Source organism: Lonchura striata, chromosome 26, assembly GCF_046129695.1.
Source record: "Lonchura striata isolate bLonStr1 chromosome 26, bLonStr1.mat, whole genome shotgun sequence".
Classification (NCBI taxonomy): domain Eukaryota; kingdom Metazoa; phylum Chordata; class Aves; order Passeriformes; family Estrildidae; genus Lonchura; species Lonchura striata.
This window is the reverse complement of record NC_134628.1, coordinates 246832-359970: the sequence shown is the minus strand read 5'-3', so window position 1 is coordinate 359970 and position 113139 is coordinate 246832. Positions and strand designations below refer to the sequence as shown.

General features: G+C 56.5%; 7 protein-coding genes and 1 long non-coding RNA gene across 10 annotated transcripts; 6 read left to right on the top strand and 2 right to left on the bottom strand.

The window, feature by feature from the left end:
- The first annotated feature begins 719 nt into the window (after positions 1 to 719).
- SH3BGRL3 (SH3 domain binding glutamate rich protein like 3) lies at positions 720 to 2184 on the top strand. Its single transcript, XM_021534985.3, has 3 exons — positions 720 to 861; positions 1059 to 1226; positions 1539 to 2184. Exons 1-3 carry the CDS (start codon positions 814 to 816, stop codon positions 1602 to 1604), a joined length of 282 nt encoding a protein of 93 aa, XP_021390660.1. The 5' UTR covers positions 720 to 813; the 3' UTR covers positions 1605 to 2184.
- Positions 2185 to 3918: 1734 nt separating this feature from the next.
- UBXN11 (UBX domain protein 11) lies at positions 3919 to 13003 on the bottom strand. Its single transcript, XM_077788470.1, has 12 exons — positions 12901 to 13003; positions 12621 to 12721; positions 11827 to 11881; positions 10957 to 11030; positions 10421 to 10532; positions 8926 to 9143; positions 8569 to 8634; positions 7648 to 7780; positions 5856 to 5959; positions 5530 to 5633; positions 4724 to 4822; positions 3919 to 4081 (listed from the first exon to the last, which is right to left on the bottom strand). The coding sequence occupies exons 1-12, from the start codon at positions 13001 to 13003 to the stop codon at positions 3919 to 3921; spliced, it is 1332 nt and encodes a 443-aa protein (XP_077644596.1).
- A 1634-nt stretch (positions 13004 to 14637) lies between these two features.
- On the top strand, positions 14638 to 16197 carry LOC144247529 (uncharacterized). The gene is made up of 2 exons (XR_013341186.1): positions 14638 to 14718; positions 15886 to 16197. It is a non-coding gene; the product is annotated as an uncharacterized LOC144247529 (long non-coding RNA).
- Positions 16198 to 17860: 1663 nt separating this feature from the next.
- On the bottom strand, positions 17861 to 25052 carry CRYBG2 (crystallin beta-gamma domain containing 2). The gene is made up of 19 exons (XM_021535008.3): positions 23154 to 25052; positions 22635 to 22682; positions 22438 to 22556; positions 22090 to 22273; positions 21875 to 22014; positions 21666 to 21792; positions 21358 to 21393; positions 21130 to 21257; positions 20825 to 20951; positions 20444 to 20586; positions 20240 to 20366; positions 20120 to 20152; positions 19916 to 20028; positions 19705 to 19834; positions 19358 to 19497; positions 19154 to 19277; positions 18536 to 18694; positions 18059 to 18218; positions 17861 to 17949 (listed from the first exon to the last, which is right to left on the bottom strand). Exons 1-19 carry the CDS (start codon positions 25050 to 25052, stop codon positions 17861 to 17863), a joined length of 4026 nt encoding a protein of 1341 aa, XP_021390683.2.
- Positions 25053 to 33695: 8643 nt separating this feature from the next.
- Positions 33696 to 44873, top strand: LIN28A (lin-28 RNA binding posttranscriptional regulator A). The gene is made up of 4 exons (XM_021534984.3): positions 33696 to 33726; positions 34538 to 34716; positions 43387 to 43571; positions 44660 to 44873. Exons 1-4 carry the CDS (start codon positions 33696 to 33698, stop codon positions 44871 to 44873), a joined length of 609 nt encoding a protein of 202 aa, XP_021390659.1.
- Positions 44874 to 49812: 4939 nt separating this feature from the next.
- Positions 49813 to 59560, top strand: DHDDS (dehydrodolichyl diphosphate synthase subunit). 2 transcript variants are annotated; one of them, XM_021534949.2, is made up of 9 exons: positions 49813 to 49895; positions 50714 to 50797; positions 51319 to 51435; positions 51970 to 52112; positions 52715 to 52831; positions 53006 to 53107; positions 53755 to 53869; positions 54980 to 55087; positions 57966 to 59560. In XM_021534949.2, exons 2-9 carry the CDS (start codon positions 50735 to 50737, stop codon positions 58200 to 58202), a joined length of 1002 nt encoding a protein of 333 aa, XP_021390624.2. In that variant the 5' UTR covers positions 49813 to 49895; positions 50714 to 50734; the 3' UTR covers positions 58203 to 59560. The 2 variants fall into 2 exon arrangements, with proteins under 2 accessions (XP_021390624.2, XP_021390625.2); XM_021534950.2 differs by having other exon boundaries at positions 49847 to 49895; positions 50719 to 50797.
- A 1451-nt stretch (positions 59561 to 61011) lies between these two features.
- HMGN2 (high mobility group nucleosomal binding domain 2) lies at positions 61012 to 64696 on the top strand. The gene is made up of 6 exons (XM_021534983.3): positions 61012 to 61353; positions 61912 to 61956; positions 62389 to 62418; positions 62992 to 63042; positions 63366 to 63461; positions 63820 to 64696. Exons 1-6 carry the CDS (start codon positions 61339 to 61341, stop codon positions 63853 to 63855), a joined length of 273 nt encoding a protein of 90 aa, XP_021390658.1. The 5' UTR covers positions 61012 to 61338; the 3' UTR covers positions 63856 to 64696.
- Positions 64697 to 77096: 12400 nt separating this feature from the next.
- On the top strand, positions 77097 to 107283 carry RPS6KA1 (ribosomal protein S6 kinase A1). 2 transcript variants are annotated; one of them, XM_077788522.1, is made up of 23 exons: positions 77097 to 77206; positions 82764 to 82808; positions 94081 to 94134; positions 97926 to 98042; positions 98851 to 98932; positions 99202 to 99282; positions 99912 to 99991; positions 100553 to 100659; positions 101202 to 101239; positions 101344 to 101486; positions 101994 to 102064; positions 102288 to 102376; positions 102500 to 102564; positions 102914 to 103016; positions 103455 to 103582; positions 104038 to 104160; positions 104674 to 104763; positions 104934 to 105092; positions 105313 to 105474; positions 105773 to 105849; positions 105964 to 106081; positions 106467 to 106604; positions 106865 to 107283. In XM_077788522.1, the coding sequence occupies exons 1-23, from the start codon at positions 77144 to 77146 to the stop codon at positions 106985 to 106987; spliced, it is 2256 nt and encodes a 751-aa protein (XP_077644648.1). In that variant the 5' UTR covers positions 77097 to 77143; the 3' UTR covers positions 106988 to 107283. The 2 variants fall into 2 exon arrangements, with proteins under 2 accessions (XP_077644648.1, XP_021390623.2); XM_021534948.3 differs by having other exon boundaries at positions 104035 to 104160.
- The last annotated feature ends 5856 nt before the right edge of the window (positions 107284 to 113139 follow it).

Genomic DNA, 113139 nt, shown 5'->3' with positions numbered 1-113139 from the left:
CGGGCCGGTGCCCGGTGGGAGCAGTGCCGGCGCTCCCCGGTGCCCGGTGGGAGCGGTGCCGGTGCCCGGTGGGAGCGGTGCCGGTGCTCCCCGGTGCCCATCGGGCCGGTGCCGGCGCTCCCCGGTGCCCATCGGCCGGTGCCGGCGCTCCCCGGTGCCCATCGGCCGGTGCCGGTGCTCCCCGGTGCCCATCGGGCCGGTGCCGGTGCCCGGTGGGAGCGGTGCCGGCGCTCCCCGGTGCCCATCGGGCCGGTGCCCATCGGGCCGGTGCCGGTGCTCCCCGGTGCCCATCGGGCCGGTGCCCATCGGGCCGGTGCCCATCGGGCCGGTGCCGGTGCTCCCCGGTGCCCATCGGGCCGGTGCCGGTGCCCGGTGGGAGCGGTGCCGGCGCTCCCCGGTGCCCATCGGGCTGGTGCCGGCGCTCCCCGGTGCCCATCGGGCCGGTGCCGGTGCCCGGTGGGAGCGGTGCCGGCGCTCCCCGGTGCCCATCGGGCCGGTGCCGGTGCTCCCCGGTGCCCATCGGGCCGGTGCCCATCGGGCCGGTGCCGGCGCTCCCCGGTGCCCATCGGGCCGGTGCCGGTGCCCGGTGGGAGCGGTGCCGGCGCTCCCCGGTGCCCATCGGCCGGTGCCGGGCCCGGCCCCGCCGATCCCGCATGCCCGGGCCCGCCGGCCCCATTGGCGCCCGCAGTCACATGCGGCGCCGCCGCTCCTCCCCGTCCCTCCGCCCCGCCGGGCCGAGCCTGCCCGCTCCCTCCCCGCTCCCTCCCTCCCTCCCTCGGCCGGGCTGGCGCTGGGAGCGGCCGCGATCGCACCATGAGCACCCTCAAGGTCTACAGCACCTCGGTGACCGGCTCCCGGGAGGTGAGCGCCCCTGGCCGGGCCGGGAACGGGCCGGCCGGCTTTCCGAGCAGCGGCGGAGCCCCCCGCCCCATCCCCGGTGTCCCCGCTGCCCCCTCGCAGGCGGGGCGGCACCGTGCTGAGCGCGGCTGGCAGCCGGGTGTGTGCCCACCCTTCGGGCTCCATCTCCCCGTAACCCGCCTTTCCCACCCGGCTTCCAGATCAAATCCCAGCAGAGCGAAGTAACCCGAATCCTTGACGGGAAGAACATCAAGTACGAGCTGGTGGACATCTCCCAGGACAACGCTCTGCGGGAGGAGATGAGGGCGAAGGCAGGCAACCCCAAAGCCATCCCGCCCCAGATCGTCAACGGGGACCAGTACTGCGGGGTGAGGCTCGTGCCCAGTTGGCACCCTGGGCTCGGGTGGTGGGTGGTGTCCTGTCCTAGGCTTGGCTACACACCTTCAGGATGCTTTTTAAACCGTTTCTTGTGAGGTGCAGGGACCAGGCGCTGCCAGGATTCACGGCTGTTTGCCTGGGGAAAAAGGGGAGCCAGGCGGGGGGCTTTGGGTGGCAGCGGGGCTGTGCCCGCTTTGTCCTGTCATCCTTGGCACAGGCAGCGGTGCCAGGGCTGCGGACCCAAAGGTTTGTGCCGTGGGCTCAGGGCCCCTCGTGAGCGACCGTGTGGCGTTTCCCTGCAGGATTACGAGCTCTTTGTGGAAGCGGTGGAGCAAAACACTCTGCAGGAGTTCCTGAAGTTGGCCTGAGCCCTGCTTCCCCTCCCGTCCTGGACTCTACCTGCATTCCTGAGCTCCCTCATCTCCGACCACCTTCACCTCCAGGTTGTCAGCGCTGTCCTGGCACCACCACCTGTATCCCAGCACAGGGAAAAACCCATGACCAAAATTCCTCATTGCAGCTGCCTCCGACTCCCTCCCGCCTACCCCGGAATCATCTCGGAGGGATCCAAAGAAAGCGTGATGCTCGCTGCTTGGGCTGTGAGCAGAGCTGGGCCTGGCTCACGGCAGCTTCCAGTGCCTCTGTAAACAGCAAAGCCTCCGGGGCCGTGCGAGGTGATCCTGGCCCTCAGCCCCCTGCCCTGCCTCGCCAGGGAAGGGCTCAGGGCTGCGTGGTACTTCCCACTTCTCCCAGTTGCTGTTAAAATTGTAAATTCTGCTGCCTCACTTCCTCTTTTTTTTTTTTATATCTTTCCCCCCCCCCCCCTTCATCTCAATTGCAGAGATTATGGCAACTAAGTAAGGGTGGTTTTGTTTTGGTTTTTTTTTTTGTCTTAATTTAATGCAAAAATACTGCACAGAATTTGGGTCTGAGTGCCCAGCACGGTGGAGCTGGGGGCAAAGGCTGCCTGGGGAACGGGTGGGGCTGGAAGTGGGATCTGTGCTGCTCTGGCCGCCCTCCACCCTGACCAGGCTCCCTGGTGAGCATTAATGGCTCAGGGCTGCCCCAGAACAGCTGATGCTCCAGCTGTCCCATCTTTCCTCTTTGTGTTGGCTTTTTTGCAATCCTGGACCAAGTGCATTTTGTTTTCCTGCCAAAAAGCAAGTTTATAACCAGTGTTGTCTTCCGAGATGCTATTAAATGTTACTGTACCTTTCACAGCGCTACTCTTGCGTTTCTTTTAAATTCGGCTTTATTTTGGCTACAGGTTAAACATCACCCTCCCTAAGGATCGTGAGTCATTTCCAGCTGAGTGGGTTGTACCTGCTGCTGCAGCCTGACACAAAGATCTTAACACCCTAGATTGCTGCTGCTAATCAAAGGCTCCCAGGACGTGTCTGAATGTCCTACGGCCAGCAGTGACAGGTACCAGAGCATTCCTCTCCTCTGCCTGCTGATGGTGGCAGCCCGGGGCAGGGATAGCCTCAGCCAGACGTGGGAGTGCAAAACAAACCTCTGGCACACAGATTAGACCAGGATACAGAGGGGCAGGGGAAACAGCTGCTCCTGAATGTGCTACAGGTGGAAAAAGGAGGAAGCTGAGGGAGAGCTGTGTGGGTTGAGTCACTGCTCACGGGGAGCTGTGGAAATTGCTGGTTTGCTTCCTGTGTTTGAGTTGTGCTGCTCTGGTTAGAGGGGTCTGGGAAGAGCTCTGAGCTTCCACAGCAACCGTGCCTTTGAAATCTAAAGGAAGTGGAAATGGCAGCTGAAATACTGAAATAAAGGGTTTTATTGGGAGCCTTTAATGAGGGCTGGGTCTGTGCAAAGAGGGAACCTGCCAGAAGGCCGTGCCTCGTGTGAGTGGGAGTGTTGTCAGCTGGGAGTCAAGTGAGAGCTTGTCACAGCTGGAATGGGAAGAATGTGCTGGGGAAAGGAAAAGGGAAAAGTGCAGCCCCAGCCCAGTGGACGGGGAGGAAGATGCTTTGTTCAGGGTTGGGCAGAGAGCACGGAGGGATTATGCTGTCTCCAATGACACGGTGTCCTGTTGCAGCATCCAGCAGCGGGAGGAGGAGGGCGGGTACCTCCAGGCAGGCTGGAGCCGGGGCCGCTGCAGCTGGGGGCTGTCCAAGGGAAGGAGCCGTGCACGTACAGGAAACCCAGGAGCAGGGCTGAGCCGAGCCTGGCTCAGCCCCAGCACTGCAATGGCTCGAGGCCTTCAGGTTTAGCTCCAGCAGAGGCTGTGGAACAGAGCCTGTTTGTGCCCTGCTGTCAGAGCAGGTGAGATCTGTAGGGAGCTGCTGTGTGCAGAAAGCAAACTGCCCCTGGCTGTGTGTCCATCCTGCTGCTCCAGTCCCTGAGCACTGCTAAGCAGCTGCCCCGTGCTGGGCTGAGGCTGACAGGCTCCCCTGGGCTGGGTCAGCCTGTGTAACCCTGCACAGAGATGAGGAGAGCTGGTGGAAGTGTCCCTGTGCTGGGACCAGCTGTCCTGGGGGCAGCAGGACCGGGCCTGGCCCCCTGTGCCAACGGCAGTGGCCCAGTGGCTGCTCCCAGCTCTTCTCAGTCCCAGGTAGTGGCACAGTGAAACTGAATCTGGAAAGAAAACCTCTCCCTTTTTCCCAGCCAGGGCAGGTCGGGTAAGGTGAGAGGCAGCTCCCTCCCTGTGCAGGGCTGGGGGTGAGCACTTCAGGGTGTCTGCAGCCCCCTCCCCTCCTGCTGGGATGAGTTTCTCCTGCGGAGCAGCAGAGAGGCCCTGGGGACCAGCCCACATTCCTGCAGGCTCCTGGAGCTGTCAGTGTACACCCTCTGGGGAAAGGTGCTGATGATCTCATAGTCCGAGTTTCCACCCCTAGGAAAGAACAGCACAATCTTCTACTCCTGGGATTCCCCAAGGATTTGCTGAGAGGCTTTGACTGATCCAGCTGTGGTTATGCAAGAGCAGAAAAAAGGGCTTCCAGCCCAAACTGCAGCCTGGCCAGCTGCGCAGCTGCCGTGGGGAGGAAGGAGGCTCGTGCATCCCAGCAGCACTGAGCTCATCCTGGGCTCGCCCTGGGCCAGGCCTGTGGCAGGAGTGGGAAGAGGGGACAGCAAAGGGGGCCCTCAGCCTTCTGGAGCTGTCCCCAACAGGCTGAGGGAGCCCTGAGGCAGCATTAGACGCTTTGGGACACAAAGCAAAGGCTGCAGCTTGGCTTCCAGCACCTTGGGAAGGGTGGCACCAGCTGGGTGAGTGTTGGAAGGAGGCAGAGGCAGCCATGGGCCTGGATCTGATGGCAGTTTTGGGAGCACAAAAGTTCATCTCTGTTGCTGTGTGGCAGAGGTGGGTATGAAATGCTCTGAGCTTCTCAGGACCCTGGCACTGCTGCCTGGAGAGCGTCGGGTGGACACGGGGCTGTGACCCAGCTCAGGCTGCTGTTTGAAGCTCCAGGGCCTCAAGAAGCCTTTTCAGGGGTCCCACGGAGTCAGGCAAGGCGGGGAGGGGGTGCTGGGCTACCTGATGTGGGTGAGGTGCTGGCGCAGGTCCCCGATGGTGTCCGTGAGCAGCATGCTCAGCTCGTAGGTCCGCTCCCCGCTCTCGGACCTGACACGCAGGGTGCAGCAGGCAGAGACAGGAGCTCCAGCCTCCCCAGCTGGGCTCAGCCTGGGGAGCAGAGAGCCCCTCAGCCCAGCAGCAGCCCCGCTTGGCAGGCAGGGCTCAGACCAGGGCACAGGAGGTTCATGTTTGGGAATGTCCTTGAGGTGGATGAGGCCCCGGCTGACTGTGGGCACCCAGACCAGCCCACTGCCCAAACTGCTGCTGTGCTTTCCCAGCCTGAAGGTGCCTTGAAGAGAATTAATGGCCTTTTTTAGCTTTTTCATTTTAAACCAGGGCTGTCTGGTAAGTACTTTGTCCTACTTCTTTGATTAAAAATAAGCTGCTTGGGTTTTTTTTTTCATTAGCTATTTGGGTCTTGGCTTGCCAGAAGACTGAGTGGAAAAGTGCTGTTAGTGAAACCTCCCACCCAGGCATCAGTTTCCTGGAGGTGTTCTCCATTTAATAGAACTGCAAAGAGCTCCTTCAATGGTTACAAACTCTTAGGCCTTGGCTTGCTGTCGGGAAAACTTTCACATAAATAAGTGACATTTTGAACAACAGAAGCTTTTTGTTAGAGATGTAAAATATGGCATGTTTGCCATGAAAAATTCAGTGGTTTTCCCAAAGGACCAAACTTGGCCTTTTGTCTAACTAAGGTCTAAAAGGGGAAAGTTCATTCCTCAACTCCCTGAACTAAACCTGCAGTGGTGAAATAGGAGGAAGATCCTGACAGGGCAGGGGATGGGGGGCTATTCCTGTACCTCTGCAGGGCAGCCAGCCCAGGTGTTTCCACCAGGATTTCCTTGCTCCTCTGCTGCTCCTCAGAACCCTAAAACCAAAGCAAGTGAGTGTCAGCGCTGCCTGGGCCGCAGGGAGAGCGGGCACAGCCACGAGGCAGGTGCCAAGTGCCACGTGTGCTCTGGTGCAGCCTCTCTGGGAGGTTACACAGAGCTGAGAGAGGCCCAGGAGGGGCTGTGGATGCTGTGCAGGGAGCTGAGCCCAAAGCATCGCCCTGGTCTCTCCTGGGGGTGGCTGGGGAGCCCGCTCGTACCTGTGGCACCGCTCCGGCCACGCCTCGGGCACTGCCCGCTCTCCCTCTGTGCTGCAGGGGCTGGGACAGCTTGGGGGCAAGCTGCTCCCAGGAGCTTTTGGGACCTAGCAGAGCAGAGGAGAGACATATCCGTGTGGGACTGTTGGAATCTGTGATAGTTAAATGATCCTGAGATTGTAGAAAGTCTCTGTCTGTTGGCCCTGCTGCCAAAGCAGAAGCCATAATTGGTCTGTGCTGGTTTCCAGGTTGTTTATTCTGTTTATCTCTAACATGTTCTGCTGCCCTGCCCAGCTCTGTCCTGCAGGGCAGCGTGTGGGGCTCTGCCCTCAGTGGGATGTGACAAACATTAAATACCAGAAACTCCCTGGGCTGCATTTACAAGAACGTGCCAATATCTGTCACCTACGTTGGACAGTGTGTCCCCAGCCTGAACCAACAGAAAAATGCCAACAGCACAGTGAAACCTGGAGGGCATGAAGAAGGAGAAAAAGGACAAGGCACACCCAATTTCCTCCAGCTTGTCCCCTTTGCACCCCTCATCTAGAATCCTAAAATTTTACTTTTGCACCCGTGCCACACTTAATTATTACTGATATCAAACACTCAGAGCTGGTAATTGATCCTGTAAGATTGAAAACTCTTTTCCATGGACAGAGATCACAGCCAGTGTCTCTGGGGGCTCTGTCCAGGGGGGTTCCTGACCCCTGCCAGGGTCCCAGACCTGCCAGGGCAGCCAGAGGGAAGCCCTGGGTTCCCACGTGTGACCTCAGTGACAAATTGCCCCCAGAAGAGGCAGATTTGGTGAAAGGAGAGAGCGTGGCCACCGACAGGGAGAGCTCTCAGCACCCCAGCGAGGCCCAGAGCAGCTCTCGGGTTCCTCTCTTGAAGCTGTCCCACTTTCTGCCCCTCTAAATGTTTGATTGTCAACACCAACACTGGAACTGTGCAGTGCCCAGCTGGGATGCACAGCAGGCAGGCAGCTCTGCTCTGAAAAACTGGGACTATCACCATTTTTACAGACTTGGACGTTCTTCACCTTGTGAGGGTGTATTTGTAGGTGTCCATTCCTTTCTGCTTGGACAATTTTTGGTTTTTAGGTGCTTAGATAAAGAGGATATTTAGCTTTAGGCTTGAGGTGACTGAGACCAGATGTATGGAAGCAGGCAGCTGTTTCTCACGAGGGATACATGTGGTGGGTTATTCAGTGATGCACCCACAGACCCACTGATTTCTGTCTCTGTTTGACTTCCCAGCCCTATCAGGTACTGCTTACACAGAATGTAAGTGTCTAGAAGCAAAATGTGGAATCTGTGGCCTTTGATGTCCCATATTCTGTTGTGAAATTCTGAAGAGAAGCTGTCCTGTATTCAGTGCAGTTACGGTAAATTTGGCTTGGCAATATTTACTTTTTTGGAAGGAGCTGCTTGAAAGGTGAGGTGTTTCCAAGCAGCTCTCCCCACCCCAGGCCTGCAGGGTTACCTCAGCATCCTTTGATGTGGTGAAGGTGGAAGGAGCTTGGCCTTTCAGAAGGGCACAGGGCAGATGTGTTTGTGGAAACCTGCTGAATTTCTATTCTTTTATGACTTGTCACGTCCCATTCTTAAGCAGGATTAATGCTGAGAGGATCCTGTGTGTGCTGCTGGCTCCCAGCTCCAGAGGCAAGGCCAGGCTCTGACCCAGAAGGGTTGAGACCCTCACATTCCCCTCCTACCCCCTGCACTGCCCTGGTAAGGTTTAAGGATCCTCCTCCTCAAGAACCAGCAGCATTTTCAAGGCAGGTTTAAGATTTTACCTGGAATCTTGGAGGTTTCCTGCACTTTGTTGGATTCTGAAGTACCCACCACCTGGCCAAGGCCAGGAAAGTTCCCTGGAAGGTCTGGCTTCTGAAACACCACGTCCCTCCTGTCGGTGACCTGTAAGCAAATCTGACTGTTGCACAAGCTCCTCTTGCTGCATCAGAGCCCAGCAAACCACAGTGATACCCAGCAGCAGCTGTAAACCCCAAAAGAAACCAAGGCTGCTTCTAGGGAACTTCAGCCCCCAGAGCTTTGCACAATCCCCCTTCTGTGCCTTCTGACCCTCCACAGCTCCCAGCTCGCTCCAGCTGGCCCGACCTTGTCCTGCTCAGGCAGCTGTGCCCTGGTTTCTCCGTGGCACAGGGAGAGTCCAGCTCTGGTTGTGCCTGCTGACATTGCAGGTGCACTCCAAGACCCAGATTTGAGTCCCCTGAGCTTCTCTGCCTGCAAATGTGGCTTTGGCTCTTTGCCATTTCTGAGAAATCAAAAACTGGGGCCCAAGAGAACCTCAGGTGGCCAAATCCATTTAAGCTGTGGCAAAACAAACTCTCATGACATCCTCTTTAAAAGGTACTTGTTCCATCTCACGTTATGAGCTTTTCCAGGGGAACTATTTGAGAACTTTTTCCCCCTCCTTTTTGTGACACACCTCTTCATTTCCTGCATGTGCTGCTTCTCTTACAGAGCCTGCTGTGCTCTCAGAAGCCGTGCTCCAAGGCAGGTTCACTGAGGCACAGGAACCCTTCAGCCTTGATGCTGAAGCCCTTCCTGTAACGGCTGCTGCAGGTGCCCTGCATGCCTCCTCTGGCCCCAGGCACACCTGCACAGCACCACAGACCTCAGCCTCCCTTCTCTGGGCACCATCCAGCAAAATCCCCGTGCCAAGAGCTGGGTGTGGCACTTGCCTGCAAGCAGACACCGTCGGGGTAGCGAGGCTGCAGCTCTGAGGGGAGAAAACCATCCATGATGTCCTGCAGGCATTGCTGAAACAACAGGAGAGCACCGGGGTCACACCTCAGCCTGCTGCTGAGCTCGGGACTGATCTTTCTGCTGGGCTGCTCCTGTGTGTGGAGCTGTGGCCGTGCAGAAAGGTCTGACCAGAGACAGCATCTCCATCTCTAGAATTACTGCACAGGACACACGAGGCCTGGCAGGGATGCAGGGTGCAGCTGGGCTGCTCTGCAGGCTGAGGGGAGCTCAGAAGCCCTCTCCCCATTCCTGGGCTCGGTGGGTGCTGGCAGGATGGCTCTGACTGCTCTCAGCCCTTGCCATACCTGCGTGGCTGGGTGCTGGTAGGGCCGGAAGGCTCCGTGTCCCACGACGATCCCGTTTCGGTACAGGGTCAGAGGGAGCAGCTCCGGCCGCCTCAGCCGAGCCCCCCGAGGCGTGTGCACGACCTGGGGAATGCCCTCTCCCACAAGCAAGTTCAAATCCTTAATGTTCTCCAGGATTAAGTCAAAATCAATCTGGTGTTTGCACACAAGGGGCTCACCTGTGGCAGAGGGATCAGAGTCAGGGGGGCAGGACGGGTTTATCACTATGACCCTGAGGTGTGTTCCTGCCCTGACACCGCTGGGCTGCCTGGGCTTTGCCCTTCACACGTTTGCAGGATGTGCTGCGAGCTTTTGCTGTGGCACAGCCCTGCCAGGTCCCCGGGGCGTGTGCTGAACCGCAAGGGCAGGGCTGCAGGGCTGGGGCTGCAGCTCGCAGCTCCAGAGCAGCTCCAGAGCAGCTCCTGGAGCCCACGCGGGGCTCCTGGCTCCTCTCAGGAGCGCTGTGCTGTCCCTGTGCCCTGCAGGACGAGGAGCTGCACCAGCTGGATTAAGCAGCTTGGGTCAGAGGATCAGGGCACAGGTGCTGAGGAGGTGCCAGTGTCAACACAGGCAGCTGCCTGCAGCAGGGCAGGGACTCTGCCAGGATGTTTGTCTGGGGCTTGGAGGGTGGCAGGGGGAAGTAGTAAAAGGGTTGTGACAGGACAGAGGAAAGAAGAAGAGGAAATGAGAGGAAAGATCTTAGTTGAGTTGAAGTCCTTGGTTGTTCTGCTTTTTTTTTTATGAGTTGCTAAAGAATGATGCAGAAATACCCTTGAAAAGGGTCACCGAGCTGAAACCAAAACTGTTTCTGCTGATCTCACTCTGCCCCTGCCCTCCTGCATCTAAGGGAAGCTCTAGGCTAATACCTGCCTGGTGGTTAGGAAGCAGCTTTGGCTCTACAGTCCAAATAATTTTTTTTCCTCTGTTACCACTTCCTAAGGAGCCACTGCCAAAGCTGCTTGGACCCCAGACAGCCGAGTCAGGTCTCAATTAAACCCTCACATGGTGGCTGGGAGGGAAGGCAAACAACACTCCCTGATGGAGCCAGGCTCTGTGGGTAAGTTACTACAGCTCCTGTGTACACAAAGCACCTGATTCCATTTTCCACCCACTCTGTGTCAATGTCATGAGATCAACCAAGCCTCAAATGTGGTTTGTGAATTCTGCAGGAGACAGCTGCTCCTCCTGAAGGGCTGAGCCATCAGGTTCTCCCCCCAGAAGGGTGTACAAAACACAGGGATATAAAACCAAACCTTCTGCTGAGCTCCTGTTAGACTGCTCCACGTCTGTGTCCCTGAGAGGGATCGACGTGAAGATCTTGGCCCAGGATCCCAAATTCTGAAGACCCAAATCCTGAGGTTTTGATGCTTTTCTACTCCCCCTTCTCTGAGCACACGGGGGGAGCTGGGCTAGCAGCTTCAGCCCAGAGTGGAGCTGGGATCTCACAGAGGTTTACCCGGCCTGCAGGGGCTCCCTGCTGGCAGCTCCTCCTCCTGGAGTGGTTCTGTGTCTCCCAGCTGGTGCCGTGCCTCTCCAACCCACACCAGGCCGTAGTCGCTCAGGAACCGCTGCAAGAGCAGAGTCGGGTGGGCTTTGGTGCCCAGAGCTCCAGAGAACTGGAAAAGGGAGCCCGAGAGGGGTCAGCTGTGGCTGTGGGAGGCACAGAGGGAGGTGGAACAGGTTTGTCTTGGCCCTGGCAGACAGACTTCCTGGCAGGGCAGTGATAGCAGCTCCATCAGCAGCAGGGCAAAGGGAGGAGATTGTAGTGCCAGGGGAACCTCCCAAGGCTGCAGGAGCTGGGCATTCCTGCAGCCCTGGCAATCAGGATGAAGCTCACAGGAGGCCCAGGTGCTGCTCACATCCAACCTGCTCCCTTTTCTCAGAGGAGAAGGGTTGTGAGGACCAAAGGGGCAGCTTGGAAAAGGCCAAACTGGGAGTGCAGTGACCCCAAACCACAGGAGAGCTGGCTCAGGGCAGGCAGAGCAGCCTCACCTCCATCTCCCAGACCTGGCTCTGCAGCCGAAGGCACCTCGCTTCCAGTTCTGTGCTGGGCGAGTCAGAAGCATCTGTAAGAGAAAAGCTGACGTTCCTCTGAAGATCTCAAGCTGTGGATCACCTGTGCCACACAGGGCAGGGCCCCAGCAGCACCTGCCTGTGCTCAGTGAACTCCCACCCGTGGGACACAGGGGCTGAAGGGGACAATTCACCCTGCAGTGGTTTGACAAGGCTGCTGGCAGGCCAAAAGACAGTTGTGAACAAGCCTGGGGAATTTAAAGCCATGGGAGCTGATGTGAGAGGTGCTGTTGGCAGGCCTACAGTGGAACTTGCTCAGCTCAGCCCTAAGGAGCCCAAAAGGAGCAGGTGCCTGCTGCAGCTGGATCCTGGAATCTTGGCTGGGTGGCAGCACGGTGCAGCAGCAGGAGCAGAGCTCGTGTCTGTGGTTTGACAGCCACATTTGAGCTCTGTGCTCAGGAAATGGAGAGCTCACCACAGCCCTGCACACAGCAGGCTGTTCAGCCCTGCAGGAAACGTCTGTGGGCTCCGGCTGGGGCTGGGAAAGCTGCTGGATGCAGGGGAAAACACCCCTGTGAGCCACTGCAAGCTGGGCTCAATCTCGAGTTCTGCTGGGCTGGAGTCCTGTGGAGACTCCAGGGGTGTGTTTGGCTGCTCCCAGCTGCGAGGAGCTGCCTTCCTGCTGCTTGAACTCGGCAGTGTTTACTGCACTCCTGCCCAGCCTGCGGTTGGCTTCGCAGCCGTGGAGGCTCCGAAACCCACACAAACAGCTCAGGATGTTTTGCAGCAGAGTAACAGACACAAATGCCTTGCTCTGCTGCCCTGCCCAGAGCTGCAGAACGATTTTACCTTCCCCTTCCTGAAGAGTCTTTATCTTCTCCTCGAGCTCGGCGATCCTCCCGGCCTTCAGGGGCAGAACAAAGGGCTGGGTCAGTTCTGGGCTCAGCCCCTCCAGGCACAGCTGGCACAATCAGGGCTGCTGCAGCTCCTCTCCCCCACCCAGCGCTGCCCAAAGGCTCAGCAGGGCTGAACCACCCCACAAACCCCTTAATGAGCCTCAAAGGAGGGCTGGGATAAATGGAGAGCTCCAGGAGTGGGTGACCCATCTCCCGTCCTCCCTCTGCACCAGGTGCTCCTGCTCAGACCTGCGGGGAGGGGCTGGTATGGAAACTAAACCAGCATCTCTGCAGCCACGTCTTAAAAAATCCAATCTGAACAGAAAGAGGTATTTATTCTAAGATTTTAAAGGTATTTATTCTAAGATTTTAAAGGGTATTTATTTATTCCAGTCAGTGATGCAGAGAGGGCTGCTCCAGTTCCACTCTCCTGTGTGAGCAGCTGCTGTTTCAGAAAACAAAAAGGGGGCATGTACCATCACAGGAGGGAAAAAAAAATTAATTCTGAAGCCAAAGAGCTGCTGATGTCAGTGCCAGGGTGCTGAGAGTCACTGCTGCAAGAAGCCCCAGCAGGGACTGTCCCCTCTGCCACCCCAAGGCCTGATCCCACTGCTCTGTTGCTTTGTAAAGGGCTCATTTGGGTAATTAACAGCAGACCACAGATGGACTCTGAGCCCACACAAGGTCTGAGAGGTGGAATTCCTGTGGCAGAGGACAGAGCAGCCTCAGCAAGAGGCTGACTTTTACCTGCAGCTGGATTTCTTGTGCTTGTTTCTCTATTTTTTTTTCCAACAGAGAGATTTTTTCTGCCAGAGAAGACGAGAGCTCCATGTCAGGGTGAGCTGCACCTGAAAACACAAATACCTGTGAGCAGGGTTCCTGGTCTGCCACAGCAGGGAGGACTTTTCGGGTAAAAATCCCTTGGTTCTGGTTGTGTGTGCGGGAGGGCAGCCACAGAAGGGGTCTGGCCGGGGGTGTCACCGAAAAGCTGCTGGGCCAGAACTCCCAGCTCCCTCAGGGGCTTTACCCTCCGTGTTGTTTTCAGTGCTGACCCCGGAGCAGGAGCGGAGGGAGCCTTGCAGGGACCCCTCGGCCCAGGCCTGGTCTGGAAACTCACCCCCCGCCGCCATCTTGTGTACAGCCGGTTGCCACGGCGACGCGAGGCGGGCCGCGATTGGTCCGGCGCTGGTCACGTGGTGGGCGCTGGAGTTCCCTGGGAACTACAATTCCCAGCGTGCACCGCGCGCGTTCTCCCGGGACACCGGCGCCGGGAATTACCGGGAGCGGGATCCATTTTTCTCCTCAGCCCCCCTCCGCACACACCCGTCAGCCTGGCCTGGGGCTCCTCCCGATTCCCTCACCTGCTCCCTCGGTCCCTGTTTCCTCAGCCGGGCCCCGCTGGTGCCCTGAGCTGCCCCAGCTCCTGTCCCCATCCCGGGAGCCTTTCCTGGGTGTCCCCATCCCACCCGGAGAGCTCGGCCTCGCCAGCTGCAGGCGAGTGGGACAGGCCAATTGTCCCCGCAGTTTTACCTCCTTTGATGGGGCGTGCACAGAACCACAGACAGGTTTGGGCTCCAGGGACCCCAAAGCCCATCCCACCCCCTGCCATGGGCAGGGACACCTCCCACTGTCCCACATTGCTCCAAACCCTGTCCAGCCCGGCCTTGGACACTGTCAGGGAGGTTGGCTGTGCTCAAGTAATTTCTACTTGCCCGAAGAGCCAAACCGAGCCAAATTTGGTGAAGCTTTTCTGCAGCAGAGCCCTCAGCTGAGGGTGGGAGCTGCAGGGAGCTCACCGTGATGTGCTTCACCAGCACGAACCCAGACAGCAGGTGTGTGTTCTCAGCACGTTCCAGTGACTTTATTCATTTCAAACCATCTTAAAATAACCAGATCCTTTCGTTTCCTGTGCTGCAGGGCGAGGGAGCTCGGAGATCTGCTGTGAGCAGATGGAGCTGGGGGATTAAAGGAAGCATTTCCCGCTTTAGGGGATTAAAGGAAGCATTTCCCCCTTTATTTAGGATCTGTAACTGAAATCCCAAGGGATGCCTTGGCTCCAGCTCCACCTGGAGGGAAGGAGGTTTATTCCTTCTGACCTGGGCTGCGATTTGCAAACCCTCCCTCCGATCCAGGGAGGGTTTCAGTCACTCTTAGTCCTTGGTGGGTGTGAGGACAGAGAGGCCCCAGGGAGAAGCAGAACCTGAGGGGTTTCAGCCTTTCCTTCAACTTTTTAACTCGGGATGCACTTTTTCTTTTCACCTACTTCTGAAAGAACACCCACTGCAGTGGGGAATTTTATTTTTATCCTTTTATCCATTTCTCCACTGCTTCCCGCCATGGCTAGCATCCTGCGCTCATCCCTTTACACCCTTTTGTCCCATTTCTCCACTTTATCTCTATTCAGCTGAAATTTCCCTGCTCTGTCACTCATCACTGCCGTGCCAGGGAGCAGGGAGCTGCTCCGGCGCCAGGGGATGCGGAGGAGCAGCTCCACGGCCCGGGCATCCCAAATCCACGGCCCGGGCATCCCAAATCCACGGCCCGGGCATCCCAAATCCACGTCCCGGGCATCCCAAATCCACGGCCCGCACATCCCAAATCCACGGCCCGCACCTTTTTCCTCGCAGCGCGGGCAGCAGCTGCGACTTCCCCAAAACCGCGCCGGTCCCGCCGCTGCTGGGGAAGGGAGGCGCGATTGGGTGCGCGGTGCCCCCGCCGGGCTTAAAGGCTCGGGGCGAACGGGGAAGTGCCACGGGAAGTGTCGGAGCCCCGCCGAGCCCCGGCCATGCCGCCCCTGCAGCGCGCCCGCCTGCTCGCCCTGCTCGCCCTGCTCGCCCTGTGCCTGGTAAGGACGAGCCCGCAGCTCTGAAAACCGCCGTGTTTGGTTTTCTCTTTGCCTCGCACCGCTGTGGTCTCAGCAAGGGATTTGTGCTGCGCTCTGCCAGGTCCCGACTCTTCCATGCGGTTCTTTTTTTCATGCCTTTCTTTGCCCTGAGGGCACCGCTCACCTCCGGAACCCTGGCAGAGCTCTCCAGCCCATCTTCCAGCCTGGCCGTGCCCGCTGTGGGGATGCTGGGCTGGAGGGGCTGCTGGACACACGCCTGTGGTTTCCTCTGGTTGTTATCGCCCTTCCTGCTGCGGGCTCCATGGGTCGAGAGCCAGGCTGAGGACATGGGGCTCTCCTGGGTGTCAGGAATGAACCCAGCAGCGCTTTTGGGGAGCATGATGCACTTTGAGGCAGCTTTTGGGATGGTTTTTTTTCTCCTACATGTTGGTAACGATGCCAGATTTGTCTGTGCTTATTTCACTCATGGAGTTCCCCACAGATGGGACCTGCTGCTGGCTCCACGGGGTGCGTGTAGATTTTGGGATTTTCCCCTCTGTAAAGCAGGCAAAAAGGACAAGAGTGTGGCAAAGGGGCAGAGCAGAGTTTTGGGCTTCGTTCCTGCTCCTTTCCCATCTCGGGAGGGACCCTGGGGAGGGGTGTAAGACAGTGTGCTTCACAGTGGGAAACGGCATCGCTTTTCCAGCAGCCAGGACAGCGTCAGAGAGGGAAAGAAACTGCCCCGAGCTTGCCACCCTGGCTGTGCTGCATTTCACACACCGACTGCACCCTGCCCGGGCTCGGGGGTCCCCCCTGCTCCTCGCACAACCCCCACCCCTCTTTTTCTTCTGCAGGGCCACGGCCCGACACCTTCTCACCACTCCCTCGCGGCAGCCAGAGGAGCAGACACCACTCCCTGGCTTCCACTTCCCCCCTAATTTCTGAACCCCCCGGGTCAGCAGCAGGGCAGCGACTCCAGGGAGAGCTCACTTCCCTCCCTGCCTTGGGACGAGCCCAAAGCCAAGAGCTGGAGTGGGAAGGGAACCTGCCAGGGGACAGGAGGCTGTTTGTCCCGCCTGGGAAGGGGCAGCGTGGGCGCCGCAGTGCCCCCAGACCCATCCCGTGAGGGGTCTCGGGGCTTTCACCGCTGCTGTGGGGAGGGATGTCTGACGCTGTTTTCCTTGCCAGGCGCTCGGCCAGGCCAAGGACACGAAAGCGAACGCGGAGGAGCTCGCTCCGCAAGATGCCGCCGCGGCGAACGCCACGGTCAGCGGCGGCCGGAGCTCGCCCGGCGCCAGCCCCCCGCTCCTGGCCGTGGCGCTGGGGGTGCTGGCAGCGCTCCTCCTGCAGCTGCGCTGAGCCGGGGGCGTCCCTGCAGCCCCCCGAAGCCCCTCCCCAGGACGGCATCACCGGCACCGCACCCGTTCCTGCCGCCACCCCCGGCCTCGGAGCGAGCCCCCGGCCCTGCGGAGCGGAGCAATAAACGCGCCGGTGCCGACACCTCGGGCTCGTTCTCCCGCTTCGGTACCGGGGTTGGTGGGGGCGCAGCACCGGCCCCTTCTCGGGGCTTCAACCCTCGGAGATGGAGGGGCCACGCCCGAGCCGGGGGGGAGAAGGCCCGGGGGTCCCCGAGTGAGCATCCCCCGGGGGTCCCCGAGTGAGCATCCCCCGGGGGTCCCCGAGTGAGCATCCCCCGGGGGTCCCCGAGTGAGCATCCCCCGGGGGTCCCCGAGTGAGCATCCCCCGGGGGTCCCCGAGTGAGCATCCCCCGGGGGTCCCCGAGTGAGCATCCCCCGGGGGTCCCCGAGCGGTTCCCGGGGATCCCGGAGCGCTCCCGGAGCAACTCCCGAGCGGTTCCGGAGATTCCCGAGCGGCTCCGGAGATTCCCGAGCGATCCCTCAGCGTTCCCCGGAGGCTCGGGCGGGGCAGCCCGCGCGGAGCCCCAGCCAATCCCGCGGCAGGGGCTGCTGCTCCCTGCCAATCCGGCGCCGCCACCTCCCGCCCTCAGCCAATCACAGCCCGACAGGGTTAATATAAATGCTGAGCGCAGGCGCCCCGCTTCCTGTGAGGGGCGGACGCGGCTCCGGTCGTGTGTCTGTGTGAGGGGGGCTCTGTAATATTGAGCGGCTTTCGCCTTCCTCAGCGTCCCTTCCTGCCGGGCCGATCCTAACCTCTAAGTCCCCCGTGTGGCTGCCTGTCCCCCTGCCCGGACTGGTCCTGGGGCAATGGAGACACGTAAAAGACGGGCGTTTGTTGCCGGAAGCCGCGGCCGGCCCAGCCGCTGGAGCCGCCTGATGTCCCCCGGCATCGCCGGGCTGTCAGCGCTGCTCCCTGCGAGGGCCGTGAGTGCTCCGTGCAGCGACCAGAGCACGCTCCTGCTGGCAGCCCTGTCCTCTCCCCAGCAGCGAGCACCGAGTTTGTCTCCATTTCCCACCCCGTGTTCCCCTGGCTCCAAGCCACATCCCCGGAGCTCCTGCTCTGGAGCCGGGTGGGGTGAGACCTGTCCTGGGCACCCGAAAGATGCGTGCCCTGAGCCGTGGTGCAGCCCTGCAGCAGGGACAGGCACCACTGCTGGCTCTGAGCTCAGCCCGCGGTGCCACGAAGGGACCCCCGAGGCCACAGCTGGGTCCCGTGGGCTGGAGCTGCCCCGCAGCCCCCGGAGCTCCCGGGCACGGCTTGGCCGGCGCCTCCCTCCTCAGAGAACGCGGCCACGGAGCTGCCTGTGCCCGTGGGCACTAGAGGGCACCGGGATCCCATCCTGGCATCGGCATCAGGGCTGGGGCAGGGGTGCTGCCAGGCTGCGGGCAGGACAAGGACACCAAGCACCCGGGCAGAGCTGGCCCAGACAAGCAGGGCTGTATCTTACACAGGTACATAAATACAGTTCAGGGGGAACAGACACTTGTGGGGAGGAGCCCCGCTGCTCTCCAGAGCGTCCCACGCTGGCCGTGTCCATGGGATCCTTCATGGACCATGTTCAGGCCTCCTTAGGAGGGAGGTGGGGTGGTTCCCCCGTGATGGGGAGGTTGGTGGTCATCCTTCACACCAGCAGCTGGGGCAGAGAGGTGCTTGGGATGCAGCGTGGGTGGGGTCTGAGGCCTCCTGCCCCTGTGTGGGGATGTTGGCAGAGTGTCCCCGTCCTGCCCCGTGGCACCTCTGCCCCTCACAGCACCTGGATGTCCCAGATCTGCGTGGGTCGCTCATCAGCCATGTCCCAGACAATGGCATGGTCCCGGTCATAGCTTCGGCCGCCTGCAGAGCAAGGGGGAGGTTTGGGGAGGGCAAACCCCACTCCTGATGGAAACACCCCATTTCTGGGCATCCCTGGGGAAGCAGCCTCTGTCCAGGGCTGAGGCCTCACCCTTGACGTCGAGGACCATATCCTCGAACATCTGGCTGCGGATCCGTCCCTGGGAATCGACGCTCCAGGTCTGACGTGGCACCCGCGTCTCGGACCACAGCACGGCCTTGGCGCCCTTCCCAGCCGGCCCGATGACCTGCAGGCTCATGTTGGGGGCCACCTGCAAGGACACGGAGGGAGGGGATTCCCTGTAGGGCAGCTGGATCTGGTGGAATGTGGGATGAGCAGGAAGACCCCCTCGGCGAGAGGTGGGGCTGATGAAGGTGACAGAAACTCCTCAGGAAAGGCAGAGATGGCTTCCCATCTCCAGGGCAGACTCGGGGAGGAGAATCCGCAGATCTCCGGGGACAAGGCTGGGATCAGAGGCTGGGAGAAGCTCTTATAAACCCTGGAAGATGGCTGTGGGGTGGGGAGTGCCCAGCAGGAGTCCTGCCCTGCTCCCCTCGGTGGCGCTGGCTGTCACCGCTGAGCCCTGACCTGGTTTTTGATCAGCCCGTCCTCGTAGTACCAGACGGAGCTGCTCTGCTCGCTCAGGCTGGAGACCACCACCCGCCCCGCCTTCATGTCCTCCACGTCGTCGGGGACCGAGAGGAAGAGCTCCAGCTCCCCGCTCCTGATGCGGAAATAGATGCGTCTCTGCAAGAGAGGAACCTGTGTTTGCACCCAAAAACCCGGCTGCCTGCACTCCCCACCCGGCTGGGGCTCTGGGAGGGGAGGGTCCTGCACCCTGGGGTGTTCCCCCCTTGTCCTTCCCCCAGGAGAGCCCCACGTGTCCCCAGGGCGATGGCTGTGACTGTGACCTGTCCCTCGGAGCTGGCACGGGCACGGCTCACCGCGCTGGCACGCCGCGGATTTTACGAGGCAGTTGCCCACGGGGAGCATTTCGCCACAAAGGCAGCCACTCCCAGGGTGGGGGACAGGAATCTGGGGTGACCGTGCCGAGCTGGTGGCACCTTTCCCATGTCAGAGCTATCACTGCTCCTCTCCAGCTCCCCCAGCCCAGGGCTGGCAGCTCTGTCTCCATGTGAGCCCCGGGGTTTGGGGCTCGCCCCATTGGGTGACACGGCCCTGTCCCCTCCCAGGGGTGACCCTCACCTGGCGGATGGGGTAGAGGGACCCCACGTGCTGGAGCCCGCTGTAGGTCAGCCAGTTGGTGATCTCGGTGCAGTCCAGCAGCCACTGCCGCCCTCGGAAGTCGCCGTGCTCGCACAGCACCCAGCTGTGGGGACAGGGTGGCACAGGCCAGGTCACCCCGGGCGGGCAGGGGGGACACCCACGGGTGCCAGGGGACTCACTTACATCCCTCCTTTGACCCGCACCGACAGCACGTGGTTGTTGAAACCCTCAGCCTGGAGACTCCGCACTTCGGAGTTCAGCTCGATCTCCTTGCCCTCGAAACACTCCAGCCCGTGCAGGAAGATGGAGGGCTCCGAGAAAAACTGTGGGGTCAGGGACAGGGGGGGAATTGAGGGTTCCTGGGGTGCAGAGCCAGAACTGGGGGTGCCCGTGAGAGGGGAAAAACGTTCTGGGGGGATCGGGAAGGGAAAGGAAAGGAAAGGAAAGGAAAGGAAAGGAAAGGAAAGGAAAGGAAAGGAAAGGAAAGGAAAGGAAAGGAAAGGAAAGGAAAGGAAAGGAAAGGAACTCACCAGTGGAACTCTCTTCAGGGAGCGGATGGCGGTGGAGCAGAGGCAGCCCATGGCACTGAGTGTGGGGTACTCGCCCTCGGACAGCACGTGCTGCTCCCCGGCAAAGTCCTGCCCATCGAACAGGATCCAGCTGGTGGGGAGGAGCATTCCTGCGCTGACAAAGCCATCACGCAGGACATCCATCCCTCCCACAGCACCCCCGACACCCTACCTGCCCCCACGCACTCTGCAGGAGCGTGGGATGAAGGCTTCGGGCAGGGCCTCCTGGTCCTCCTCAAAGGCGACGTGATTCCCCGAGAAGTCGGGCTCTGAGAAAAGCAGGATCTGGCGAGGGGAGCAGAGGGCTCGGTGAGGGGCAAAGCGTCACCAGCACCCCACAAGGGGCTGCGTCCCCCTCCCCAGCACCAGCCCTGACCTTGGAGACGAAGTGCAGGTTGTGTTGCCTGACCTGGAAGCAAACAGAGCGGGGCTGGTGGGAGCCTGGCCGTGGCACCCACGGCCCGGGGGGTCCCGCGAGGAGGGGCTGTCCCCTCACCTGCAGGATGGGCTGTGCCGAGGCGATGCGGCAGTCGGTGGCCCCCCAGTCCTCGCAGTTGCGGTACACGCCCTTCTCCAGGATGTACTGCTCGCCAGAGTAGTTGGGGCCCTCGTAGGCCACCCAGCTGCGGGGAGGGGGTGAGTGCTGGCCCGGGCACCCCCCGGTCCCCCCCGGGCACCCCCGGGCCCGCCCCGCACTCACACGCCGCTCAGCACGTGCATGGACTGCGTGCCGCTGCCGTAGCCGGCCAGCCGCGTGTCGGGCAGCGCCTCGCTCAGCTCCACGCTCGCGCCCTCCTCGAAGTCCATGGCCTCGAACAGGACCAGCGCTGGGTCAGAGAAGTCCTGCGGGGAGAAGGAGCCCCCCCAAGCCCCACGGTCTGTCAGGGAAAGGAGCTGCCTGGCCTCGGGCACCCCGGGGAGGGTGGGAGCAGCTGCCAAACCTTTGCTTGGGTGATTTTGGGGGATCTCAGGCCATGCCCAGCTGCCTGACACCCTTTGGGGGTGAGGATGGGGTGAGGGTGCCTGGTTCTCTCTGCCCGCACCAAGTCCATTCACAAGCCAGTCCCATCCCTGCCCTCACCGTCCGGATCAGCCGCAGGGACACCAGCTCCTTGCTGTAGCCGCCCCACTGCCTCCAGTCCTGGTACTCCCCTTCCTCCAGCAGGTACTGGTGGCCACGGAAACCTTCCTTCTCGTAGCCAACCCAGCTGTGGCACAGGCAGACACGGGCAGTGAGGACTCCAGAGGATTTCCACGTGCTGGGGCACGGGGACACCATCCACAGCCTCTCTCCCAAGTGACCCCCAGCCATTCCACAGCCCTTCCCAGGGGTGACCATCACCTTCCCAGTTGGGATGCCAGCCCTGCCCTCCCCGTGCCGCTCACCAGCCACCCAGGACACGCAGGGAGCCCACGGTGGGCAGCGCTGCCTCGGGCAGGCGTTTTAGGTCATAGATGTCTCTGCTGATGGTGAAGCTGCGGCCCTGGAAAGCTGCAGCTTCATAGATCAGCACCTGGGGACAGGTGAGAAAGGTGAGGAAGGGACAAGGTGGGGTGAGGATGGTCCCAGGGCCATCCCAGCCCGTGGCTCCTGGGAGCTGCAGCAGAGCTCACCTGTGGCTCACCAGGTCTCTCCACGACGGGGCAGCCCTGGAAGGAGAAGGAGCCCCACTGAGGCTGTGATGGCAGGAGGGGGCATTGCAGGGACATCTGCTGCCACCTTTTAAAGCCTCAGCTGGTTTTTGGGTTGTTTTCATTCAAGAAGCTCTTTTGAAGCTTTCCCTCACCCCTAACCCACAGGAGCACTTTCCAAAGCCACGCTTGGCCTGTTCCCACACCGTGATGTCACTGATGGCAACCCGGAGCTGCCAGAACTCCCTCACACCTGGATACAGCCCCGGCACCGCTGGAAGCACACTCACCAGCCTGATGGGATGCATGGAGCAGATGGATGGATCCTTTGCTCCCCAAGCCTTTAAATTGGGGTACCCGCCCGGCTCCAGAACGTAGGGGTCGTCATCAAAGAAAGGCTTGGAGTAAAGCAGCCACCTGTGGAACGGGGAAAGGCGTCACACCCTGGCCCGGTCTGTGCTGGAGCCCACCCGGCAGCGCCGGCCCAGGGTCCCCTCACAGGCCCGAGTGGACGATGATGGAGGCGGCGGCCAGCGCCTGGCCCCGCTCGCGGATGTCCTCGGCCGAGCCGCTGAACCTGAGCCGGGCGCCCTGGCCGTTCTCCCCGGCGAAGAGGCTGATCTCGGGCGTGCGGTAATCCTGCGGGAACAGCGGCGTTCGGGCTCGGCCCCTCTGCTCGGGGCGCGCTGCGGCTGCGGGGCTCCCTGCACTCACCCGCACCACCCTCTTGAAGGAGCCGATGCGGAAGGGGCGGCTCCCGCGGGGCTGCCCGCGGTGCCCGCTGTCCCCGGTGTCCCCGGTGTCCCCGTACGCCGTCCAGGGGTTGTCGATCTCCACGTCCCCCTCGGCCAGGACGCACTTGCGCCCGCGGAACCGCGGCTTCTCGTACATCACCCACCTGCGAGCGGGGTCGGCGCAAAACGGGGGAGATGCAGCGTGGGCCGCAGCCCCGCGGGTGCCCCCGGGGCACGGCGTGGGTGGGGACGGGCGCTCCCGAACCCCGCGCCGCGACAGCCCCGGCGCGAGTGCCGGCCGAGCCCTGCCGCGGCGGCCCCTCCGTACCCGCCTCGGATGACTCGGATGGAGATGGTGTGCGAGAGCTCCCAGGACGTGGCGTCGGGGACGTCGTCCCAGATCTCCCGTTTGTGCCCCGCGAAGCCGGCGTCGGAGTAGAGGATGATCTGCGAAGGGTGACGCGGCGGGGAAGTGCTGCCGCACCGGCCGGCCGGCCCAGCCCGGCCCCACCGCCCTCCCTGTACCTTGCCAGGTCTTGTGTTGATCTTCTCCAAGCCCTCCTTATCCTCCTGCTGTGAAGAGCCGAGGGGACGGGCGGGTGAGGAGCACGGGGGGACCTCGGCTGCAGCAGCCATCTCCCTGCAGCCCAAGGGAGCCGCAGCCGCAGCCTCGCGTCTGGCGTCTGCCACCCCTCCCACCGCCCCGAGCAGCCACACCTCGAGCATTCCTGCACTGCTGGGGATCAGATCGTCTGCCCCCGACCCTCCTGGCACCTGCCCGGGACCCTCCCAGCAGCCGTGGTGGCACCCTCCCGTCCCTTGACCTCCCATCACCCATCCCAGTGCCCTCATCACCCATCCCAGTGCCCTCCCATCACCCATCCCAGTGCCCTCCCATCACCCATCCCAGTGCTTGCGCTCCACCCACGGCCTCTCTGCCGGGAAGCAGCAGCCGTACCTTGGGAACAGGGAAGGATGCTCCAGGTTCAGCCCCCATCCCCTTCCCACACCCCCGGGGCACTCCGCAGTGCTGGATTCACTCACCAGGACGTGCTCGAGGCTCAGGGTCACGGTGTTCTCTGGCTGCTCGGTGACAGGAGGGACAGGGCCAGAACTCAGGGCCTCCAGCATGGCCATCTCGGGGCCAGAATGGCCACCAGGGCCCAGCCCATTGTGGTCCCTGGGGCAGGGTAATTCGGAGCCCCCATCGCCCTCGGGCAGCTCGAGCAGGGCGGCGCCGGGGGACACGAAGCGGCTGTAGAGCACACTCTTGTCCAGGCGGGAGTAGGGCTTGCCCTCGTCAGCTCCAGCTGCCCGCTGCTCCAAAAAGTGGGAGAGCAGTGCCATGCCCTTGAGGACGTTCCCTCGGAAGGGCACGCTCCGCTCGGCCGGGCCCCCGGCCACCAGTTTGGCGTTGTCATCTGCCCCCAGGGTCCCCAGGAGCGAGCCCCCCTCCGCCCACCCTTCCCTGGGCACCCCGCGGAGGGTCCTGGCGGCCGCCCGCTCCTCGGGGCTCAGGTAGGGGTTCTCGATCTCCTCCTCTTCCTCGGGGGCCCCCTCGGGCCGCGCCAGCAGCTCCCGCAGGGCCTGGGGCAGGGCCAGGGGCAGGGGCAGGGCCAGGGGGGCGCGGGGGGCCACGCGGTCCTCGTGGATGGGGGGCAGAGCCGCGCGGCGACCCAGCGCCGACGGCCGCGGCTGCCGCGGGGCCTTGGGCGCCTTCCGCATCTCCGAGGGCTCCATGTTGCGCAGCGTGTCCACGAAGATCTCCATGTCCACCAGCAGCTCGGGGTCCTCCTCGCTCGCGTCCGGGGGGCTCTCGGGGGCTGGGGGCTCGCTGGGGGGCTCTGGGCTGCTCTCAGGCTCTTGGGCTGTGCCCTGGGGGTCTCCCATCGTCTCATCCCCCTCCGGCTCAATCTCAGCCTTTGCTGATGCTGCTGTTTCGGGTGCAGGCTCTGGACCATCGCTCACCTCCGGGGGTTGGTGCTCAGGGATGCCGCCAGCTCCCGGGGGGCTCTCTGTCCTCGGTGGCGTGGCTGGAACGGTGCCATCCACGTCTGCCACGCTTCCCTCGCCGGTGCCAGCCGGAGCAGCCTGGCCACCGGCGCCTGCCGAGGGACGCTGCGGGGAGCTGGCCAGGCTGCTCTGCGGGTCCCCGGGCCTCTCGCCGGCCCCCGGAGCTGCCTTCACCGGCGTGGGCTCGGCTTGTGCCGAGTCCTTCTCCTCGGGGGATCCCTCGGTGTCTGTGGCCGCAGCAGAGCCGCCGCCGTCCTGCCTGGGGCAGTCCCGCCGCGGCGAGCCCGCGGTGGCCCCGGCAGCGTCGTGTGTCCCATTTGGAGCCCCCCGTCCCTCCGCCGCGTCCCTGCCCGTCCGCAGCACGGTGACCTGCCTGGCCCTGGGCAAGGCAGGGGCGCGCCCGGTGGCGCACGGGGCACCGGGCCCGTCGCCGGGAGCCCCCGCGGGACGCTCGGCGGGGCGGGTGGGCAGGAGGCTGCCGTGCACGTAACTCTCCCGGTGCACGGGCACCTCGCGGGGGGCACCCGCCGGGGAGGGGCAGCCGTCCCCGCCGGGTCCCCCCTTTCCCCGCTCGTCCTGGCGCCGGGGCCTCTGCGCCGGGGCATAGACCTGCGAGAAGATGGGCCCGTGCGCCGTGAAGTCCTTCCGGAGGCTGACGGGGGACGAGTGCTCGCGGTGACCCGGGGCGGCGGGGCTGGAGGCCTTCTTCTCCACGATCTCCCTCTCCCAGGCCTGCAGCAGGAGCGACACGCGGGACGGGCTCCCGGCCCGGCCCCGAGCGCTGCCGGGGCTCTCCCGGTGCCGCGGCACCAGCGAGACCTTCTGGAAGCGGGCCCTGCCCTCGGGGGCAGCCGCGGGCCCCCGCCTCATGCTCAGCTCCGCGCTGGAGACGAAGGCTCCGCTCTCGGTGTGCCGGAGCGGCGGATCCATGCCGGGGGTAGGGCACGGAACGGTGCCAGCTCCGCGGTGCCGGAACGCCCCGCGCTGCCGGGCTCAGCCCCGCGGCCGCCGCGCTGGCTCTGGCAGAGCTGCAGGGAGAGAAGGAGTCTCTGGGAGAGCCGAGAACAACCCCCCGGCCCCCAAAGCAGGCCTTCAACCCCACAGACCTCCCTCTGATCCTGCGGGACATTGTGGGAGCATCCCTTGAGCGCGGGACGTGGCACTGGGGCTGCCGGCGGTGCTCGTGCCATCCATCCTGGCACATGTGGGGTGTGGGGGCACCGCGGCTCCCCCGGCCTGGCCACGCCAGCGCCGCTGGGTCCGGCAGGGCTGGTGGGAGCTCTGCCCCACGCCGTGGCGGGCTGTGGGCCGTGCCAGAGCCCGGCGGGGCACGGGTGAGTGTTCAGGATGCGGCCGGGCCGTGCCGTGCCGTGCCCCGGGCTGTGGGATGAGTCAGGCGGGCAGCAGGGCTGCGCCGAGTCAGCAAATGCAGCAAACAAACAAGCCCAGAAAACAACAGGGAAGCTGCTCCGTGCGGGAAAGGGCCTGGCTGGGATCGAGCAGGGCTGGGGCAGCTGCTGGGGCCGCAGGAGGAGGTGGAGACCTGAGCAGCTTCACCCCCTGACCTTCCCTGTGGCAAAGGTGGCATTGCAGTGCCCACCTCTGCAGCTCCACGGGCACCAGGAAACGAGCTGGAATAATCGTCCAGAGCTCAGCCCCCGATCCGAGATTGTCCCCAGCACACAGCTCCACGTCCTGGCGTTGGCTGCTGCAGGGTGGGCATCGCTCTGGTCCCCGGGGCTCAGGGCAGGGGGCAGGGACACTCGTGCCACCTCAGCCTGGGGGTGATGCCAGCACAATCCCTGTGCTGTGGCCACATGCCTGCCCCAGAAGGGTTTTATTGCTGGGTTTGGGATTGGGAAGCAGCTGACACAGCAGCTGCTGGGGAGGGAGCTGGAAGTGCACCCACGTCCCAGGATCTCGCAGGCAGGAGCTGTTCGGTGTCACTGCCCGGCTGGGGACAATGGCAGGGACGGGGATTTGGGGTCAGCCCGAGGACAGGCTGAGGTTGAGGTCCCCATCCGGGAATGGGGACACCTCCCTGCCCCCCAGGGCTGCTTTTCCTGGGGGACACCTCGGAGAGGGCCTCATCCTGCAGCAGCCAGGCGGGATGGATCTGGCATCGGCAGGTTGGGTTTTCCCAGGGGGATCAGGGTGGGGAATGCCGGGTACAGGCAGCTGCCTGCCCCTTCTGCCAGCCCGCCGTGCACCCTCCAGATCCTGCTCTCCCCGGCCCAGCAGGTCTTTCCAGAACAGATAGGAAGAGTTTGTGTCATTTTTCCGGAAGGCGATGAGACCTTGTCTGGGACAGGCAGCACCGCTGGAGGCTGGGACCAGCCCGGGTGGGGCTGCACAGCCACATGGGCACAGCTGGGTGCCCAGGGCCACAGCTGGGTGCCCAGGGCCATTGCATCCACCAGTGGAAGAGGGATGAATGCGCTGGCCGTGCCCGTGGCTGCAGGACAGCACAAGGACACAGGGACAGGGACGCTGGCTCCCTGCAGCACCGGGGTGCTGGGGGGAGGGGGGACCTGCTGGCTCAGCATCCTGCCTCTCACCTGGAGCTGCATTTCCAAAGATCTCCAGGTCTGTCTTTCCCATCCCACCCCACCCCTGCAGCTGGATCCAGCGCCTGGTGCCGCCCTGGGCACCCCAGGTCCTGGGAAAGGAGCTCACCCAGAGCCCTGCTCTGCCCCAGCAGCACATTTTCTAAAATAATTCCCACTGCAGCAGCGAGTCAAGGGCACGAGGACATGAGGGTGCAAGGACAAGAGGGCAAGACCCTGCAGCTCCCTGGCGGCCGCTGCCGGCTATCCCAGCCTGCCTGGACGTGCCAAGCTGGATCCAGCGCTGTTGCCACACCAGGGCACCCAGCAGGGCTCTAATTAATCCCCTTCGGCCAAGCCAACCTGCTGACCTCGTTTGCTGCCTCCCGTGGCCCCGAAGGGTCCCCCAGCACCCAAGTCAAAGGCACGAGGTGCTGTTTAATATTCAAGAGAGACGGGGGGGGGGCCGAGGGCAGCAGCTGCGGCTGCCTTTGAGGCGCTGACCACGGATTAGGCTGAGCCTCCGGCCACGCTGGGCTGAGCTCTTCACCGCGGGCTGAGAGCGGACCTGCCACCTTCAGGAAAATCGGGGATCTGGGCTGGGTGCCTGCTGCACGGGCTGAGGTTCGTGGGGAGGGCAGGAGAGCCCCCGGCCCCCCTCGCTGCCCCTGCTCCCCACGCTGAGCCGGGTCATGGGCACGGAGGGGACAAAGGGTGACAGGGGAGCCCCGCTGTCCCCTCAGCCCGGGTCGTGAGGCCAGCAGATGTGGAGGAACCCCAGCTCCCTCTGGCATCTCCTGGGATGCACCGTGGTGGCAGGAGTTGGATTACAAGCCCAGCGGCCCCCCAAATCCAGGGAGTGAAGGTGAGAGGGTCAGAGCTGGGCTCAGCCCCCTCCTCCCGGCCCCATCCGCCCTCCCTGGTCCTGGGGAAGCCGGGACCCATCCCGGCACCTGCCCAGCCGGGGCTCGGCTCCAAGCACCGGGCAGCGCCCGTGGCTGGCAGCGGGACGGGAGCCCCGGTGCCCGCCCGCCCCGGCAGCACGGAGCCCTTCCCCGCCGGCACCGGGCCGGGCCGGGCAGCGCCCTGTGCCCGGGGCCGCGCCCCACGCCCCCCGTACCTGCCGGCCGAGGTCCCGCCGTGCCGTGCCGTGCCGTGCCGTGCCGTGCCGTGCCGTGCCGTGCCGTGCCGTGCCGAGCCGAGCCGAGCGGGGCTGCTCTCTGCACACCGCACAGCTGGGCGGACCGGCAGAGTCACCCTGAGCACCCAGCCCTGAGCACCCAGCCCTGAGCACCCAGCCCTGGCGCAGCGGAGGTTTGGCATTCCTCAGGTGCTGACAGCCGGGGAGCCGGTCAGGCTGGTTCCAGACCCGGCTCCCCCTTTTCCTCCGACTCAGCAGTGCCGGGAGGGAGCCCAGCCGGCCTGGGTGGCTCCGGGCCCCCCGGACCTCTCTCCCACCGCCCACCGAGAGAACGCGATGGGAGCCTCGGAGGGGACATCGGGGACCGCTTTGGGCAGCGCGGCCCGGGCCGTGGGGCTGGCGGGACCCCAGCGCGGAGTGCGGGGGGCTGGGGGTCCGCAGGGCTGGGTTACCCCGGGTCAATCCGCCTGCCGGGGGTCCCACGCGGAGCCCCCAGCACTGCAGGCCGTTCCCGAGGGGCTCCGAAAGCGGGGCCATCTCCCAGGTCTCAGAGGGCTTGCGCCTCTCGGGGGCTTCACACGGGCTTGGGGAGGGGGTGGACATCACGGTAGCCCTGGGCCACCGCGGGAGACCTGACCCCGGGGCTCCGGGCCCCGTCCCGGCAGGGCTGGGAGCGCAGCAGGGCCAGCACCCGCCCCGTGTCCTCGCCCTGCCCTCCCGCTCCGCCCCAGCCCGCGGGAGCCCGCTGCGGTGCCAGCCTCAGCCCGGGGCCACCACTCCCGGCTGCCGGCCCAGCCCAGGAGCCTCCCCGGCCACCGCCAGCCCGGCGCAGGTGGCCACAGTCCAGCCACGCCTGGGGCGCCCGGGGCCACCCAGCTCTGGGTGACACCGCTCACGTGCTGGGGAAACTGAGGCAGAGCGGAGCTCCCTCTGCCGGGTTCTGGCAGGTCCCCGGTCCCCTCCCGAGCCTTTCGCCAGGCCACCAAGGGTGGCTGAGCACCCACGCGGGGACCGACTGCCGGTCCTTGTGGCTCGGGCACGGGAGCAGGATGTGCCCCCCGCACCCCTCCGGTGCTCGCGGGAGGGGCAGCGATGGGGTCCCGGCAGCCGCGGCCCGGCTGGGTGTTGGGCGGTGTCGGTGCGTGTGTTCGGTGTGTTCGGTGTGTGCCAGCGTGTGCCAGGCTGTGCCAGGGTGGGTGTCCGCGCCGAGCCGGCGGGAGCTCTCTTCCATCCCCGCGCCGGCCGGGCAGCGCTCCATCAGCGCTGGGGAGGGTCCCCCGCAGCAAACCAGTTCCCCAGGCACCGGAGAAACTGGAGGGACACCGGGGCGAGCCTGGGCTTTGAGTCACTGTGTGCGAAGGGAGGGACGCGGCACGCTGGGGCCGGGCGGGGTCGGGCTCAGCCGCAGCTCCCGGGAGGGAGACGGGGCCGGGGGCAGCCCCGCAGCCCCGAGCCCTCCCCGGGCTGCAGGGGGGTCAGAAAGGACCCCCCATGAGCCGTGTCCCTCCCCCGGGTGACACCGGCCGTCCCTGGGGGGACCGGGGGGCTCCGCTCTGCCCGCAGCTGCAATGCGTTCCCAGCTCCGCGCTGGGGCGGGGCGGCCCCGCTGCAGTTTGGAGGCAATGAGGGCTCGGGGCTCGGGAGGGATCAGCCAGCTCAGCTCCCTTGGGATCACCCTGAGCAGGACTTGGAAGGAGGTTCTCCAGCAGCCCAGGAAAGATGGAACCCCTGTTTGCCGGGCCACCAGTGATAGGAGGAAGATGCAGGAGAGGCGATGCTTTGGGAGGTGAGATTCAGCTGCCTTTCCTCAATATCCTGCTGTGCCCTCCTGGCTCCCCCAAACCACGTTTCTCCCCCACTGCCTGGATTTCCTCTTGGGGGAGTGAGGTTTGAACGGGGCTGGGGGGATTTAAGGGGCAAGGGCAGACTTGTGAGCTCTGGTCTGGGGGGATCTGCAGCCTCTGAGGAATATCCTTCAGCTATCGATCCCCCTTTATCAGGCAGCAGGAATATGCATGGGCTGAAATCCTGATCAATCCCCGCTCTGCAGCCGATCAATCAGCTGCTGCCCCAGGGCTTTTATCGAAGGGAGCTGCCGAATTTGGGCACAATCCACCGCTCCAGGCCAGGGGCAGGACCGTCTCTATCCTCCTGTGCCCCGTGCCCTGCGGGGGAAGCCTGGCCGCAGGCAGCGCCCTGCAGGGCACCCTCGGGAGCTCTCCTCACCCTCCCTGCCAGGTGCCAGTGCCCCGGGCAGCCGCATCTGGGACGGAGCGGGATGGCCCCAGAGCTGTGGGACACCCAGGGCCGGAGAGAAGCCCCAGGGGAGCATTTTTGGAGGGCTGGGAAGGCGCTGCCTGGTGAGGACACCCTCGGGGAGCACGCCTGTGCCAGTGTCCCCCCGGCCCGGGTTCCCAGCGCTGGGAGCATCCCGCGGGGCGAGCAGGGGGTGCGGGGGGGAGGAGCAGCTCCGTGGCCTCCTTTATTGATTGCCTGGCAGCCAAAGGTCAGCAGCGAGCGTGGCAGGGTGGGAGGAGGGCGCTGGGGTGTGAGGGGCTCGCTGCCAGCCCCGGGGCGAGTGCCAGCCTTGGGCAGGGCGCGGTGGAGCGCTCAGCATGGGCACCCACCGCGCCCCCTCGTGCCTCAGTTTCCCCGCCAGCAGATGGGCTGGCAGGACTGGAGGGTGGCCACCAGGCTCCTGGGCTGGCTGGGTGGGGAAGGAGGTGGAGGGGGCTGGAGGGAAGGGTCTGTGCCCACAGGAGGGGGTGGAGGTGGGCCCGGCCGGCGTTGGAGGAGGTTTGTGCAGCCAGGAGGGCTGTGCCTGCGGGGCGGGCAGGCAGACGGAACATTTTCCTTCCTCAGGAGCTCGGAGGCTGCTCTTGGGCTGGCCAGCGATGGCAGCGACAGCGCTGCGAGATGGCGCTGGAGCCTCAGCCCAGATAAGATCATTTTCCACGGCACTTCAGGACCCCGCAGGGACTTGCAGCACCCTGGGGACACCGGTCCCGATTTCTGCCAGCGCTGTGACCCACGTGCCCGGGTGCTGCCCAGCCCCAGGGCTCCTCCTGCCGGGTCAGGGCTCCGGTGGAGCCCCGGGGCAGCTCCGTGGCTCCGGCCCAGGGACAGCAGCGCCGGCACTGGGCTCACAGAGCTGCTGCCCTCGCCCCGGCCGTGCCGAGGGGGAAGATTTACAGGCTGTCAGAGCCGGGGCCAGAGGTCAGCAGGGGTCAGAAAGTCCATTTCAGTGAGGTCACTGTCCACTTCTTTCAATCTAATGAAGCCATTATTTGTGAAAGCGGCCGCTTTGCCGGCTATTCCCTTGAAGCCGAGCAGGGCACAGCGACCGGCTCTGAAAGAACAGGAAGGAGTCCCCTTCCCTTCCCTTCCGCGTTTGCCATTCAACAGGCCCCGAAAACAAATACACCACACACAGAAATACGACACGGGGCCGGCGCTGCCGGGCCGGGCCGGCGGCGGGGAAGGGTGGGATGGAAAGGGATGGAAGCGCCCTGATCGGGGACGTGGCTGCATCGCGGGGCTGCAAAGCCACTGAGGACGGGCAGAAATCGGGGCGCGCTGAGGAAGTCGCTGCTGCCAGCAAAAAGTTACAGGGAAATGCCTCCGGGGCTGCTGGTCGCTCCTGTCCGTCAGGAAGGGCTGCAGGGGGAGGCTGGTGCAGGGTGTGGATGATTTTCTGAAGGATTCCTTGTGGAGAAAGCGAGAAAGGGCTCATTCCTCACCACATCCTTCCCCCGTGCCCTCCCCAAATCCCGAGTGAAACGGGGAAAACTGGGCAGGAGACGGGATGGAAGCAGGGGTAAGAGGAAGGGGCTGGAGCCTTTTGGGGGGGGTGGGTTATTTTCTCCCCTCCTGCCCCAGTTATCGCCCAGCCGAGAGGAAAACGGGGATGGATGCGCAAGCCCTGCAGCCAGGAGAGGGGGCCAGACGCGCTCCTGCTCCCGGGATGTCCCGGGATGGTCCCGGGATGTCCCGGAGCACCACCCGAGCTGGCGCGGGGTGCCAGCAGAGAGGGGGAGCAGGGACAGGGACAGGCACCGCGGTTTCCTTCTTGCCAGGACTGCCACCAGCCCCGTCCCGGAGCGGGAGTTCTGCGGCGGCCAGAGCCCGGTCAGGGACGGGAGAGGGGATCCCATAGGAAACCCTGGCCGGACCCGTCCCTCCTTCTGCTGCAGGTGAGGTGCTGCTCCTCGGCTTTGGGGAATCGGCTCAGGACCGACCATGAGAGACCAGCGGAGACTCCTGGCAGCCCGTTAAGGGCGGTGTGAAGGTGAGGGACACGCTGTGCCAGCGGCTGGGGGTGAGAGGTGACACCTCCCGCTCTGCCTGTGCCCGTGGGACACGGACCCACCGGCACCGCGAGTCCTGGCGGGCTGGGGCGCTCCCAGCAGCTCACTTGGGTGCCTCCACCGAGAAAAACCATCCTCTTCCTCCTCTTCCTCCTCTTCCTCCTCTTCCTCCTCTTCCTCCTCTTCCTCCTCTTCCTCCTCTTCCTCCTCTTCCTCCTGCTTTGCCGTCCGCCAGTGGGGTCCAGCGGGGCTGCTCGGCTCTGTGGGGAAGGGGCAACGAGGAGGCCGCGGTGTGCGGGGCAGGAGCAGGAGGAGGGAGAGGAAGAGCAGGAGGAGGGAGAGGAAGAGCAGGAGGAGGGAGAGGAAGAGCAGGAGGAGGAAGGGCAGCGCCAGGACCCTGGACAGGGCCGCCGCTTCAGCACCACGGCCAGCGGCAGCGGCGCCGCGGGCGGCGGGGGCTTCGCGCGGGGATTCCCCACGCGGGGATTCCCCACGCGGGATTCCCCACGCGGGATTCCACCGGCAGCACCGGCCCGGCCCCGGGCCGCCCCGCGGGTGACACCGCGGTCCCCGTGGCCGCGCCCCGCCAAACCGCGCGCTGCTCGGTGACACCACGCGGGACCGGCCGCGCGTGGGGCGGCCGCGGTGGGCGCAGACGCCGCCCCCGGCCCCCGCTGCCCCCGCCGGGCCGGTCTGGGGGCACAGCCCGGGCGGGGCGGCGGGCGGCGCTGTGCCCCCGCGGCCGGGGCATTGTCCGCCGCCGGAAATGGAGCCGCTGGTCACTCGCCCTTTGTCCCCGCCCGGCCCGGGGGGCGCCGGGCCCCGGCCCCGCCCCGGCCCCGCTCCCCGCGCCGGGGCCGCCGGGCCGGGGGAAGCGCGGCGCATCCCGGGGGGCGCACGGTGCCGGGACGCGGGATGGGGCTGGGGGCGCAGGAAGAGCCCGGGGTCCCGGGAAGCCGCCCCCTCCCCCGTGCCGTTCCCCGTCCCAGCGGGTCGCGGCTCGCAGGTGGCTCCGCTCGTGGGGAGGGGGCGCGGACTAACGACGTGGCAGCTCCCGCCGGTGTCCGGGGGTCCCACCTCCAGCCCCCCTCCCCGGGTGTCACCTCCTGCCTTGACAGGTGGCCTCGCCCCCAAGTGCCCTAAGTGTGGGGGGGTCAGCCCACACAGCCCCCCCCGCTGCAAATCCCTCCCGGAATGTGTCGCTATTAGCGGGGGGGTTAATTAGGATCACGTGGGGACGGGATGGCGGAGCAGGGCCCGGCGCCCCCCGGCCCCGCGGGTGGGTCCTGGGGGGGGGCGGGGGCTGCTATTGTCTGCGAGAATTTGGGAGCCTTTGAAAAAACCCTCCCGCTCCCTCCCACCCCTATTGTTGGAGTGAAGATGGAGTCAAACCTCTCCCGGCTCCCTCCCGGCGGGGTCTAAGCTGGGGTTTTTTGTTGGTTTTTTTTTCCTCCTTTTTTTTTTTTTTCTTTTTTTTTTTTTTTTTTTTTGGCTGGCCTGATACCCTCAAAGCTGGCCGAGGAGGAGGAGGGAGGAGGCGGTAACAGCCACAACTCGGAATTTGCAAGCGAGTGTCGGGATGGGGTCTGTTTCCAACCAGCAGTTTGCAGGTTAAGTTATATTATTGTCGCAGCCCGCCTCGGCTCCGCGATTATTAATAACGAGGGCAGAGCCCGGCTGGGGGGCGCAGGGCCCCCCCGACCCCGGCCCACCCAGTCCCGCTGAGCCCCGGCAGCGCGGCCGGGCCCGCCGGGCCCCTCTGCCCCGCGCAGCGCTGGGGGTCGCAGGGGGGATTTATTGGGGTTTTTTATTCCCCCCTCCAGCCCCAGGATGACCCCAGAAGTTTGGGGCCGCTGGCGGCTGCTGGGGGTGTTTGGGAGCGGGGGTGGGACGGTGCAAGGGGGGGATGCTGACGGCGAGGGAGAGTTTCTCCAGCATGGCTTGCTGGGGGCAGCGGGGTTTCGGGTTGGGATTTTGGGGGAGTTTTTTGCCCTTTTTTAAAGTTCTGTTTTAATATTTTGATTTTTAGAAAAAAAAATATTTTGGCTATTTTTCCGTTGCTCGATTGGTCTTTTTGTGTGTGTCTGGGATTTTTAATTTTTTTTTTTTCGTTTTTAAGGTTTTTGAGGGAGAAACGGATTTAGAGCTCCCACTGCACGCACTGCCTGGGTCGTGCTGGCAGCAGCCGCCTTCGTTTCCTGGGGTGATCCCCGTGCACACGTGGAGGCAGAGCTCACCTCTCCGATGTTTTTTTTTTTTGGGGGGGGCGGTTGGGGATTTTTTTTTTGCGTTTTCCAGCCTGCACGGGGCACCCCGAGCAGGGTTGGGGGTTCCTGTGCCGGCCGGGTGCGGGGCGGCTGGGCCGGGGGCAGCCGCGGCTGCCGCAGCCCCGGCTCAGCGGCTCCGCGGGTCTCTCGCCAGGTGCGAAGCCGGGCGAGGAGCCGGCCGGAGACTCGCCCAAGGCGGAGAACGAGTCCCAGCCCCTGCACGGCTCCGGCATCTGTAAGTGGTTCAACGTCCGCATGGGCTTCGGCTTCCTCTCCATGACCGCCAAGGGCGGCGCGACCCTGGACTCGCCCGTCGATGTCTTCGTGCACCAGGTAGGGCCCGAGCCGCGGGCGCTGCGGAGGGCCGGGGTGCGCTCCGGGGCACGGAGGAGGGATGGGGTCCCCCCTGCCGCCGCAGCCGCGCTCCCCGGGCGGCGGGGCGGGCAGGCACGGCCGCGGCCGGGCTCCTCTCCGCGGACCGGCCCTGTGAGGCGATCCCGGGCGATCTCATTTTGCCGTCGTTGTTGGCTGAGGAGCCCCTCGGGGCCGGGGGCGCAGGTGACGCCGCTCAGCCCGCGGAGGGACCCGGGGAGCGGGCGGCGTGAGCCCGGGAGCCCCGGCCTGGCCGGGACGCGGCACCGGGAGCTCTCCCGCTGGAGCTCATCCCGGCACCGGGCATCCCTGCCCGCGCCCTTTGTCCCAGCCGCGGGTGGCACAAAGGCGTCGGGTTTGCGTCCCCGCGGATCTGTGACAGCGACAGTCCCGTGTCCGGATCTGACCTTGCCGAGCGGGGAAGCCCCACGCGTGTCGGGGGCCCCGCACCCTGGGAAGTCGTGGATTAGGGGCTGAAGTTCCTCGAACGCCCCGGATCTCGGGGGAGGATCCGCCGGGGCTGGGGGAAGGGGTTTGGACACGGTGCCCGAACCGGGGCCAGCGCCGGGAGGGGATGCGGGGCTCAGCGCCGGCTCGTGCGGACGGGGCTCTGTGTGCTGCCCCTCACCTCGGGACTGCCGTGGGGCTGGGGGGCAGAGCGAGCACGAACCAAGGGGGCACGGGTGTTTTTGGAGCAAACACGGGGGGTTGTACGCGTGATCGAGAGCAGCACCGTGGCGCTGGCTCCGGGGAGTCCCGGGACCAGCCGCCTGCAGTGGCCGCTGCTCTTCAGGGGCCCAAAGCCCCCCAAAATGGGTCCATCCCCTGGGCTGGGGGTGCAGGACCGAGCTCCTGGGCTGTGAGAGCTCCTGGAGCTCCCGGGGGTCGCTCACTCCCTGCCCTTGAGCGAGGCCTCCAGGCAGGACTGGAAGGAAATGATGGCCGGGGGAGATGCCAATCCCTTCTCCCTTGGCTGTGGCATGGGCAAAGCGCCTTGGTAGGAGCTGCTATCCCCCGGCACAGCTGGTTTTGGAGTCAAGGGCTCCAAATCAGCCAGGGGAAAACAGATCCTGGTGTTCTCCAGAGAGCAAATGGGCCTTTGCATCTCAATGCGGCACAGCGGGACCCAGCGCTCCCGGGGAGAGCCTCCCGCCCTGCTCCCGGGGCTTTATTGCCCCCAGACAGTCTGGTTTCCTGATTGCTCCCGCTCACATTCCTGCAGGGGAAGGGAATTAGCTGGGGTGTCTCTGTCGGGAGCATCCCACTGCCCTGCAGCCTCTCGGTGCCCCCCGGTTTCTAGGGTCGGGGGAGATCCCAGAGATTGCAGCGTTTGGGAGCTCTGGGGAAAAGCGGCTTTTTCTGGGGAGCAGAGGGGTGCGGGAGGCTCCCGGCGGCAGCAAAGGGCTTTGCCCCACCAGAAGCTTTGGGCTGCTGGAGAATTCTCCTGTGACTCGGGTTTCGCCCCCTGCTCCTCTCACTGGTGGCACAGAGTCTCTGCTCTCCTGCAGGAACAGCCGGAGCCGCTCCCGGCGTCTCTCCCTCCGCAGAGCATCTCCTTGCAGAGGGAGCAGCTCGTGCTCCCGCCGCGGCCTCGCTGCTTTTGGGTGGCTTGCGGGGAATCGGGTCCTTGTCCCGGTGCTGTCCCCACCCCGAGCACCAGGGCGCTTCTCCGGAGCCCGCTCCGCTCCCGGGGAGGGAGTCGGGGCTGCGAGGGCAAAAGCCACCAAAAGCCGGGGGGGACGAGGCTCAGGACTCCTGTGCCCTGCCCAGCACCCAGCGCCCCAAAGCAGCTTTGGGGCTTAACACTCCAGAGCCCCTCAAAACCCGCTCCTTCCCCTCTTCATTTACATATGTGAATGATGACCCACAGGAAGTAATTGTAGGAGAAAGAAGGGAATTGGCCTCTTTAGATCTATTAAATCACTTTATTACAGGAACCAGGTCTGAATGGCCCCTCTCTGCAGGGAGCGCGTCTCCATCTCCCTCTGCCTTTATCTGACCACAAAGAGATTAAAATCTCGGCAGGACAGGAGACTAACAGGGCTCCTTGGGGCTGCCTTTCCCTCGCATTGTGAGCTAAAAATGAGGCATTTGGGTTCAAATGCCTCCCCTGGACACTGGAGATGGATTCATTTGGGGGCTCTGAGGAGACAGGAGGGATGAAGCAGAAGGGAGCAGAGCAGATCGTCCCGGGGAGGTGAAGGGCTGAGCAGCACTCCTGAGGAGCTGGGGATCTTGAGGTGGCAGAGATTGGGCTGGTGGTGATGGTGAAGACCCCAAAGGTGCAGTGGTCCCCTCAGGATTCGGCTCTGAGCATCACTCGCAGGAGCACGGAGCTGCCTGGGAAGGCAACGTGGAAAGAGGGAAAGCAGAAAATGAGCTCTGGTTGGAGCTGGAGGAGCAGTGCTGACCAGCTGGGCTGGGATTTGGGTTGGGGTCTGGCTGGGGGCAGAGGGGAAGAGGATGTCCAGTGCCTGGAAATCGTTGCTCTGCATTTCTGAGCGTTTCTCCAAGCCAGCAGCTTTAAATCCTTGATAAATGCGTTTAGTCGGGTGGTTCTGTTCTTTCTCATGATTTTAGCAAGAAATTCTGCCGGGCACCGTGGTACCCGTGGCTGCTGGGTTTGATCTCGGGCGTCTCGGTGCCTGGTCCTGCACGTCCTGGCAGGGACACAGAGCAGTGCCCGTGGTTAGAGCTGCCGGGGCTGGGATGTGGCACTCCCTGGGCAGCGTGGCACTCCCTGGGCACATCCCAGCACGGGAGGGGCTTCTGTCCCCGCTGGTCCCCGGGCTGCTGGAGCAGCTCCAGCCCTGCTCGGCCGGGCAGGGGATGGGATGAGGGGTGGCAGTTTGGACACGGGTTTGGCTGAGCCCACCTGGGCTGTCACCCACCTGTGCCCCTGCCAGCCCGCGCATGCGGCCAGGATAATCCAAATAACCATCCACGTGAGCGTGACGTGAGGTCTTAAAGAATAAAAATCGCGTTTGGAGGCAGCTCCGAGTGCGCGGTAAAGGCACAAGGGAGAGTTTCTCTGTCAGGAGCAGGAGCCAGCCTTTCCCTGCACCTTCCCCTGGGCTGGGCTGGGGGTCCCAGCGGGGCTTTGGGCTGTGCAGGGCTGGGGGCAGCGGGGGGAAGGGGAATCCGTGATGCTCCATCCTCGAGGGACACGTGTGTGTCATATTTCGCTTTTCCTGCTTCCCGTGTTGGCTCCGCAGCACCAGGGTCACCCCCAGCCCGACCGGGAGCACCGGAGCTGCACATCCCTGGGGGAGAGATCGTGGAATCGCGGATTAGTTTGGGTTGGAAGGGACCTTCAAAGGTCATTTAGTCCAACCCCCCTGCAAGGAGCAGGGAACTCCCGCAGAGATGCCCTGGGGTAGAAATGCTCGTTGGAATCTCTGCTTTTTTTGTGAAGGGAGAGGGGTAGCGGCAATTTCTTTGGTTTTGTTTATTCTGTGTTTTTTTTTTTTGTTTTGTTTTGTTTTTAATAACCGCTCGAATGAAATTGTATTGGGCCGCTTGTGCGCCGCGTCCCGATGGGAAATACTGAAAGAGAGCGGCTTTATTCCAGCCCTGAAACTCCCTCAAGACGCTCACACACACAAAAAAAGCCTCCTGTCTCTGTCTAAAGATTAACTGATGGCCGCAGGCACATCCCTTCCCCCAGCTCCCCCTCCCTGCCCCAGGGAGAGAAAACACCCTGGAATGGTCTCCTGGATAATATGGGCCAAATGAATGGGATTGCTCCCGGGACGGAGCCCCCGGCCCTGCCGCCCCCTCCAGCCCCGCCGTTTCCTTTGCCTGTTCCTTGCTCCTAAGAAAAGCGGGATGGAGCCGAAACCATCGTCGGGAGACGCGCGGCTGCTCCGGGCCCTGTTCCTGCTTTAAGACGGGAGCACAAAATTAATACGCAGCCACTGATCCCAATTAGCTGCCCCTGGGAAGTGCAGGAGGGTTTTGGTGGGGGGAAAAAATACAACCAAAGGAGCTAAAAGGATTTAGGACAGGAAACTGATGGATTAAACTTTGTGGTAAATGCCTTTTTTTTTTTTTTTTTTTTTTTCCCTCGGAGTTGGTATCTAGAGTTTCATTTTACTGACTCGTGGTGGAAAATTAGGAGCAAACATCGTTACTTTGGCTGGAGAATGTCTTTATTTTGATTTTAGTTGAAATCGGTAGGGGTCCTTAGGGATATCGCGCCAGATGACGCTGAGGGAGCCGCTGGAAAGCCTCGGTGATGTTTTGTTAAATCCTCTCTGCTCTCCCCGAGGGCTCCAAAGGCTTCGCCCTCCTTATCTCCGCACCCACGCCCCGGGCTGAGGCAGGACCCCCTTTGCCACGCACATCCCCCGTTTCTGCGGGCTGCAGGAAGGGACATCCCTGCTCCGAGCCCTCCCCTGCTGAGCCAAAACCCAGCACCAGCTCCTTCCCCGGAGCTTCTGGCACCGGGAGAGGGTTTGCTGTGTGATCTGGGGACAGGGAAGGGCTTTGCCTCTGGGGACTGGGGTGATCCAGGCAAGGCTGTGGAGGCAAAGGGACATTGCCCTGCTGGGACTGGGGGTTTGGGGCGCTGCTCCGTGCCGCCAGAGCCCGGCCCTGCCCGAATCTCCTGTGGGGAGATTGCCACGGGGCAGTGCCCAGCTGAGGGGAGAGCTGCTCTGCCGGGGCTGGCCCCGGGGCAGGGACACGCGGGGCAGGGACGCCGCGGCTCTGGGCACAGGGTGGGGCTGCCCTGGGTGCCAGCTGAGCCTGAGGTCACCGCGGACAGGGTGCCCAGCGATGGGGGCATGCCCCACCCCGGGGCTCAGCAGTCCCTGCGCTGCTGCTCCTGGCCCTCCGCTGCAGAGCGGGGGAAACTGAGGCACAGGCACTGCCTGCAGTGGGGCTAGGCTGCCTGAAATGCTGTGGGCAGGGCTCAGATGTGGCCCTGGCACAGCTTGGCACTGCCAGCAGTGTTCCTCCTTACCCCAGCATCCCAGGGCGGCTGGTTTTCCGAGGGGTCTCAGTTTAAAGGGCTCTGGAGAGCCGAGGTGCAGCTGGACACAAAGATGGTTTGATTGAGTGGCCGGGGCTGGCTGCGAATAAACGTCCCCTTGTGTCGCGCTGGGGAGGCCGCGGGGACAATGCTGACCCCGGAGCCCGGCGGGGCGGGCTGCGGGAGAGCCGGGCCGGCAGCTCGGGGGGCAGCGGCGGGGTTTGGGGAGCCCCGCGGTGCTTCCTTCAGGACGGGAAACGCGTCTGCCCGTGGGACCCGCGAGGAGGGATCCGCTGCTGGGAGGAAGAGGAGGATGAAGGCACCCGTGTGCGGGAGGGGGCACAGGCAGCCCGGGGGTGGGCAGCGCTGGCCGCTCATGTGCTGCGGCTTTGTCTGCCGCGAATAACCGGGGACGAGGGAGGGAGGGAGGGAAAGGGATGGGGAGAAGCCGAGAGGTGCCCGCTGCCGTGCCCGGGGGTGAAGCTGCGCCAGCTCTGCCTCTGCCCCCCGTCCCTGATGACCACAAGGAAATCCTGGCGTTGGGCTGCGCTTCTTTTGGGATGGCAACGCTTTGTGAGCCCAGCCCAGGGCCACGGCGAAGCCATCCCCCCGGGACTGAGCCCCCGGGGCACCCGGAGCCCAAAGCCCAGCGCCCACGGGCGGCCCGGGCACCGCGCTGATGTGCGCAGGGGCTGGAGGGGGTCAGGGGGCCCGCGGCCATGCCGGCCACCCTTCCTCCCCCCGCCGGGGCCTGGAACTCCTGGAATTTGGGCAGCGGGAGCGCGGCCGCCGCCGGCCCTTTGTTCTCGCTGGCCGGTGGCTCCCGGCCCTGGCCCTCCCCTGCGCTCCCCCATCCCCAGCATCCCCGGCTCGCTCCAATCCCCCCCTTCCCCTCTTTATTTTTTTGGGGGGGGTGTGGGTGTGCGGAGGCCTGGGAAGGCTCCGGCTTTGTGTGTGGTGTGGGACAGGGGCTCTGGGCCCCTTCCTTTCAGATGCAGGAGGTATGCAGCTAATTCAATGGGCTGCAGTTTGATTACCTATCTGATAACAGAGGAATGCCAGCAATGTGTGTGTTTTGGGAAGGGGGCAGGGGGGATGCGCAGGGACCACCGGCCACTCTGCAGCCACATCAAAAGGCTGCGGCGGGGGGGCCGGGGGGCAGAGCTGGGACGCCCCAGCCTCTGTCCCCCCCCTTCCCTGGGGAGAGGGCGTTTCCTTTGGCCTTTTGGCGGAGGGGGCTGGGGGTGCTTGTCATCCTCGCCCGCTCCTGGAAAATAAATCGCTTCCCCGTCATGTCGTGGCAGCTTCTGCCCCGTCCCTCCTCTTCCTCCGAGTGGGGGTGCCGGGTGCGGGGCTGGACTCTGGCCGTGGGGCGGCGGTGCCCAAGGTGGGGCTGAGCTGGGGGGCACCGGGGTCCCCCCTGGCACGGCTCGGCTTTATCGCGAAGATCAGGGCTGAGCGCCTGGGAGTTTTCATCCCCGCAGTGTAAACACAGCTGGGCCAGCTGGGGCCGTAAACGCCCTGAGAGAGCCGCGGGAGGTGCTTGGCCTCGTCCCGCGGCTCCCAGGGCTGCCTCCCGTGCCAGGGAGTGATGCTCAGCCCCTCCTTACCCCCAGAACCCTGGGCTGCCGTGGGAATGCGGTAAATTGGGGTAAATCCGGGGTAGCTCCCATCGCCCACATCACCCCAGGGTGGGGACAGGCCGGGGTGGGTGGCTGAGCCGAGGTGCTGAGGCAGCTCTGAGATGTGCTGGTGCCTTGGGCACGGAGCTCCTGCACGGGGGGATGCTGGGTTGGTGGTGGGCAGCAGTGTTGGGTCACCGCGGGGCTTTGCCAGGGGCAGGTGGTGCTGGAACTGCCCTGGGTGGGCACTGGTGGCCGTGACACTCTGTCCTGTCCTTGTTGTCATTTGGGACCTCAGAGCTCAGCGTTTGGCTCTCCCTTTAGGCAGCAGGAGCAGGTCAGAGAGCAAGGGAGGGTCCCTGTGGCCACTCTGGATCCCATCCCAGCAGCCAAGGGGATCCAGGGCCTGGGGGTGACTTGGCCCAGCACATGGGGTCTGTCCCACCCTGAGCTGGACCCCCAGGCACAGAAAGGGAGGGGGAAAGCAGCAGGAAATGGGGTCTCAAGGGTTGTTCCTCGAGCTCTGCTGTGTTCCCACTTCTCTGATGCCCACGGACATCCCGCAAGACCCTGCCAAGAAAAATTCACTCCTATAAGCCGCTCTGCTTTTACGTGGGGTGCTTCCTCGGGACTCCTGGTGAGATTTGGAGTGGAGCTGGGAGCAGAGCGTGCCTGCCCGTCCCGGACAGCGCTCACGGGAGCGGGGAGAACGGCAGAGCACGGCAGAGAACGGCAGAGCATGTGACGGGAGCTCTCGGGCCATGAATGGGGAGATGCTCCATTCATAAATGCAGGGTCGTGCCGCAGCCGCGCAGGCGTTGGGAATCCCCCGCGGCAGGAGCTGCTCCTCCCCAGCCAGCGAATTCCCTTCCCTCTCCTCCCCAGCCAGCGAACTCCCTTCCCTCTCCTCCCCAGCCAGCGAACTCCCTTCCCTCTCCTCCCCAGCCAGCGAACTCCCTTCCCTCTCCTCCCCAGCCAGCGAATTCCCTTCCCTCTCCTCCCCAGCCAGCGAATTCCCTTCCCTCTCCTCCCCAGCCAGCGAATTCCCTTCCCTCTCCTCCCCAGCCAGCGAACTCCCTTCCCTCTCCTCCCCAGCCAGCGAACTCCCTTCCCTCTCCTCCCCAGCCAGCGAATTCCCTTCCCTCTCCTCCCCAGCCAGCGAATTCCCTTCCCTCTCCTCCCCAGCCAGCGAATTCCCTTCCCTCTCCTCCCCAGCCAGCGAACTCCCTTCCCTCTCCTCCCCAGCCAGCGAACTCCCTTCCCTCTCCTCCCCAGCCAGCGAACTCCCTTCCCTCTCCTCCCCAGCCAGCGAATTCCCTTCCCTCTCCTCCCCAGCCAGCGAATTCCCTTCCCTCTCCTCCCCAGCCAGCGAATTCCCTTCCCTCTCCTCCCCAGCCAGCGAATTCCCTTCCCTCTCCTCCCCAGCCAGCGAATTCCCTTCCCTCTCCTCCCCAGCCAGCGAATTCCCTTCTCTCGCTGCTCGTGCCCCCGCAGAGCTGCGGATGCCGGGCTGGAGCTGCTGCCCGGGGGCAGAGCAGGCAGGGATGCTCCCGGCACAGGGAATTGCCGCTGCCTCGGCCAGCTCTGCTCCTCAGGGATTTGTTCTGCTAAAATGGACTCCTCAAAGCGGAGTGGGCTTTGCCTGTTACCTCACAACGCCCCTCCCCAGCCTGGGTTTTTCTGGGCTCCCCTGCTTTGATTGTGTGGTGATACCCGAGGTGGAATTCCTGGAAGGAATGGGAGAAGCTCCCAGCAGTGATAATCCTGTGCCAAATGGCTGCTTAATTAATTATTGCAGGCGGTTAAGGCGCTTGAGTGCCAGCCTCAGCCTCCTGGCCCTGCCACAGGGCCTGCCACGAGCAGGGTTCGTATCTCTGTGCAAAGCCTCGAGATTCCTTTGCATTTAAAGAAAAGCAGAGCCAAGGGACGGGCAGAGGGGGACATTGGCAGCTCTTGTGCTGCAGGAGCTTTGTGCCGTGCCTGGAGAACACCCCAGCTCTGTGCTGACCCCCGTCCTCCCCCTGTGCCCCCCAGAGCAAGCTCCACATGGAGGGTTTCCGCAGCCTGAAGGAGGGCGAAGCTGTCGAGTTCACCTTCAAGAAATCATCCAAAGGTCTGGAGTCCATCCGGGTGACCGGCCCCGGGGGCGTCTTCTGCATCGGCAGCGAGAGGAGGCCCAAGGGGAAGAGCCTCCAGAAGCGCAGGTCGAAAGGAGATCGGTGAGGGCTGAGCCGGGGCTGCGGCTGAGCCCTGTGGGCACCGGGAGCTGCCCGGGCACCCCGGGGATGGGCACGGGGCCGGTGGCATGGGCAGCGACCCTCGGCCTGGGAAAGCAGCGTCCTGCGGCGCCTAATGAGCGGCAGATGCAGCTCGGTGGGGAAGGGGCAGGGGAGCAGCAGGCAGGGGCAGAGGTCAGGGGCACCCCGGGCTGTGCCCCCCTCACCCGGCGAGCCCTGCTGGGCTGGGGGGTTTGCTCCAACAGAAGCCCTTCCTTGTGGGAAGGACACAGCCCGAAGTCCTGGCAGTGTCTCCATGTCCTGACAGTGTCTCCCACATCCTGGCAATGTCTCCATGTCCCGACAGTGTGTCCCACGTCCTGACAGTGTCTCCCACATCCTGACAGTGTCACCCGTGTCCTGGCAGTGTCTCCCATGTCCTGACAGTGCTTCCCACAGTGAGATGGGAACCCCAGGGCAAGTTTCTGACCAGCTCTTCATCCTCCCTCTCCCATCCTCTCCACCCCGGCTGCCTGGGGATGCCTCATCCCAGTTTTCCCAGTGGATGCTGTCCACCCCGCTCAGCTGTTCTCATAAGCAGGTTTCTAAATTAATCAGAGAGGAATTGTGAAGGAAAATGAAAGAGAAAAGGGTTGTGGCCATCCTGTATGGATGCAGGATTTAAAATGGACACGAGGCCCCGGTGTGAGGGTGGCACCCACGGGACAAGTGCTGGGAGGCACAGCCCTGTGAGAAGCCACCCTTGGGGCTGTCCCCACACGATGACAGCTGGGGATGTCAGTTGTTCCTTTGCCCGTTCCTGGGGCGGTGGGGTCTGGAGACACAGGATGGGCACTGATGGAGCCAGAGGGGTGGAACCCCCCACATCCCGAATTTGTCCCCGGTGTGTGGCTTCAGTGCAGCGGTTTGCTGCCATCTCCTGGGTACCAGCAGCACCACTGAGCCCCAGCTGGGCTCTGCAGGGACCAACCCTGGGGCCACCCCGCACCCCAAAAGCCGAGCCCAGCTCTGGCTGAGAAGATGGGTGGTGGTCACAGCATCCTCATTCCGTTTCTCCTCCCCTCACACAGGTGCTACAACTGCGGCGGGCTGGACCACCACGCCAAGGAGTGCAAGCTCCCGCCGCAGCCCAAGAAGTGCCACTTCTGCCAGAGCATCAGCCACATGGTCGCCAACTGCCCCGCGAAAGCACAGCAGTCGCCCAGCTCGCAGGGCAAGCCCGCCTACTTCCGAGAGGAGGAGGACATGCACAGCCCGGCCCTCCTCCCCGAGACCCGGGAATGATGGTGGGTGGCAGGGACAGGGGGCTTCCACCGGGGTGAGAAGGCTTTGGCAAGGCAAGGGGCAGCCTGGGGAGGGCCGCTGGCAGTGCTGGCAGCGGGGACCTGGTGTCCCTGCACAGACCTTTCCCCCACGCCCAGGCTGGGAAAAGCCCTGTTAGCAGCAGGATGGCTTGTTCCAAAACAGGGGAAGGCAGCACCCAACACACTTCTTCCCGCTAAAAATCCTGACCACACTGAATTAATCTTTAATCTTTTCCTAAGTTAAGGCAGGCAGCCGTGTCCTGGGGAGGAGGAGCAGAGGGGAGGAGGAGCAGAGGGGCATCATGCCAGGGAGGAGCTGATGGCTCCTCGTTCTCCCGAGCTTCAAACACAGCGGGGTGAGCTGGGGGCACCCCTCTGCCTGCCCGGGAGGGAGGCTGAGGGAGAGGCTGTGCAGCACCGGGGAGACGCCCGCGGGCCGGTCCCGCGGCTCCTCTGCTCCTCCTGGCCTCTCACGTTCAGGAGGTTCAGGAGTTCAGGATTCATGGTTTTTCCATGGTTGCTCCATTGCTGACACCAGCAGAGCCCAGATTTGGGCTCGGTCTGGCAAGAAATGGATCCTCTCCCAGGGCTGGAGTAACACCACCCGTCCGTGGGCTGCGAGCTGCAGCCTGGGGGAGAGCAACTCAAAGGAAAACCCCTTTTTATCCCCCTAATCGTCCCCAGGTGCCAGCACAGAGAGCACGAGGTGTTTTGTGCAGCCAGATCTTCCCCTCTCAGGCTCCTCCCAGCCTCGGGGAGGTAGAGCTGGGGACACACCTGAGCTGGGGACAGACCTGTGCTGGGGACACACCTGAGCTGGGGACACACCTCTGCTCCTCCTGCCCATCCCACGCTGCCTCTGGGGCTGAGCCTCCCCAGGGACAGGGGACGGGGCTGTCCCGGGTTAGTGGCTGCTGTCCCCCCTCCCCACGGCCCTTCCCAAGTCTTGCCTTTATTTATTGGCCCCGGTGGACCCCCCCTTCTCCCGGGGAGCCCCCCGGCCGTGCCGAAGCCAAGGCCAAGTGAAAGCTGCACTAGGACGTGCGTGAATGACGTATCTTTGGGTTTGTTTGTCGTCTTTGTTTTGGGTTTGTTGTTCTTTTTTTTTTTTTTAATATAAATATTCTGGTTTTGTATTTTTGTATATTTTAATCTTTAAGAAAAAGAAAAGGAAAAAAAACAAAAAACAAAAAAAAAAAAGAGAGAAAGGACATAATTCCTGCAACTTATTCTCAGGTATTCGAGCAATCTCAGGGATAAAATGCCTCTGTAGCCAGTGCTGGACAGAGAGGAGGGTTTTTCTAACAGCACAAAGAAATTATGAAGTTTGTATTGGAAGTGTAGATCTACCTCACTGGATGTTTGCTAGGCGGGCTGACGTGTTGTCGAGCTTTTCAAATGTGTTTTTTGGTATGTTTGGGATTTGTTTTCTTTGTAAGTGTATTGTAATGGTCTCTTTCCCTTCCCCATGCACTGATGGAGGCATTCAGGTCTGGGGGTCCGTGTGTGGGGATGGAGAAGCCAGGCAGTGCCACGGGCAGGGAAGAGGTGCAGAGCCCGTGCCAGCTCCCAGCCCCTGGATTTCCCCCAGCCTGGTGGCTTTTGAGGCCGGTCCTGTTTCTCTCTCCTGTTTTCTCCCCAGCTGGTGGGAGCACCCCAGTGCACCCCGTGCCCGAGTCCTGCTGCCCGTGGGCTGGGATGTCACACAGGCTCCCAGCAGGCTGGGGGTCAGGATGGGGGTCCCAGCCCCATGCAGGGGGACAGAGGAGGAGCAGACAGTGACCAGGGAGTGTTGGGAGACAGGGTGACCCTCAGTCCTGCCCTTCCTCACCCTCGAGCTCAGGGCTGGCTGTCCATGGCCTCCCAGGAGAGGGGACCTGGCTCCAGGTCCGAGGGAGGTGCAACTGCTCCATCCTTTTCTCCTTCCTGGCTTCCCCCAAATGCTGCCTCACCATGGCTAGGAGAAACTCTGGATCCCAGGTTTTGGGGTATGAACACTCCTCTTGCAGCCCAGGGGGTGGCTGGAGCCTTCCCAGGGAGGGCGTCTGGCCGGCTGTGGGCTCGTTCTCTGCTGGTTTTCAGTAGCAGTAGGTTTAGTTGAGGGGCAGGGCTGGATCAGACAGGAGCACCAACCCCATCCCCAGGGACGGGGCACTCTGGGGGCACTCGCTGAGGCTGCTGGTGACCCCGGCACGTGGGCACTGAGGGATGGAGAGCGGCCCCAGCTGCTCCCTGCCCTGCTCCAGTAGTTTAGGGTGAGGTGGTGGTCTCTTCTTGGGAGAGGGGGGAAGGACTTTGATTTTTGTTTTTTTTTGACTAGCAACGGGATCTGTACAAAACTGCTTCAGGAAAACAGCTTTAGTCTGACGGGGTAAATGCAATAGAGCCTTGGGGGTGGCTCTTGGCCTCCCCCCGGCACCTCGGCTGTGCCAGGGAAACTGCTGCCCCTCTCACCCCTGCATCTGCCCCCAGTCCCTCTATCTGCCCCCTAATCCCTGTGTCTGCCCCCCTCATCCATGTATCTGTCCCCTTAAACCCTGTATCTGCCCCCAAACCCTGTGTCTGCCCCCCCAATTCCTGTATCTGCCCCCCCAATCCCCGTATCTGCCCCCAAATCCTGTGTCTGCCCCCCTCATCCCTGTCTATCCTCAAGAATCATGTAGGACCTTCCCCCCCTGCTCCCACTTTAATGGTTTGGTGATTTCTCTGTCAGATGTCTAGTGTGTGTAAATACCTCTGTAAACCTTTCCATTCTCTCAGTATTCTCCTTGATTATTGTTTACAAAAATAAGAGGGAAAAAAAAAAAGAAAAAATGGGAAAAAAAATTAAAATATCCAAAGCATCTAATAGGTTATGGAGCAGGGAGATGGATCTGCTCTCCCACACAGAGCTGCCAGGTGGGAGCTCTGTAACCATCCCTGCCCTGGGCTGAAGCAAATAGGGAATCACTCAGGTTTCCCCCGGGGTGCTGGGATCTAAGAAAACAGGGATTTTTATCTGTGCTGGGAAGCCACAGCTGGAGGAGATGGGATTGATTCGCATCTCCTTGCTTGGCCATTGTGGTTCTTCCCTTCTGCTGACAATAATTAACTAAATTGCTGCATCATGGCCCACCCTGCCCACGGGCACTATGCATGAGGGGACAGGCGGGGAGGATGGGGCACGCTCAGGGTCCTGCTGTGACACGGCAGTGTTTGAATGTATGAGAAATAAAACAAAGACGTCCCTCACGAGGGGGTATCTGCCCTGGGGCGAAAGCCTCGAGTCCCAGAAATGTCCACGAGGAGACGGAAGAATGTAATCCATGTTTACTGCTAGCAACCAAAGCGTTCGTGTCAAACCCGTGAAGTTTTGTGGGGCGGGAGGGAGGGGATATGGGGTGGCTGTGTGTGCGTGGGGCTCAGGGTGACCCCCGAGTAGCTACTCACACTTCCCAAAGACAATTCCTGCTGGAGTCCCTGCAGCGACATCCTCAGCTCCTGCTGCTGCAGGTTTCCCCCCTTCTGCTCATTTTATTTTTGTTTTTGTACCAGCTATGTAAAATGCGGGGTTGTTTGTTTTTTTTCTTTTCTGGAAAAAAAAAAAATTAATAAAGACCATGGGCAATGGCTGCTGGTGATGTTCTGTGTGTGGTTGTGTTTTTCTCCCCTGGGGTTGAGGACCCAGATCCCAAATCGGGGCAGGGGGTGGTCTGGAGCCACAGCCCACCTCCTCTGCAGCAGCCACAGACCGCTTTGGGTGGAAGAGATGTTAAAGCCCACCAATAATCCCACCCCTGCCATGGCAGGGACATCTTCCCTATCCCCTGTCCTGGGACATTTCCAGGGATCCAGGAGCTGCTCTGGGCACCCAGTGCCTCCCTGCCCTCACAAAAGGAGAATTTCCTGCCAATCTCCCCGTGCCCTCCGTCCTTCCGAAGCCATTCCCCGTGTCCTGTCTCCTGAGGGAATGTTTGAAGGAATTGTTCAGCCTGGAGAAGAGGAGGCTCAGAGGTGACCTTATCGCTCTTTACAACTCCCTGAAGGGAGCTGTGGACATGTGGGGGTTGTTCTCTTCCACCGGGCAGCACTGACAGAACACGAGGACGCCGTCTCAAGCTACGCCAGGGAAGGTATGGGTGGATACTAGGAAAAAAACATTCACCAAAAGAATAATAAAGTGCTGTAATTGTCTTCCTAGGGAGATGGTGGAATCACCATCTCTGGATGTGTTTAAAGAAAGATTGGACATGGCACTTGGTGCTATGGTCTGGTTGAGGTGATAGGGAATAGGTTGGACTTGAGGTCTCTTCCAACCTCATGATTCTGTGATGATTCTGTGATTATTCTGTGATGATTTTGTGATTGTGATTATTCTGTGATGATTTTGTGGTGATTCTGTGGTGATTCTGTGATGATTCTGTGGTGATTCTGTGGTGATTCTGTGGTGATTCAGTGATGATTCTGTGGTGATTCTGTGACTATTCTGTGATGATTCAGTGACTATTCAGTGATGATTCAGTGATGATTCTGTGGTGATTCTGTGGTGATTCTGTGATGATTCAGTGATGATTCTGTGACTATTCAGTGATGATTCTCTGGTGATTCTGTGACTATTCTGTGACTATTCTGTGATGATTCAGTGATGATTCTGTGGTGATTCTGTGACTATTCTGTGACTATTCTGTGATGATTCTGTGACTATTCAGCGATGATTCAGTGATGATTCTGTGGTGATTCTGTGACTATTCTGTGATGATTCTGTGGTGATTCTGTGACTATTCTGTGACTATTCTGTGATGATTCTGTGACTATTCAGCGATGGTTCAGTGATGATTCTGCGGTGATTCTATGATGATTCTGTGATTGCCTCCCCGTCCCCTCACAGCTCCCCGCCGCCATCTTCCCTCCCCTCAGGGCGGCCCGCGCTCCCCCGCGCACGCGCGGCCCCGTCCCGCGTGACGTCAGCGGAAGGGCGCGTCACCGTCCGGCGGAGGCTGAGGCGGCGCCGGGACCGGGGCAGGTACCGGCACCGGGAGGGACCGGAGCCGGGTTTACCGGGGATTACCGGGGCTTACCGGGGCCAGCCGGCACGGCGGGGGCCTTGCGGGCGGGCTGTGCCTCCTTCCGCCGCGTCTGTCCCCTCACGGAGCCGGCGGAGGCCTGAGGGACGCCCCGTCCCCACCGGGCGCGTCCCGCCGGGGAGGGCCCGGCGGCTGCCGGGAGCGGCGGCCCCCGCACGCTCCGGCTGTGCGGCCCGCTCTCGGCCCGCTCCGCTGGCTGCGTGGCAGCGCTGGTCTCACCGCGCCCGGAGGGCCGCTGGCCATTAGCTGGCCATGAGCAGCCGGCGGTGGCGCCGGGTGTGCGCAGCCCGAGCCGGGCGAGGCGGGCGGTGAGAGCTTCGGGAGCAGCCCGAGGTTCGGCAGGTCCTTGCTGTGATGTTTGTGGTGTGGGGAGGGATCCCTCCTCCTGAGGGAGGAGGCTGAGAAAGCCCACGCGGAGAATGAGCTCCTGAGGGTAACGCGATCTGCTGCTGCCTCTGGATGGTGGGATGGGGTCTGGGCTGTTAGTGCTGGGGTGGGTCTGTACGAATCAGTCCTGCAGCCTGCGGGACTCGGGGATGGTTTTCCTTGCACCAGCTGCTGCAGAATCCACTCTGATGACACAGCTGGAAAATTCCAGAGCCTGTTTCTGAGCCTGCTTAGCAAAGGATTTGCACAGACAATGCAAAGGGCTCCAGACCAGCAAGTCAGAGCTGATTTTTCCCAGGTGGTTTGTTTGTTTTGGGCTCAAACAACAATCACCTTTAACCCCTTCATTTTCATCTTCCCTTTGAAAAAGGAAAGGAGCTCTCAATAAAAAATGTCGTGGATCAGAGAGGGCGAGCTGACCATCATAGAGAGGTTTTGTGCCAACATCATTAAGGTAAGGGATGGATTTTGTGGTGAAGAGCTGGCAGGCTCTTCAGGGTGGAACTGTCTCTGTGGCTGCAGTGCTCTGGAAAGGGAGCGTTGCTGGCAAGGCTGCATTTAGTGCTGGCACTGGGTGTGCATCCCTAAACTCCATCCCAGGGTGGGAGATTACTTAGGCTTAGCCTTGCAAATGAGCAAGGCTGCAGGCAGTGCTTGCCAATGAGGATCTGTGCCCTTGCTGAGGGAGGCAGGGCATGGGAAGGAGGGAGCCAAGAGAGATCCTCGCACTGGGAGTTGAGGGAATGAAACTGAGTATTGGAACAAAAACTCAGTTCCTGGAAAATTCTCTCCTTGCTCAAGCTTGAGACTGATGGTGCTGCCCTTGTGAGGTCAGTGGAAAGGAACATTCCTCTTTGTGGGGGGAAGTGTTACAGCCTTTTCTTGTGTTCTCTGAAGGTAACTGTGTCTGTGAAAGGGCCCTTGGGCTCTGAAATAAAAAACCTGCTGCTCTCCTTGCTTCTCCGTGTTTTCCAGGCAGGTCCAATGCCCAAGCACGTTGCCTTCATCATGGATGGCAATCGCCGCTACGCCCAGAAGTGCCATGTGGAGAGGCAGCAGGGACATTCCCAAGGCTTTGATAAGCTGGCACAGGTGAGGAGGATGTTTTCTGCCTTTGTGTGGTGGAAGTTTGAGCTGGGTTTGCTGCAGGACTGGTGTCTTGTGTTCCTTCTCTTCACTCATCCTTGGAGTTGCTGCTCATCATCAGGATTCACAACGTCAGCTCCTCCCTCTCTGTGTTGTCTTGCAGTGTCATTCTATTCAGCTGTTTTTTTCTTCTGTTTTGCACTCAATTAAAATATCTGCCTTACAGATCTCAAGGCTTTTATTTCTGTGAAACAGGTTTACTTTCTTTGGAAAGGTTTTGAAAGGTACAGTATTATTGAATTTATAAACCAGTGGTGCTTTTCCTGGCTGGGTGAGGTCCCTGTGATGGATTCTCATCCTCAGATAGTGATATTTTCCTCCTGTTCTTTAAAATGAATCTGAAATTCACATTTAGGGGTTCCATACTTTTGATAGTCATTCCTTTTGTTGCAGTCCTGGCCTGGTGGGAAACCACAGGAAGGTTTTACAGGGAGCAGTTGTGTCTTGCTGGCCTGATAGTTGCATTTTGTCTTGGTGCAGACACTGCGGTGGTGCTTGAACCTGGGCATTCGGGAGGTGACAGTTTATGCCTTCAGCATCGAGAACTTCAAACGCTCCAAGGAGGAGGTGGATGGGCTCATGGACCTGGCCAGGCAGAAGTTCAGCCGCCTCCTGGAGGAGCAGTAAGAGTCCCTCACGTGTGTCCCACAGGGTGGAACTGGGGCAGGACACAAACTGTAGGGGTGTTACAAGTGTGAGAATGCATGAACGAGGAGAGCCTTCCCCACCTGCAGTGCCTGCCTGGGTGGGGTGTAGAGCTCTGTGCATGCAGGCTCCCCCTGCCCATCAGATTTGGGACAACTGTGCCAACCAAACCATGGGGACGAGGACAGCTTTCAGATAAAGACAGCACCATCAAAAACACAGAGTGCCAGGTGTTGTTTTCATGAAATATTAAAGCTTTGTCCTAATTTTTGGTTAGTTGGAGGTGCCCAGAGCCTATGGTTGTATTCTAAGCCTCCACATTTAGAGATGCCTAATCTGGGATCATGTCCTGGTCTTTTGGTTATGTCTGTACCTTAGGAATTGGTGTGGGGAATGATCACTGTGCCTTTTTGGAATGGTTTGGGATGATCAAATCTCAGCCAGTTTCGCTCACCTGAAAACCATTTGGTGGTTTTGCCTCTCTCCAGTTGCCAGTTTTGCTGAAGCTGTGGGTGGATGTTGGCACTTGTGCAGTAGAGACTGATGTGTGTTTTGTGGTCCCCACTGTGGTTGGGTGCAGGGAGAACCTGAAGAAGCACGGGGTGTGCATCCGTGTCCTCGGGGATCTGCCCCTCCTGCCCGTGGATATCCAGGAGCTGATTGCCCAAGCTGTGCTGGCAACCAAGAACTACAACAAGTAAGTGACGCCCAGTTTAAAGAGCTGATACCTCACGTCTTCCTCCTCTTCCTGAGGACTGGGACTTGTCAGACATGCTACACCTCTTTTTTCTTCTTGGTGCTACAAGCACACATCACTGTCATCTGCTGGGCTTTCCCAGGAGGAGCCTTTCACATCTTTTCCTCTGTGCAGGTGCTTTCTGAACGTCTGCTTTGCTTACACATCGAGACATGAGATCAGCAATGCTGTCAGGGAGATGGCCTGGGGGGTGGAACAAGGACTGCTGGAACCCAGGTAACTCTTGGCTTTCTGTGTGAGGCTTTTGGGTGAATCCTGCCTGTCTCACCACTCACACTGCATGAGAAACCTCTCAGAAGCCAAGTGGCTTTTAAATAGATCTCATTAAACCAGTGTGACTGGAACAAATGACTTAAAGTTACTATGCAATGTTTGGCTTTTATTATTTTGGTTACCATGGTGATAGATACACAACCAAGACAGAAAAGAAATTAGGTCTGTGTCTTAAGTGAGTTTAAATGTGAAGGCAGATTTTATGCCACAACAATTGGCTGCTTGGCTGACAGTCTTAGCTATGAGGTCAAACAACAGATGAATTATGAATGCAGCACTGTTCCTCCACCCTGAAGGAGAAGGAATAGTTACACTCTGCTCCCTGCTCCAGATGGAAGCCCTCACAGTCTGCTTCCACCACTGTGTTATGTTTCAAAGAGCATGGAGTGGGATGCTCTGGGGGCTGAAATAGCATTTGGAATAGCCTGTGAGCAGACAGCAGTATCTAAAAGAAGCAAGTAGATGACTCTCTGTGGTTCAGCTCCACCACCCAGTTTTTACAGCCCTGAGTTGACATAAAACCCCCTAATTCTGGTTTGTGCCACATCCATCAGGTCAGGAAGGGTGTCTAATGAAGTGTGTCTCTTTAGTGACGTGTCCGAATCGCTGCTGGACAAGTGTCTGTACACCAACAACTCCCCCGACCCAGACCTGCTGATAAGAACCTCTGGGGAGGTTCGCCTCAGCGATTTCCTGCTCTGGCAGGTAAAGTCTCTGTTCTGTCCTTGGGGTATTCCATCTTTGCCTCAGAGGGTGCTGGTGTTCCACTGACTTCAGGTGCAAGCAGGTGTGAGGGCTCTGAAATCCTTCTGCTGGGGTCAGGTAACTTCCAGGATGGACTGAGTGCTGGGACACCTCTGAGCAATCTGTTTCTGGCAGATCTGTGTTTGCCTGAAATCATAAATTCTCATCCCTTTGCTCTGCTCCTCACCTTTAGATAATCACTTGTTTGTAGAGAACATCTGAGTGGAGTTACTTCAGCTGAAGCTCATGTGTTCTTTTAGATGTACAATTTGAAGCCAAAACCCTATTGCCTTTAGGCAACCACATCAAATTATTCCCATTCCAAATTATTTAATTGGCAAGTTCTCAGAAGTTGTCTGGCCTGAGCTGTGCTTACCTACCAAGGCATTCCCTCTCCTCCACCCTGGGTGGTGTTGATGCTATGAAATAACACTTTGCTTGCTCCTCTCAGTGGCAGAGGAGACCTGCTAAGTGTTGGACTGTTTTAGCAGTCATCATAGGAACATATTTACCTCAGACTGTGAGGAACTTGGTGGCAAAAATAGGTTTTGACTTGAAATCTTTCATCAACCATCTCAAGGATATCTTCAGTGCACCACAGCCCTGGGCTTCATTAAGCAGTTTGAATGCCATGAGTGGGCAGTAAGGAATATCATGAGATATCATTTGAAGAATGGCTTAAATGTCATGTCCTGATCCTCAGTTCAACTGTTATTCCCTTAGCCTTTGGTACTCCAGTGTTGCTGTTTTAGGTTTTTTAAAAGTCTGTGATGCTTAAGCTATTAAAAATACATCTCTGAAGTCCAACACAGCAGTAGAAAGAATTCTGGTGATGCCTTTGCAGGAGTGGATGACTGGTGTCCCAGCACTGAAAATTAATTAGAAGGACTCTACATTGTGCAGTTTCAGACTCTTCTAGCTGGTTTTTACCTCACTTTAAGTAGAATCTGATAACACAGCCTAGGCAAAACCTTTGTGGGGAAAGTGGCATACTTTGCCCAACACAGTTGCATCTTAATGACTTTTTCTCTTGCTCAATGATTAAATTGTTGGTGATCTTCCTTTCTGCAGACATCCCATTCATGCCTGGTGTTTCAGTCAGTCTTGTGGCCAGAATATTCCTTTTGGAACTTGTGTGAAGCTATCCTTCAGTTCCAGATGAACTACAGTGCTCTACAGGTAAGGGAGCCTTGGGGAAGTGGAGAGCCCAACCCCACGTGTTACCTGCACAGCAGCTGGAGATCAGGTGAGAGGCTGCAAAGTGGGAGCAGTGGTTGTTAGTTAAGATCTTGTTTCAGTAGCAGCTCACGTGTGGCTTCTCCTGTATCCTTGTGGCTTGTTACAACACCTTTGTGTGTGGCCAGACTCCTCTACTTTCAGCAAGACCCAAAATATCCAAAGTCAGCACTGTCTCTGTTACACATTGCTCATTCCACCAGCTGGAGCATCTGTCCCAGACCTCACACACCCAGTGAACACTCCTGGTCTGCCACAGGGTGAAATTGTTCAACTCAGACACTTCATCAGTGCTGTAAGCATGTGCTCTGCTCACGCTGGAACAAGGAGGGAGTACTCACATGCTCTTCCTAACTCCACTATTGTTTTTAGGGTTGTAACTAGTGGGTAGAGTTTCCTTTCTGGGAGCTGAAATGAGGCAGGCTGAGCTGTGAGTCTGTGGACAAGCGTCTTGTTTCTGGTGGGTCCAGATGTACCTGCTGAAGGGACTGTTCCTATTGCTCACTGACATTGTTCCTCTCCTTTAGATCTGTTGCTGTGAGCTCTCCCTGGCCTGGTTCTGATACAGCTGGCCAATTCAGTAGTGACATAGTAGTTGGGCTGTTTTTAAGCAAAACAAGTGTGGGAGCTGGAACTCCTGATGGAGAAATGTGGGGGGCAGCAGCTTGTGACACAGAGGCAGCAGTGACTGGCAGAAGGACCTCAGTGTGGCAGCTCTTCATCCCCACTATATCTCACTGCTGGATGTGTCTGTTCCTTAATTATTTGGGTCCTCTTTTTAAGAACAGCCATTACATTGCCCTTTTCTACCTTCAGGGACCTTGCTCACCCTGAGAGTTGTCAAAGAGATTATAGCCAGTTGTGGTTCTGGCTGAATTCAATCAAGTGCAGCCAGTCTGGCAGTATCCAAACTCTCCATGTCCTTAAACTCTTTTGTTCCTATTTCTGGCTCAAGTCTGCCCTTTTCTTACCAGCAATTCATTGTATTAGTACAACTAATGGCAGTTCACCTTCTGCACGAAGAGGGAAGCAAAAAAGGCAGTAGTGTTTGTCATTGCCATGAGCTTGGCCTCTGTCTGGAACAGTAAGGTCACTGTTCTGACTTTGCTCCTGGTGCTGGTTTCTGACAGGCAACAAATGCAGCTTCTGTTCCCAGCTATTCTCATCTTTTCTTAGTTCTGGTTGGTGGCTGGGTGTGTTCATGCCATGCTATTATCAAGGTTTCTCATTGTCCACATTTGTTCCCTGGTCAGTTTTCTCCCTGTAAGAGCCACTTTGCAGTGTCTGAGGCTGCCCTTTTTTTCCAGGGAACCCTCACAATTGTGCAAAGGGGAGGACTTCTCCCTCAGAGGAACTGAGATTTAGAAGCTGGGTCTTTTTAAATTTAAAATTGGTGATCTTGAAATCCAAAAGAGGTCATGAAGCAAATTCTCTTGGTGGAAGGGTTGCATCCACAGTGAGGATGGTGGGGCTGGGGGGACTTGCTGAGAAGCCAGGATGTTTTACAGCAGCTGTGTGTGTTTTGGGAATGTGCTGCTGCTTTTGGGATGTGGATGGGCAGCAGGATGGAAGGGGTAACAAGGTACAGAAACCCCCCACCTTGATTTGGAGGTACTGGACAAAAAACATCCTCCTTCCAGCAGCTCCAGCAGCATCACTTTTAATGACTGCCATTTTATTTCCCAGCTGCTGTTGCTCTCCATGGAGCCCCAGGATCAGCTGGACCCTGCTTTTGGTACCTGGTGGGAAGGAATGCAGGGCTTGGCTGGCCAGCCTGCCCCTGCAGTGGCAAGCTGAGTCTTTTCTGGGCAATAAACAGAATTGCACTTTGAGGGATTGAAGTCCTCTGCTCAGCAGGCTGATGATGATCCTTGCAGTTCAAGTCAGCTCTGGAGTGCATCCATTCAGTGAATTTGCTGGGGATATTTCTGCTCCCATTGCCAGCATAACAAAAGCTAATTTCCAGAGCTATAGCTGCCTTGGGCTCTGGAAAAGTGTGAGGATGAGTGAGTCAGGCTCTCATTAGAGTAATTATTCTTCTTGCTTGTTTGAAAGAACCAGCACTTCCCAAGTGTGTGTGTGTGTGTGTCAGTTTATGTCACAGTGACCAATTTTACAGTTTTTAAAAATAGAACCTCAATATTCCTGCCTGCTGATGTGTTTTTGTCGTTGGAAGCTGCAGGCTAGGATGTGTGCTACAAGAAGAAATCTAAAAGTGATGTTCTGCAACAAAATATTTCAAATACTTGAAGGGTAGACAGGGATGGCTCCTGCCTTTGCCTTTCTCCTGCTGTGTCTCAAGCCAGTACACTTTTAGATCACAGAAATTTGGGAATGCCAACCTTATTCCTGCTTTTGTTTTAAAGCTCAGTACTGGATCATCTCAAAGAATTACCCTGTAAGTCATGGTTTGGAATTCCCCAAAACCTTTTAGCATCCAGGGGAATAAGATCAAAAATGCTGTGATAACACTGGTGAGGATAGGAGTGTGCATGCCTGGGGTTCAAGAACTCTCCTGTAGCTATTCCTCTCTGATTCCAGTATCTGAGGGTATTCCCACAATCTGTCCTGACTTCTATCTGTTCCAGCTAGGAGTTAGTGCTCTGAGCAGAGCTGTGTCTTGGAGGCAAGGCCCAGAAGGATATCCCTGTATTTTTTGTATCCAGTCAAGCAGGCTGCCTCAAGGTGGAAGAGGCAGACTCAGAGCCAGCCTTGAGTGAGCCTGCAGATCCATGGCCAGGCGGAGGCCATTTGTCCCCCCGTGCCACAGGTGAGCTCAGAGGCCTGCTGACGTGCTAACACTCGCTGCTTTTCACTCCAGAAGGCCAGAGACTCCTACCTGGAGGAGAGGAGGCGACAGCAGATGGAGAGGGACCAGGCTTACGTGACCAAGAAGCTGCAGCAGGAGGGGTGCGTGTCCCACGGAGACTCGCGGCGCCGGCGGACGCTGCTGCAGAAATGCACGGCCCTGCGGGAGGAGAGGATCCAGGGCTTCCTGCAGGCCCTGGAGCACAAGAGAGCAGACTTCTTGGAGAGACTGTGTCCGGTGTCTGCATGACACAGGTGCTGGGCTCTGGGGAACAGCGTTCGGAGCGAGCGGCTGCTGCCCGCAGGGACCCGTCCTGCCGTGGGCAGCCAGGGCTGCTCCGTCCCACGGGCCCTGCCCGGAGCAGGGCTGGCTACTGTGAACTCTCCTGGTCTGTGATGCTGCTGAGGAAGGTGGGGCCGTCCGATGTCACCTCCCTGCCCTGGTGACAGATACCTGCACCCTGCTGGGTCTCTGCTGCTGGGTCCTTGACAGGCCAGGTGTTCCGGTGACAAGAAGTTAACTGCAATGAGCCTCCTCCAGTTCTCTGATTGCTCCTGGACTGGCCCGGCCAGACCAGTTCAGTCCTGTTAAATCAGTCTGGGCTCAGGTTCTTCCCGTGGCTTTGCAGTAGGGAATCTTCTGTTGAGGTGTGCTCTGCTGTCCCATCAAGAGAGCCCTGCTTTCTGCAGGGAGAGAATTATTCCTGGTGTCGGGGACATTCCCTGCTGCCTGCTCACTGAGAGCATCTTGTCTTTTCCCCACCTGATTGCTGGGTGGAATGTATCCACTCCTGGTTTCCAGAGAGATAAAGGAAGGGTTCCCAGCCTTGCTGTAAAGAAAAAAAGCTGCTCCAAAGCTTCAGCAGAGCTGAGATCTCTCCTGAGCAGTGTGTGTGGGGAAAAGCCAGGTGCAGAAGGTGCTGGTGTTGGACCACGCTGACCTTGGGAAAGGCTCTGGGCAGGCAGGAAAGAAGGATTGGTTGGGAATGAACCTTCTCAGGAAGGAAAGGAAATTGGCTAAACACAGGTGATGGCTACCATATGCCAAACCCTCTGAGGGCGTTCCAGGGAATGAGGGTGGGCTTAATTCAGGAATTCAGTAGCCAAAGCCAACCTCTGACCCCCGCCAGAATGGTTCAGAAGGGCAGTTTGGCTGATACTGAAGGAGTGGCCAGAGCAGCTGTGGAGTATTACTTGTTCTCAGTTTCCATTGGCAGGGGGGTGGACAAGCTGATTCCCAAGGTTGTTTCCGTCTCTCATTCCTCCTGGTGTCCGTCCCCACGATCGAAATAACCGAAAATGTCTTGAATTTTGCTCCTGATGCACACACAGGTGTGGCATTACCAGCTGTTGCTGGGTTTGAAGTGTTTCTTCTTACCTCCAGGTGAAAACCACAAAAAATGCAGATTTAACAGCCTTGTAAGTGCTGCGCACTGAGCACTTGGCCTGTGATTGTGAAGAACTGTGTAGTCAAAGTGGGAATAAAGTATATTAATACCAAAGTTATTTAAAAAATAACCTGAATGTTTAAAAGTATGTAGAGCTGCTTATTTTAAGGTGTGATAAAGCTGGAACCCAGGTTGAATATAATATTTAATCTGTGACAGACTCCTCATGTGATTCCTGTTAGCCTGGGAATGATTTGAAGGCTATTTTTACAGTGTAAAGCAGTTTGCTGATTTACAAAGCCTGCCCAAATGAAGCTATGTGCAGGTACCACCTCTTGTGTAAGTAGCAAAGAGAATTTGGATAAAAATGGGTTGAGGTGACAAGAGCTGTTTTGATTTTAAACTTCTTTTGCTGTATTTTATTTTCTCCATGTTTCAGGAATCTGGAAACAGTGTACTCTCCATGAGATGGAAATTCTCCAGTCTGCTTTGCCAGGCTGATGGGGAAACTCTTCTACTCAAAGTATGTATTTTTGCCTTTAGGAAAAAAAAAGTTTTCTATTGTGTTACGTCTCTACAGGTGACAAAGCCACAGTGGTGGCTTTCCACAAAGTACTGGTCGTGTTGCAGGTGAGGTAAGTGAAGGATCTGGTTTATAAAATACTTCTATGGAAAGTTTGAATCCATTTTATACAAGGCATCACTGGAATAGGGGAGGAGAAAGAGTCCTTCAAGCAGTGGCAAAAGGTTCCTGTTACCTGACCTTGTACATTCCACCTACAACAGATATTCCAGTAAATTCAATTGCAGTTCTTTCCCCTGTGAGCCTTCGTTAGAGGGTAGAGATTAATTGCCCAGGCAAACTCCAGAGTTCCAGGAGTGCATCTATCCAGTGAATCTGTGGGAATAGAGCCACAGGCTTCTGTCAGTGAGAACAGAACCTCCACCATTCATTTATATGGGTTGAAGTTGGGAAAAATCAGCATGGCTGAAGAAGTGTGCGGCTGAGGTTTGAAAAGGCCTGAATTTACCTGGGCAGGGAAGGGGGGAAAGGCTGTTCCTTGGGGAAACTTTTTCTGAATGAGGTTGAACTGAAAAGTGGAAAGTTTAGGGCACAGTGAAGTGGTGATGAAGATCTTTAGCTGGATTTGCAGCACACGGGCTGTGGCTGTGCAGGTGTGAGGAATGTCCTCTCCTGGAAGGAGCCCAACTTCCCGAGTCACTTGGCACCAGCAGCGGGCACCTGTGTGAATTGATTTAACGTCATTTTATTGCTTTTTAACATGTTTCTCTCTCCTTCCAGCACCGCCGGCGCCTCTTTCGGATCCAGCTCTCCGCACCTCCCGTGTTTTTACAGGAAAAAAGGGCTCGGGGCGGCTCCCGCGGGGGCCCCGCGGGGCCGGAGGTGCTGAACGAACAGCTCCGCTCACCTGCGCGCGGGATCGCGGCGGGCCGGGGGGGGTGTTCCCCTCCTTCTTCCCCTCCCCGAGCCGCTTTTCACATCCCGAATTTTCACCTTTTCCTCCCCATTTTTCCTTCCACCCCCCTTCCCATCCCCATCCCCCCCGCGGGTTTCCCGCGCGCGCGCACGGAGTGGGGGGGGGGGGGGGGGCGCGAATGGCGCGCGCGCCGCCCCCTCCGCGCCCCCCCCCACGCTTGGCCCCACCCCACGTGACCCCCGCGGGCCAATGGGCGCGCGGGGCGGCGGGGATCCGGCTGGAACCGGTTGGGCCGCGTCCGGCTCTATATAAAACTTTATAAACACCCGATTCCAATTAGTGGGGTCGGCAGCAGCGCAGCCCGCCGGCTGCAGCCCCGCGCTCCGCTCCGCACCGCGCCCGCGGCTCCCCGCAGCTCCCCGCGGCTCCCCGCGGCCCAGCGCGCCCGGCTCCCCCGCCTCCCCGCGCCGCTCCCTCCGCCCCCTCACGCCGCGCAGCGCGCTCCGCTCTCCGCCGCACACACACGCACACTCACACACGCAGCCACACGCGCGGAGCCATGCCGAAGAGAAAGGTACGTGCGCTGCCGCCCCCGCTGTCCTCGGCCCCCTCACGGTGTCCTTTCCCCCCTCCCGGAGGCGCCTGTGGGAGGGGGGGCGGGACTACGCGTTCCCCCCCCGCCGCCCTCGGGTGGTAACGGAGCGGCGAGGCCTCACCGGGGGGGGCGGCGCGGGGCCCGGGGCCGGCGGGGCCGCGGTGCGGGAGGGGCCGCGGGCCCCGCCGGTCCGAACCGGTTGGTTTTGGCGGGAGGTCGGTGCTGGGGGGAGGGGAGCGCCGGTGTGGGGCGGGAAAGGGCGGGAAGCGGCGGCGGAGCTTTGCCGCCAAAACGGCGGGGGCGGGGGGGGGCCCGGCCGGAGGGGCGGCGGCGGCCCCGCACCGGCCCCGGGGGCGGCGGCGGCTCCCGCCCCGCCTGGGCCGCGCCGCTGTGCCCCGGCATCCCCGCCCGGGCCCGCGGGAAGGGCCGGGGCCCGCCGGGGGTGGGATGGGGATGTTCCCCTTGGGATAAAACAGCGGCTGGCGGCTGGGAATCCTGTCCATCACTGGTGCCTACAACCTGTGTCCGTGTCCCCAGGCTGAAGGAGAGACCAAGGGCGATAAGGCCAAAGTTAAGGATGAGGTAAGAAGTTCAGTGTTTTGAGAAAGTTGGATCATCAAGTGTTTCTGTTGGAAGATGAGGTTTAACGTCATCAGAATAACTGAGGAGTAGGGGGGAGGGTTGATCTCGATTCTGACTTTTCAAACTCTTAACTGTTTTTTAACCATGAGAAATCTCCTTTAACTGTGAAGCATCTACTCAACTATCATTAGCTGTTGCTAATTTCAATGGCATAACCTCAAGTTTCTTGAGAGCACAGAAAAAGGGAAACGGGGGAACTGCCACCTTAATTTCTTAAAACTAAAGATCTATAATCATAATTTCTGGGGGTTTATATATAAATTATATATAGATTATGATTTAGAAACATAATTTTTGGGAAGAGAGCAAGTTTGTGAGACTTTGAGAGTTCATAATCCATGTTTCAATAGAACCGTTGTCCTTTTCCAACAGCCACAGCGGAGATCAGCGAGGTTATCTGCTGTGAGTATCCTCTTGCTGGGCAGAGCTGTCACAACACTTGCTGGTTTTACACATGACCACTGGGTGTGTAAATGTGTGTCAACGCTGGAGGTGAAAATTAGATTCCTGCCTTAAGGACCTGCCCCATTGTGCTGCTGTGGGAGTGGTGAAATAATGGACAAACCAAACAGCTGCTGCAGTTTCAAATGTTTTTTTTTTTTTAATTTGCTTTCTTAGTGCTAAGCTATTTGGCCTGAATGTAATTTTAAAAAATAGTTTGTTTCTCTGGAGCAGGACTTGAACAAGGGCCTGGAGTTCCAGGACAATGGAATGGTTTCCCACTGCCAGAGGACTGGGATATTGGGAATGAATTCCTGGCTGTGAGGGTGGGCAAGCCCTGGCACAGGTGCCCAGAGCAGCTGTGGCTGCCCCTGGATCTCTGTGAGTGTCCAAGGCCAGGTTGGCTGGGGCTTGGAGCAGCCTGACAGTGGGAGGTGTCCCTGCCATGGCAGGGGTGGCACCAGAGGGGTTGTGAGGTCCTCCCAAGCCAATCCATTCCAGGAGTCTCTAACACAGATTTTCTCTCCCTTGCAGAAGCCGGCTCCTCCCAAGCCAGAGCCCAAACCTAAAAAAGCAGCTCCAAAGGTGAGTTGGGTCAGGGCTGTTTGGAAAGGTGGATAAATGGGTGATGAGTTTTGGCATTGCCTGGCAATAATAACAGCTAAAGAACCTTTGATTAACAGCTGTGCAGCGAGGAAATGGAGCTGCATAAAGCTGAACTAAAACTTGCAGATTTTACAGAATTTGCATAAAAAATAGCGAAGTGAAGGCTTCACACTTGGCTGTCAATCCCTTAACAAACAAACATGGGTGTCTGTGTTGTTTTGGGGCCAACACCCCTCGTCCAAGGGCTGTGGCTCAGATCTGGCTGCTGGGGGCTGACCGCAAACGTTGTCTTGCATTTCCAGAAGAGCGAGAAGGTGCCCAAGGGGAAGAAAGGAAAAGCTGATGCTGGCAAGGAGGGAAACAACCCTGCAGAAAATGGAGATGCCAAAACAGACCAGGTATTCCAGCAGCCTGCTGTGCACCAGCATTGATTCCTTTCCCTCTCGGACTGGGACAGGTCTTGGCTTGTGGCAAGGAGTGTTGCTTATGACACTTACCAACACCCCGCTCTGTTCTAAAGAGTTAAAGTTGTCTGTTTGCCAGGGGACATTGCCACATGGAAGTTACTGTTCTTCTGTAAAGTTCAATTAGCAACTTCTAAGTTGTGCTTTACAGTGCAACAGATGTTAAATTTAATTTTATTAAAAATCAGAGCTGTGCAGCCCAGAGAGGATTTCTTCTTCTCAGGGTTTTGCTATGTAGAAAAACGAGTGTCCATTTTTTAATGTGTTGAGTTGTTCCCTTTTTCTCTTTCAGGCACAGAAAGCCGAAGGTGCTGGTGAAGCCAAGTAAAACGTGTGAATTTTTGATAACTGTGTACTTCTGGTGACTGTACAGTTTGAAATACTATTTTTTATCAAGTTTTATAACAATGCAGAATTTTGGTTTACTTTTTTTTAAGCTATGTTGTTAGCACACAGACCGCTTCATTGTTGTGTTTGGGGGGGGGGGGGAGGGGGTGGGGGGCAATGGGGACAAATACCATTTAGTCTATTTCTCAAAACCTAAATTTTAATAAGAAAAGCTTTTGCCAGTCCCCCAGTTTTTGGAAGAAGGGCCCTTCCTGCAGGGAGGAAGAAGGGATTCCCCTACGTTGTGTGTCAGTTACGTCCAAGTGACCATCAGAGCTCCCAAGGTGCTGTTGCCTACTCCAGATCCCAATGCCATCAGTTCTCCTGTGGTGTCCCCTGGTTACCCAGAGCCCCTCACCCCAAACCACAGCAGAACTGGCATTCTGGGGTGTTCTGCTGCCAGGTGGTCCAGATTTCTGGTGTCCAGTCGGGGATACACCGGCTCTAAAAGGAGCTGCACTTCCTCTTTCCTTGTTGTGGACCCTCAGATGCAGAAATCTGCCTCTCAAGTTTGTTTTCCTCTCCAAGTCAGGGTGGCTTTGTGCAGAGTTGTCAGACAACGCGCGGATGTGAACGTGTCCACCCTCACTCTAAACTTTGCCCTTTTACTAGTGCAAGCTGAAGATTTTACGGTTTTTAGCTGCTTCTCCATTGCAGTAGTCCACAAAGGGAGGGGAGTTTGACAGTTGTTGTAAAATGTTGCAGATTGTAGCCCATGTCCTGCCTAAATTACCATGATTGTTCATGAAAAGTACCTTTAATAAAGCTGGATACGGTTTGGCTTGGACTGTTCTTAATGCTCTCTAATTTCTCTTACCTTTAGTTCACTTAATGTGGTTTAAGAACACTTGCTTTGTGCATGTCTGTGTTTGTGTTTGCATTCAAATTATTGTAATTCACACCTGAAAAGCAAGATTTCCTTACCTTAAAGCAAGGTTTCCTTGCCTAAAAGCTAGATCACTGCAGGATGTTTTTGGAGCCTTGGCTTACTTGGAGGCTGAAAATGGAAGATGTAAGCGAATCTGCTGAGATAATTTATTTTCTAAAATGTAGCACTGTACAGAACAGAGAGGAATACAGTGATCTTGTTGCAGAGAAAAGTAAAATTCTGGTGAGCTTTTCTTGGGAGTGAAACCAGAACTGGCTCCATAAAACTGATGATGTGTTACATTTCTGCACTTTAACTTGAATATTGTTGCTCCTGCTAATCGAATCCAGACCTGGCTGGGGTAGTGACTAAGCAGGAGACAAGATTTTTTGAGTAAAAATGCACCATTTTTATAATTGCTACTTGGACTCCAGAGCAGAGCCAAACCCAAACCCCCTGTGTAAATGTCTCCTTCAGTGACTGTCAGAAATATTTTTTCCATCTCTACTTGGCTTTCCCTGGGATTTCAGTGTCTGTTTGTGATTAAGTTCAGTGACCTGTTTCAACCTGTGCTGATTTCAGAGGGAATCCAGTGAAAACGAGCAGGGCAGAGTTTCACATCCAGAAATTTCCGATGCCGGGAGTGCTGGAAGTGTCCTGGAGCAGCTGCACGCACAAAAGGCAGTTTGGGATGTACCCCTAGGAACTGCTCCGTCCTGTGTTCCCATAGCTGGTATGTCTGACAGAAAAGAAATAATGGTGAATAATCCTGTTAATAATCTTCATTAAACCCTACCCAGAAACAGCCACCAAACCTCCTGAGCAGTCGCTGGAGTGGCTGGGCAGCGGGATATCACTGCAGAAAGGAAAATAACAATTAAATCTTAAAATCAGAAAGTTGGAAATAGCCTACCTTGATTTTGTAGAGTCTTACCTTGCTGGGCATCTACAAATGAACAACTCCTTCCAAAGGAGCTGGGTTTGAGGGGGCTGCCAGTGGCCAAGTTGCCAGCTGGAATGTTCTGGTGTTTCCTGTGTCCATCACCAGCTGGGTGACCTCTTCAGCCCCGCTCATTAAACAAAGTGCTGCTAATGAAGGGGGATCTCAGGGCTGCTCTTTGTTGAAGGAGTTACTCCTTAACTTCTCCATCTTCCCAACCCCCAGCAGCCTGTGCTGACCTGGGTGGTTCCTTGCAGGATGTTTTCTGCAGCCAAGCACAAAAACTGATTTTAAGCTGTGTCTGCCACCTAAATTCCTTTGAAAGCAGTGGGTATTTCGGGTGCTGAGGTTCCAGGGCTTGCTCCATCTGAGGTGCTTCCCACTGGATGAGCCCTGCGCTGCTGGAGTTATTGGCCTGTTGGGCTTGACTCGACAGGCAGGGCTCATCTATTTCTCCTTAAGCAAATAAGAGACTGAGGGATGCTGAAGCCAGTAAATCCAACTAATTAGCTGTGTAAATTAAGGCAGGGAAGCAGGCGCTGAGCTACAGCCTGGTTCGTGGTTAGAGGCACCACAAATCTGCATCGCCGCCTGCCAGAACGCCTGAAGCTGAACAGGCATTTTTCTGCTAAATTGTAATCATTTTACACAGAAAATTGTCTCTTTTGTATCTGTTGGGAATGGGATTGGTGCTGCCAGGTGCAGTTAACGGGCTGGTCTGTCGGGTGGGCTCTGCAGCAGCGGGGATTTTGTCCTGCTGGAGCTTTGGGGACCATCACAGCCAGGGTCCAGAAAGTCACCACTGGCAACAGAAAGGCAAATGAGTTCTGTGCTCCATAGCAGGCCTTGAAGCTGGGCACCAGTATGGGTTAAATCCATGCAATATTAGGACTCTGCCACTAATCTGTTTCTCCATTTATTGATTTTGGCACAAACTACCTGAGAAATAGTGCCAAACTGCTGTTGTCATTTATTTCCCTCTTAACAGGTGAAGTTGCAAAGAATGGCCAAGTTCTGCACAGGGCTGAAGCCTTTGGGTTGCTGGAAGTGCATACTGGGGATGATCTTTGTTTTCCCAATACTTCAGGATTTTTCTGGGGTTTTAAGATCAGTGAAATTACTGATAAATTATAGAGCAGTCTCTGGATTCCCCCCAAAGCAGTGATAATTAAACTGAGAAGTTAATGTGAGCACGTTGCCAGCCTGTGCTCACTTCCCAATATCCTACAGAGCCACCTTTCCCCCAGCCATGGGTTTATGTTAAACTGAGAGTGGATTGGGCTAAAAACCATGAGAACAGGTGAACTGGACCATGCCAGGAGGATTCCCCAGGTCCCTGCTCCTCCCAGTACAGTGCCCTAGGATTAAGTTTTGAATTTCCCCCTGCAGCAGTTTTCCTTTTGCCTTCACAGAGCTCAGTTCTGTGTGGAAGAAGTGACAGTATCCTCCTGCCATCCCCTGCCACGGGTGGGCTGAAAGGGAACAAGGAAGGAAAATGGACTGAATTCAGTGAGTGCACCCAGAGGAGATTGAGTTGCAGGATCATTTTTGTCAGAAGAATCATGCAGCTTGATGGTACAGGGATTTCATTGTCCCTAAATCATCCCGGATATGGTAACACCATACCCAGGGACTAATATTGCTGACTATAATTCCTGAGAAATGGCAACTTCTCCTGCAGTTGGTGGAGATGAAATGGAGCTTGAGTTAAACTCACAATTTACAGAGGGAGCCCATCATTTGTAAGGGATGGGAAGGGGATGGCACGGGGGGAGCTGTGGAAAAGCTGATTGAGGCCAATAAAGATCTTTAATAAGTTGGCTTTAGAAGATTTCTGATGTGAGAGAATGGGCTTTTTAGAGACACTTTATTAAAAACTGCTTTGTAATTTTTGTTTTTAGCATTTTAACTGTCTCCTTAGGAAGGGAACCAGAAAATCTATGATGTGCAAAAGAAATGGGAGTAGAAAATTTCAGGGAAAACTTTGTAAAGCTGAGGCTTTTTAAAATGCATTAAAGCCTCCAAACAAAAACATTTCATTGGTACAGCAAACCAGCCTGGAGAAGGTACTTGGAGAACATAGAAGGAGCAGTCCAAGGGTGGCTGCAGCTGGCCCAGGTGTGGAATAGGTACCACAATTCTCTGCATTTTGCTGGACACTTAAACCCCAAATGAAATTTCTACTTTTCCCCTTCTAAAGAGATTTGATAGGAATTTATTTTTTTTCTCACTCAGTTATCCCACTGATGTTACTTTTGGATTTTGAACAAATTTCCCTGCAGGCAGCAGCTCTCCCCTGCTCTCGAGCTTGTTGGTTGCTGTGCAGAGGTGGGTGTATGTGGCAGTCTCCTCCTGGAGAGGAGTTACTATTAGATTACAATTAGTCTGGATTACTATTTTAGCATTGCCCAGACAGATTTTGTTTGCTTTTATTTCATTGAAGTGGTGTCTTGGTGCTTCCTGATGGAATTCAGTCTTGCCTCAGCACAAGAGCAGAACATTCCTGTATTAGGGGTTCTGAGTTTAACCCGAGGACTGATTGTAAACTTGGGCAATTAAATTAGCTTTTCTCATCATCTCCTTCTTACTGGAGACAATAGCAGAGGTTGTTCCTGTGCTGGGGCTGTTTGGTGGATGGGTTTTGTTGGCCTGCAGCCTGGCTGGAGGTGCCCAGGTTTCCCTGCCATACCATGATCCAATTAACTTCCATGCTGCCCAGCCCCACAGAGAAAAAATCCCTTGATACTGAATTAATTGCTCTTGCAAAAAATTTCCATGATTTCAGAGGCAAGCTGGATGTGAGGCACGTTGGCAGGGGAAGGTGGATTTGGCAACCTCCCGGTGCTCCTTCTGTGGACGCAGGGATCCGCGCGGGGCTTGTTAGCTCATTAACACGCGGTGATTAGCAGCCTGTTCCTTCCCTTGGCCACACGGTGGTACCAGGAAACACGGAATGGGGCTGGCAGGCCAGCGAGTGGCAGGCAGCGTCCAAAAGCAGCTCAGCAGCCCGGGGTTCTCACAGTCTAATGGGAGTTACTGCTTCTAGAAAGCAGAAGCAGCGCTGCCCCAGCAGCCTCCATCCTCTGCCACCGTCAGAGATCAGTGCTGGACAAACTCCACTCAGCCGAGCAGTGGGAGCCCCTTCTGAGCCTCTACCCAGTTTTTGTTATGATTTTACTCAAAATCCAGACTGGGTGCTCATTCCTCGTCGGTTTACAGGCATAGCTGGCATTGCAAAGGAATTTATCTGTGTTATATCGAGCCTTTGAACTTAGGCTTCCCATATGCTATTTTAAGAATCACTGGACCGTTCCTTTTCCTCCTCAGGCCATTATCGCAGCTGCCGTGGCACATGTCCTGAAAGTTTGAGCCTAAAACTAGAGCTGCCGCTCTTCAGCTCATCTGTCCTCAGCTTGGGAAGGGATACTTTATCCTAAACCCAGATTTAAATAGGTAGCCTATAAGCCTGGTCTCTTTTAGGCTTGCTGGCACAAACTGCTTATATCAGACTTGCTGAATCTTCAACCTGAGATCACAGAATAAGTGGTGATGTTCATAGAAGTAATACTTTAGTTCTTGGAAAGTCTCCTGTGCTTTTTGTGTTACTTCATTTTGCTTTTGTATTCTAGTATTGGAGTGTGTGCTTTTGCTCTGCAAGCCAAATCTAGGAAATTGAGTTGTAACATCTGTGCTAATCTCCTTAGAGTCTAAGCAAAGTGATTCTTCTGATGCTGTAAAACTCTGGGCTCTCTCTGCCAGCCAGCAACTTTTACCTGCATTGTATTAAAGAGTCCCAGAATGATATCCTGTGAGCTGTATTGTGCTTAAGCAATGCCCCCAGTTGCTGGTCTTCCTTCACCTTTCCCACTCCCAAAAGCCTTAGTCGTTGGGTTATCTCCTTCTAGCACATGCTTTCCATGTTTATCTTTTCCAAGGACGGTGTTGAAAGCTGGGAAGGAAGTGGCTGCTTCCCAGAGCTGGCGAGATTGCAGGGAAAGCACTTGACACCCTCATGACACTTCCTTGAAATGGATGCAAAACAGAAAGATGAGCTGCTGGTAAGTTAAACTCATTCTTCTTATTCAGTTCTCAGTGCCTGCTTGGGACGGGGATTTATACATTTATTGGGGTGGGGATTTATTGGATAAAGTAGGCAAAACTCCACCCAAAATTATAGGGAAAAAGCAGAAAGCAGAGAGATTTCCAGTCACAAGTGTAAATGCTGTGGCAGTGTAGCAAACGTTGGAGCCAAGTGTTTCAGGGACATCTGAGTGCTGAAAACCACATTTTGTTCATGTCTCCATCGAGCACGCCCTGTCACCATGCCCTGGTAGCTGTAGATAACAAACCTGGAGTGATTGTTCTGTGATCAGGGAAAGGAGCAGGCCAGGGTTCCACCCATCTGCAGTGAATTGTTGGGAATTTGGTTTAGTGATTAACTTAGTGAGTGAACAACTTCCATCAGCAAAGCAGGGATGAAGCAGCCTCACCTTATGGGTTATGTCTGGGGAGGAAGGGCCAGGCTGGACGGGGACAGTGGAAGGTGTCTGCCCGTGGCAGGGGGTGGAATGAGATGGGATTCTATGAAATTCTGGGATTCTGTGAAAACAATGCTGGTTTAGCCCAAACTGGGCATGCTGATAAATCCTTCCCTCCTGCCCCAGAGCAGGTTGGGCTGGCAGCCCCCACTGCTGGGACTGACGTGTGATACGCCGTCCTGTGAGCCTGCCCTGCACACAGGAGCAAACAGATTGTTCAAGATAAACCTCCCCAATGTCAGCCCAAGGTCCTTGTCACATGCTGCGTGCCTGGAATGGGTCTGAGCATTCCCAGCCCCTGTGCACTGGAGTGCTGGGAGCTGAAACTGGTTTTGGTTTGAAACCCAGATTTGCTGGGTTCCTGCCGGCGTGAGGAAACAGTTTCTGAGCAGGTGGTGTTGCCCAAGCAGACAGAGGTGAGGACAGAGCTTCCCAGTGCTGCTGAGCAGCTCTCCAGCAGTCCCCAGCTCTGCTGCCTTGTGTGATGCCCTGTGCAGTGCCGGGCTCTCCTCACCAGAGGGGATCTCTCTGCAGCACCACCCCTGCCCTCGCAGCTTCTGCAGGCTTTTGGCATTTAGTCACAGTCCCCCCATCTTAGACTGGGAGGAAAAATCACTTCATTTCCCCCCTGGCTGGTGCAGGACCATGAGGGGTAACACACACTCTGTGTGGGCTGGTTTGCCTTGTTCTTGAGCTGCTTTGCTTTCCGCCCTAACTCTTTCACTTCACAGAAAAATTAATTTCTATGACCACGGTACTGATATTTAAACCCATCTGGTTTTGTCTGAATAGCAATGATATTTAAAGGCATGCCTGTATCTTCCTCTTCCAAAAGCTTCTGCTTGTGATCTTGTAGAAGGGACATTTATCTGGTGGTAATTGACTCCCATATTAACTTCCAACTGGCAAGCAGCTGCCAAAAACCTGTTTTCCATCTCTGTTGATCAATAATCCCTTTCAACAAGTATCTGGTGTTGCAGAGTGTTAACAGCTAATAGCACTATGATTCTTATCCTATTTTAAGGGCTGTAGCATATCTCAGCGTCCTTATATCTAATATAAGAGTTTTGAGTTCAATAATGTTACATCTGATGTTATTTATTATCTATTTCCAACACACTGCCCCTTTTCCCATCCTATCTTGTGCTGGGCCACTGCCACAGGACATTTATCTCCAACATGATGTCAGTGGCTGCTTAGGTTGGGGGGAAAACGATTCTGTGCAGACTGTAAATAGAAAAATGAGATGGCAGGTCTGGCCAGCAATTTCTGACACCGGGTTGCAAGGAAAGGTGAAAGGAGCTGTTGCCTGCCGTGCAAGCCTCAGTTTTGCTGTCACTGCAGTCAGCAGCAAATCCAAACCACCTTCCAGGGCTGGAGCTGTTGAAACTGCCCACTGCCTCTGGCCAAATCTTCCTTGGCATAAAATAACATCCTCTGAAGCTTTTATCTACCCTTTGGGTGACAAAACACCTGATTAATCAAGTTTTTACTTTGTAAACTTCTCAGTGGCTGGGGATGCACAGGACAGCAAAGCAGAGTCGAGCGAGAGGGGACATTCTTGAATTCTGGGACATGAACCTAGGGACACATTTCTTTATAAAAGATCTTCAATCCTCAGTGGTAAAATGTCACCATCTGAGCAACACCACCCTCCCTTCTGCACTGTGACAGAGGAAAGGCACAACCACAGCATAGCATCCAAGGGTGCCCACAAAGTTTAGAGGAAGGAAGATAAAAGTATTTTCTTGCTTTTGTTGCTAGAAATTATCTTTTCTGAGCAGTTCTGCCATGTGACAGTGAAATGAGAACAGCACACAAGAATCAGGCAGGTGGATTTGTAGCCTGTTAATGGAAAATCCTTTGGGCTGAGCTTGGAGTGCCTGGAGGGGCAGTGAAAAATGGTTCTGTAAGAGGATTTTTCTAATGGAGGATCAAATGTGTCCTCCCTCATCAGCAGAGGTGTGAGGACTCCTGGTAAAGCTCCCAGAAATGCACCAAGCCTCTCCTTAGAGAGTCAGGAAAGGCCCAGCTGGACAGTCCTGATACTCATGAGGGAAACAACAATTTAATAGTCAAGCAGCAAAGTACCAGCCTTGCATTTCTGACCTGGTTTATGTGTGCTACGAGATGTGCAGTGCTGCAAAAATCCAAGAACCTCCCTAAGTCCCGAGTCTGTTTGTTTGGGGTTTTTTGGGATGCTGATGAGGGACAGATAGATTTTCTTTTTCCAGGGAATCAGGTTTCTGCCATCAGTGAAGCTGTTGTGCCTTTTGTTCCGTTCCCAACAAGGAACCCATTGAGCATTCTTTGGATGTATCTCCTACCTGGCCCTGAAGCCAACTGAGTCATGGCTGTGCTCTGCACTGCCTGGAGCAGGTATAAAATACAGAAACAATTGTTATTAGGAGAGACCTGTTTCTCTCTCCCTAAATGCTGAAGGCACCTCTTTCCCCACCTCTCCAAAAGCTCATGCTTGTGTTAAGCCTTCCTACCTGATCCAATCAGTCATTAGGCCAAAATATTCCTGGCCAGGATCACTTCTCATCTTTTATAAGTATATTTTTATGGTTATTTTGGGATGTGGCTTTTCAAGGCTGGCTGTGTGCAGTGGTCTCTGTTTAGTAAGGGGACTGAGAAGTGAAATGCTGCCAGTCATATATTGATCTGAAATCAGACATAAAGTTTGGGGTCCCCCAAAGGAAAATCGGTTTCTGTGGTGTTTGGGCTTCTCGTCAGGATTTCTGAAATTTGCTTCCAAGCCTAAAATGTTTTCTTTTCTTTTTGCTGTGGAGTGATGGCATCCCAAACTCCAGGATGGGGTAATTAGGAGCAGGTATCTGTGAGTGCCTCCTGCAAAGCAGGACCAGACTTGTTCAGCTGCAGGATGTCAGCTCCAGACCGCAAACCCTGGAATGACATTTTCCTCTCCCTGGAGCTGGAATTCTGTTGAAATGTGCTTTTGTTTTCTCCTCCCCTCTCTGGAGAAAGTGGGACCTGTGTGCTCTGGAAGCAGCACAAAACCGAGGGTATCTTTTTGTATCCACTTAAAAGCCCCATCATTTGTTTACAAGTTCTTAAACCTAAAAGAACCATAAACCCTGACTGTACTTGGTGCTGTGTTTACTCAAGTTTCTCCCTCCTGGGGGACAGTGCAAACAGCCCTGGCAACTTCAGTTCTGTTTACAGTTTCTGATAGTTTTCTCTTTCATGCTTTCACTCCCTCACATAGCCCTACACTGAAATAAGCTAGAAACATAGCTGTGTGCTCATTAAAAACTAAATTTGATGGATAACTTGCTCTAAATAACTTCCCACCTGGGCTGCAGATCTGTTCTAAAAATTAAATTAGAAAAGGTGAGGAAATGCTTGTATTTTACATGGGGTTTTGAAAAAGCCTTTTTCAGGTAGGTAAAGGAATATTTTACAAAAGAAATTCTGTGTGAGGGTGGGCAGGCCCTGGCACAGGGTGCCCAGAGCAGCTGTGGCTGCCCCTGGATCCCTGGCGGTGCCCAAGGCCAGGCTGGACATTGGGCTTGGGACAGTGGAAGGTGCCCCTGCCCATGGAATTGGATGAACTTTAATGTCCCTTTCAACCCAAAAAATTCCACGATTCCGGGTGCAGTTTGAGCCACAACCTCTCGATGTTTGGAGGCAGAACTGGTCCGTGCAGCCTGCAGAGCTCTGCTGGGTGCTGAGCACAGGGAGCACGGGCAGATCCCAGGTCCTCAGCAGTTCCTCGGGAACCCAAAAGGATGGACAGCTGTGAAACAGCTCCTCTGTGTCCCAGGAACAGCCAAAGCTTAGGCCAGAACCACATGGAATTGGGCAAAGCATTATGGACCGGCCGTGCATAGATTTAATTCCAAAAACCCAAGTCGCCTCCCACTCTCCCCCCACATGCTGTGAGGAGATGTGTGGGTTTCAAACAGATGTGCTCCTCCTTCTCTTCGGGTGCCAAGGGCTGCATCCTGCGCCGGAGCCACTCGCTGGTTGGCATCCAGGAAAGGGAAGGTGACTGATCCAGGAGCCGGGCAGCGATTGTGTCCATGACAACCGGCAGACACGGCCTCGCCGCCTCGCTCGGCTCCTTCCTTCCCCAGCGCCTTCCCCGGGCACATCCCGGCTCGCGGCTCCCTCGGCTGCATCCAGCATTCCTGAGAGAAAGGTGCAAAGCCCACAAACGAGGCACATTCCCTGGAGCCAGCAGCTCGGTCGGTTCTGCAGCAGAAATCCGGGGCTGGAGCTGTGTGCTTCACCGAGAGGCTCCGGAGCTGCGGATGGGGACGGGTGGATCCACTGAGATACCGCGCGGGACAGGGGGGCTTGGCAGACTGAGAGTCTGCGGGGCCGGCAGGCAAAATGCACTTTATTCTGACAAAAAAGAAATGGTTTAGATGTGCTGGATGCCTTCAGAAATGCATCTGAGCTGAGCAAGGGAACGTGGTGCTGACCTGTGCAGGAATGTCGGCCGAGGTTGGAGGTGTTTGCTCCACAGAGCCTCAGTCTGCACAATCCCTGTTCAGGGAGCAGGAACTGCCTGGGCTGTGCTTCCTCGAGAGCTCTGCATCCCACTGCCTGCTGTGGTGCAATTCCTGCATTCCGACCACTGCCTGGACCTGCCTTGGAAAACGCTGGCATTTGAGGCAGCTGCAATCACACCCAGCGTGGAGGAACAGAAAGAAATCTGTCAGAAAAGCAAAAAGCTCTTAGAGGCAGCCAGTTTTTCTCATTTCCAGGGCCCCTGCTTTGTATCTTCAACGTGGTTTTTACCACGCTACGGAAAAATGTTCCTGGGATCAAAACAAGGTGATCCATCATCTCATCCTCCATAGTGGCAAAACAAAGCAGAAGAGGCAAAGAAATGAGATGGTGAATGGAGAGCCAGGGATTAAAAGACAGGATGTGGAGTTCAGGTTCTGCCCTGACACTGAAAACCTGACTCAGTTTCCCTGTGAGGACAACAACGAGCTTTGGATCTGATTGGTCAATATTAAAAGTACAAAGAGGGTTGCTGCAAGCTCTAATTAATTGACTGTCTTAGCAAATTAGAAGAGTCTGTAAATTGTAGCAGATATTTGGGATTCAGCCTTGCAAGGAAGGTCTTGTGCCTGTGATCTTTTTTGCATTTCCTTGGGTGTGTAAAAGCAGCAGCCCACAAAGCAGGCAGGGGATGAGATGCCCATGCATTCAGAAAAAAAGAAAGGATGCAGTGAGCCATGGGAGCACTGGGTTACTGTGGCCATGGGGAGAATCACTTGGCCAGCTTTTGGAGCAGTCAGGCAAAATTGGATCTGGTAGTGATGATACAGATCAGTCTCCATCTGCTCTGGAAGTGCTTTGGGGGTGTCCTGGTTTCAGCTGGGATAGAGTTAATTTTCTTCTTAACTGGCTTAACAAATGTTGTCAGCGTTTCTGCAAAGGAAAAATGTTACACAGCCAGCCAGCTGCAGAGGCAAAAATATCTACAACTGTATTGGAGGAGGATTTGATGGTTTTAAAACCAAACTAAACCCGCAGCATTTTGAACTTCTAGCAGCACTGACAAAGCATCCAGCTGATCCCAAGTCTCTGTTTACCACAGCAGCAGCTCTTCCCAGCCTGCAACTGTCTCAGAAAAATGCCAGGCTGTATGTTTTAATCACTGTATTTAGCCATGACAGTCACCCAAACAGCAGATTTTGCTTTTTGCACCCTGCTTCCAGGATCAAGGATGCTTTTTATAGCTGTTCTTTGACTGGAAATAAATCCTGGGGGACACCGCTACCTCATTTCTCTTACCCTGACATCCTGGACTTAGCAGCAATTTCCTGTGGCACATTTCACCTTCTGTTAATCCAGCTTGGATTCAGCATTACCTGGAGCAGGAATGGAGGGAAGGTCAGTCTGAGAACTTCTGGCTTCTCTTGGGCTCCTGGAGCTGGCGATGGAGAGGCCGGAGCGTTTCCCCCCAGCATCACTGTGGTGTCACCACAACCTTTTTTGGGGTGTTATTTACTTTTGAGATACTGTAGAGCTACCTCAGCAAAATCCTCTCCTTTAACAAAAGTAGCTGCAGAGAATAATCACAAGTCATTTGTGGTCTCCCCAAAGTCTTTCATTTGCTGTTTTGCTAAAAGGAGTGGACAGGGTAATCTGGCAGTTTTATTTAGGTGAAGCTTCATGATTTCTGTCTTTGTCAAGTCCTGAGGCAGCATGTCTGTCTCTGTGTTATGAAATATGATGGATTTCCTGCATCCCAACCTGGCAGGGGTGGAAGCAGCAGCACTTCTGTCCCCATGCTCTCCATAGGCCTTGATCTGGATATTGCCCATGAACCTTTCACTGCGGCCTTCAAGAAGAAGACTTGATTTTCTACTGTAACTTTTCAACACTTCCAAAGTTATTTATTTGTAACTTAAAAAAAGCAATTGGTTGGACAGGAGGGGACAGCCGGGGGGGTCTCTGCTCCCAGAGAACAGGGACAGGAGGAGAAGGAATGGCCTCAGGCTGCCTCGGGGGAGGTTTAGGTTGGATATTGGGAAACATTCCTTCACCAAAAGGCTGGTCAGGCATTGAAACACGCTGCCCAGGTTGAGTCACCATCCCTCGAGGGATTTAAAGCCGCGTGGCTGTGGCACTGGCAGCGCGGGTTAGCGGTGGCCTGGGGCCGGGGGCATGGCGGGACTCGATGCTTCGCCGGGAGCTTTTCCAGCCCCGGCGATCCCGCGCTCCGACCCGCCGCACGCCGGGCTGGGCTTGCCGGATGCTCCGGGCGGGGGATCCCCGCAGCCCCTCCCCGGCGGCTCCCGCCCCCCGCCCCGCCCCGGCCCGGCCCGGAGCCGGTGCGTGCCCGGCCCGGCGGCGCTCGCAGCCAGCCCGGCGCGGGCAGCCGGCGGCAGCGATGCCGCTCGCCCAGCTGGCCGAGCCCTGGCCCGACATGGAGCTGGTGCATCTGGACACGGAGGTGAGCGGGGGGGCTCCGGGGCGGGGGGCTCCGCCGAACAAAGGAGCGCCCGGCGGGACCCGCGGAGCGGCGCGGGCCGAGCCGCGCCCGCGGCGGGGCAGCGCGGCCGCGGAGCCCGGCGCTGCGGGGCTCTGCTCGGGGCACCGCGGCTCGCTGCTGCCCGTGCGGCTCTGATCGTGCCGGGAGTGCAGGCAGCGCTCCCCAGTCTGCCGGGCACACGGCAAAGCGGAGCCGGCTGAAGGCCCGGGGAATAAAAATCTCAATTTTGGGGGTTTTCTCCCTCACCCTCCCAGCGCCGTCTTCTCGCAAAGGCCTGCGCCGCCAACTCCGACCACGCTCCGGTGTCACTTTGCTGGACTCTGCTCTTCCCTCCCCTTTGGCTCTTTTCCTCCTTACTGAGACCCCCAAGCCAGATGTGCAGGATGGAGCTCATCCCCTGTCCACATCTGCAGGCTGGCACAGCCATTTCTGACGGAAGGGACAGCTTGCAGCAGTTGTCACCCATGGCAGAGCAGTTGTGCTCTGTGCTCTGGCACTCTTCAGTTAAACGTATTCTCACTCAAACTGGAACCAGCAGCTCTCCCGGAGAAACCAGAGGGAAGGTGGGGGTTTGGTCCCAGGTGTTTCACAGACCCTGGTGCTTTCCTGTCGTTCTCTCTGGATTTCATGCTGTCACACTCCGTTATCATACCTGGGGATATCTCCGTGGTTAATTGGTCAGATTTGCTCATTCCTGTTTAAAATTGCCTCTTCAGAGGTCTGTGCTTTGAGCAGCGGCAGCGCTCCCGCCCCCGCTGCAGGGAGGCACTGGCCATTGAGGTGAGGTTTCCGAATTTTCATCAGCCAGCTATGGCACAGCTTCTGCAGCCCCCGTGAGGTGGGCAGGCTCTGCCTGGGCTCAACACCTGGCACGAAGGTGGCTGAAGAGCCTCTGCTCTGGAGCACCGGCGGAGCCGTGAGGAGGAGTTTGTGCTCCAGGCTGGGAGAGGAGGGAAATCCTGCGGCGATTCCCAAATCGCGTCATGTCCCCGAGCCAGGCCGTGGGTTATTGCTGCGAGTCGGGGCTTTTTATTTGTGGTTTCTCCTTCCTAAGAAGAGAGATGCCTGAAAAGCCAGGAAACGCCACTCGGCTCATAATGGGAGGAAACGAGTGCGGGTGCCCAGGGCAGGGGAAGCCGCGGGCGAGGCTCCATTCAGTGCCTAATCCCGGTGTCCCGGTGTCCCGGTGCCGGCGGGCGCCGTGTCAGCGCCACGGGATCGCTCCGAGCGGAAACGGCCGGGGGACCGGGCGGCAGGCACCGATCTCCCCATCGCAGGAGCGGCTGCGCTGCTCGGAAGCCGAGAGCGGAGGGAGCCTCTGGCTCTCCCTGCCCCGTCTCACCTTGGCGCAGCTCCGGGGCAGGGCCGGGCGCCACGCGCGGGTGGGATTGCAGCGGATCAGGTGTTTTGCGTCTCGGGAGCTCGAGTGGCACTTAGCAATTTGCCTCTCTTTGGTTTAAAATGATGAGTACACGCTCTTAATTCCAGCGAGGAATATAATACAGGTGTTCTTCACCTCCACACCTGGTCAGACGTTAGAGAGCTGCCTGAGGTCCTGCAGCAGAGCGGGAATGGGGCTTGGGAGGAGTGTTGCACTTTGAGGCTATAATCGCCAAGGGCAGGGGCCCAAGGGGGAAGTTTTCACCCCTCCTGGGAGAGGTGGCACCACTGAGAAAGCAAGGAGACGTTTCTGGAACACTGGTTACGTAAATTGCCCTGGGATCGCTGCCATCCAGGTTAGAAACCGGCTTCCTCCGACCTTTGCTTTCTGAGTCATGGAGCAGAGGTGCTGTCACCGTGCTGCTGGAGGCATCAGTCCTTTTGTTGAGGGATTTGGGGTTTTTCCACTATGTTCCAGGAGAATTGGCCGTGTGGTGCCCCTTGTCCCGGCCCACCAGAGCTCAGCCATGCCAGGGAAACGCGTGGGAGTGGGTGGCAATGGGAGCCTGAACTGCTCCCTGACAGGAGCCAACTCCCTCTGTCCTGGACTCTGGGCTTTACAATCACTGCTCCTGCTTTTATTCCCCTTGCCATTCTCTCTTCTGCTTATATTATTCCAAATATTGGTTATTGTAGCAGAAAAACGTGGCTGGGGCAGAGTACAAAAGCTGGAGAATGGAGTTGAGTGACGCAGAAATCCTTCCCTGGGAGGGTGGGCAGCCCTGGCACAGGTGCCCAGAGCAGCTGGGGCTGCCCTGGATCCCTGGCAGTGCCCAGGGCCAGGCTGGACAGGGCCTGGAGCAGCCTGGGACAGTGGGAGGTGTCCCTGCCATGGCAGGGGGAATGAGGTGGGCTTTAAGGTCCTTTCCATCCCAAACCATCCTGTGTTTCTTTGATTCCATGACTTCATCCCCATAGTGGTGGATCTGTCATCAGGGCTCCGCTTTGCTTCAAATTCTTCTTTCATTACACAAACCTACAACAATGCAACTGACGTGGGATTACGCCAAGCTCCACCACTTCAAGCTAATTATTTTTGCCTGTATATACGTATCACCCTTTATTGAGCAGGAGCTATTAATGAATAACTCTTTTCTCAAGCATGGTAGCTCGAGTTGTGCAAACTACGATCAAGAGACAAGGGAGACAGCTGAGTGGCTGTCATCCCTGATATGCCTTGTGCAGAGCCTCCTCTGTTTGGGCACTGGAGTTCCTTTGGAGATCTCTATTCTTGTAGAATTATTTCCTTTCTCCAAACTGTAGTAGGCAAGATCCATAAATTCTACTTAATGGTAATAATTTAAACATGCCTTGTTCTTGTGTCAAACTAGCAGGAGCTCTGGGGTGAAGGGTTTCTCCCTCTGCTCCTTCCTTGAGTGCTTCATGGCTCATCAGAGTTGGGTGGAAGAGCAGCTCTGGGTACCTGCTCCTTGTGAGGTGTTTAGGGGCACCTCAAAAGTGGCTGTTCAGAGTGTAAAGATGCAGGAACAGCAGCAGGCTGCTTTGGCAGGCAGAGCTGTCCATAACCCAGAGCAGGACTGGGCCCCGTCAGGATGCACCTCGTCCTGGTTTCACATTAGAGCACACTGGCCTGCTCTGGAAATTGCTCCCTGTGCTGTGGATTATGTGGAATTAAAAGGATTTAAAGTGCAAGATGTCCTAAGATAAATATCTCCCAAGTTCAGCCAGGCTGGCAGTTGCGTAACAGCACACTTGTTTTCCAGGATACTTTTCTGTGTGCTATTAGGGAGCTGGCGTGCTCAGGAGGGGTTTGTGGTGGCAGCTCTGGGGCAGCCGGAGCGGTCAGGCACCCAGGGGTGCCCTGGCTGCCGGGCTGCTGCTCCACGTGCCCAGCAGCTTAGAGCTCTAATCCCCATTTCTGCTCACCCCTGAGCAGGGCAGCTGCAAGGACAGGCTGCGGGCTCCCGGAGAGCCTCGTGTGGCTGCCTCATCAGGAGCCCAAGCCCTGCTCTGGCACAGCCTGGGTGAGCTCCTGGGCACCCCAGGGAGGAGCTGTGCCTCCCTCCTGCAGCAGACGTTGCCTGGTTGCTGCAGGAGGGAGATCTTGGGACATTTGGGAGGCTCCTTTGCAGCCCCAGAGTGCTGTGGGAGGGCAGCTGCACCTGCTCCCCCCTGTGTGTGGTGTGCAGGGGCAGGGCAGAAATAAAGCATTTTAAAGAGGCAAATGTCAACCCAAGAAACCCACAAACTATTTCAGCCCTGCTCGTGACGTGCTGAGTGGCCATATTTTATCCGGGGAGGTGATGAGTCTGGAGCTGCTTCCATCTGGAACGTACACAAATGGCCCTCCAATTCCATATGAGGGAATAAGGACTGGTTTTGCTCTGGGGTGGAAGGAGAGCACTTGGCTCTAAACACTGCAATTCTCTGCTCACACATCTGACTTCTGTCAGCCTGAGAAAGCGACTGTTTCATCAGGAGCTTCATCACCCGAAGACCAGGGAGCTGCATGCCCAGGCAGCCTCCCTGGCATGGACACTGCTCTCTTTCTTTCCCCATCCCTTCCATCCCAGGGAGGATGGGTTTCTGTCAGCAGCAGGAGGACAAGTTTTCCTTTTCAGGGAGCTGATAAAACTCACCCCCGAAATTCTGGTGGCTCTGGAGGTATCACCTGCTGTCTCCCAGCTCACCTTTGAAGCTGAGGGGTTGGACACCCCCTGCATCCACTCACCCCTCTCCTGACACGTGCCTTGTGGATCTGCTCTCCAGACCAAGAGCCAGGCACTGTTTCCCTCTGTCCAACACAGAAATTCTGCTTCTTAAGCTGTCTGAGAGAAAACCAGCCCTCCCCGAGCTGTGGTTTGGATTAGCAGGCAGTTGTGAGCTGTGGATGGGTGACAGCTGAGCCAGTAAACATCAGCCTCTTTCCAAGCCTGGTTATCTCAGTGCTGTGGCTCCCCCTGCGTTGTGGGGGCTGTTCATAAACACAAATTCTTACTTCACTGCTCAGCTATTCCCTGTGCTAATGGCACCGAGGGCTCCGTGTAAACACCAGGGCAGCATTCCTCTGGGGAAGCTCCTGCGTGGGGCTGCTGGGGCCTGCTTTCAGTCCTTGGCTGAAACTGCTTGGGAACTTAAGTTGGGACTAAGGTGAGTTGTGGAGCTCACATCGGGTCCATACAGATGTAAATATTGCAGTGCAGTGGAGACCTGAGGAAGAAGTCAGGTTGATCATCTCAATGGATCCTTGCTGCTCCATGGAATGAGTTGGCTTTGTTGCTGACAGTTCCTGAAAGGCTCTAGAACCCAGTGATTCCACTGAGGATCTGAGGCTCGAACCCACTGGCACTGCAACTCTTCACTTGGTCTATAACTTCTGAAAAGGAAGGAATAAACTGCCCTTGTTCTTTCAGAGGAGGAAAGGAATGTCATGATTTTTGGAGCCTGAGACTGCAGTGCAGACAGATGTCAAAGCAAAGTCTTCTTGCCCTTGTTTTTCTCCTCAGTCTGCAGAAAACCTCCTGTTCGTGCTTATCCTGCTCTGGGTATCTGTGTCTCGGTGAAATCCCACCCACTTTCGCTGGCCCGGCTTCCCCGGAACCTGATCCGGGCTCGGTTCAGCCGGGGCGAGCGGCGGCTCGGGTCACCCGCCGGGACTTTGTGCGGGGCTGGAGCTGGAGCCGGGCGGGTGGGGCAGGTTTCCTGCAGCTATCGGCTGCGATGGGGTGATAAACGACTGATAAATGATCTCTCGGCACGATGCTTGTTAACTCCTCGGCTGGCTGCTGCCAGCAGCCCCAGGGCAGCAGCGCAGGAGGGGTGGGATGGAGCAGCGTCTGCAGCACTGGTGGGAATCTGTGCTGTTTGCCCCACGAGCAATACTGGGTGGATAAGGAGCCCCAATTTCATTTGGGGGAAGTCTGGAGAGACTCTCTGGGCAAGAGACTTTCTTTTGAACAAGTTAATAGACAAGAGTCTGGTGTATGGGGAAATGTTCAACCACCTTGTGCCATATCCAGAGTGCCACCCTGGCCTGTTTGTCCCAGTCCCAGCTTTTGTGAGGGACATGAGGAACAATGCCTAGCATGTGCTAACACCAGGTTCTCTTGCTTTGCAGAACGGGCAGCCAGCTCCAGAAGAAGGTGGGAATCCTCCATCCAAGGTAAAAAGTGTCCCAGGTTACCTCTGCAGGTCCCTCTGAGCGTGGGGGGTGTGAGCTGACTCGGGAGCAGGATGGGGATGGTTATTTTTAAACCCTGTAAAGCTGCTGCTCTGTAAATTTGCAGGCGTGCACGTGGGAGTGCAAGGGACTGGAGACAGGGAAGAGGAAAGATAAACCCCTGTCTTCCTGTCCCTTTGGTCATCCAAACGTGCTGGAAGGTTCTCCAGAGGGCCACCTCGGTCCAGCACTCAGGAGCTGGATGGGGCTGTAGCCGAGGGTGAGAAGTGAGAACCCCTGGGGTGTTTCGGTGCTGTGTTTATGCCTCTCTCTGTGGTTTGATCTTGCCAGCTGGGATGAGATGTACAAGAGTATTTGGTGGTTTTGGCACAGCTGCCCTTGCTGAGCGTCTGGTATCTGTTTATTCTCTCGCCTTGGTGGGGCTGGGAGAAGCTCCACTTCTGCCAAGCTGCCCTCTGCAGCCCGTTAGCGTCAGCTGGGAATGGCAGAAAGACCTGAGCTGCTGTCTGCCGTGTCTTGGGCAGGGATCTGAACCTGCTACCCCTTCTTGACTCCCCTAAAGCTCCCCCTGCTCCACCCTCGAGCAGATGTGTGTGCTGTGAGCCCTCCCCAGGTACAGGACAGCACGATGCCGTCCCCGTGGGCATTTCCTGACTGTGCCCATTCCTCTGCCCTGCCCTCAGTGCACAGCAGGAGAGCCATGTCAGAACCGTGAAATCATAATCCCTTCAGGATTTCCTTTTCTGATCCAGCCATGAATGACACAACACTTTGGACTTGCCCTGGGCAACCTTCCCAAGCGGGTTGTCAGGAGCTCTGTACCCTCAGCGAGGGCCCTGTGGCAGCTTCTCTCTCTGAATCATCAGCCCTGCCAAGGCTCTGGGGGCTTGCTGGGCTGTTTTTCCAGCTGGTTACGTTGTATTTTTAGTGAAAGGCATTTAAACCTAAACCCCAGTTGTCTAAATTTCAGCCAGTTTTTTTTCCCTGGGATGTTTGTGGATTTCTAGCAGTGCCAGTGCATCTCCCCTACCTGTTTTGCCTCTCTGTCCCACTCTGGAGCTGGCCTGGCGCTTCTTCAGTGGCTTGCAAAGAAATCTTTGGGTCAGATGAATTCAGGTCAATGGAATTTGCACTTCCCTCCCCTGAGGACAGCGGGTTTACAACTCTTCACTGTGCCTGCATCTCTGGCATGGGGAAAAAAGGAATGTTGTGTCTTCTGGTTGGATTCCAGCTGGGTTTCTAAGGTTTGAGACTTTGCCTCTTTCATCTTCAAACACTTGGCCAAACTGCCCTTCCCTAAATGCTGCTGATGGATGTTGATTTAAAAATCGTTTAAGATTTTTTTCTCTTTGAGGGACATCACTGAGACAAACCCTGGCTGATTGCATCTGTAGGTGCCATTACACAGAAAGACCATGAGATAGAAGCCAAAAAGCGTTTGAGGTTCCCTCTGCTGCTCTGTGGGGCATGGACGTGCAGTCCAAGCTGGAGCGGAGCAGGGGGCAAGTTCTCCAACATCCCAGAGCAGGGAAGCCACAAGAGCCCTGTGCTGCTGTAGGTGTCCTGCTTTCCACTTTCCTGAGGCCCCTTGGCCAAAATGCCTGTGAGCAGTGTCTGACAATCCCATTTTGGGTAACTTTTGAGCAGCCAAAGCTCTGCTGCGCGCTCCTGAAATAACCTCGGTGGCGTTTTCCAAGTTTGTACAAGGTATGTTTGCTACCAGCACAAATGAAATCCCTCCTGTAAACACATACCTTCAACTTGAGGGCAAGCTCTGCCCTGAGATGCTGCAGATGGGGGAGCAGGCAGCACCCAGAATATCTGTGTGTTTCAGTACTTTCTGTGGGCAGACATCTGCAGGAGCTCCTGGCTCTGGCTCTACCCCAGCAGCAGAAGCAAGTGGCCATCACCATCCAAGGTGACTGTTCTCACACTGAAGGTTGCTCAGGCTCCCTCCCACACCCTTCTGTGCTGTGTGTGGAGAGCTGCAAGGGGAAGAGGCACCTTTTTTCCAGGTTTGTGCTATCCTTTTGCAGCTCATTCTGTGATCTCTGCTAAAAATAAGCTGAAGCGGCGACAGCGGCGATTGCTCAACGCCCACGTGGCTGCCCTGTCCCTCCCCGGCCCTGCCAGCAGGATGCTGCCAAAGCACACTCTTCATGTGCCTGGGCCACGACCAAGGACTCTCTGAAAAGGAGGAAATCCAAGAGTTCCTCAAAAGAGTCGGGAAGCTCACAGTTGGTGCTGTGAGATTGCTGGTGTGACGCCTCCGTCGCCGTCTCACCTGAAACTCGAGGACGTGGTCACTGCGGAGGCAGCAAGGGGATGGCTTGGGCCAGGCTGGGCCTCTTCTGGTACTTTCTTGCTGCTTTTATAGCTCCTGTCAGCTTCCTACCTAGGCCAGCTGGTGCATCTCACAAGTTCTTGTGTTTCCTCCCTTTCAAGAGCAGTTGTGGTACACAAGTCCCTGCAGGCCCCATTCCTCAGTGGGTTTACCTGGGGAATGTCTGCAAGATCCTCGTGCTGGTTGGGGCTGGGGAAGAGTCAGTGCTCACAGTGGATGGGATGAGGCTGTGTTTTGAGTTTGCACTGAAAGCAGGGCTAATCATGGCCACATCCCTAACACCAGGCTGCTGATCCAATGTAGGATGGGTACAAGGATGGATTTTTCTCTCATCCTCTTAAGGTGGTGGCGATTAAAACCTCTCTGGGTACAGAACCTCATTCTCTCCTGCGTTCTCCAAATTTTAATTGCCAGGTTGGGTGAAATTGGTCCTTGTTCAGGGGAACAGCAACTGAATTCAGTGGGAAAATGGAACCTCTCATGGCTGGGGTTTTTCAGCCTGCTCCGCAGCCAGCTTGGCTGAGGGGTGAGCCTGTGTTCCCTGTAGGTGCCGAGCATGAGGAATTGTACATGGAAGTACAACACCCAATTAGTGAAATCACTTCATGATGAAAAGCAGAGGAGTGGAATCGCAGTGCTGAGTGTGCCCACACTCTCTCTGGGGAACGGGCTGAGGGTGCTGATCAGCTTGTTCTGGGGTGATAATCACAGAGCACAGGGAGAGCTGGGGAAGGGAAGAACTGAGCTCTGCACCATAAAAGGGACCTTTGAGACTGGAGGGAGGCCATGGGCAGGAGGTGCTCCAGGCTGAGCCTGGCTGGGGCAGTGCAGCACAGGGAGAAATGAGGCTTTTCCCCAGTTCTGTGCAGCTCCTATTGTTTATCCTGACCAGGTGAAGCTTGCAGACAGGTCCTTCCCTGCATGAAGGAGTGCTGGGCAGGGACACCTTCCACTGTCCCAGGTTGCCCGTCCAACCTGGCCTGGTGTCCAGTGAGGGTCCAGGTGAGAAGGGCTCTTGGGCCAGCCCTGGCCTCGAGCTGCAGGCTGGGAGCAGGGCAGGACCCACATGCAGTGGTGTGATCCTGGTCAGTGCTGGACACCACTAATCACAGCCTCTTCATGTGAAGGGTTTCAAAGCAAACAAGTGAGTGCTCCTCTCCGTGCGTGTTTGCACAGCTGCTGCTGGTTCCTCTGGGCCCTGGAGAGCCGTGGAGCTGTGGGAAGAGACAGGTACCTCAGCAAAGCCCTTCTCAGCCCACTGCCCCTCTCCTGGGGCTCCAGCCAGCAATGTTCTGGCCAGACTGGCCCCATGGCTGGGCAGGACATGGGAGCAGAACATCTCCAGTGTGCTGTGGTGCTGCCTGGAAATTTCCCCGATGCTGCAGGGACTGGGCACTCTTAACATTTGGCTTTTCCAGCCTGTCACTGGTAAAACTGAGTTCAAGCTGGCTGCTCTGCCTTGTCAGCTGAAGGAATTGAGGGAGTTTGTTGCTCCAGCAGTGCCTGACAGCTGCCTGGCCTGTTCCTGGCAGAGCCTTTGCTCTGTGTCCTTGGCAGGGCTGGGCTATGGTGAGCAGCAGCTTCTGAGCTCTTTAAAAACACAAATAAATGCCTGTTTGAGGAGCAGAGTCTCTGGTGAGCTGCAGACTCTAAAGAATAATTGAAGAGGGGTCAGTTTACAGCACTTGCACACGAGGAATGTAGCAGAGTCTGCTCCAGCAGCCCTCCCACATGGTCCCCAACCCATCCAAACCACTCTGGTTTCTTCTCTGCCATTTCCATTCCCTGGTGAGTTCATAGAAGCTGCCTCATGTTCTGTCTCCAGAAAGCCTCTTGTATTGAAGGAAAAAAAAACCCTGAAAATCTCTTACTGTGTGTTGTACTTGGAGGGGACAGTGGTGAGGGCTGGCACTGGAGAGGACCCTGAAGAACTCATTCTCATTTGATCTTTGAAGAGGCCAGAGTTTGTGTTTGGTCACTGGGTCATCCACCCCAGCAACTGGGAGCTTGGAGTGCCCTTGGCTGGGTTTGCTGGGCCCCCTGGCTGGCCAAGATGCTGACTGGGATTCTCCCTGCACACCCAGGCAAATCTGCCTGAGGCTCCTGCGGCTTCACCAGTCTCAGCTTTATTTGGAAGTGAAGCCTGGCTTGGACATGAGCAGTAAATTCCTTCCCTAGCTCCAGGTGAAGCTGCAAAAGCTGTTTTCCCCCTGGTTGCACTGTGCTGCCTGCCAGGGCTGCCACGGGGTGGGGACCATCCGGGGAGGGGAGTTCCAGCTCTCTAAGAATTCCTGCCTTGCCTGGAGCCCTTTTCCTTCTCTCTTCGGAAATCCCCTCCGTGTGTGCCTGGGGCAGCCTCCCAGCACTGGGAGCAGAGGCATTGCAGCCGATCCTGCTGATCTCATTGCAGCTCTGAGGCAGGAAGGGTTTCCCAACTGCAGCTGGAAATCCAGGTCCTCTCCTTGCCAGTCCTGGAGAGCACAGCTGGGAAACGTCACCCCTTTGGATAGGGAAAAGGAGGAAAGCAGAAAAGGAGAGGGTTTATCCCTCTTTGTGCTTGAAGGCTCGGGGTGGGCAGAGCTGCTCTGGGAATGCCGAGCGGGCTGAGGACACTCTGTGCTCCTGAGATGTGGCTGAACTGATCCCTCACTGTCAGAGGTGGATTGCACTGGACAGCCCAGGCTGGCCTGGATATGGATTGGGAATGTGCCAGGACTGCTGTCAGAGGGGGAGGTGATGGCTCTGCACCAGCACTGGGGCCAGTGGTTGTCTTTGGGGGTCCAGGAGGGGACCCCTGGGGTCTCCACAGGGACAGAGTGAGGAGGAAAAAGCTCATTAAAATAGCATCTGAGGGGAACAGGACAGAACATGGTATTCCCAGTGTGGGGTGTGGCTGCAATCCCTGTGGTGTGATGTTTGGGAAGGGGATGGATGTGATGTCCATGTTTGGGAAGGGGATGGATGTGATGTCCATGTTTGGGAAGGGGATGGATGTGATGTCCATGTTTGGCGAGGGGATGGATGTAGTGTCCATGTTTGGGATGGATGTTCTGTCCATGTTATGGTCCTGTCCCGGGCACACAGAGCAGCTGAGCCGTGGAGGGGGTGGCTGCTGGCTGCAGCCATGGTTTTATAGACATTAAATGATAAACTGGAGCTTTGCTCCAGCAGGCACTCATCCCATGTGCTCTCACCGGGCTGTTGGTAACGCACAGCTCAGGGTGTGTTTTGGACAGGCTTTGTTTTGCTTTTAACCCTGCTGCAGTTCACAGCCACCCCCAAAACGTGACAATCCCTTTCTCTCAGCGTGTCCCACACGTGTGACCTTCCCAGAGGGTGGGAGGGAGCCGGGTTCTCCCTGCCTGCACAGAACAGCCCCGGCAGGTACCAGGCAAAGGCTTTTCCAGGTCTGAGACATTTCTTGTGTGCCTTGCAAGGGGAGGGCAGCCTGTGTGCTGTGGGAGGAGTGTGGAATTCCAGCAATACAGAATACTTTCCACATCCCACGAGTACTCCAAGGGCAGCAAACAAGTCTTGGTTCTTCTTGTGAAACCAATGCTGTATTTTACAATTCAGCTAGAAAGAGTTTTGAGCTTTTCTACTGAAAGTAACAGAACTGCCCTGTGCCTTGATGGAAGGTGGTGCTTTACTGCTGGTTCCTCAGAGTGGGATTCTGCATTTGGAACAGCCTGGGACGGGGTCTCCTGGTTTTGCCACCATCAAAGCCCACGCTGGTTGGAATTTGCTGAGAGCAGAGCTTTCCTCCCTGCTGGGAGGTGTTTGGGGCTGCAGGAAGGGGAGGCTGCATCCTCTGCTCTTTTTGCACCAGAGACTGATTTGCTCTGTAGAAGCTGCAGAACTGAGTAATTCCTTATCTCCTGGCTGTTAAAGGTGGTTTCTCCAGTGTCACGTTCCACTGGGTGCAAAGTCCTGCTGGCTCCCCGTGCTCCTCTCACAGCTCTGGAACTGCAGCAGCACCAGAGCCATCAAGGAATCTCCATGGAGTTTGGGAACATCTTTTGCCTGAGCTTGTATCTTTAGCCCAAACAGCTCATCATCAGCTGATCCTGGCCAGTTGCAGCTTGTAGTGCCTGGAAAGGGTGGAGAAATGGTATTAATTTATTTATTTTTTGAAGAAACTTTCAGGATCTGCTGCCAACATAGCCCTGGATAGAGCCAGGAGTGGGAGGAGCCCGGGGAGTAGGAGGGAGTGCCTGTGCTGGAGCCTCTGCTCTCTCCATCCCAAAACCGACCTGAGCCCTCTGACATAAAGAAGAGATTTTGGTTTCCCTGTGAAACGAGTTGGTTAAAAACTGAGCAGATCAAAAAGGATGTTGTGAAGCACAAGGACAGGGGCTCAGCTGTGTGAGCTGAGCCTCCTCCCTTTCCTCAGCCTCAGGCTTTGCTTGAGAAACCCTTCATCCCTTAATAATTTCCAAGATCCCTCATTTTCAGGGGTGCTGAATCTTCCCAGAGGGGTATTTATAATGTGGGTGCTTATGAAATGGGCTTTGGGCTCCCCCCATCCCGTTTCAAATGAGAAACACATTTTGGAGCCTGAAGATGCTCCGAGTGCCACCTGCTGGAACGTGCTCGAGGGGTGCCAGTGTGGCACTGCCTGTCCCCTGGCAGTTTCCCCTTTTAGGGGTTTGCCTGTAACCTGTTGTGGGGAGCCAGGATCACTGGAGGAGCAGCAGAGTCCTTCCCAGGAGCCACCAGGTTAATTTTACACAGTTTAGTTGCCTCTGTAGTGGGGAGGAATTGCCCCCAGGAGGATGGCAGAGCGTTTCCAGGAGTCAGACTTTTGTTTAAGCTTTGTGTGGGGAGGCTCCTGATGTTTTCCACGCCAGGATGGAGCTGGTCATTCTCTTCTTCAGCTCCCTGTAAGGATTGAGGGCTTTGATGATTTGAGGATTTCTGGACACCACCCGCTGGGCAGAGGCCTGACTGTGTCCTCTGAGTTTCTCCTCCCTCTCCCATTTTTGGTTGGTTTTTGTTTTTCAGGAGACCTAACAGTCCTTGGGGATGGTGTGGGGTGAAACGTGCAGCCCTGCTCCTCTCAGTAATCCCCTCCTGCAAACCTCCTGCCAGGAATCCACCCGTGTCCTTATCCCCTCCTTGGCAAGTTCCAGTTCCCGAGGTCCCCGGTGCTCCTGGGCTCTGTTTGTGGCAGTGACTTTGTGCAGGACTTCCACCTTCAAAGCCAGCCCATGGCGTCCCTTCCTCCGTGGGCCCCAGTGATTGTCTGAACTCCTTGTTCAGTGAGTTAAAGAGCTGAGGAAGCCTCTCTGCCTGCAGAGCCTCTTGGATTGCTCCGAGAATCTCCCTCTTCTTTTGAGAGTCCGTGGCCCCACAGCACAGGTACCCCCAGATGAACCCTTCCCTTCCCAGCCCGGGCCATGTCTCTGCTCTGTGTCCTGCAGGATTTCTCAGGCTGGGGGCTCCCAGGAGCACTGAAGAGGATCCACCACAGAAGTACAGTCAAAAGTACCAGGTTCTGGCCAATTCTTTTGTTGCAAATGAGGCTGAGGGCCAGCCCTGCCCAAAAAAGGCCTTTGCAGAAGGGCAGGCAGTGAGTGGGGAGATTTCTTTGCATTGTTTGTTCCCCTTTTTGAGAACCACCACTTGAAAAAAAAGTTCCAGAGAGCAGTCTTTGCTCTCCACAAACTTCAGCCTCACTTCCTCTGCAAGCTGCAGCCCCTCGTGCTTCCCACTGATCCAGGCTCCCTCCCGAGCAGGAGCTGCTGCTCCACGGGGAAGGTGTTGCTCTGGAGTAGGTCACGTAAAATAACTTCATGCAAAAGTTCAGGAGGGTGAAGCTCCACATCCCTTCCTGAGGCTGACCCTTAGGGAAGGAAGGGTCTGAGGTTGTCTTCATCCAGTCCTTCTGGGCAGCAGCTGAAACCTCTGCCCAGACATCCCCTTGGGAAGCCTGTGGCTGTGCCAGCAGCTGTCCCTCCTCCAGCAGCAGTTCCTCACACCATCACCTTCCTGTTTCTGAAAGCCTGAACCTTCCCTCCCAGAGCTCAGGAGGTGTAACTGGATCCTGGCAGGAGGCAAAGGCAGTCCCTGGATATTCTGATTGGAATCTGTGGGGCCAGCCAGTGTCCTGTTTTACAGAGCTGATGCTGGGAATGGCTGGAGGTTGGTCCTCCACAGAACTGGATTAGGACCTTTAATCTGTGCACTGGGAGCTGTTTGTGTCTGGCAGTGCTGGATTTTCCTGGGGCTGAGGTGCAGTGGCAGCAGGGTCACACAGAGTTTCCAGGCACAGGGTTCACACTTCAGTGGCACCATCTGAGCCACCACCCCGCAGACAGTGTCACCTCTTTCACACGGTGACAGGTTAGGGAGAATGTTTTTGAGCTAAAAGAGGAGAGAATTACATCAGGTAAAAGAAGGAATTCCTCCCTGTAAGGGTGAGGAGGCCCTGGCACAGGGTGCCCAGAGCAGCTGTGGCTGCCCCTGGACCCCTGGCAGTGCCCGAGGCCAGGCTGGATGGGGCTTGGAGCAGCCTGGGACAGTGGGAGGGGTCCCTGCCATGGCAGGGTGGGATGAGATGGGCTTTAAGATCCCTCCCAACAGGGACAGAGGTGGGAATGGCCAAGTCAGGCAATTTGAGGCACAGGGAGTGAGAGGGAAGTTTTCAGCCAGATCATTCTGGACCAGTTCTCTCCCAGTTTCTATGTACAAGGAAAATGTGCCCTCTCAGTTCCCTCAGGAGACCAGCTGCTTTCAGCCACAGGTTTTACCAGCCTCAATGTAAAAGACTTCTTCCCTACATCTGATCTAAATCTCCCCTCTTTTAGCATAAAACCATCACTCTTTGTCCTATTACAGCAGGCCCTGCTAAAAACTCCGTCCTCAGCTTTCCTCTGGGCCCTGCAAGGGGCTCTGAGCTCTCTGGAGCCGTCTCTTCTCCAGGTGAGCACCGCCAGCTCCCCCAGCCCAGCTGCAGAGCAGAGGAGCTCCCGTCCCTGGAATGTCTTCATGGCCTTCTCCAGCAGGTCCACATTGCTCCTGTGCTGATGCAGAAGCTGCTGCTGCCTCCTGGCTCTGTCCCTGGAGAGCTGCAATTCCACTGATCCTACAGGGAGAGCATCCCTGCTGGATCAGCATTTGTGCTGCTCAGAGCAGGGGCAGGGAGATTTCGAGCAAGAAAACTACTGAGCCTCTCAGTCGCTCGTTGCTGCCTTGTGCAGTGCCTGAAATTGCTCTTTCCGTGCCTGTTTCCTGTGTGTGACAGGGGGACTGAACTGATGCTCCTGAAAAGCCCGCTGAGAGTTGCTGATGGCTCTTTCCATGCCTAAGCACCCATAAAGCCACCCAGTGTTCTGGTTTGGCTGCTGCATTGTGCAGCCATGGCCACACAAAGCCATTTCCCCATACGAAACCGCCGTTTCCTTTCAGTAGAACTCCCAAAATACATCCCAGTGACACGGCCACGGCACCGGGGCTCTCGCGCCGCTCCGGGCGCCGCTCGGGCTGCGAGCTCAGGAGCAGCTGGGCAAGGATGGGAGGATAACAGCCCAAAGCTTTGGAGATGCTGAGGCTCCTCTTCCGCAGCAAGCCGAGGATCCAGGAGGCAAGTGTCTGATCAAATACCTGCTCTGCCTGCTGTGCTGGGCTCTGTCTCTTCTGCAGGACGCAAGGAATCAGGGAATTCCTGGTCCTACAGAGCCAGACCTTATCCAGGTTTAATTAAGGCATTTTGGAGGGTATGACTGCTTTCTAAGAAGTGTCTTTCCTAGGTGCTGCCAGAATTTGGGAGTGTTTTGGGACCAGAGCATGTGTTGAAGCAACAGAAATTAAAACAGCTTCTGGTTAGTTGTTGATGAATAGGAAGCGAAATGCCAAGAGCAGAATCTGTTTCGAGCTTTTGCAGGGTGGGTTTTTTTTTCTTGCATTTAGATGTGACGGTCTCAACCGGCAAAGTGACAAAACGCGAGCAAAAACAAACCTGTCTCTTGGCTTCTGGCTTGTAAAATCCTCCCTCAAAAAAAAGGGGGAAAGTAGAAAACAGGACTTGCATTTGGAACTTGGGAAATCCCCGTGTTCGTCTGTGCCCAGCCCCTGCTCTGGGGTGACTCAGCCGTCTGTGCCCTGCGAAGGCGGCACAGGGACGTTCAGAACTCGTCTCCTCCTCTGACTGGAGCGACCTCCTGGGCTTTTATTTTCCAGGAGAAGCCAATCTCATTTCCCAGCAGTGCAGGAATCTGTGGAAAACGCCTCTGGAGGCTGTGGGTGGCAGCAGGTGCTGGGAGGGCTGGACCTGCAGAGATCCGTGCTTGTGGAAATCCAACCCCCCACCCCATCCCAGGCAGGGGCTGGGGCTGGTCTGAAGGAGCCAGGATGGAGCTGCTTTCCTGGTGGGTGGGACGGGATCTGCTGAGGGTCTTGTGATCACTTTTTGCTCAGGAAGGGTCTCAGCTGTGGCTTTGGCAGATTTGTCACCCTGCTGCTCCTGGAGCAGTGGGACAGTCACCCTCTCCTGCTGCTCCCCCTGCAAGGGCACAGCAGTGCAGAGGAGGAAGGGGAAGAGGTGACTGCAGGGGCCTCTCTGATCTGATTTGGTCCTTCTAGAGCTGAAAATCAGTTAATTCTTAGCTCTAATCTCACTGTTCTCACGCAGCTCTTCCCTTCCTCAGGGCCTTGCTTTTCCTTCTCTTCTCCCTCTCAGTAGCTACTGTCCCACCTCCAGGTCACCCTATCAAATCAAATCAATATAAATTTATTTACTGGGACCAACTGCTCTCCTGGAGCCGCCACACAGCTCAGAATCACATCTTGGCTGGTGAGACACCTCCAGTGTGTGAACAGCTCACCTGGTCTTGCTGAACAAGTTCTTTGAGAAAACTTTAGCAGAGAATCACAGCCCCTCTGTGCTGACGTTTGTTTCTTGTCCCACAGGCAAAGTCTGACATCACTTGGATAGAGAAAGACCTCGTGGACACGGCAGACAAGGTAGGAGAGCTGCAGTGGGCACCTCACGGAGACTCATCTCTTTCATTTGCGTTCTGTCCCACACGCGAGGGCGTGAGCAGAGCTCGCAGGGAGCTCTCTGAAAACCAAACCCTTTCCTGCCTGCCGCCCCTGCCAGCCCCTCTCAGCTCTGTGGGACCGCTGCTGAGAGAGCAGCTATTGCTCACTTGCTCATGTGACATCCTGGACTTGATTTCATCCTCCTCCTCCTTCCTCCCCACACCAGCCCCCTTTCCGTGCTGCCATTTGTATCTCCTGTGGCTTTCTGATCTTGTCAGTGAGTCAGGACGGGCAGTTTTGATTGTGTGGACGTACAGGGGAGATTTTCTTGCCTTTCTGAGGCTCCCCTCCCACGCTGGCAGCACAACATGAAAAATTGTCTGGGTCATAACGAGATTTATCAGCTCCTGCCAGGCCCAGGCACAGGGAGTTTGCTGCTGCCCCACACTGAGAACCTGGAGCTGCTGTGGAAGGGGTGCTTCTCCTGGGCACACAGGGTGGACAGGGTGTTTCCCTCGCTGGGCTGTGTCAGAGCGCAGGAGGTGTTGTGTGAGCCAGGCTCCTGCTGGGCTCAGCAGCTGCAGGTGCTTTTCCATGCTCTGGACCTGCCCAGCCCTTGGAGCTCGGTGGGCACCCGGTGGGGCTGGGCCCAGCTGCCTCACTGCTGTTCAGTCATTTGTTTCTTTCGTTATCAGTTCTCAGAGAGCACGTGGTGGGGGCAAAGGGGGCAAGACAGTCATAATTTGTCTCTCTGGTTCCATCCTCTGCACTCTCAGGAGAAATTCAGAAATCAGTGCTGACACGGGGCTATTTCCTTTTGTGTGGGTGTCTTTTGACTCATTTCAAGGGGCTTCTTTCTTACCAGCACCCTCTGGGGTCTTGCTGCAGGAAACATCTGTCTGTCCTGATGGAAAGGTCCAAGGTGAACAGGTTTGGAGGGGGAAGGAGGCAAAACAAGCCCTCTAAATAACTCTGCTCTGTCCTGACTATAGCCTGAGCCATGGTGGGTTCAGAAGCAAAAAATGCCCTTAAAAACACCTCATGGACCTTCAGAGTGGCTCTCAGATAGATAACTCCAGACTCCACAGCAGGGGCTCCTGTGCAGCATAAGGCAAGCAAAGGGCTGGATGCCAATCCAAACATTCCTGAAGGAATCCCATCGTGGGTGCCCCCTCATCCCTGTGCCAGTGGAGAGCAGAGATGTGCAGCTCTCCAAGGTGTCGTCACACTTCTGGGTGCGTTCTTGTGAATTTTTCTCTTCTGTTTTAGAGAGGAGAGTAGCTTCTCATGATTTCCCCTGTTGAGGAAATACCCAAAGCTCCCAGCCTGACATGAACTTCAGGCAGCATTAGATGGAAATCACTTTAAGGGACTGTGTGTGTTTTCTATCAGTGTCTTGTCTGAGCCAGGGAACCCAAATGCCAGCGAGGTGCTGTGAGATTATTATTTTCTTAAAAGCAAACCTAAAACAAAAAAAAAACCCCAACCACAAGTGTTGTTGCCAGGCAGGGGGAGTGTGAACCTCCCTCCCTGCGACCGAGTCTGGTCCCCACTGCGCATCCGCCGCCGGTGCAGCCACCTGCAGCTCCTGCTCCGGCGGAGCCCCGAGCCCCGCAGCGGCGCCGCAGTTCCCGGGGCCGGACGATGTCCATCGGGATGGGACAATGGAGAGGGACCCCAAACTTCCCCGTGTGTGGGCGTTCCTGACGCTCTGGCTGCAGAGGAAGCAGCGAGCCAAGCCCTGCAGCCTGCAGCTGCCTGCCCCCAGCCAGCTCGCCAGCCCGGTCAGTACCGCTGCCACCTCCTGCTGCCACCTCCCGCTGCCAGCTCCTGCTGCCACCTCCTGCTGCCACCTCCTGCTGCCACCTCCTGCTGCCACCTCCTGCTGCCAGCTCCTGCTGCCACCTCCTGCTGCCACCTCTCGCTGCCAGCTCCCTCCGCTTCCCTTCCTGCCGCCGGCTGATGCTTCCCGTGGATGTTCAGGGCACTCTGGTTTGCTTTTCCTTCTCTGCCTTCTGGGATAGTTTCTTGTGGTGACTCTGGAAGAAGCTGACCTCAGTGGCACACAGGTGGTTTTGTGCTGGAGACTTGTGTGTGCTGCCAGCCAGGCTGTAGGAGCTTGTCACAAGAGTCCTGAGTGCTGAATTCCAAGTTGGTGGATGAATCCATGAGGGAAAATCCCTTGTGACAGCAAGATACCAAATGGCTTCTCAGTGTTTCTGTGGTAGGAGGATCACAGGATGGTCTGGGCTGGAGGGGACCTTAAAGCCCATCCAGTGCCACCCCTGCCATGGCAGGGACACCTCCCACTATCCCAGGTTGTTCCAAGTCCTGTCCAACCTGGCCTTGGACAATCCCAGGGATCCAGGGGCAGGGCCTCATCACCCTCACAGGGAAGAATTTCTTCCCAGTGGGTCTCTCCCTGCTGTGGGCTCTCTCACCAGAGAGCTGACTGGTAGGAGAAGCTGAACTTGGCTGGCTCCTGCTCCAGCTCTGGAGGTGGGAAGCTGTTCCTCACAGCAGCTGTCTGCAGGGACTAAGCCTCCAGATGGACCCAGAAGTGCACAGTGGCTGGTTGAAGCTGGGAGATCATTGGAAACACGAAAATGTGCTGTTTAAGGGGTTATGGGATCTTTATTTCCTGTGATCATCGAGCCCAGGGAAAGGCAGGATAATGCCAGGGAGCTCCTGTGCCCCTGCCCTGAGTGCCTGAGCAGCACAGGAGAGAGCAGAGCTCCCACCGTGGAAACAAAGCCACTTCTTGAACTGGGAAAAACCCAGCCTGAGAGTGGGGAAGGGGAGGGAGCACAGTGCAGGTGGGCAACCACATCCATGGGCACTGGAGAGTGGGAGTGGGCTGGGCACGAGGACAGGCAGGGCTGGCACCTGCCTCTGGCTGGCTTTAAAAGTTGCTTTGATGAGGTGGCTCCAGACTAAGTGTCTGAGTAGGTCTAGAAAACAAAGTGTAAATTTTTCCCCCCAACTCTGCAAGGGAAAAAAATAAATTGTATTTCCAGCTTTCTGCAGCTTCTGCTGGCCATAGCTTCCCCAGGGCTGGGGACAGCAGAGTTTAATACATTTTTGAACATACTTGCTGTCCTTTGGGTTCAAAAGTTTTGCTGGGAATAGGAGGTGTTTCAGCATCACCTTAGGGTCTGTCGCTGTTTTGGCCCAGATCTCTTGGTGGGTTTATTTTTTTTATGCTGGTTAAATCTATTTTTTCTTCTTTATTTTTTTTAAGTAAAATAATGTGTTTTAAACAAAACATGTGCCAGAGACCTTGGCTTCCCCTCAATCTTCTTGAAGGCTGGAGTCTGTTAAAGCATCATCTGTATGTGCTGAAGATGCACTAAGACTTATGTTGCAGAGTTGCTCAGATTGCTGAGCAGATGGGCTCCAACATGTCTGATTTTTGCCAGCCCTGGCCCTGTTTTGACAACAGTGCCGTATTTTTTGTGTTGTGGGATTTTTAGTGGCATAAACACTCCTGTTTTTGCTACCAGTGCCTCAAAAAGGAAGGTGCTTCTCAAGCACTCTTCTGAAATGTAGTTCAAAGCAGCTCCTGTGGTTGGGAGGGAGGGCTCTGTATTTACCTGGTCCTGCCTCCCCTGACTTATTGATTGCAGATGCTGATACCTGTGACAAGCAGCAGCCTTTATGGTTCTCTCACGTGTGGCTCCTGTGAGGCTGGAGCTGCAGTCCTTGTTCCACAATGCAGAAGGCTGCTTTCCCTTGCTCAGACGTCCCTGCCAACCGTGTGCCCTCTGTTTCAGGGGGAAGGTGTCGTGCAGGAAATCAACATCACACACCATGTGAAGGAGGGCTCGGAGAAGGCTGATCCCTCACAGTTTGAGCTCCTGAAGGTGCTGGGACAGGGCTCTTTTGGCAAGGTGAGATCACTTCTTCCTATGTGGCATGCCAGGGAAATTATTCTGGTGACGAAAGGAACCATCCCCAACAAAACCACTTTCCTGACTCCCAGGAATGTTCCCGGGCATGTTCCTCCCTTCTCAGAACTGCTGCTGTGTGCCCCAGGCTAGGTTTGTGCCCTCTTTTATGGTCCAGTTTCCCTTCTGTGAAGGAGGAAGGAAGTAGCCTGTAGCTCTTATCTATTTCAATAATCCAGGTCTCTTACGGACCATCTGCTGACACATTAAATCAGCTTTATGTCAGTTAGTTACCAGCTGACAGTGGGGGCTTGGACAGGACTGTGTGCTGCTGCCTGGGAAAATGCAGCAGAGGCTTTGCAGAATCACACAAAAACTGGAAAAGACTTCTGGGATCATCCAGTCCAACCAGTAGCACTGCAAAGCCCACCACTTGCAGGTGGTGTCCTCTTGATGCTGCCTAAAACCAGCTAGAATGAGATATCAGGGAAGGGTAGGAGATAAAAATCCAGAGCTGATGTGACTGGCAAGCCAGGAGGCTTTAGTGGTACAGTGAAGCATCAGTGCCTCCAGTCACAGCTCCCAGGCATCAGCCCCAGCCCCACAGGAGCTGCAGGAGTCAGGAGGTGTGGAAGGCTGGAAAGGAGAAAGTGCAGCATGAAATTGGGGGGTGAGAGGAGTCAACATGCAGCATTTCCCTGGAAACCCCATGGGAAAGCCTGAGCTTCTTAAGGACACTCTGGGTTTGCCACTTTGGGAAGCATCCTGCCAGTGTTTAGTATTTGGTGAATGTGGTGTTCTTGTGCTTCAGGTTTTCTTGGTGAGAAAAATAACCCCCCCAGACAGCAACCACCTCTATGCCATGAAAGTGCTGAAGAAGGCCACGCTGAAAGGTAGGAGGGAGACTCCTCCTGCAGTGCTCTGATCCTCTGTGACTTAAAGAGCACTGGGGAAATGTCACTGCTGGCCCTGGGGTGGGCTGGGTGAAAGAGAAGCATCTTTATCCCAGCAAAATATCCTCCTTTTCTTTCACCTGTTTAAGAGCATCGTGATGGAGGTGGGAAAACACCTGGCTCAAGCAGCTTGGTGCTTAAGGCTGGGATGGGGCTGGACACTGGCCAGGGCCTTTTTCTGTGTCTGAGCTGCTCCTCTCTTCCCACAGTGCGGGACCGACTGAGGACAAAGATAGAAAGGGACATCCTGGCTGATGTCAACCATCCCTTTGTGGTGAAACTCCACTATGGTGAGTGGAGCTCATTGGAGTGCTGGGAGAGTGAAAAACGGGTTCAAGGGATACCACAGGAGAGGGGCTGCAGCTCCAGCAGACTCTGGCTGCCTTTAAACACAAGCCCCTGAACACAGATCCTTTCCAGGAAGGATTTGTGGTCCTATGCCTGCTCCAGCTAAGGAATGGGGAACTGAGCATGGACTGGGAGCAGAGGTTTAAACATCAAATCCCTGGGATTAAAACATTAAACCATGAGAAACTGAGAAAGCAGAGCTAACTGCCTGAGCTGGAGTTTGGCAGGGTTAATGCTCTGACTGGGGAAAGCAAGGACAGCTTTGTTGCTGTAAGGTGACTAGCACCTCTCCCAGGAAAACAGCCCTTTCAGGAGGGTATCACTGCCGGAAAGGGAACCAGACCCCCATAAAATGAGGATTTTCTGCAGTGCCAGAGTGCTGTGGGGAGCTCCCATTTCAGCAGGAGGGACAAGCCATCTCCTTTACCCCATCAGCCCTACCTGCATTTGACCCAGGAACCATGCAGGGCATGTGCCCAGCTGGAGCCACTGGGATTTAAGTGATTAATGTAACACCACGGAGCCTTCCCTCAGTGCAGGGCTCTGATTCCTGCTCTGGCTTGTGTTTCAGCATTCCAGACGGAGGGGAAGCTGTACCTCATCTTGGATTTCCTCAGAGGAGGTGACCTTTTCACTCGGCTTTCCAAAGAGGTGGGTATGCTCTGGCATCTCGGTGGGCTGCTGAGGCTCAGCTCGTCTCTGCTTATGGCCTGGAGAAGTAACTGACCTCTGCAGTCCTTGAGAGGGTGAAAACAGCCTGCTGCTAGTCCAGAGCTGGCACGAGGAGAGGGTGTTGTGGGAGTCCTGTGCTCCAGCAGAAAAGCAGCAGCACAGGTGGCAGGTCCCACCCCTGCAACAGCTTCAGATGAGCATTTCCTAAATTAAGGAAGAAATTGTTCCCTGTGAGGGTGGGCAGGCCCTGGCACAGAGTGCCCAGAGCAGCTGTGGCTGCCCCTGGACCCCTGGCAGTGCCCAAGGCCAGGCTGGATGGGGCTTGGAGCAGCCTGGGACAGGGGAAGGTGTTCCTGCCCATGGCAGGGGTGGCACTGGATCCATTGAGGTCCATTCTGATCCAAACCATGAACGGGTGGGGGAAGTCTGGAAAACGTAGGGCAGGAGGGAGCAACATGGATTTGGAAGACCTTGCCTGAGTGCAGGAGAGCTGCTGGCATTGTAACCCAGCACCTCTCTGCTTTCTCGCCCTGCCTGCAGGTCATGTTCACTGAAGATGATGTGAAGTTCTACCTGGCAGAGCTGGCACTGGGGCTTGACCACTTGCACAGCCTGGGGATCATCTACAGGGACCTCAAGCCAGAGAAGTACGTGTGGCCAGCTGAGGCAGCATGCCAGCCCTCATCCAGCCCAGCCTGGAGTCAGGGAACAGCTCCCACTTTCCAGAGGGGCTGGAGGGTGCCCCGGGGCTGGACACAGGGGAGGTGGTGGTGCCAATCCAAGGCTGCTGCTCCTCAGGTCGGTGGTTCCAGCCATGGGCTGTGCCTGCCACAGGCTGAGCAGAGATCCGTGGCAGCCTCCAGCCTCCAGCTTTAGGCATCTGGGAGCCTTCAGAGGGAGAAGGGACCAGGCTGGGCTCTGCAGAGCCCACTCCAGCTTGGTTATCCTTGCCTGGGGTATGTGGGGGTCAGAGGGGGGTAACCTCTGGGACCTTTGGTTTGCTCTGAAGCCGAGGGTGTGGAGAGGAGGGAGCTGCTCCTGGTCCCACTCTTGTCTTGGTGGCACAGCCTAAAGCGCTGGGAGGAGGGACAGGTAACTTTGGATTCTGGGAGCCAAAGGATGATCTCAGACCATCCCCTGCTGTGCTTATCACAGACAGTAACACCTTGTTTTTCCATTCCTGCTGTAGCATCCTCTTGGATGAAGAAGGGCACATCAAACTCACAGGTAAGGGGCTCCACTGAGCCTTGGGCTCCAGCAAGCTTGGTTCCTGAAATACTGAGCTGCTTGAAATGCGTGGAGCAGTGTGCTGACAGCTTTCTCTTGTGCAGATTTTGGTTTGAGTAAGGAGGCCATAGACCACGAGAAGAAAGCCTACTCCTTCTGTGGGACTGTGGAGTACATGGCTCCGGAGGTGGTCAATCGCCAGGGCCACTCGCACAGTGCTGACTGGTGGTCCTACGGGGTCCTCATGGTGGGTACCCTGCCCAGGACTGGAATGCCAGCTTCCCCTGCTCCAGAACACCAGACACGGCTCTGTGTGTCCTGCTGACCCCAGAGAGCCCTAAGGGGCTGTCCAGGCCTCCAGCCAGGAGCGCTGGTCCCTCGAGGCTGCTGTGCTGGGGCTGCTGGGCTGGGAGGGGGCTGTGGGGTGTGTGGGGGTGTCCGTGGAGTGCGTGGGATGCATGAGGGTCTCTGTGGGGTGTGCAGGGGTGTCCGTGTCCACCCCAGCGCCGGGCCCTCGCTGTCAGTGCAGATCTGGTGCCACCGTCTGGCAGCTGCTGGATCCCAGGGCTCCGGCAGGAGCAGGCGCTGGCCGGGAAACGTTCCCAGGCAAGCCAAACTGCTGCTGGGAACTCGCCGTGCCTGTGAGCCCTGTCAGAGCCAGGCTCAGCACCCCTCGCGAGCAGGAAGGGGCAGTGGGATCTGTGCAACCGAGCCTTGCTCAGATATGACCCCCCTTCTTCTCTTTCCCTCCCAGTTTGAAATGCTCACGGGGGCACTGCCATTCCAGGGCAAGGACCGTAAGGAGACGATGACCCTCATCCTCAAGTAAGAGTTTCTCTCTCCTGTCTGCACAGGAGGGGTGTTGCAACTGGGGTCTCTTGCAATTCTGTGGCATTATTTGGCAAGTGGCACCATATCAGTCATCTGTTTAAAGGGTGCAGTGTAAATGCCAGAGAGATGATTGTGCATTTTGGGGGTGGAGGTGCTGCAGTTGCCTTGTGGGTTGACTTCTACAAACCTGCAGCTGATTGCATAACTTCCTCCCCAGAGCGAAACTGGGCATGCCACAGTTCCTGAGCACTGAGGCTCAGAGTCTCCTACGAGCCCTTTTCAAAAGGAATCCAGCCAACAGATTAGGTAAGGCCTTGGTTTTTTTTGGTTTCTGAGGCTCTCTGTGGCACCTGGCTGTGCTGCCTCCCTGGCTGTCCCCCTGGCTTTGTTGGGGTCTCAGTACAACATGACCTGTGGTGTCTCTTGCAGGGTCTGGGCCAGATGGGGCAGAGGAGATCAAGCGCCACCCTTTCTACTCCACCATCGACTGGAATGTGAGTATCAGAAAGAGCAAAGTTCTGCACCACTCAGCACCAGTAACACAGTGCTGGCAGCAGGAATAGCACAGTCCTGATGCTTGGCCAGCTGTGGGAGAGCCACCAGCCCCTGTCCCATCCACTCCAATAACCCTTTCCAAAACCAAAATTCTGTCATCTAACTGTCTCATACCTGGGTCTGTCACCTCACTGAGCTGTAGCAAAATGCTGAGACGCAGAATTTCACAAAAATCTCTTCCTGGCATTCATTCCTCACCAGCCTTTGCACCCTTTGGGAGAAGGTGCCTGGGGGGAGCATTTCCAAGCTGTTTTTGCAGCTGTTTTTTGGGGTTTGTGTGTTTTGCAGAAGCTGTACCGCAGAGAAATCAAACCCCCTTTTAAGCCTGCAGTGGCCCAGCCAGATGACACTTTTTATTTTGACACAGAGTTCACGTCACGGACACCAAAAGGTTTGTATGACTCGAGGCAAAGCCCAACCTTCCTCTGAGATGTCACTCTGTGACTTCACACCAGGGAGTATCCGGCACCAGCAGGTCAAGGTTTCTGCACAGGGAAGGTTTAGGTTGGGTATCAGGAATTTCTTCTCCCAAAAGGATTGTCAGGCTGCCCAGGGCAGTGGTGGAGTCACCATCCCTGCAGTGGTTTAAAAGTCACGTGAATGTGGCACTTGGGGACATTGGCAGTGCTGGGGGAATTGTTGGACTTGCTGATCTTAAGAGGGCTTTTTCAAGCTGGACAATTCCATGATTCTCTGTGGGATGTTAGGGGTAAACTCAGTGCTGCTGGTGTGGCTTCTGTCTCAAATAAATTACAGTAGCTCCTGGGAGCAAGGGGGAGGCTTCTGCTGCTCAGGCTCTTCTTGAGCTGTCTCTCAACTCCTGCTGCAGATTCCCCGGGTGTGCCCCCAAGTGCAGGGGCCCATCAGCTCTTCCGAGGCTTCAGTTTTGTGGCAACCGGGTTAATGGAGGATGGCAAAGTGAAACCTGCCCAGCCACCCCTTCATTCAGTTGTGCAGGTAAGGAATGGGGACAGAGGAACAGCTCTTTGGAGGTGCAGGGATGCTCCAGGTCTGCAGGACCCTCTGCACCACCTGGAGCCTGAGGCAGTTCTCTTTGGAATTCTTGCCTCCTGTTCTTTCATCACCCCTGACTGTCACATTGTGCACAGGCTGTCAGGGCAGTGGCTGTCAGGGCTGTGGCTTTCCTGTCCCCAGGTGGATCTGTGGTGGCAGGGTGTCTGTAATGCCCATGGGCTGGGCAACCAAAGGCAAAGGCACCGTGCTCGGTGCAGGCAGTGTTGGCCCACTGACCTATATCTGCCTTGTTCTCCTCTCCTCCTGCTGGGGAGGAGAAGATGTGGGATGTAGCAGACAGTCTGACAGCTCTCTGTGTGCTGCAGTTAACTCATCGTGTTGCACAAACCCTTCCCTGAACCCTCCCAGCTGAGCTGTCCTTTGTGCCCCGGCAGCAGCTGCACGGCAAGAACGTCCAGTTCAGCGATGGGTACGTGGTGAAGGAGGCCATCGGCGTCGGCTCCTACTCCGTCTGCAAACGCTGCATCCACAAGGCCACCAACATGGAGTACGCAGTCAAGGTGTGGATCTGCCCTCCCAGCTGAGCTCCCCCGTTACATCTTTGCCCAGAGCATCTGTGGCTACCCCTGGATCCCTGGCAGTGTCCAAGGCCAGGTTGAACAGGGCTTGGAGCAGCCCGGGATAGTGGGAAGTGTCCCTGCCCCTGGCAGGAGGTGGATCAGGATGAGTTTTAGGCTCATTTAGGACATAAAAGGACAATTTCTGTGCTGCTCTGCAGGTACCTGCACTTCCCTAGGAATAACAGGGAACCAGTGTCCTCCTCCTTCAGAGTGGGGAGAGCATCTCATCTTCTTTGCAAAGCTGTGGCTACCTCAGGTCTTAACAAAAGACAAAATTTCATGGGCTGGGGACACAGAAGTGATGAAGCAACTTAAGTATTTCTAGAGCTAAAGAGATGAGGGGACAGAGTGGATACAGAACAGAAGGTCTGCAGGGCTCCAAACTCAGCTTGTGTGCATTGTCCTGGCCCCTTCCCCATCCGTGCTGGCTGCAGTGTGTCCCTACTCTTGCAGGTGATTGACAAGAGCAAGCGAGACCCTTCTGAGGAGATTGAAATCCTGCTGCGGTACGGGCAGCACCCAAACATCATCACCCTGAAAGATGTGAGTGTGGCTTGAGAGACTTCCCCGTACTTTGGTTTAGGAAGTGCAGACTGGCAGAGCTCAGCCCCAGCCCACCTCTGCTGATCCCCGTCTGCTCCTTGGTGATGGGAGTACAAAAGAGAAGCTGTGGAAGCACATTTTGATTACCCCACCCATGTTTTCTTTGGCAGGTGTACGATGATGGGAAGTATGTGTACCTGGTGACCGAGCTCATGAGGGGAGGGGAACTGCTGGATAAAATCCTCAGACAGAAATTTTTCTCTGAGAGAGAAGCCAGTTCAGTCCTGCACATGATCTGTAAAACAGTGGAGTATCTGCATTCCCAAGGGGTGAGTGTGGTCATAACTGTTTTCCTGAGAAGCTCCCTGGCATTACACCATGCTCCCTTCTCCTCCAGGGAGTAACTGTGCCCATCATGACAATTATTTCTTGCTGGTGTTGCCCTCTGGGCAAAGCTGATGTGAGGCCAGAGCAGGGGATGAGCAACTCAGGGAGCTTTCAGACCTTTATCTTCTTGGGGTACAAGCACTGCCTTTCTTGGCTCCACAGGTGGTTCACAGGGACCTGAAGCCCAGCAATATCCTCTACGTGGATAAATCAGGGAACCCAGAGAGCATCCGAATTTGTGACTTTGGCTTTGCCAAGCAGCTCAGGGCTGAGAACGGGCTCCTCATGACCCCCTGTTACACAGCAAACTTCGTGGCACCCGAGGTGAGCACCTTAAGGACCTGAGACCCTCCAGCAGTCCCCTTGTCCCGTCCATAGCCTGTGCTCCCACTCGGCACAGTGGGTCTACCCTGTTCCCATCTCCATCCTGCCCTGGAAGAGGCAGTTACAGAAATACCACTTGTAGTAATGAATCTATTTGGAATTCTGATATTTTAGTCCCAGACTTTGCTGTTCTGTCCAGCTCTGGAAGCTTTGCATATGGACTGCACCCGGGTCAAGTCCCTCTTCTGAAATGAGCTCAACAGGAACCAAACACTTTTTTCCCTTTGCTTGTGTTCAGGTCCTGAAACGCCAAGGCTACGACGAGGGCTGTGACATCTGGAGCCTGGGGGTCCTGCTGTACACGATGCTGGCAGGGTAAGGCAGTGGCTGGGGCTGTGACCCCTGTCTCCAGTGTGCTCTGTGGGGACAGCTGTGCCTCTCCTGCCTGGGTCAGTAAATCCAGGGCTTTTCTCTCTCCCCTCTCCCCAGCTGCACTCCCTTTGCAAATGGTCCCAGTGACACTCCAGAAGAGATCCTGACACGGATAGGAGGGGGAAAATTCTCCATCAGTGGCGGCAATTGGGACACTATTTCTGACATGGCCAAGGTAGGGTTTGATATTTGTTAGGGTTGGGGTTGCTGTGAGGCACATACAGAGCAGGTTGGGGAGGGAGCACACAAAAGAGAGAAGAAAACCAGCACTGCAGTTTCTACCCTACACAAATCCCTCCAAGCAGCTTTGTTTTAGCTCTGGCTGTGATATTTGCATGGAAAACCAACCTCGTGCTTGACCCATGTGGGGTTTGCTCTGTGTTCTACCCCCCAGGCCTGCCAAAAACATATTTCATACAAAAAGGCATTGATGTCTGGGGACTTTAAACTTGGCCTCTGCATTTAAATCCTAATCTGGGGGTGTACATGGGTTGTTTTGGTTTTTTTGCATTTAAATTATGAAATCTTCTAAAGTCCGACTTTCCAAACAATGCCTGTAGGATCTGGTATCAAAGATGCTCCACGTAGATCCTCACCAGCGTCTCACAGCCAAGCAGGTTCTGCAGCATCCTTGGATAACACAGAAGGACAGTTTACCCCAGAGCCAGCTCAATCACCAGGACATTCAGCTTGTAAAGGTACAAAATCTGGAGTGGGAAAGCAGGAGGGAAGTTTAAAGAGGTGTGAGCCAGGGCGGGCAGTACAGACGAGCAGGGGTTTTTGGGAGAAAGGGGAGATTCTTTAACAGCATGTCAGTGCAGGAGGGAGACTTAAAGAAACAGGGAAGATGCTTCTGGCTTTGTTCGTGGATGTGGCTGCTCTGCTCCCCTGTCTTGTAAAGCCATGAGTCTGAAGTAGCTCTCCTGCATCTGAGTGACTCCTCTGTGCCCCTCTCCAGGGCGCCATGGCTGCCACATACTCGGCACTGAACAGCTCCAAGCCAAGCCCTCAGCTGAAGCCCATCGAATCCTCCATCCTGGCACAGAGGCGGGTGAAGAAACTCCCCTCCACCACACTGTGAGGCCCCAGAGTGCAGGAACAGCCCGGATTTTGCACAGCTACAGAAGAGGGGGACAGGGGACGGGCAGAGTCTGCACAGGGGAGTCTGGGGACTTGCTCTCATGAGGCCAAGTGCCTTCCTGCTCCTGAAAGACTGGCTCCTCCTCATGTGGACTGATCTTTGCTGAGAAAACTTCAGTGTAAAACTTTTTTGACGTGTAAATTGTTGATTTATAAAGAAATCCATCTGTGTATATGAGAAGTAGAATGTATAACTGATATCAAGTGGCACTAAAAAGCAGCTCTGATTCACCCTTCCCTGTGTAGGACCAGGTATTTGTTGTTGCTACAGCATTTCTTGGAACTGATCCTCTCCAGCTCCACGGCAGCTGGAAGACTGTGTCACACTTGGAGTTTAGGCTTTGGGGCTTTTCCTCCCTCAAACTTTGGATGCATTTCCCAAAGCCAGCCCTGCAGCCTCCCAGTCAGCAGCACTCGTGTCCATGAAGGACTTCCCTCCTCTCCAAGTCCTGTGTGTTTGTTCCACATAAGGTGGATTTTGCAGCTTCTGTTTCTTCCTCTCTCCCGTGCTCCCCCAGCCCAGGCAGCAGCTCAGATCTCTGAACAAAGCACACCATTTTTTTTCCAAGCCCTCCCACAGATGCTCAGCAGGCCAGGACACCTCCTAGGTTTGGCTCATTCCTTCCTTCTGCTCTCCCATCTCTGTGTTCTCCCATCACTGCAGAGTTTGTCACCTGTGCAGAGGGGGATGACAACAGAACCTCTTCCCTGGCAAAAGCCCCGGAGGCTTTGGGCTGGCTCTGCGTGCTGCTTTTACCATTTAGGGTTTTTCTTCCCCTCAACAGGAACCTCTGAATCAAACCCCCCTTTATTTTTTAATTTAACTTTGTTCTCCAGCCAGTAACTCAGGGTTTCTTTCTGACTTGTACAATAAACGTGTCATTCAGGTGCCGTCCTGTTACTGACTGACTGTGAGCTGCAGAACCAGCGACCCCCGGTGTTTCCCGGGCATTTCCAGCCGTCCCCAGGTTGTTCCTCCGTGCTATGCAGGGACAGTGCTCCTGTCTGCCTTCTGGAAAAGCTGCAAAGCTTTTGATCAGGCCCTGAAAACCAGCAGTGCTGCTTAGGGCAGCCTCTTATGCTACCTTCTCTCTGTGGGAGGTGACCAGAACCAGTCCTGGAATGAGGCAAGAACCAACAGGAATGGGGAATTTCTTATTCTCAGGACACTTCTGTGCTTACAGAAACCAACACCTGGAGACAAACCGTGCTAGAAGTAAATCGTCATCCCATTCTGACCTGCAAGGAACTGCCAGAACTCCGTGGTTCCATGGTAGCAGTTTCTGGGAGCAGCAGGATTGCTACAAGGGCTGCAAACAGCTCAAGGATGTGACTGGAGCCAGCAAAGGTTCTCACGTGAATTTCTGCTACTTTTAGCTGACCATGTCACAAGAGAGGAAACTTGCTTTTTTGTTCAGGCCCAGCTGGCTCTAAAATGGAGAATTCCATAAAAATAATTATGTGAGATGCACAGTGCTCTTCTCCTCTACCCTCATCCAAGCAGGTCCTGTGAGCAGCCAGTGAGAAGCTGAAATAGTCACAATTTCTTTCTCTCTGTACTCCAAGTCCAGCCTGACTGTCCAGGGCTTCTGAGAGGAGGAGGACAGCTCCAGTCCATAGTGGATCTTTTTACTGGTATTGCCATCAACCCTAGCAGAGAGGGATTTTATGTTTTGCAGAGATTTGGGGAGGGGGACACTCCGCCATCCAAAATGCCTTCCTTAAATATACTTGTGGCATGATGTTCCCTACAACTCCACAGTGACTCTTGTGCCAGTGCTGTGCAAGTGGTAGGTACCTGCAACCAATACAATAATCACAAACATTTTTCTGGAGCTGGGCTCACTCCCTTAGGGTGCTTCTGGGTGTTACAGGAACGTTCACAGATTTTCAGAATATTTTCTACATTGTGTTTCAAAGGAAGGTCTGGAGTGGTGGATGGGTTGGATGCCAACCAACCATGGCTGGGTGGGGATCAGTGCTCATAAACCCTGGGGTTTAGGAGGTCTTAAACCAAATACTTGTCCTGGTTTGGGGGATAACTGATTATTTGTATGAAATTGCAAGTGTTTTCAAATATCAGTCAGGAAAAACATTACAGCCCTTGTTAAATCCTCCCTATGTTGTGCTGGTGGGAGGCCAGCTGGGACAACTCAGGGGTGTGGGGGACAACCAGGCACAGATCAGTGTGGAGGAGAGCAGCCCTCAGCTGCTGCAGGTTCTGCCTGGCCATGAGATGATACCTGGGGTGTCAGACCCCAAAACCAGGAGCCTCAAATCCCTCTGCCACCCTGGGGTCTCCAATCAGAAGAACTTTGCACTTGGTACAGCTGGAACTTCTGAAAAACCCATCCCCTTGGACAACAGAGAGAACAAGAAGGGCTACACCTTCATCTCCAGCGGGCTTTTAACCACATTGTTCTGAATTATCCATAAGTAAAAATAAATTTTGATTTTTAGTTCCTGATCAACCAAGTGCTGTTACTTTTAAAATTCCAGTGCTCAATAAAATTGGACTTGTGAATTTTCTGTATATGAGAGCTGTGGGTGTTTGTGACGGGTTGGGTTTCTCCTTCCTTTTCCGGTTTTGTCCTGACCTTTGCCAAAATACTGTTGTCATATTAACTGAAATTGCATTATTTGAGGTGAAAGTTTGGTATCTAATGCCTACTGTGGGGGGTGAGAGGCCAAGTGATTTGCTCTTACATGAGTTTGGTGTCATTCAGCTGTAACCTGGGACAAAGAGGATATCACAAATTGTCTTGGTTTTAAAAGGGGCAAAAACAGATTTAACTTTCATACATAAGGACATCTTTACAAGGAAAGCTATTTCTGTTAGTTCAGGTATTCAATAGTGGGTTTGATCTTTCAGCTTTTGTCCTGTAGGTCTGAATGAAAGCTCAAGGGAGCAGAAATCCCGGAATCCAGCCTCAAACTGCTGAGTCTACCTGGAAATAACCTCTGCAGAAAAAGCATATTGATCCAAAGTCAAGGAGCCCGAAAATAATATTGAACAGCTCTATATAATACTGTTTCTGTACAATACAGGTTACATTTTTGTATTTTGGGGCATAGATCAGCCATTCTTCTGTTGTAGGGGCTGACCCAGCTGAGAGGATGTTTCCCTTCTTTTCCACTGTGTAGCTGTGCCTTTCCCATGCTGAACTCTGTCAAATTCACCAGGTCATCAATAAATATATTTTGGCCTGGGAAATATTCCCATTTAGATTCAGTTTAAAACTGAAGGCCAGTAGCTTTCCCAGCAATCATCTTCTCTTTCTTTTTCATAGTGAAACTTCACTGAGCAACTGATCTGTGGTTTTAAACTTTAATGCAAATCCCTCTCCAAGTTCCCACCTTTGAGTTAGTCCATGTAATTCTTTTTTTAGCATCTCTAGGCACTGGTGGATGGTGAACTGTGCAGCTGGAGGCCTCCTGGGTGCCACCACCTCTTCGTGGTGGCCACAGCTGCTTCCCAAGGCTGCGGGAGGCTTCGGAAGTACTCGGTGACTGCGAGTGAGTTCCACGGGATGTGGGGTGGATGCTGCGCTTTCATGGAATATTCAACAATTTAATCCCTCTTTCAAGGCAAAGAAAACATTTAAAATATTTCAAGGTCTTCTTTCGGCAGTACATGGGGGCTCTGAATAAAACCTTCACTCACGCCGGGGAAGCCGCAGGTCTGCTGCCACTCCATTCCTTGCCTCTGGTTATTAAAACATCAAGCTGTCTTAGTGCCTCGGCGCTGCCTCCCTCCCTTTGTGTGCCACTGAACACCTGCCATTAATACTAATTCGACTCCGGAGGGAAACTCCCTTTCAGATATGCTTGTCTGAAAATAAATTGACATGTAAAAGGTCTCTTTTGTCGAAGTGCAGGGAAAGTGCCGGGGTGAGGAGCCGACTGCACACAAAAGGAGCCACTGACTTTAAATGATGTATGGAGGGGTGAGAAATGTGAGAGGTGGGGGTGATGCTGTAACTGGGCTGATGGGATCAGACTGGAGAAGAATCCCAGAGCTGTGACCTCTGTTTGGTGCTAGATTTTGAGGGTTTGGGTGGTTTTTGTCTAAATCCCTGCTTGTCTCAGGGTGAATGGCCAAGGACCATTTGGAGAAAAGTATTTTTGTTTTAGAAAAAATTGTTATTACAAATATCTGCAACCAAAACTAAGAACAGTAGTTGTGAGCCCTTCAGTTTAAATGTGTAATGAGCTCCTGGGTTCTGTTGTTTTTCCTGGGACAAAAGTTTGTATCTCTTTCAATTAAGAAGCAGCAGAAGAATCCTTGGTTAGAGAGTTTATTCTGTCCTACAGGCAGCAGTGTGAGCCAGCAAAAGGTCAATATTTTTATTTTTAATGGAAAGAATTATTTGCTTTGAGCTCATCATACCCCAGGGCAACCATGGTCCTCCCCTATGAAAACATTTTTAGGTTGGTTCTTCGGGCCAAGCTTTGGAGAGAGTGACACTGATTGAAATTTGTGTTGGTGCTGAAATGACACAGCTGCATGGCTGGGAATGAAAACTGAAGTGTTGTGGACCTGACATTCAACTGCTTCTCACTGGGATTCTGCTTCCTCTAGCAAAGAAATAATTCACTTCATAATGAAGATCAAGTCAAAATATGTTCAGGGCTTGAAATAAGAAAAAAAGGAATTGTGGCAATTAAAGAAATGTTCCAGATTTGCTGGTGTTGTGCCTGGTTTATCAAACAAGCTCTCAGTGCTGCTGAGCTCCAATGCCATCTTCCTTTTAAACAGCAGATGGTGTTAGAAACCTGTAACAGGTGGAAGCTTTCCAGTTTTATGTGAGAGATCAGAAGTAGCAACAATTTCTGTTTCCCATGGGGTAGCTCCTTCCCGAGCTGAACAGCAAGCTGACCCTTTTTTGCTTGTTGAATTCTTACAGAGGGGAAAACTTCTGAATTACACATATTCATATGAAAGAAAGTGATTCTGATTTCAGTTATTCTGGTTATAATAAAAGGAATCTGGTGATGGCCTCCATAACCCTCTGCTAGCAGCTCTAAAAGAGAGATGTAGTGGGGGAAATGGGCTCTCTTTGCTGGTGTGCCTTAAAATCCGGATCCAATCTGCCAGATCTGTTGGTTCCTTGTCTACAACAGCACTTCGCATGCTTAAAGTGTTTTATAAACATTTAATTACCACAGCTTTTGACTCAAAGCCAGGAATCTCTCATTCATCTGCTGCTTGTGAGGGTTGTGAAAATGATATTCAAATCATAGAATTACAGGAAGGGCTGAGTTCAAACCCCAGCTAAAGCAACCTGCATTGCTGGGATCCGCGAGCGCCGCTCGTCCGCAGGGCCACGTTTCCAAAGGGAGCGAATCCAGCAGTGGAAATGGAAACGTGGCTTGGAATGCAGAGATCTGAGGGGCTGTCAGTACCCCAGGACACGGAGCTGCATTTTAATCATGTTAGGGAAACGAGATGCTAAATTCTGTCAGCTGGTGTGCTATGAACTTCTGAGGCAGGTAGGGAGTGTGGTTCTGTCTAGACCAGAGCCCTGTTTGATCCCCCAGCCCTGGCATATTTGTTAAAGTCGCTTTTTTCCCACCCACCAAACCACTTGGAATTTTAATGTTTGTTCCACCCCAACTCCCAGCTCTGTTTCTTAAAAGGGGAAGCCCCCAGGAGTCGTGGGGTTTGTGACACCAAGTGCAGGCACAACTAAAGATAAAGAACTTGTATGGGATTAATAATTTCCATCCAACATCTGCCTCTTTCACCAGTTCCCTTTCCTGAAGAGCACACTGTACCTGCAGGACTGGGTGTGCAGGAATAGAAATCATTTACTTTCCATGAAAATTGTCCAGAGCAGATGTGGCTGCTCCACCTCTGGAGGTGTCCAAGGCCAGGCTGGACAGGGCTTGGAGCAGCCTGAGATTGTGGCAGGTGTCCCTGCCCATAGCAGGGTGTGGGACTAAGTGGGCTTTAATGTCCTTCCAACCCAAACCCTTGTGGGATTCAATAAAAAAAAGAGCTGTTGGCTGGCTCTGTGTCTTTTGGTGGATCCACACAAACAATCATTGATGGGCAGGGCAGGAAACCCAGAGAAACTGTTCCTCTACAAG

Coding starts and splice junctions, on each gene's coding strand:
- RPS6KA1 (XM_021534948.3), top strand. CDS start 77,144: ATGCCGCTCGCCCAGCTGGCCGAGCCCTGGCCCGACATGGAGCTGGTG. Junction 104,764..104,933: donor ACATCATCACCCTGAAAGAT/GTGAGTGTGGCT, acceptor TTTCTTTGGCAG/GTGTACGATGATGGGAAGTA. Junction 106,082..106,466: donor CTATTTCTGACATGGCCAAG/GTAGGGTTTGAT, acceptor CAATGCCTGTAG/GATCTGGTATCAAAGATGCT.
- SH3BGRL3 (XM_021534985.3), top strand. CDS start 814: ATGAGCACCCTCAAGGTCTACAGCACCTCGGTGACCGGCTCCCGGGAG. Junction 862..1,058: donor CGGTGACCGGCTCCCGGGAG/GTGAGCGCCCCT, acceptor CCCGGCTTCCAG/ATCAAATCCCAGCAGAGCGA. Junction 1,227..1,538: donor ACGGGGACCAGTACTGCGGG/GTGAGGCTCGTG, acceptor GTTTCCCTGCAG/GATTACGAGCTCTTTGTGGA.
- HMGN2 (XM_021534983.3), top strand. Junction 61,957..62,388: donor AGGCCAAAGTTAAGGATGAG/GTAAGAAGTTCA, acceptor CTTTTCCAACAG/CCACAGCGGAGATCAGCGAG. Junction 62,419..62,991: donor GATCAGCGAGGTTATCTGCT/GTGAGTATCCTC, acceptor TCTCCCTTGCAG/AAGCCGGCTCCTCCCAAGCC.
- DHDDS (XM_021534949.2), top strand. CDS start 50,735: ATGTCGTGGATCAGAGAGGGCGAGCTGACCATCATAGAGAGGTTTTGT. Junction 52,113..52,714: donor AGCCGCCTCCTGGAGGAGCA/GTAAGAGTCCCT, acceptor GGTTGGGTGCAG/GGAGAACCTGAAGAAGCACG. Junction 55,088..57,965: donor TGAACTACAGTGCTCTACAG/GTAAGGGAGCCT, acceptor TTTTCACTCCAG/AAGGCCAGAGACTCCTACCT.
- UBXN11 (XM_077788470.1), bottom strand. CDS start 13,003: ATGGCGGCGGGGGGTGAGTTTCCAGACCAGGCCTGGGCCGAGGGGTCC. Junction 7,781..8,568: donor AGCCTCGCTACCCCGACGGT/GTCTGCTTGCAG, acceptor TGCAACAGTCAG/ATTTGCTTACAGGTCACCGA. Junction 5,960..7,647: donor GGAAACCTCCAAGATTCCAG/GTAAAATCTTAA, acceptor CTGCTCTGCTAG/GTCCCAAAAGCTCCTGGGAG.
- CRYBG2 (XM_021535008.3), bottom strand. CDS start 25,052: ATGGATCCGCCGCTCCGGCACACCGAGAGCGGAGCCTTCGTCTCCAGC. Junction 20,587..20,824: donor CCCTGCGGCTGATCCGGACG/GTGAGGGCAGGG, acceptor TTCTCCCCGCAG/GACTTCTCTGACCCAGCGCT. Junction 18,695..19,153: donor CCCTCTACCCCATCCGCCAG/GTGAGGGTCACC, acceptor CCTCTCTTGCAG/AGACGCATCTATTTCCGCAT.
- LIN28A (XM_021534984.3), top strand. CDS start 33,696: ATGGGGTCTGTTTCCAACCAGCAGTTTGCAG. Junction 33,727..34,537: donor TTCCAACCAGCAGTTTGCAG/GTTAAGTTATAT, acceptor GTCTCTCGCCAG/GTGCGAAGCCGGGCGAGGAG. Junction 43,572..44,659: donor CGCAGGTCGAAAGGAGATCG/GTGAGGGCTGAG, acceptor CCCCTCACACAG/GTGCTACAACTGCGGCGGGC.